Source organism: Salmo salar, chromosome 06, assembly GCF_965601325.2.
Source record: "Salmo salar chromosome 06, fSalSal1, whole genome shotgun sequence".
Classification (NCBI taxonomy): Eukaryota; Metazoa; Chordata; class Actinopteri; order Salmoniformes; family Salmonidae; genus Salmo; species Salmo salar.
In genome coordinates this window covers 55,824,696-55,968,874 of record NC_138296.1, presented here as the reverse complement: position 1 = coordinate 55,968,874, position 144,179 = coordinate 55,824,696, and the positions used below count along the sequence as shown (strand labels likewise).

Sequence of the window (144,179 nt, the reverse complement as noted above, 5' to 3'; positions counted from 1 at the left end):
TTGTAACTTGTGCCTATTAATAGGTCCCGGCACTTAATACCTTGTATTAGAATCAATACTGTCTGCAAATGTATTACTGGAGAATACGGATGACCCAATGTCTCATTCCAGTGTTGCGCCTCAAATATCACTGCTGTTGATAATACACATTACCAAAATGAAAATAATCAGTCATGGTTCCCCCTCCCCAGAGATCATAAACCAACCTTTCTCTTCTTGCTACCGTTACTACAGACATATCTTGTTCAAACTTTCATACACACCCACACACACACACACAACCTGCGGCCTCATGGCCACTGCAACTGGGCTACTACCCTCCTTACGTGTCTGGCCAATACATTACTACAGTATTGTTTTACCCTCCACAGGACCATCCTGTTTTGACTTCCCCTCTCTCTATGAGATTTACCCTCTACAGGAACAGTCCTGCTCGGGACTTTATCTATGAGTCTTACCCTCTACAGGAACTATCCTGCTTGGGACTTACTCTATACTTTATGGTACTAGCTGGAACCAACCTACTCGGGATTAACCCCCTAGGACTTACCCTCTACAGGTACCAACCTGTTTGGGTTTACCTTCCGGGACTTACCATATACCACAAAGCTATGACCGGTCATTACTTATTGTTCCTACTGAATAAACTCAGGCTTTCTTGGTCCGTATCCTATGATTGTTCAGCCTACGATTCTCATCTCCCCAAGATGTCAAAATGAGTGGAAACAGGTGTAGGAACTATGCCTACCTTGTTTGTTGTGCCGGCTCCTGTTCCACTGATCTGGACTCTCTGGTTTGACTGCAAATCGCGGTGAACCCTGCTCGCAGCGCCGATTGTTAGAGTAAAAACTCAACGGACAATATGAAAGCTCAAACCAAGTTTATTCTTCCCAGAGGATCAATACAGCTGCATTAGACAAAGACATATTCACACAAGCACTGATATTTAACCCTTTCTCCTATGCTGAGTCTCCTCCTACACATCTGAACAAACATTGTATCTTTATTGCTAGGCAGGAAACTAAGTGAAACAGACCATAAACTTTTCTTTCTGCCTTAACGTGACCTGACCTCAACCCCATGGCTCTCTCCCCTTATCAATGCCTGCCACATGTGACCGCTTTCTCTACACTCAGTACATTCCAAGCTTAACCATTAACTTCTGGTGTAGCACCTCAGCTATGGCACCCCTCAGGTCTCTATTACAACTAATGATTAATAACATTTTAAAGTTCAGAAATCCAAACTAGAAGTCGACCGATTATGATTTTTCAACACTGATACCGATTATTGGAGGACCAAAAAAAGCCGATGCCGATTAATCTGCAGATTTTGTTTATATATATATATATATATATATATATATATATATATATATTTGTAGTAATGACAATTACAACAATACTGAATGAACAATGAACACTTTTATTTTATCTTAATATAATGCATCGGCCATGCCGATTAATCCATTGACCTCTAATCCAAACTGAGCAATGAATCACAGAGGCAGTGAAGAGATGTCCTTTCAGCCTGGCTACCGATGGCAATACCGACATGGAGGATGTCAAAATGTATCCAATTGTAGTACGGCTCTTCGATGCAAGTATTGGCAAGATAGTAGTGTTATTGCTTAAGCTATGTGAATCGAGAGAGTCTACAGGAAGAGCTATATTTGACATAATTTGACACTGAAATTAAGAAGAGGAGCATTCCGTGGTTCAATTGTGCGAGCTTTGCAGTGGATAATGTCATGCAAGGTCTGGGAAAAGGAGTGGCAGCATTTCTAAAGACAAGAAATGGAAATGTGTACTTGGTTGGTTGTGCCTGCCATTTGATACACATAGCTGCAGAGAGGGCGTCGAGGCAGCTCAGTGTTAATACTGAAGACTCTCTTGTAAACCATCTTTTACTATCTTGACAAGAGTAGCAAGAGGAAGGCTTCTCTGCGTGACCTACTGATGTCGGGAAGATTTTGAAGCTGGTATCTACAAGATGGTTGTCCCTTGTCCAGTGTATCAACCGCCTTCTGCAGCAATGGGATCCTCTCACTGTTCTTTGCCGATGAGGTATCGGGAAAGAAGACCACTGTGCCCCCAAGCTCCACCACAACAGCCACATCCTCCTCCTTGTCCTCACTTGAGCCCTCTGCTAGGCAGCCCAAGAGTTTTTCCTCCTCCTCCTCCACCACCACATTGCCAATACCACCTGGCTCCTCCAAGCCCCCACCTGGCTCCTCCGAGCCCCCACCTGGCTCCTCCGAGCCCCCACCTGGCTCCCCCGAGCCCCCACCTGGCTCCTCCGAGCCCCCACCTGGCTCCCCCGAGCCCTCACCTGGATCCTCCGAGCCCTCACCTGATACCTCCAAGCCTCCAAGGGCTCCTCCGAGCCCTCACCTGGATCCTCCAAGCCCTCACCTGGCTCCTCTGGAAGCAAAGTCAACTTTAGAGATGCAACTGCAGAAACTAATGTTGTCCTTCTGCAAGCCAGACACTGTCACTACCATGATGGCAGAGTAGTGGTGTCAAGCCTACACTCTAACTGGAGAGACAAAACCAGCTTCCTGACAAGGAGCTGTCCATTGGCCAGGACACCCGCACCTACATAGGAAGCAAAGGCAAGCTGGATCTGCAGACCTTCTATGCAGATGTCAAACTTATTTTCTCCTGCAGTAGACTACATGTTGCTGAAATTTCCATTTGGAGATGTGCTCCTCCAGCATGCAGTGGTCGCTGACATTGCCAACAGGCAGACTGCTAAGTTCTCATCCCTCAACTTGTTCATGGCACGCTTTCCCTGCATTATTCCTGAGGGAACCTCTGTTGATCTGGTGGAAGATGAGTTTAGACTCTATCAGGCAACAACCTTTGACCAGAGTCTGGTCAACATGTGCACGGATCAGGCCTGCAGAGAAATTGGCACAATGATAAGGGGGGGCAGCCTGGTCTACTTCCACCTTCTGGCTGTGATTCTGGGGATATTGGTCATATTCCACTGCAATGCAGACTGCCAACGAATATTCAGTCTCGTTTCCAAGAAGGTTTCAATGATTGCCAGAGGAACTTTGCCACAGAGAAGTCTACCCTGATGCCCTGCTGCGTAAGGCTCAATCTGCTAACTACCAGGCAAATCTGTCTAGGAAATGATTTCCTGAACATTTGAAGGGGTCCAGAAGATCACTTCTCACCCACTGTTTCCTGTCATAGCTTTTTGGTTTTTATTATGGAGAACGTGTTTATTTGATACTGATGCTCTGCTTCAAACATTTGTTCTTATCATATCAGAGATTTAAAAAAGTTATCGTGGATAAGACGTTTGTACATTTTGTGCCTAAACAAATAACTTGTTTGTTTAATTGTCACGTCCTGACCAGTAGAGGGTGTAGTTGGGTCAGGACGTGGCAGAAGGGAGTGAGTGTTTTATTGTTTCATTTAATTTGGCCGTGTGACTTCCAATCAAGCACAGCTGTAGAGGGTTGTGGTTGATTGGGAGTCACACATAAGTTGCCTACGTTTCCGTTGTGTGGTGTGGGTAATTGTTCTTGTCACTGTTGTTGCACCTGACAGGACTGTGTTGGCTGTCAGTTTTGTTGTTTTGTGAATTGTATGGTGTTCGTAACATTAAAAATGACGAACCCTAACTCCGCCGCATTTTGGTCCACTTCTTCCGTAGACAGCCGTTACAGAATTACCCACCAAACCAGGACCAAGCGGCGGAAGAGGAAGGAGCAGCAGGACTACTGCGTTATGGACAAATGGACGTGGGAACAGATCCTGGACGGAGAGGGACCATGGACTCAGGCTGGGGATTATCGCCTCCCGCAGTGGGAGATTGAAGCGGCGAGAGCGGAGAGGCGATACTACGAGGAGAGAGAGCGCAACGAGCGCGAGAGGCAGCCCCAATAATTTTTTGGGGGGGGGCACACGGGACAGTCGGTGGAGCTGAGGTCGGAACCAGAGCCAGTCGGGATGACATTGGAGGTGAGCGAGGGTTATGAGACAGAGACTGTGACGGGGTTAATGGGAAAATTAGGAGAGAGAGAGATGAGAGAGCTGCTAGTGTGGCGCATAAAGTACGGCATTCGCCCTAATGAGCGTGTCGTGGGTATGATGTCACCTGAGGCAGCTCTCCATACTCGTCCTGAGGTGCGTGCTGGTTGTCTGGTAAAGACTGTGCCTGCGCCCAGAAACAGGCCTCCTGCATGTCTTCCCAGCCCTGCACATCCTGTACCTACGCCCAGAACCAAGCCTCCTGCATGTCTTCCTATCCTGGTCAAGCCCGTGCCTCCTCCACGGACCAGTCCTCTAGTGGGTCTCCCTATCCTGGTCAAGCCCGTGTCTCCTCCATGGACCAGTCCTCCAGTGGATCTCCCTATCCTGGTCAAGCCCGTGTCTCCTCCACGGACCGGTCCTCCAGTGGGTCTCTCCACCCTGGTCTCTCCTGTGCCGCCACCTCAAACCAGGCCTCCAGCGGGCCTTCCCAGACTGGTGAGTCCAGGGCCTGCGCCCAGAGCCAGGCCTCCGTTATGTCTCCCCAGCCTGGTGAATCCTGAGTCGGACCTGCCCGCCAGTCAACAGTGGCCGGACTGCCCTGAACTGCCAGAGGGGCCGGACTGCCCTGAACTGCCAGAGTGGCCGGACTGCCCTGAACTGCCAGAGTGGCCGGACTGCCCTGTTCTGCCAGAGTGGCCGGACTGCCCTGCTCTGCCAGAGTGGCCGGACTGCCCTGTTCTGCCAGAGTGGCCGGACTGCCCTGTTCTGCCAGAGTGGCCGGACTGCCCTGTTCTGCCAGAGTGGCCGGACTGCCCTGTTCTGCCAGAGTGGCCGGACTGCCCTGTTCTGCCAGGGTGGCCGGACTGCCCTGTTCTGCCAGGGTGGCCGGACTGCCCTGTTCTGCCAGGGTGGCCGGACTGCCCTGTTCTGCCAGGGTGGCCGGACTGCCCTGTTCTGCCAGGGTGGCCGGACTGCCCTGTTCTGCCAGGGTGGCCGGACTGCCCTGTTCTGCCAGGGTGGCCGGACTGCCCTGTTCTGCCAGGGTGGCCGGACTGCCCTGTTCTGCCAGGGTGGCCGGACTGCCCTGTTCTGCCAGGGTGGCCGGACTGCCCTGTTCTGCCAGGGTGGCCGGACTGCCCTGTTCTGCCAGGGTGGCCGGACTGCCCTGTTCTGCCAGGGTGGCCGGACTGCCCTGTTCTGCCAGGGTGGCCGGACTGCCCTGTTCTGCCAGGGTGGCCGGACTGCCCTGTTCTGCCAGGGTGGCCGGACTGCCCTGTTCTGCCAGGGTGGCCGGACTGCCCTGTTCTGCCAGGGTGGCCGGCCTGTCAGGATCAGCCCGAGTGGCCCGCATGCCTTCCGGCCCAGCCCGAGTGGCCCGCATGCCTTCCGGCCCAGCCCGAGTGGCCCGCATGCCTTCCGGCCCAGCCCGAGTGGCCCGCATGCCTTCCGGCCCAGCCCGAGTGGCCCGCATGCCTTCCGGCCCAGCCCGAGTGGTCCGTCTGCCAGGGTCAGCCCGAGTGGCCCGTCTGCCCGGCGCAGCGATCGGCGCCAACAGAGTGGGCGACACGCGAAGGTGGAGCGAGGTCCACGTCCTGCACCTGAGCCACCTCCAGGATAGGTGGGTTGGGGAGGGAGGGTGTAGCACAGTGCCGTCGGTGACGGCAGCCACCCTCCCTTCCCTCCCTTATTGTTTAGGTGTTCCTTTTTGTTGGGGATTTTTTTTGTGTTTTCCTTTTTTTAGGTGCATCCCGGGGTCTGCACCTTGAGGGGGGGGTACTGTCACGTTCTGACCAGTAGAGGGTGTAGTTGGGTCAGGACGTGGCAGAAGGGAGTGAGTGTTTTATTGTTTCATTTAATTTGGCCGTGTGACTTCCAATCAAGCACAGCTGTAGAGGGTTGTGGTTGATTGGGAGTCACACATAAGTTGCCTACGTTTCCGTTGTGTGGTGTGGGTAATTGTTCTTGTCACTGTTGTTGCACCTGACAGGACTCTGTTGGCTGTCAGTTTTGTTGTTTTGTGAATTGTATGGTGTTCGTAACATTAAAAATGACGAACCCTAACTCCGCCGCATTTTGGTCCACTTCTTCCGTAGACAGCCGTTACATTAATAAAATAAAAAAACTCCAAGAATAAAGGCCCTTTGTGTGTTCTTTCTAATTACATCTTGTCAGTGACTTTTACCATATGTGTAAATGGAATGCTGTCAAGAAAGAAAGTATTCCAACCTTTTATAGATTTGATTTAGTACAATTCTATAATTGCGATCAGACTCACAAACAGCGCTGCACAAGTGTGCGGGGGGGAAGAAAACCCAAATTCACCGTGTGCTAAATCTCTAATTTGCCATGCGCGTCTGAAACTCTAAAAAGTTGGACAGGGTTGGCAGGTCTGAAATTCTGATTCCTGAACTTTACACGTTCTGTCTCTGTGTGTGTGTTTCTTCAGCGGGCATGCTGGCCAACAAGCAGAACTGCTTCACAGACTTCCAGTGTGCAGCAGAGTACCTCATCAAGGAGGGCTACTCATCCCCCTCCAAACTCACCATCAACGGAGGGTCCAACGGGGGCCTGCTCGTAGGTAGGGCCCGCAATGATGTCATCACTATTGTTTGTTGTTGATGCTTTTAGACAGTGAACTCATGCCCAGTCTGAAGACTAACCCTGGCACTGCCCTAACCTGTTGAGATCCTCCTCGTCTGTCTGTCTGTCTGTCTGTCTGTCTGTCTGTCTGTCTGTCTGTCTGTCGCTCGCTGCCTGCTAACCTTTTTGGTGCGTGTCAAACTTCTCACCTGTGTGTGTGTGTATGTCTGTCAATCCCTTTCTGTCCCCCAGCGGCGTGTGTGAACCAGAGGCCGGAGCTGTTTGGCTGTGCCGTGGCCCAGGTGGGCGTCATGGACATGCTCAAGTTCCACAAGTTCACTATTGGTCACGCCTGGACCACCGACTTCGGCTGCTGCGATGTCAAGGAACAGTTTGACTGGCTCATCAAGTGAGTGCTCCTCCTTGTTCAAAACCATTCATCTTGGGGCGACAGGGAAAGCAGGTTTGCAAAATGCTATCATATCATGCAATTATACCATTCAGAAATTGGTCAGATATACACTGAGTGTACCAAACATTAGGAACACCTTTGTAATATTGAGCTGCACCTCCCCTCCCCCTCAGAACAGCCTCAGTTTGTCTAGGCATGGACTCTACAAGCTGTCAAAATTGTTCCACAGGGATGCGGTCCCATGTTGACTCCAATGATTCCCACAGTTGTGTCAAGTTGGCTGGATGTCCTTTGGGTGGTGGACCGTTCTTGATACAAACGGGAAACTGTTGAGCGTGAAAAACCTGGCAGTGTTGCAGTTATTGACACAAACCGGCTGACATACCCCGTTCCAAGGCACTTAAATATTTTGTCTTGCCCATTCACCCTCTGAATGGCACACACACAATCCATGTCTCAATTGTCTAACGGCTTAAAAATCCTTCTTTAACCTGTCTCCTCCCCTTCATCTAAACTGATTGAAGTGGATTTAACAAGTTTTAATAGCTTTAAACTGGTTTGACCTGTTTTCACCAGTCTGTCAGGGAAAGAGCAGGTGTTCTTAATGTTTTGTATACTCAGTGTATAGTCTCACAATAGGGGTTGTCCTTTGTTAGTGTGAAAAAGTTTGTGCAGTCTCAGTTATTTTGTGTTCGATGTTAAAGTTTATCTGGGTGTATTTTAGCTAAAAAATTGAATCAAGCACACTATTTTTAATGGGTATGATTTTTCCTCATTAATCTGGAACCCCTCCTTTTCTGACATAACCTTCTAATCATACATGATACATCATTGAAATGTACCTTTAGCCAAACCAATCTTATTTTTGTTCAGATTTGTTGTTCTGTTCACATCCCTATTTTTTGCCTGTTAATGATGGTGACTCACCCACATGTAGATGTGCATTGACTTTGACCAATGCCGCAATCCTTTTTTCTGTCTCCTAATATGCCCCTCCTCTCTCCACTCCCGCCAGATACTCACCGCTGCACAACATCCACGTTCCCGAGGGCGAGGGTGTCCAGTACCCCTCAGTCCTCCTCCTCACAGGTGACCATGATGACCGCGTTGTCCCCCTGCACTCACTCAAGTATATCGCCACACTGCAGCACGTGGTGGGTCGCTGGGTGGGCCAGAGTAACCCGCTGTTCATCCACGTGGACACCAAGTCTGGCCACGGTGCCGGCAAGCCCACCAGCAAGGTCATCCAGGAGGTGGCCGACACATATGCATTCATCGCCCGCTGCCTCAACATCTCCTGGGTCAAATGAGGTGGTGGAAGACCTCCGACACATACGCCTTCATCGCCCACTGCCTCAACATCTCCAGGGTCAAATGAGGTGGTGAAAGACCTAAGTCCATGGAGTGCTGTGGTTCTAGTTCCCCCTTCTCTCTTTCTTTGTGGAACTCTTTCTGAAAGTATCTTTCTTATTTCACTGGTTGTCTTCACAAAGTTTTTATTCAGATGTCCCCTCTTTCACTCCTCTCATCCTCTTTCTTTGTATATCTCTGACTTGAGCAGTAATCAATGTCAACACACTTTAACCTGTGTTTCTGGTCTGTTTCTCTCCTGCTCTCTGTTTCCCAAATATGTATTAACCACCCCTCATTTCATACATGCTCATTTTCTATGTCCTCTTTCTCTGGTCTCTCCCCTCCCTTTCCCCCTCTCCCCGCGTGTGCTTGTTTTGGGCATGCCCACCAGGACAGCAGAAGTATAGTTACCACCCTGTCTCCATCCTCATCCTTCTGTCCCCAGTACCCTACCCCGCAGTCTCCAGCCCCGGCACATAACCCCCTCATAGCTCTTCCTCTTATTTGTCATCCTCCTCTGTATTATACTCCATGTGTATTTTGGTTCTGATCGGATAACCCTTGTTTGTTCAATGCCGAGAGATAGGTGATACAGGGTAGGACTTAAAACACTTAGTTATCAGCCTAAAGGTCAAAGGTTAAGGCTGCAAATGTCATCAGTAGGGGGTCATAAAATGAAACAGCCCCCAATTGGTGCAACCCCCTATACACAATTGTATGTATTTATCATTTGGAGTGCATTTGGAAGGCTGTTGCTCAGTAAAATCACTAGGTAAATTATTTTAGCATTTAGGATTTTAACTCTCCACAGTGTTGGCGTGAATGGGTTTAGATTTAGGTTATTTTGTTGTTCTGTGGCCAGGAGGAGGGTAATGCAGAAAGAAAGTGTATGTCCGTGTGTGTCCACATATCCTCTCAGACTGATGTTAATTTCTACCTCTTGACATGTGCTGATTGTTTATCAATTAAAGGGATATAAACAACTAACTAAAATGCCACAACTTCAATAAAAAAAAAACATTTTGAACAGTGCTTTTTTGTCCATTGTGCAACTCTCGTTACCTAATACATAGCCGATAAACTCTTAAGGTGCAGTGCAGGTAAAAACCCATTCGTCATGTTTTTTTAAATATTTCCACACTGAGGTAGAAATAATCAGAAATTGTGAAAATTATGATAATGCCCTTTTTGTGTAAGAGCTGTTTTTTTTTAAATCACTGGGAATTTCAGCCTTTTCTGGTGGGATGTAATTTTGTCCCACCGCATAACGTTCCCCTGCGATCTGATTATAATAGACCAATTAATGTTTGTTTATTTGAATATTCCCTCCTAGTTTTGGTGCTGGAGAGACTGTGCAGTATGGCTACCTTTGCAGTGTTTTCCGAACAATCACTTTGTCTGATTTGGCTGCAATTTTTTTTTTTTATATCATAATCAACTGTCAGAGAAGTCCAGTCGAACCTCATGTACAGCACACTTTGCAAATCAGGCTAGGTACACAGGGATTTCCCAGCAGCTAAATCAGGCATCGCATGGATTGTGAAATCGGCAGCAGCAGCAGCAACCATTCATGAAGTGTTAATGTTGCGTGGTTCGTTCTGCGTTGTGTGATTTAATTAGGACACTGCTACAACTGGAGGTCTGCTTATTGGATTTTTATTTGCCCTGCACACGAAGAGACAACACACAATATGTTAGCCCTTGGCGCTGTCACAGCTCTCAGGCAGCTCGCTAGCTGAAGGTTAGGCAAAAGAGTGAACCAAAAAGAAATAACAGGTGCTGCGTGCACACATTCAGTGCACAACAGCACACAATACAAGTAAAATGATATATGTCGTGGAAAATCGTCTTAAGAACATAATACTCTTACAAGAATTGTGAATTCAATATAGACTTTAATACAGAGTAGCAAAGCCGAGCCCTTCCATGGAAGGACCCTACCACACACGCAACAGAGCCGAGCCCCTCCATGAAAGACTAAATTCTCATATTACAGAGTCCTTTTTTTATATGATTCTGTCTTTGCATAACGTATAGAGTCCCCTCCCTCTATATGAAAATAGCTTCCCTTGACCGTTCTTTACCATTATCTCTCCATATCAGTTGTTGCTTGTTAACGCCCACATCTGACAGCTGTATAGATTATAATGCTAGCAGGGCCTCCTCATGTGGTACAAAAATAATGCATGCAGTGTATGCTCATCCTTTCCTCTGTACTTCTTTGTCTGGCTATCTTGAGTATTTGGGGCCCTTTCTGCATAACTCAAGTCTGGTTGTCAGGTCGCTATGCCTCCCACCGTGGCCTGTTGCTCTATCAGAACCAGTTGTCTTCTTCTCCTCCTATAGCCAAAATATTTATGTTCTTTCCCCTTCAGCACAACTGCTTATCTCCCACATATACAACATAATTCGGACATACCTGCACACGAAGAGACAACACACAATATTTTAGCCCTTGGCGCAGTCACAGCTTTCAGGCACCTGCGCGAGCTCATGGAAACTCACTCAAACACTGTCCCAAGTGCCCACAAGTTACAATAGGTACCCTAGTTAGCGAGCTCGGTGAAACTTGTTAACAGAAATCTTTATATTGTCCACATTGTAACAAAACTCATGGTTGCATAACAGCACATTGTGTAACATTACCACGGTTTTATATAGAAAAATTGCAGAGCCGACAACATACAAGACCATGGTGCTTGCCTACGGAGCTGTGAAAGGAACGGCACCTCCGTACCTTCAGGCTCTGATCAGGCCCTACACCCAAACAAGGGCACTGCGTTCATCCACCTCTGGCCTGCTGGCCCCCTACCTCTGCGGAAGCACAGTTCCCGTTCAGCCCAGTCAAAACTGTTCGCTGCTCTGGCACCCCAATGGTGGAACAAGCTCCCTCACGACGCCAGGACAGCGGAGTCAATCACCACCTTCCGTAGACACCTGAAACTCCACCTCTTTAAGGAATACCTGGGATAGGATATAGTAATCCTTCTAACCCCCCCCCCCCAAAAAAGATATAGATGTACTATTGTAAAGTGGTTGTTCCACTGGATATCATAAGGTGAATGCACCAATTTGTAAGTCGCTCTGCATAAGAGCGTCTGCTAAATGACGTAAATGTAATACCTCGCCAGCTGAAGGTCAGGCAAAAGAGAACAATAAGGGGGCATAGAAATACAGATAACCCGCGATGGACCAAACCAAAATATACAAAACTTTTACAATCAAGTGTATTTACAATATAGATATGAAAAAGTGTTTGTACACCAACAAAAATAACATTAGCTATGCAGCTGTAATTACATTTTTAAAAACACTGAATTATTATTATCAAATTATTAACATCCCCTGTTTACCTGGCCTATTTGAACTGGTCCTTGGTGCATAATCGAGGGGAACAACGTCACACTGCTACATTAATACAGTCATTTTTCTATTATAAGTAAAGGACATGCTATGGGTTGCATGCTTTGTCACAATATTGTTTTGAATGTTCTCTTGAGGACTGATGCCGAATGAACGTTCTACTAGTTACTTAATGGCATTCTCTGAGCTGCCATGTGCTGATGATGCAAATCATTAGTAGGACAACCTTTTGCCATCACTGTGATGTCGCAAGATTGACTTTAGATGAAATATAACTTTAGCTAGCTAGTTAAGATTGAGGGACAGGACCGGATTTTAGCTAGCTAACGTTAGCATTGCTAGCTAGCAATATTTGACAAACTTTTCTAGCTATGGCAATTGCCATTTCTCTCAAGTAAATTTGACAATATTATAAATAATGGCAAAGTTGTTTTCTACTAATTACTTGCCTGCTTCAGCAATGTCATCGTATTTCCAGTCCACTATAGTGTCTCCTCAGATAATGTTAACTAGATTGCTAGCTACCAGTCTGTGAGCTAATTAATGGTCGCTAGCCTGTTGACTGTTGTTCAAGCTGCAGTCATTCACCCAAAACGGACCAAGGTAGCCTACTTAGGGTCCCCCCCACACCTGCTACTTGATTTATCTTGTCGTCTTTTTTATGTTTGTGTTTTCTTTGATGACTGTACAAAATCAATTGCTCAAATTTACAATTTGAAGTGTATTTGTCATTAGGTATTAGTGCTGAAATAAACTGGCTTGTGATTGGATTTGTAGCTACTAGCCTACCAGCCAGAAGAGAGAGGGTAGCTATTATGATTTTTCGCTACCTAGCTAGCCAGATATCTCATTAGTTGTATGTTTATCTGTGTAATGACTCCTAATAAATAGTAAGCCTTCTGCCCGAGAACGCAATAATTCATGTATAACCCTTATCTATGAGATATGAAATGATGTTTCTCAAATGTCAGAGTGAAAACTTTAGAATTATAAAATGTAACTTTGTCACCTTGCCCACAGGTTGACAACTTGTAGCTAGCTACACAGTCCTTCCATTCATGATCCCATTATGTGCTAAAGGATGAGGAGGACCATGAGGTCATGGACTTCTTGGAGGAAGATGCTTTTGATGAGGAGATACTTGGTGAAGAGTATGAGACACACAGACAGATGAACTGGTTTTCCCCCTAAACCTCCTAGGTTGATGTTGGTGGTGGCTGCTTTACATACCGAGCTGGTGGTGCAGGTCGTAGAAATTCTATAGCCTGGTCCTAGATCTGTTTACATGGTCTTGCTAACTCCTAATGTATGATAGTTGTCATGCCATGTTACCATAGTAGCAGTTGGCTTGGCTATACATAGGACTTGGCTGTATACAGTGGTGTAAAGTACTTAAATAAAAATACTTTGAAGTACTACTTAAGTAGTTTTTGGGGGTATCTGTACTTTACTATTTATATTTTTGACAACTTTTACTTCACTACATTCCTAAAGAAAATATTGTACTTTTTACTCCATAAATTTTCCCTGACAACCAAAAGTACTAATTTCATTTTGAATGCTTAGCAGGACAGAAAAATTGTCAAATTCCCGCACTTATCAAGAGAACATGTGGTCATCCCTATTGCCTCTGGGCTGGCGGACTCACTAAACACAAATTAATCTTTTGTAAATAATGTGTGTTGGAGTATGCCCCTGGCTATCCGTACATTTTAAAAACAAGAAAATGGTGCTATCTGCTTTGCTTAATATAAGGATTTTTTTTATGAATAATACTTTTACTTTTCATACATAAGTATATTTTAGCAATTACATTTACTTTTGATACTTAAGTATTTTTAAAACCAAATACTTTAAAACTTTTACTCAAGTAGTATTTTACTGGCTGACTTTCACTATTACATGAGTAACTTTCTATTAAGGTATATACTTTTACTCAAGTATGCAAATTGGGTACTTTGTATAGCACAAACGGATCAAAGACCAAGATAAGATTTGGCTGATTGTCAGAACAGAATGAGTGAAGCCTCAATGTACTTGAGAACTACTGTAGAAATTCTTGGCTTTGTTACAGGAAATATAGAAAAGAGAATATGATGTGGTTTGCTTGTTTGGCACCCAAATGCAAGGGCAACAGGTTGTGTATAATGTTGTGGTTATGACAGTGATGTAACTTGCACTTTGTTTTCAGTTTCAATGAGACAATGTATTCCCCTAACCTTAATCTTTCAATAAAAGTATTGTTTTAATAATGTTATATTAGTTGTGTATGTCTTTCCTTATCATATGTAAGACTCAATGCTTTCTGTAATTTGTTTTGGTGCCTACAGAAAGTATTCACACCCCTTGACATTTTCCAGATTTTGTTGTGTTACAGCTTGAATTTTAAATGGATTAAATAGAGATTTTGTGTCACTGACCTAAACACAATACCCCATAATGTCAAATCAAATTTTATTGGTCACATACATATGGTTAGCAGATGTTATTGCGAGTGTAGCGAAATGCTTGTGCTTCTAGTTCTAACAGTGCAGCAATATCTAACATGTAATCTAACAATTCCACAACAACTACCTAATACACACAAATCTAAATAAAGGAATGGAATAAGAATATATACAGTTGAAGTCGGAAGTTTACATGCACATAGGTTGGAGTCATTAAAACTCGTTTTTCAACCACTCCACACATTTCTTGTATAACAAACTATAGTGTTGGCAAGTCGGTTAGGACATCTACTTTGTGCATGACATGTAATTTTTCCAACAATTGTTTACAGACAGATTATTTCACTTATAATTCACTGTATCACAATTCCAGTGGGTCAGAAGTTTACATACACAAGTTGACTGTGCCATTAAGCAGCTTGGAAAATTCCAGAAATTATGTCATGGCTTTAGAAGCTTCTGATAGGCTAATTGACATCATTTGAGTCAATTTGAGGTGTACCTGTGGATGTATTTCAAGGCCTAGCTTCAAACTCAGTGCCTCTTTGCTTGACATCATGGGAAAATCAAAAGAAATAAGCAAAGACCTCAGAAAAAAAATTGTAGACCTCCACAAGTCTGGTTCATCCTTGGGAGCAATTTCCAAACACCTGAAGGTACCACGTTCATCTGTACAAACAATAGTACGAAGTATAAACACCATGGGACCATGCAGCCGTCGTACCGCTCAGGAAGGAGACGCGTTCTGTCTCCTAGAGATGAACGTACTTTGGTGTGAAATGTGAGAATGAATCCCAGAACAAAAGCAAAGGACCTTGTGAAGATGCTGGAGGAAACAGGTACAAAAGTATCTATAGCCACAGTAAAACGAGTCCTATATCGACATAACCTGAAAGGCCGCTCAGCAAGGAAGAAGCCACTGCTCCAAAACCGCCATAAAAAAACAGACTATGGTTTGCAACTGCACATGGGGACAAAGATTGTACTTTTTGGAAAAATGTCCTCTGGTCTGATGAAACAAAAATAGATCTGTTTGGTCATAATGACCGTCGTTATGTTTGGAGGAAAAAGGGGGGAGGTTTGCAAGCCAAAGAACACCATCCCAACCGTGAAGCACGGGGCTGGCAGCATGATGTTGTGGGGTGCTTTGCTGCAGGAGGGACTGGTGCACTTCACAAAATAGATGGCATCATGAGGCAGGAAAATTATGTGGATATATTGAAGCAACATCTCAAGACATCAGTCAGGAAGTTAAAGCTTGGTCGCAAATGGGTCTTCCAAATGGACAATGACCCCAAGCATACTTCCAAAGTTGTGGCAAAATGGCTAATGGACAACAAAGCCAAGGTATTGGAGTGGCCATCACAAAGCCCTGACCTCAATCCCATAGAAAATTTGTGGTGGCAGAACTGAAAATGTCTTGGCGAGCAAGGAGGCCTACAAACCTGACTCAGTTACACCAGCTCTGTCAGGAGGAATTGGCCATAATTCATTTGACATTTTAGTCATTTAGCAGACGCTCTTATCCAGAGCAACTATACAGTAGTTTTTATTTCATGAATATTTTTTTTTGTACTGGCCCCTCATGGGAATCGAACCCACAACCCTGGCGTTGCACACACCATGCTGGCATTGCAAACACCATGCTCTACCAACTGAGCCACAGGGAAGGCTATCACCCAACTTTCTGTGGGAAGCTTGTGGAAGGCTACCCGAAACATTTGACCCAAGTTAAACAATTTAAAGGCAATGCTACCAAATACTAATTGAGTGTATGTAAACTTCTGACCCACTGGGAATGTGATGAAAGAAATAAAAGCTGAAATAAATCATTCTCTCTACTATAATTCTGACATTTCACATTCTTAAAATAAAGTGGTGATCCTAACTGACCTAAAACAGGGAATTTCTAGTAGGATTAAATGTCAGGATTGTGAAAACTGAGTTTAAATGTATTTGGCTAAGGTGTATGTAAACTTCCGACTTCAACTGTACATATAAATATATGGATGAGCAGAGCGGCATAGGCAAGATGCAATAGATGTTATAAAATACAGTATATACATATGAGATAAGTGATGCAAGATATGTGAACATTAAAGTGGCATTATTAAAGTGACTAGTGATCCATTTATTAATGTGGCCAATGATTTCAAGTCTGTATGTAGGCAGCAGCCTTTCTGTGTTAGTGATGGCTGTTTAACAGTCTGATGGCCTTGAGATAGAAGCTGTTTTCCAGTCTCTCGGTCCTAGCTTTGATGCACCTGTCCAGACCTCGCCTTCTGGATGGTAGTGAGGTGGACAGGCAGTGGCTCGGGTGGTTGATGTCCTTGATGATCTTTTTGGTCTTCCTATGGCATCGGGTGCTGTAAGGTGTCCAGGAGGGTGGGAAGTTTGCCCCCGGTAATGCGTTGGGCAGACCGCACAACCCACTGGAGAGCTTTGCGGTTGTGGGCGGTGCAGTTGCCGTACCAGGCGGTGATACAGCCCGACAGGATGCTCTCAATTGTGCATCTGTAAAAGTTTGTGAGGGTTTTAGGTGTTAAGCCAAATTTCTTTAGCCTCCTGAGGTTGAAGAGGCACTGTTGCGCCTTCTTCACCACACTGTCTGTGTGGGTGGACCATTTCAGTTTGTCAAAGTGGAATCATGTTTTTAGACATTTTTACAAATTAATCCAAAATGAAACGCTGAAATATCTTGAGTCAATAAGTATTCAATCCCTTTTGTTATGGGAAGCCTAAAGTTCAGGTGTAAAAATGTGCTTAACAAGTCACTTAAGTAACATGGACTCACTCTGTGTGCAATAATAGTTAACGTGATTTCTAAATGACTACCTCATCTCTGTACCCCCAACAAATAAAATTATCTGTAAGGTCCCTCAGTCGAGCAGTGAATTTCAAACACAGATTCAACCATAAAGACTAGCAAGGCTTTCCAATGTCTTGCAAAGAAGGGCACCTATTGTTAGATGGGGATTTCTTTTTAAAAAGCAGGTATTAAATGTGCCTTTGAGAATGGTGAAGTTATTAATTACACTTTAAATGATATATCAATACACCCAGTCACTACAAAGATACGTGTCCTTCATAACTCAGTTGCCAGAGAGGAAGGAAACTGGTCAGGGATTTCTCCATGAGGTCAATGGTGACTTTAAAACAGTTACAACATTGTAGTTACTCCTTCATATTTTCAAGCATAGTGGCGGCTACATCATGTTATGGGTATGCTTGTCATCGGCAAGGACTACAGTTTTTTTATAATAAAAATAAACAGAATAGAGCTAAACACAGGCAAAAACAAAAACCTTGTTCAGTCTGCTTCCAACAGACACTGGGAGTCAAATTCACCTTTCAGCAGGACAATAATCGAAAACACAAGGCCTAATATACACTGGAGTTGTTTTCCAAGACAACATTGATTGTTCCTGAGTGGCCTAGTTACAGTTTTGGCTTAAAAATCTATGGCAAGACTTGAAAATGGGTGTCTAGCAACGATCAACAACCAACTTCACAAAGCTTGAAGAATTATTTAAAGAATAATGTGCAAATATTGTACAATCCAGGTGTGCAAAGCTTTTAGAGACTTACGCAGAAAGACTGAAAGCTGTAATCACTGCCAAAGTTGATTCTTCGCTGCCAAAGGTGATTCTAACATGTATTGACTCAGGGTTGTGAATACTTAAGTAAATTAGATATTTCTGTATTTCACTTTCAAAACTGTCTAAAAACATGTTTTCACTTTGTCGTTATGGGGTATTGTGTGTAAAATTAGATGTTGTCGTCCTTATAATAACCGCATGTGGTTTTACCGCAACAGAGTAGCGCAACACCCTTCAATTGAAGCGGCGTGTTCACGTCTCTCGCAAAAACTGATCAAAAGGATAATATTAAGGGAGCAGGAGAACTTGTAAATTGGCTACAATAATTACAAGGCCTTTTCAAACACCAAATCGAGGAAAGGCCTGTTTCCAGTACTTCAAGCCCCTTGTAAACAAAATGTATTTGTCATGTTATTTTTCATAAAATGGCGCCGGAGAAGAAGGCAAACGCTTTACGTGTCCCTAACGCACCATTGAGAGTATCCTGACTGGTTGCATCACTGCCTGCTATGGAAACTGCTCGGCCTCCGACCGCAAGGCAATACAGAGGGTAGTGTGAGCGGCCCAGTACATCACTGGGGCCAAGCTTCATGCCATCCAGGACCTCTATACCAGGCGGTGTCAGAGGAAGGTCCCAAAAATTGTCAAATACTCTAGCCACCCTAGTCATGGACTGTTCTCTCTGCTACCGCACGGCAAGCGGTACCGGAGCGCCAAGTCTAGATCCAAGAGGCTTCTAAACAGCTTCTAACCCCAAGGCATAAAACTCCTGAACACCTAATCAAATGGCTACCCTGACTATTTGCATTGTTCCTCGCGTAACGAGGAACAAAACATATGAAAGCATGAACTCAATACCTTGATTCTTTCCCAGTAAATCTAACGATACCCTGCTGTAAATCAAGCAGACAACAACAGATAATCAACAGACTCAACTGTCTTCACCGTAACGAATGAGACACCAAAATATTCTGGATATTCCTCACAAACACCTTTTCTCCAGCACTTGGGCTGTTGTTGCATTGAATGTGCTATCACAACAGCTGTTCTTCAATTGATTGTGATTCAGAAAATTCCTTCCTAGATCAGATGATGATATAGGCTCGGACCCAAGATGTGGCTTAAGAGGGCAAAATGATGAAATAGAATTTGTGGTGATACTGATGATTTATCCATGGGCCATTGTGTCTCAGATGCCTAACACAGCAAGTAATACTAAGTATACTTAGTATTGCATACTGTGTTTGGCCTCAGATGCAGAGGTCTATAGTCTTCCCTGTAGATAATAGACCATTATAATGGAACGCACACATGCATTCTAAATAATTGCGGGAACCCTGACTATTTCCCCCGAAAACGTGTTGTTGTTATACTAGCTTGCTACACTTCCCAAGCAAGTAAAATGAACAGTCCTGTTTAGTTTAAAATGCCACCAGGGCTTTCTGCCAGCCATGGATCCCCAGTGCACAACACTAGCATTTTGCTTTCAATGGCATGTCCCCTCACCTGTTGCATGTGCTGAAGAGCAAGTGGCTCATTTTCTCTCCCATGCTTTGTTGCAGTGTTCCCTTGGGACTTGGGATAGATGAGTTCAGCCCGAAACTTAGAGGGATCTGCGCCAGGATAAAGTGACTAAGGAGGAAGTTGAAATCGGCAAGGGGGCTACACCTTTTAGTGTTCTTGCATTGGAATTATATTGAATTCTGCTTATATAATCACACTACACCACAATAAACATAAAGTTCAAATGCTGAGACTGCTTTTGAAATCTGTAGCCTATCTGCTGCGCTGTATCAGCACAATGGATCCTACAGCTAGGCCATTTCTGTAATGAATATAGGCTACAAGATAGATAGGGCAATTCACCTATTACAAGCAGCCTATGTGAATGCAGCGATGAACACAGCTGTCTTACCAAAATAATGCACACTAAATACTGAAAGTAGTAGCCTAGTTATTCATGCATGCAAACAAAAATACTGAATAGCAGTTTGGCTTATAATAACGAAGCAACTGTGAATGCGAACTAATGCGAACAGCACAATGCAGTGGTACAAACCATGTGTTTGATTTATTTGATACCATTCCACTTACTCCGCTCCAGCCATTACCACGAGTACGTCCTCCCCATTTAAGGTGCCACCAATCTCCTGTGGCCTAAACAGGCCCGCTACAAACATGGAAAATAATGCTGCTCGCTCGTGAGTTAAGCAAAATGTTGTGATATGGCACAATACAATTCTGTGAATCAAATTCGACCCACGTAATTAATTAAGCAATGCCAGCCTACCATAAACACGTTTCCAAAATGTACTGTTCCATTTACAGCAACGAAAACCACTAGGCTACTAAGAAAACCATACTAGAATGGATCTATCTCTATGATGAAAAAAACTGATATGTAGCTATAACCAGGGGCGTCATTTGGGTTCTTGCATTGGATTTATATTGAATTCTGCTTATATCATAATATACCACAATAAACATAAAAGTAAAACAAATGCTTTTGACCAAGAACTGACAGACGCAATGGCAGGAAATCTTGCTGTGCTCTATCAGCACCGTGGACAGCGCCCTACACACTAAAGCAAGATTCTGATCAAAACCAACAAGCCAGATTGTTTCAATCTTACCTTTTCAAAAGAGTTGCAGCTTCCTTGATGCTTTGTGGAACTTCCTGGGTAATCGATCATTCCATTCTCCACGAAATCTTCTTGCAAGATCTTCTCCTGTGCTGACTGAACACGTTTGTCAAAGTGGAAAATGAGTTCTCGCATGTAGCTGTGGACGCACCAAAAGTCAGTCCATGTTACAGTGCAGTAAGCATGGTCGGCAAAGCTGAGACAGGCCCAGAGAATCAGTGCAGGATTTCAAGTGGGGTCCATTTGTCCTCATTTGAGCCAGAACGGGTGATTTCAGTCTGCAAAAACTGTCGAGCAACACTAAGTGAAGCTGGTGGTTGAAACAATGAACAAATCATTTGGTGCTATCAATAGCATTTTTCCAGTTAGAATACCCAGCTTGGGGGAAGGCCTTGTCTGCGTTAGCATTGAACCCAACACAGAACTGTCATGTCCTGACCAGTAAAGGGGTTATTTGTTATTATAGTTTGGTCAGGACGTGGCAGGGGGTGTTTGTTTTATGTGGTTCGGGGTTTGTTGGTTTATGTGTTTTGTAGAGGGGTGTTTGTTTAGATTAGTCCGGGGGTTTTGGTTAGGTTCTATGTTGTGTATTTCTATGTCTGATCTAGGGTGTTTAGTTCTATGTTTAGTTAATTGGGATTGGGCCTTTAATTGGAGACAGCTGTTTCTCGTTGCCTCTGATTGAAGGTCCTATATATAGGGGTGTGTTTGTTATGGTTATTGTGGGAGGTTGATTTTGCATTGCTGTTTGTCAGCCTGCATTACTGTTTGTCGTCCGGTCGGTTTCTTGTTTTTGTTTAAGTGTTCAATAAATTTTTAAAATGAACACTCAACCCGCTGCGCCTTGGTCCACTTCCTACGACGGCCGTTACAAGAACTTTCGACATGGGAAACTAAATGTAGAATCTGCAGTAAACGTGTATTCCAGCCACTCTCTTCCTATGAACCAGTTGCTATCAAATTCACATTTTTGGACAGAAAACTTGCGGCTAGGGTAGGATTCTAGGCTAGTCTGGGCTGGCTCCTCTGTTCCAAGATCATCAGGAACAGTCGTAGGTGGAAGCGGCTGTTGAGTCATTATCCTGGCGGCATTTTGGAAGGGTGGGTGGGCTCTGTACACGGAGCTAGCTGGAGCTAGGCAGCATCGTCACTGCTGGGCTTGGCGGCGGCCTCTGTGGTTTGATGCAGCTGCTTCTCATCGCCCTCCTTCTCCTTTGTTTGGGTACTTTGGCAAAGCAAATATCTGATATCCATTGTGGCAGATTATCTGGTTTGAGCTAGCTAAATAGGCTAAGGCTAATAACATTATCACTTTTAACAGCTAGCTAGCTAAGAGTGAAGCAGCTTCAACGGTAAACTTGACCCCTCCCTTATAAATCAGAATCAAATATTACAGGCGGAGGCATATTATGTTATTACTTAGCCTACCACAGAGATGAGCGATGAGAAGCGTTTTATCCCGCTTTTTATGGAAACCCAAATGAGTCATACCTAACCTCACACACGGTGGCACACTCTGTCCATTGTGCTGACAGAGCAGCGGAGATAGATTTTTTTGCTCCAACTTGTGACTCAATCATTTTAACGGTTTAGTTATTTTTATATAGGGACATAAAACTAAAACTGAGGAGGCTAAAGTTTGAACTGAGGGGGGCTACGCCCACTTTAGCCCCCTCGTGGAGCCGGGTCCATGCGGTGCACTGTTTTGCTGTGCTTGTAGTAGTGCGGAGCTTACAAGCATTATGCAAAGCTTATTTTGGGCTCTGCATTTTTGTTTCCATTTCCAGGTGCTTGAGGAAGGGACAATGCAATGAACTCATATAAATGCCTTAGAGGAGAGTAGGGTAAGTTGACCCATTTTGTACATTCAGCATTACTCTGTCAAGGGAAATATAGTATTATTTTAAGATATCTACACTACCGGTCAAATGTTTTAGAACATACTCATTCAAGGTTTTTTCTTTATTTTGACTATTTTCTACATTGTAGAATAATAGTGAAGACATCAAAACTTTGAAATAACACATATGGAATCATGTAGTAACCAAAAAAGTGTTATACAAATCAAAATATCATGAGGTAGTCACCTGGAATGCATTTCAATTAACAGGTGTGCCTTGTTAAAAGTTAATTTGTGGAATTTCTTTCCTTCTTAATGCATTTGAGCCAATCAGTTGTGTTGTGACAAGGTAGGGGGGGGGGTATACAGAAGCTAGCCCTATTTGGTAAAAGACCAATTCCATATTATGGAAATAACAGCTCAAATAAGCAAGAGAAAGTTACTTTAAGACATGAGTCAGTCAATACGGAACATTTCAATAACTTTGAAAGTGCAATCGCAAAAACCATCAAACGCTATGATGAAGCTGGCTCTCATGAGCACCACCACAGGAATGGAACACCCAGAGTTACCTCTGCTGCAGAGGGTAAGTTCATTAGAGTTACCAGCCTCAGATATTGTAGCCCAAATAAATGCTTCACAGAGTTCAAGTAACAGACACATCTCAACATAAACTGTTCAGAGGAGACAGTGTGAATCAGGCCTTCATGGTCGAATTGCTGCAAAGAAACCACTACTAAAGGATAACACGAGCAATGGACATTAGACAGGAAGCACGAGCAATGGACATTAAAAAGGTGGAAATGTGTTCTTTGGTCTGGAGTCCAAATTTGAGATTTTTGGTTCCAACTGCTGTGTCTTTGTGAGACGCGTTGTAGGTGAACAGATGATCTCCGCATGTGTATTTCCCACTGTAAAGCATGGAGGAGGAGGTGTTATGAATATGGGGGTGCTTCACTGTTGACACTATCTGTGATTTATTTAGAATTCAAGGCACACTTAACCAGCATGGCTACCACAGCATTCTGCAGCGATATGCCATCCCATCTGGTTTGGGCTTAGTGGGACTATCATTTGTTTTTCAACAGGTCAATGACCCAACACACCTCCAGGCTGTGTAAGGGATATTTTACAAAGAAGGAGAGTGATGGAGTGCTGCATCAGATGACCTGGCCTCCACAATCCCCCGACCTCAACCAAATTGAGATGGTTTGGGATGAGTCAGACCATAGAGTGAAGGAAAAGCAGCCAACAAGTGCTCAGCATATGTGGGAACTCCTTCAAGACTGTTAGAAAAGCATTCCAGGTGAAGCTGGTTGAGAGAATGCCAAGAGTGTGCTATTGGAGGAAGCTGGCCTTGAAGGAAGCTGGCCTTGAAGTCCTGGGCATCTTGTTATGACATGCATTATCTGAATTAGGCCCATGGAGGATCGGCTTCTAATGTCTTTGAACTTCCAAGTTGGTTTAATGTTGAACCAGAGCAAATTAGCTAGCTAACAAGCTTGTGTGTGCAGAGCAGCACTAGAGAATTAACAGTACATTGTAACTTTACCATTATTTGACTAGGCAAGTCAGTTAAGAACAAATTCTTATTTTCAAAGACAGCCTAGGAACCATTAACTGCCTTGTTCAGGGGCAGAACAACAGATTTTTACCTTCTCGGGGATTTGATCTTGCAACCTTTTGGTTATTAGTCCAATGCTTTAACCACTAGGCTACCTGTAGATAGTCCAAGGCAACACTGACATTTTTTGTTGTTGCCGCATTAGAGGGCTATATTAGTCCGTTAGTAAAGGCCCAGTGCACTACTTTTGTGAAAAAATCCCCCCCCAAGCACCCTTACTTCCCGCGGCTATGTAGGAATTTAGCTCTGTCCTTAATTTCCCTAAATCTCAGAAAGCGTTTGACCTTTCTCTTTTTTCAATGTCTGCAGAAAAATCCAACGCTGAACTCACTCGTCACCAAATTAGACCAAAGTTTTCATGCCTAGCAGAGGTGGAGAGCACACCTCCCTGTACTAATTGCTGATTGCCTTGGAGAGGTAAAACAACTCCCCTCCAATACAGCCACTGATTACCAAAACAAGTCACAAATTCCCCTGCCCCTTGATCCTGGTTGATGTGTCAACAACTATCTGCAAATTGTGACCAGTCAGCAGTTTGCAGGCCAAAGGGAAAACAGGCAGCACTTAAAGTTGATGGCCCTCGCTACTGTAGCAAAAATACAGTACTAGACAACAATAAAGTCCCCAAAAATTATACTTATCATTCCTGGAGATATCATAAGTCCTCTAGCTTTAGAATGAAGCCTACATAAAGGCCTGGATTTATTATACATTTGACATAACAATGGCCTTAAATAACTTCTAGGATCCTCTGACTTCTCCCAAACGCCCAATGTTTCCAATCAAATGTATTAAGGAAGTTTTAATGTTTTCCTATTAATTTCCCTAGCCATTGTGATTAATGATATGATAATATTTATGATATTTAGCTTTTTATAAATAAACAAACTTCAGTAAAAATGCTTTTGGTTCAGGCCTAACGACATGCCACTGGCTTTGAGTAGAGCCTGTGTGTCTATGTATGCGGATGACTCAACACTATACACGTCAGCTACTACAGTGACTGAAATGACTGCAACACTTAACAAAGAGCTGCAGTTAGCTTCAGAATGGGTGGCAAGGAATAGGTTAGTCCTAAATATTTCAAAAACTAAAAGCATTGGATTTGGGACAAAGCATTCACTAAACCCTAAACCTCATCTAAATTGTGTAATCAATAATGCGGAAATTGAGAAAGTTGTGGTGACTAAACTGCTTGGAGTAAAACATATTGATACAACAGTAGCTAAGATAGGGAGAAGTCTGTCCATAATAAAGCGCTGCTCTGCCTTCTTAACAACACTGTCAACAAGGCAGGTCCTACAGGCCCTGGTTTGGTCGCACCTAGACTACTGTTCAGTCACGTGGTCATGTGTGGTCAAATTACTAGCTCAGACACCCATGTATACCCCACAAGATGCCACCAGAGGTCTCTTCACAATCCCCAAGTCCAGAACAGACTATGGGAGGTGCACTGTACTATATAGAGCCATGACTATATGGAACTCTATTCCACATCAGGTAACTGATGTAAGCAGTAGAATCAGATTTAAAAAACAGATAAAAATACACCTTATGGAACAGTGGGGACTATGAAGAGAGACACACAAAAGGTACAGACACACGCATACACACACAAGCGCTACACACACATACATTGTAATATTGTTGTATGGTGGTATTATACATTTTCTATTGTAGATAGGTAGTGGTGTAATAATGTTAAATGATGTAGTGTTTTATCTTCGTTGTATATGTAATGTAAGTGCGTTAATGTGTTTGGACCCCATGAAGACCTTGATAGCAGCTAATGGGGATCCCTAATAAATACAAATACAAATGATCTCACGGGAAATATGGGAGTTTGTTAAATGCTCCGGAGGTGAAAATATTAGCGGCATATCCAGAGATCGAAAAACTGAACAGATAAATATGTGTCATTCCACAAATAGAGTGCCTTTTGGCTAGTTTAATTGTAACATTTTGTTATAAGGAGCACACATTCAACTTCATAACAAACATGTTTTCCTATCTCAAGAGGTTAAATTAAGAAAAATGACTATAAAGTGACAATTAAAGTGATAGTATGGACGATTTAATCTTAAAATCAGCCATAACTCCCCTTGTGTGTGCAGTAGTGCTCCCAAGTGGCGCAGCAGTCTAAGGCACTGCATCTCAGTGCCAGAGGTGTCACTATAGTACCTGGTTTGAATCCAGGCTGTATCAGATCTGGCCGTGATTGGGAGTCCCATAGGGTGGTGCACAATTGGCCCAGATCTGGCCGGAGTAGGCCGTCATTGTAAATAAACATTTGACTTAAATCAAAAATAAAAGGGAGGGGCAAGCTTAACAAAAAGCATTTTACATGTCAGACCTGGGTTCAAAATACTATTTCAAATATCAATTACTTTCACAAACATTTGAAGTAAGTATTCATATATATTTGTATTTGAAAAGACATGAGTAGTTGAAAATGTTAATGTATTTGGAAATACACTTGGAATTAAAATACACTGACTCAAAATGATACACTCCCATGCGTTTACCCAGGTATTTCAATATAGTATTCAGGGTTCAAATCAAATCAAATCCAATTTTATTGGTCACAAACACTAGATTAGCAGATGTTATTGCGGGTGTAGCGAAATGCTTGTGCTTCTAGCTCCGACAGTACAGTAATATCTAACAAGTTATATCTAACAAATTACACAACATATACCCAATACACACAAATCTAAGTAGGAATGAATTAAGACTATATACATACGGACTAGCGATGTCAGAGCGGAACAGACTGTAGGTGTAGAATATTATAGAATACAGTATATACATATGAGATGAGTAATGCAAGATATGTAAACATTATTAAGTGACCAAGATAGCGTAGAATAGTATAGAATACAGAATATACATATGAGATGAGTAATGCAAGATATGTAAACATTATTAAGTGACTAAGATACCGTAGAATAGTATTGAATACAGTATATACTGTACATATGAAATGAGTAAAGCCAGATATGTAATCATTATTAAAGTGAATAGTGTTCCATTCCTTAAAGGGGCCAGTGATTTCTAGTCTATGCCTATAGGCAGCAGCCTCTAATGTGCTGGTGATGGCTGTTTGACAGTCTGATGGCCTTGAGATAGAAGCTGTTTTTCAGTCTCTCGGTCCCAGCTTTGATGCATCTGTACTGACCTCGCCTTCTAGATGATAGCGGGGTGAACAGGCAGTGGCTCGGGTGGTTGATGTCCTTGATGATCTTTTTGGCCTTCCTGTGACATCGGTGCTGTAGGTGTCCTGGAGGGCGGATAGTTTGCCCCCGGTAATGCGTTGGGCAGACCGCACCACCCTCTGGAGAGCCTTGCAGTTGTGGGCGGTGCAGTTGCCGTACCAGGTGGTGCTACAGCCCGACAGGATGCTTTCAATTGTGCGTATGTACAAGTGAGTGAGGGTTTTAGATGACAAGCCAAATTTCTCCTGAGGTTGAAGAGATTAGATGACAAGCCAAGTCTCCTGAGGTTGAAGAGACTCTGTTGCGCCTTCTGTGTGGGTGGTCCATTTCAGTTTGTCACTGATGTGTACGCCAAGGAACTTGAAGCTTTCCACCTTCTCCACTGCGGTCCCATCAATGTAGATAGGGGGGTGCACCCTCTGCTGTTTCCTGAAGTCCACGATCATCTCCTTTGTTTTGTTAACGTTGAGTAAGAGGTTGTTTTCCTGGCACCACACTCCCAGAGCCCTCTTCTCCTCCCTGTAGGCTGTCTCGTCATCGTTGGAAATCAAGCCTACTACTGTTGGTTCATCTGAAACTTGATGATTGAGTTGGAGGCATGCTTGGCCACGCAATCAGGGGTGAACAGAGAGTACAGGAAGGGGCTGAGCACGCACCCTTGTGGGGCCCCAATGTTGAGGATCAGCGGATTGGAAGTGATGTTTCCTACCTTCACCACCAGGGGGCGGCCCGTCAGGAAGTCCAGGACTCAGATGCACAGGGCGGGGTTCAGACCCAGGGCCTCAAGCTTAATGATGAGCTTGGAGGGTACTATGGTGTTGAATGCTAAGCTATAGTCAATAAACAGCATTCTTGCATAGGTATTCCTCTTGTCCAGATGGGATAGGGCAATGTGCAGAGTGATGTGGAACAATTGGGGTGGTAAGGAAATTGAAGTGGGTCTAGGGTGGCAGTTAAGGTAGAGGTGATATAATCCTTGACCAGCACTTCATGATGACAGAGGTGAGTGCTACAAGGCGATAGTCATTAATTTCAGTTACCTTAACCTTCTTGGGTACAAGAACAATGGTGGCCATCTTTAAACCTGTGGGGACAGCAGACTGTGATAGGGAGAGATTTAATATGCCTGTAATCACATGCGCATGCTCTGAGGACGCGGCTAGGGATGCCGTCTGGGCCGGCAGCCTTGTGAGGGTTAACACGTTTAAATGTTTTACTCACGTCGGCCACGTGGGGCGAAGGAGAGCCCACAGTCCTTGGTAGCGGGCTGCGTTGGTGGCACTGTGTTATCCTCAAAGCGTGAGAAGAATGTGTTTAGCCTGTCCGGAAGCAAGATATTGGTTTCAGCGACGTGGCTTGTTTTCCTTTTGTAGTCCGTGATTGTCTGTAATCCCTGCCACATTTGTCTTGTGTCTGATCCGTTGAATTGCAACTCCAATTTATCTCTATACTGACGTTTAGCTTGTTTAAATGCCTTGATGAGTGAATAACTACATTGTTTATATTCTGCCATATTACCAGTCGCCTTTCCCTGGTTAAATGCGGTGGTTCGCACTTTCAGTTTTGCGCGAATGCTACCAGCTATCCACAGTTTCTGGTTAGGGTAGGTTTTAGTAGTCACAGTGGGTACTACATCTCCTATACACTTACTTATGAACTCAGTCACCGTATCCGTGAATGTGTCTAGAAAATTTCCGCAAGCTACCCGGAACATATCCCAGTTCACGTGATCAAAACAATCCTGAAGCGTGGATTGCGATTGGTCATACCAGCGTTGAAAAGTACAAAGCACGTGCACATCCTGTTTGAGTTTCTGCCTATAGGACGGGAGAAGCAAGATGGAGTCGTGGTCAGATTTGCCAAAATGGCCTGGCCCACCACAGGAGTCACTAGAGCACAATGACATCCCTGCCAGCCAAACCCTCCACTAACCTGGACCAATTGTGCACCACCCCATATGTCTTCCAGTCGCAACAGAAACTGGACTCGAACCAGGATCTCTAGTGGCACAGCTAGCATTGCAAGGCAGTGCCTTAGACCACTGCGCCACTCGGGAGGCAGACAAACCATTTCTGTATGGACCTCACTTTGTGCACGAGGGCATTGTCATGCTGAAACAGGAAAGGGCCTTCCCCAAACTGTTGCCACAAAGTTGGAAGCGCGGTATCGTCTGGAATATCATTGTATGCAGTAGCGTTAATATTTCCCTTCACTGAAACTAAGGGTCCTAGCCCGAAACATGAAAATCAGCCCCAAACATTATTCCTCCTCCACCAAACGTACAGTTGGCACTATGCATTTGGGCAGGTAGCGTTCCCCTGGCATCCGTCAAACCCAGATTTGTCCATCGGACTATGTGAAGTGTGATTCTAGAAACCCATTTCTTGAAGCTCCCGACAAACAGTTCTTGTGCTGACGTTGCTTCCGAGGACAGACAATTTTTACGCGCTACACGCTTCAGCACTCAGCGGTCTCTTTCTGTGAGTTTATGTGGACTACCATTTCGCGGCTGAGCCATTGTTTCTCCTAGATGATTCCACTTCACAATAACAGCACTTACAGTTGACTGGGGAAGTTCTAGCAGGGCAGAAATTTGACGAACTGACTTGTTGGAAAGGTGGCATCCTATGACGGTGCCACGTTGATAGTCACTGAGCTCTTCACTAAGGCCATTCTACTGCCAATGTTTGTCTATGGAGATTGAATGTCTATGTGCTCGATTTCATACACCTGTCAACAACAGCTGTGGCTGAAATTGCCGAATCCACTAATTTGAAGCTGTGTCCACATACTTTTGTATATATAGTGTATACACTACCGGTCAAAAGTATTCTAACACCTACTCATTCAATGGTTTTCTACATTGTAGAATAGTAGTGAAGACATAAAAACTATGAAATAACACACATGGAATCATGTAGTAATCAAAAATCTGTTGAACAAATAAAAATATTTTTTGTATTTGAGATTCTTCAAAGTAACCTTGGCATTGTCTCAACCAGCTTCACCTGGAATGCTTTTACAACAGCCTTGAAGGAGTTCCCACATATGCTGTGCACTTTTTGGCTGCTTTTCCTTCACTCTGCGGTCCAACTAATCCCAAACCATCTCAATTGGGTTGAGGTCGAGGGATTGTGGAGGCCAGGTCATCTGATGCAGCGCTCCATCACTCTCCTTGGTCAAATAGCCCTTACACAGCCTGGAGGTGTGTATTGGGTCATTGTCATGTTAAAAAACAATTGATATTCCCACTAAGTGTGAACCAGATGGGATGGCTTATCACTTTTTTGGTTACTACATGATTCCAAATGTGTTATTTCACAGACTCAACGTCAACAATGAAGAGGCGACTCCGGGATGCTGGCCTTGTTGTAAAAAAAGTCATATCTCAGGCTGGCCAATAAAAATAAAAGATTAAGATGGGCAAAAGAACACAGACGTTGGACAGAGGAATTCTGTTTAGAAGGCCAGCATCCCGGAGTCGCCTCTTCACTGTTGACGTTGAGACTGGTGTTTTGCCGGTACTATTTAATGAAGCTGCCAGTTGAGGACTTCTGAGGCGTCTGTTTGTCCTCTTGTTCAGTTGTGTACTGGGGCCTCCCACTCCTCTTTCTATTCTGGTTAGAGCCAGTTTGTGAACTGGCTCTGTTCTGTGAAGGGAGTAGTACACAGCGTTGTACGAAATCTTCAGTTTCTTGGCAATTTCTCGCATGGAATAGCCTTAATTTCTCCGAACAAGAATAGACTGATGAGTTTCAGAAGAAAGTGCTTTGTTTCTGGCCATTTTGAGCCTGTAATCGAACCCACAAATGCTGATGCTCCAGATACTCAACTAGTCTAAAGAAGGCCAGTTTTATTTCTTCTTTAAACAGGACAACAGTTTTCAGCTGTGCTAACATAATTGCCTAAGGGTTTTCTAATGATCAATTAGCCTTTTAAATAATAAACTTGGATTAGCTAACACAACGTGCCATTGGAACACAGGAGTGATGGTTGCTGATAATGGGCCTCTGTACGCCTATGTAGATATTCCATTAAAAATCAGCTGTTTCCAGCTACAATAATCATTTACAACTTTAGCAATGCCTACACTGTATTTCCGATCAATTTGATGTTATTTCAATGGACACAAAAAATTGCTATTTTTTTTTTAAACAAGGACATTTGTAAGTGAACCCAAACTTTTGAATGTTAGTGTATATATATATATATATATATATATATATATATATATATATATATATATATATATATATATATATTTATATATATATATATATAAATACAATTATTTGATGAAACATTTGCCTGCTATTAGCCTATAGAAGTGCATTGAATAACATATTCATACATGGAAAAGCAAGGAAGTAGTTTTGAAGTGTGCCCTTTATCTGAGAGGTATTATCAAAGACTCTAGTCACCCAAGTCATAGACTGTTCTTTCTGCTATTGCACGGCAAGCGGTACCGGAGTGCCAAGTCTAGGTCCAAAAGGCTCCTTAACAGCTTCTATCCCCCCAAGCCATAAGACTGCTGAACAATTAATCAAATGGCCAGCCAGACTATTTACATTGACCCCCCCCCCCCCCCCGATTTGATTTGATAGGAAAGCTACATTTTGTATAACATTTTTTATCATGAAATGACCCGTATACTGTACCTTTGACGTGGAAATGCCCTATTCACGTCCATAGCTTTTTTGGCCAGGTACCGGGTAACCGTGACAGTTGGGTTGTAGAGCAAAACGGAGAACATCATAGCATTTGTGAGTCTCTCATCTTTCCATTAGTGTGTACCGAAACCGTTCGGGCTCTTACAGACATTTTCGTGAGAAGACCGATTTGAGAAGACCGAAATAATACCTATGATTAGATGTATGCAGATCACAATTGAGAAGGGTTTAGCTATAAAGTTGCTCATCTGTGGGAAAAACTGGAAAGAAGAAAATCAGGTGTAGTTAGGGACGTAGCTTATACCATCAACTTGTTGTGTTATTCTAGTAGAATCTTAAAGTAGATGGAAGGGAATCTGAACATGAATAATTTATAACTTAATGCTTTTCTTGAGTTAGCTTATGAGGAAGTAGGTTACTGATGTCATAGCTTCTTTCAGTGTTTTTCTCTTCGATTGTGGCATCTGCTGTGGGTTACTGGCATGGACTATATGAGAATCAGGGCCTTGTCACACTGACTTCAAGTTTACTCCAGAGGGCAGTAGACACACACTGATCACAGGGACATAGCAGATAAGCTGGAAAATACAAAATAGTACGCTGCATGGTTTTTACCATTTATGAGACATGTCTTACTGACTGTTATCATGTGGCACTTTCTACTTGTTACTTTGCTCAAATACTTCAACACTTTTGTCAACTTGCTAATGCATAATGGTATTCTACGTGTTATGGTACGTGCTTTGGGCAAAAGTAGTGCACTATAGTGTAGGGTGGAGGGTATCAAGAGAGATATGTCCTGAACCTCGTGGTCTGCTCTGAGTCTGACAGAGATTGAGTAGGTATTTGTGAGAATAAGGGCGAGCAAACAATATCATAGATTCTTTCAAGTGTTACTCCACTTCTGTTTGCTGTAGGTCTTGATCTGATCTCCCCCCCTCTCTTATTTTTCCTCTACTTTCCTCTTTTTCCTCTCCTTTCCCCTTTTTCCCCCCCTGTTCCTCTTTCTCCTCTCTTGTCACTCCAGCAGGTCTGCATGGAGAGCAGAGGTTGATCCATGTGCATGTATCCAACCTGAGGTCCTCTCCTGCACTGCTGCCTTACTCGGATTCTGGACCACTTCAACCATCTCTCCCGTCACAGGTTTCTCCAGGTGTGCAGTCTTGCCGCAGCCACGCCATCCCACCACTATTCCATCCCAGCGGCTCACGTGGAGAACATCTCGCCACCTGCTAATAGGGCTCCAGCCCCGGTGAGGCCCTCGACTCCTCCACCCTCAACAGCAATGGCTCTGGTTGCAGCTGAGACACAGGGTGAGTCCTTGTCCCCTCCTAATTAATTTAATTGTAATTATTTAGCCAGGATAGTCCACTGAGGAAAAGACTTGCCACTGTTTACCAGGGAGTCCTCCTCACTCTCCTCTGGTAACTCCAGACCACTATGAAAGGATCAAGCTGGCATAGCTCAGGAACCGGGAGCAACTCAGTACTGCACGCTCTTACCAAGATGCCTCTTGAGGATAGAAGTTGAGGACTTTTAGTACGCTACATAATATTGATAAATATAAAATATAAAGAAGATGATAAGATAGATGATATCATTTTAATAAAAAGTAATTCATTTGCAACTACTGGTTATTCATTACAGTATGAACTGTAAAATGATTGGGACAAACACAACACAGCTCACCTAATGGTAGTTTTTACAAACAGTACAGCACCAGCCTCACCCAAGAGGTCTACAACCTTATCATATTATCAATAATATTGGAATATTTACTAATCATTGTAGAACAATGTGGATTTGTTATTTGGGGAATACCAAAATAACTGGGGAATACCAAAATAAACCGAAGGCAGACCCAGGTAAAACCAGGGTCATATTCATTAGGGTCGACCATAGACAAATATTTTGCTAAGGAAAACAAGAGTTTGTTATTGGAGAAGTTCACATTCCCTCCCTGTTTCAGTATGTTTTCTTATGTTTGGTGCATAATGAACACTACCCAGGGTTATTAGTCTGGGCCAGATGTATCAAGGGTCCTAGAGCAGCACTCCTACTCTGAGACCCTTGATACATACAGCCTCTGGTGTATTTGGAGTTAAAAATGTCACTGTTCCTGATCATTCACAAGGGGGCAGCCTCCACTACGAATAGAAAGTGACTGTCTGTATGTGAGATATGGGCTGCATTGCCATAGTCTAAAGTGCCTTCATCTGTTAATCTCATGTACACTGAATCTGATGTGAAAAAACTGGACAAGTGGAAGCAAATGCCTAGTAGAACTCTACTGTAATGATTTTACCTAGTCTGTTTTCACATCAGGGCAGATGGAGGAGATGAGGAACGAGGAAGGGAGCCATTTTGGAAAATGGCCGATAGGGAGCAATCTATTATGACTTCTGTCTGACAAAGATTAGTTCTCGTATATTTGGCTTCAAAACTTTCCAAGTTTCAATTAGTTTATGGTCTTCCAGTATTATCTGTACATGTACATTTTTTACATTTTGTGTTTGAAAATTAAGAAATTCCAATCAATATTTTGGTCAATAGACCCTTCATTCATTTAAAGCCTGAAGAAGATCTGCGGTGTGTTCATTACGCCGATTCAGTTGCAAAATGTTTCTTAAATGGAAGCAAACAGAACAAAACGGGGAGGGACCTACCTGAATTTGTCCTATAGAAACTTTCGTTTTCATTGCAAACGCAACTTTTTGGACTAATGATTACACCCCTGTTGACTGAAATGTTGCTTGGCGTTTACTTCTTTTCAAATGTAAAATGTGCAAAACATTATGTAAATGATGAAAAAGCCGCAATGATTATAACTGTAAACTTTTGAGAGCAAATACATCAGAACTACCCTTTTGTGTTCTTCTGAGATTACTTGAGCTTTTTTGACGACTATGCCAGATTACAAGTGTGCTTGAGTTTCTTTCTTTTCAAACAGATGTTTTTCTTCATTCACCTGGAAATGCACTAGCAGTGCACACTACAGTTTTTTAAAGTACATTTTCTATTAGTCATGGATGATGGTCACTGCATCTATATCAACAACGTCTTAGTCAAAACACCATCAACGTCACAACCCTGGATGGTCATGAAATTGTGGACTGACCAAAGAGATGGGATATAATGTTTCACTCACCGTTCTATATTTTACAGCCATATATTTTCTCTGTCATGAATATTTTACTCCAATTACAGAATAGTGAGAAAATAATAGAATGGATTGTTGTGGGAGATGCATGCCAGATCAGAAGATCTAAATGAGAAATAGCCCAAAATGTATTAGGAAATACCAAGAATTTTGCATTTGAACCTATCTATTTCCAATGTACAGTACCAGTCAAAAGTTTGGACACACCACATGCAAGGGTTTTTCTTTATTTTTTACTATGTTCTACATTGTAGGATAATAGTGAAGAATGAAAAACACATATGGAATTTTGCAGTAACAAAAAAAGTGTTAAACAAATACAAATATATTGTATATTTGAGATTCTTCAAAGTAGCCACCCTTTGCCTTAAAGACAGCTTTGCAATCTCTTGGCATTCTCTCAACAAGCTTCATGAGGTAGTCACCTGGAATGCATTTCAATTAAAGGGTGTGCCTTGTTAAAAGTTAATTTGGGGAATTTATTTTCTTCGTAATGCGTTTGAGCCAATCAGTTGTGTTGTGAGCCAATCAGTTGTGCTGTAACATACAGAAGATAGCCCTATTTGGCAAAAGACCAATTCCATATTATGGCAAGAACAGCTCAAATAAGCAAAGAGAAATGACAGTCCATTATTACTTTAAGACATGAAGGTCAGTCACTGCAGAAAATTTCAATAACTTTGCAGTCGCAAAAACGATCAAGTGCTATGATGAAACTGGCTCTCATGAGGACCGCCACAGGAAAGGAAGACCCAGAGTTACGTCTGCTGCAGAGGATAAGTTCATTAGAGTTAACTACACCTCAAACTGCAGCCCAAATAAAGGCTTCACAGAGTTCAAGTAACAGACACATCTCAGCATCAACTGTTCAGAGGAGACTGCGTGAATCAGGCCTTCATGGTCGAATTGCTGCAAAGAAACCACTACTAAAGGACACCAATAATAAGAAAAGACTTGATTCGGCCAAGAAACACGAGCAATGATCATTAGACCAGTGGAAATCTGTCCTTTGGTCTGATGAGTCCAAATTTGAGATTTTTGTTTCCAACCGACGTGTCTTTGTGAGACGCAGAGTAGGTGAATGGACGATCTCAGCATGTGAGGTTCCGACCGTGAAGCATGGAGGTGGAGGTGTGATGATGTGGGGTGCTTTGCAGGTGACACTGTCTGTTATTTATTTAGAATTCAAGGCACACTTAACCTGTCTGGGCTAGGGGGCAGTATTTTCACGGCCAGATGAAAAACGTACCCAATTTAAACAGGTTACTACTCTGGCCCAGAAACGAGAATATGCATATTATTAGTAGATTTGGATAGAAAACACTCTGAAGTGTCTAAAACTGTTTGAATGGTGTCTGTGAGTATAACAGAACTCATATGGCAGGCAAATACCTGAGAAAAAGTCAACCAGGAAGTGGAGGATCTGAGAATTGTAGTTCTTCTTTCTAGTCCCTTTCAAAACTACAGTATCTGTGGGGTTACGTTGCACTTCTTAACCTGTTAGGGCTAGGGGGCAGTATTGACACGGCCGGATAAAAAACGTACCCGATTTAATCTGGTTACTACTCCTGCCCAGTAACTAGAATATGCATATAATTATTGGCTATGGATAGAAAACACCCTAAAGTTTCTAAAACTGTTTGAATGGTGTCTGTGAGTATAACAGAACTCAAATGGCAGGCCAAAATCTGAGAAGATTCCATGCAGGAAGTGGCCTGTCTGACAAGTTGTGTTTCATCTTGGCTCTTTTTATTGAAGACTGAGGATCTTTGCTCTAACGTGACACTTCCTACGGCTCCCATAGGCTCTCAGAGCCCGGGAAAAAGCTGAACGATATCGAGGCAGCCTCTGGCTGAAACACATTATCGCTTTTGGCAAGTGGCCGATCAGATTACTATGGGCTTAGGCGCGTGCACGAGTCGACCCCGTGCTTTATTTTCTTTCGTCTGTTTACCTAAACGCAGATTCCCGGTCGGAATATTATCGCTTTTTTATGAGAAAAATGGCATAAAAATTGATTTTAAACAGCGGTTGACATGCTTCGAAGTACGGTAATGGAATATTTATAATTTTTTTGTCACGAATTGCGCCATGCTCGTCACCCTTATTTACCCTTTCGGATAGTGTCTTGAACGCACGAACAAAACGCCGCTGTTTGGATATAACTATGGATTATTTTGAACCAAACCAACATTTGTTATTGAAGTAGAAGTCCTGGGAGTGCATTCTGACGAAGACAGCAAAGGTAATAACATTTTTCTTATAGTAAATCTGACTTTGGTGAGTGCTAAACTTGCTGGGTGTCTAAATAGCTAGCCCTGTGATGCCGGGCTATCTACTGAGAATATTGCAAAATGTGCTTTCACCGAAAAGCTATTTTAAAATCGGACATGTCGAGTGCATAGAGGAGTTCTGTATCTATAATTCTTAAAATAATTGTTTTGCTTTTTGTGAACGTTTATCGTGAGTAATTTAGTAAATTCACCGGCAGTGTTCGGTGGGAATGCTAGTCACATGCTAGTCACATGCTAATGTAAAAAGCTGGTTTTTGATATAAATATGAACTTGATTGAACAAAACATGCATGTATTGTATAACATAATGTCCTAGGGTTGTCATCTGATGAAGATCATCAAAGGTTAGTGCTGCATTTAGCTGTGGTTTGGGTTTATGTGACATTATATGCTAGCTTGAAAAATGGGTGTCTGATTATTTCTGGCTGGGTACTCTGCTGACATAATCTAATGATTTGCTTTCGTTGTAAAGCCTTTTTGAAATCGGACAGTGTGGTTAGATTAACGAGAGTCTTGTCTTTAAAATGGTGTAAAATAGTCATATGTTTGAAAAATTGAAGTTTTTGCATTTTTGAGGTTTTTGAATAACGCGCCACGGGATTACACTGGCTGTTACGTAGGTGGGACGATTTCGTCCCACATACCCTAGAGAGGCTAAGGCTTCCATTGGCTGTCAAAAGCCTTCAGAACGTGGTTTGTGCATTCTCCTGTTACTGGGCAGATAATAGGAGCTCAGTTATTGACTGGTAATAAATTTATGAACTTCTTTGAGCAAAAGATCATGATCATTAGAAAGCAAATTACGGACTCCTCTTTAAATCTGGGTATTCCTCCAAAGCTCCATTGTCCTGAGTCTACACAATTCTGCCAGGACCTAGGATCAAGGGAGATACTAAAGTGTTTTAGTACTATATCTCTTGACACAATGATGAAAATAATCATGGCCTCCAAACCCTCAAGCTGCATACTGGACCCTATTCCAACTAAACTACTGAAAGAGCTGCTTCCTGTGCTTGGCCCTCCTATGTTGAACATAATAAACGGCTCCCTATCCACCGGATGTGTACCAAGCTCACTAAAAGTGGCAGTAATAAAGCCTCTCTTGAAAAAGCCGAATCTTGACCCAGAAATTTAAAAAAAACTATCGGCCTATATCGAATCTTCCATTCCTCTCAAAAAAAATTGAAAAAGCTGTTGCACAGCAACTCACTGCCTTCCTGAAGACAAACAATGTATACGAAACACTTCAGTCTGGTTTTAGACCCCATCATAGCACTGAGACAGCACTTGTGAAGGTGGTAAATGACCTTTTAATTACGTCAGACCGAGGCTCTGCATCTGTCCTCGTGCTCCTAGATCTTAGTGCCGCTTTTGATACCATCGATCACCACATTCTTTTGGAGAGATTGGAAACCCAAATTGGTCTACATGGACAAGTTCTGGCCTGGTTTAAATCTTATCTGTCGGAAAGATATCAGTTTGTCTCTGTGAATGGTTTGTCCTCTGACAAATCAATTGTAAATTTCGGTGTTCCTCAAGGTTCCGTTTTAGGACCACTATTGTTTTCACTATATATTTTACCTCTTGGGGATGTCATTCGAAAACATAATGTTAAATTTCACTGCTATGCGGACGACACACAGCTGTACATTTCAATGAAACATGGTGAAGCCCCAAAATTGCCCTCGCTAGAAGCCTGTGTTTCAGACATAAAGAAGTGGATGGCTGCAAACGTTCTACTTTTAAACTCGGACAAAACAGAGATGCTTGTTCTAGGTCCCAAGAAACAAAGAGATCTTCTGTTGAATCTGACAATTAATCTGGATGGTTGTACAGTCGTCTCAAATAAAACTGTGAAGGACCTCGGCGTTACTCTGGACCCTGATCTCTCTTTTGAAGAACATATCAAGACTGTTTCAAGGACAGCTTTTTTCCATCTACGTAACATTGCAAAAATCAGAACCTTTCTGTCCAAAAATGACGCAGAAAAATTAATCCATGCTTTTGTTACTTCTAGGCTGGACTACTGCAATGCTCTACTTTCCGGCTACCCGGATAAAGCACTAAACAAACTTCAGTTAGTGCTAAATACGGCTGCTAGAATCCTGACTAGAACCCAAAAATTTGATCATATTACTCCAGTGCTAGCCTCCCTACACTGGCTTCCTATTAAGGCAAGGGCTGATTTCAAGGTTTTACTGCTAACCTACAAAGCATTACATGGGCTTGCTCCTACCTATCCTTCCGATTTGGTCCTGCCGTACATACCTACACGTACGCTACGGTCACAAGACGCAGGCCTCCTAATTGTCCCTAGAATTTCTAAGCAAACGGCTGGAGGTAGGGCTTTCTCCTATAGAGCTCCATTTTTATGGAATGGTCTGCCTACCAATGTGAGAGACGCAGACTCAGTCTCAACCTTTAAGTCTTTACTGAAGACTTATCTCTTCAGTAGGTCCTATGATTAAGTATAGTCTGGCCCAGGAGTGTGAAGGTGAACGGAAAGGCTGGAGCAACGAACCACCCTTGCTGTCTCTGCCTTGCCGGTTCCCCTCTTTCCACTGGGATTCTCTGCCTCTAACCCTTTTACAGGGGCTGAGTCACTGGCTTACTGGTGTTCTTCCATGCCGTCCATGGGAGGGGTGCGTCACTTGAGTGGGTTGAGTCACTGACGTGGTCTTCCTGTCTGGGTTGGCGCCCCCCCTTGGGTTGTGCCATGGCGGAGATCGTTGTGGGCTATACTCGGCCTTGTCTTAGGACGGTAAGTTGGTGGTTGGAGACATCCCTCTAGTGGTGTAGGGGCTGTGCTTTGGCAAAGTGGGTGGGGTTATATCCTGCCTGTTTGGCCCTGTCCGGGGGTATCATCGGATGGGGCCACAGTGTCTTCTGATCCCTACTGTCTCAGCCTCCAGTATTTATGCTGCAGTAGTTTATGTGTCGGGGGGCTAGGGTCAGTCTGTTACATCTGGAGTATTTCTCTTGTCTTATCCGGTGTCCTGTATGAATTTAAATATGCTCTCTCTAATTCTCTCTTTCTCTCTTTCTGTCTTTCTCTCGGAGGACCTGAGCCCTAGGACCATGCCTCAGGACTACTTGGTATGATGACTCCTTGCTGTCCCCAGTCCACCTGGCCGTGCTGCTGCTCCAGTTTCAACTGTTCTGCCTGCGGCTATGGAACCCTGACCTGTTCACCGGACGTGCTTGTTGCACCCTCGACAACTACTATGATTATTATTATTTGACCATGCTGGTCATTTATGAACATTTTAACATCTTGACCATGTTCTGTTATAATATCCACCCTGCACAGCCAGAAGAGGACTGGCCACCCCTCATAGCCTGGTTCCTCTCTAGGTTTCTTCCTATGTTTTTGGCCTTTCTAGGGAGTTTTTCCTAGGGAGTTTTTCCTAGCCACCGTGCTTCTTTCACATGCATTGCTTGCTGTTTGGGGTTTTAGGCTGGGTTTCTGTACAGCACTTTGAGATATCAGCTGATGTACGAAGGGCTATATAAATACATTTGATTTGATTTTATTTGATTTGGTCTGCCTGGCAACAAAGGGATTGGATATGCGCAGTCGTTCCTTCTTTTTCTTCTTGAATGAATATGCTATTGTCCGGTTGGAATATTAGCGCAATTTTACGTTAAAAATACCATAAAGATTGATTTTAAACAGCGTTTGATATGCCTCTAAGTATGGTAATGGAACATTTTGACTTTTCGTCTCTGGTTCCGCGCTATGCCTTTGGATAAGTGATCTGTACGCACGAACAAAACGGAGGTATTTGGACATAAATATGGATTATTTAGAACAAAAACAACATTTCTTGTGGAAGTAGCAGTCCTGGGAGTGCATTCTGACGAAGATCAGCAAAGGTAATAGAATATTTCTAATACTAATTCTGAGTTTAGGTTGCCCCGAACTTGGCGGGTGTCTGTATAGCTCTCTGTGATGGCTGAGCTAGGTACTCAGAATATTGAAAAATGTGCTTTCTCCGTAAAGCTATTTTAAAATCTGACAAAGCGGTTGCATCCAGGAGTAGTCTATCTATAATTCTTTAAACAATTGTTATATATTTTATCAACGTTTATGATGAGTATTTTTGTAAATTGATGTGCACATTCACTGGAAGTTTTGGTGGGAATACATTTTCTGAACATCACGCGCCAATGTAAAATGCTGTTTTTGGATATAAATATGAACTTTATCGAACAAAACATACATGTATTGTGTAACATAATGTCCTAGGAGTGTCTTCTGATGAAGATCGTCAAAGGTTAGTGCTTCATTTAGCTGTGTTTTGGGTTTTATTGACACATGTCCTTGCTTGGAAAATGGCTGTGTGATTATTTTTATCTATGTACACTCCTAACATAATCTAATGTTTTGCTTTCGCTGTAAAGCCTTTTTGAAATCGGACAATGTGGTTACATCAAGGCGAAGTGTATGTTTGAGAAAGTTGAATTATGACATTTTGTTGTTTTTGAATTTGCTGCCCTGATATTTCACTGGCTGTGTCCTGCAGGTCCCACGTAGCCCATAGAAGTTAACCGGCATGGCTACCTTAGCATTCTACAGCGATATGCCATCCCATCTGGTTTGCGCTTAGTGGGACTATCATTTGTTTTTCAACAGGACAATGACCCAAAACACACCTCCAGGCTGTGAAAGGGCATTGAATTGTTAGTTATTACTACACTATTGGAGCTAGAAACACAATCATTTCACTACACCCACAATAACATCTGCTAAACATGTGTATGTGACAAATACAATTTGATTTGATTTGGCTATTTGACCAAGGAGAGTGATGGAGTGCTGCATCAGATGACCTGGCCTCCACAATCCCCCGACCTCAATCAAATTGAGATGGTTTGGGATGAGTTGGACCACAGAGTGAAGGAAAAGAAGCCAACAAGTGCTCAGCATATGTGAAAACTCCTTCAAGACTGTTGGAAAAGCATTCCAGGTGAAGCTGTTTGAGAGAATGCCAAGAGTGTGCAAAGCTGTCATCAAGGCAAAGGGTGTCCACTTTAAAGAATCTAAAATATAAAACTTCTTGATATAAAAATTGGTAACAAAAACAATTGTGTGTATGTTATCATGTGTTTGCATGAATGTGTCTGTGCCTGTGTTTGTATTACTTCACAGTCCCCGCTGTTCCATAAGGTGTATTTTTACCTGCTTTTTAAATCTGATTCTACTGCTTCCATTAGTTACCATTCTCTGTTTCACAGAAACATGGCTCACTCGGGATACGTTATCAGAGTCGGTACAGCCACCCGGTTTCTTCACACATCGCGCCGACAGAAACAAACATCTCTCTGGTAGGAAGAAGGGTGGGGGTGTATGCCTTATGATTAACGAATCGTGGTGTGATCATAACAACATACAGAAACTCAAGTCCTTTTGTTCACCTGACCTAGAATTCCTTACAATCAAATGCCGACCGCATTATCTACCAAGAGAATTCTCTTCGATTATAATCACAGCCGTGTATACCCCCCCCCCCCCCCCGCCCCACACGCAGACACCCTGAAAGAACTTCATTGGATTCTATGTAAACTGGAAAACACATATCCTGAGGCTGCATTTATTGTAGCTGGGGATTTTAACAAGGCTAATCTGAAAACAAGGCTCCCTAAATTTTATCAGCATATCGAATGCGCGACCCAAATTTCTGGACCATTACTACTCTAACTTCCGTGACGCATACAAAGCCCTCCCTCGCCCTCCTTTCGGGAAATCTGACCACGACTCCATTTTGTTGCTCCCAGCCTATAGACAGCTAAAACAGGAAACACCCGTGCTCAGGTCTGTTCAACGCTGGTCCGACCAATTTGATTCCACGCTTCAAGATTGCTTCGATCACGTGGACTGGGATATGTTCTGGATAGCCTCAGACAACTACATTGATGTATACGCTGATTCGGTGAGCGAGTTTATTAGCAAGTGCATCGGTGATGTTGTACCCACAGTGCCTATTAAAACCTTCCACAACCAGAAACTTTGGATTGATGACAGCATTCGCGCAAAACTGAAAGCGCGAACCACTGCTTTTAATCATGGCAAGGTGACCGGAAACATGACCGAATACAAACAGTGTAGCTATTCCCTCCACAAGGCAATCAAACAAGCTAAGCGTCAGTATAGAGACAAAGTAGAGTCGCAATTCAATGACTCAGACACAAGACGTATGTGGCAGGGTCTACAGTCAATCACGGACTACAAAAAGAAAACCAGCCCCGTCGCAGACACCAATGTCTTGCTCCCAGACAAACTAAACAACTTCTTTACTCGCTTTGAGGACAATACAGTGCCACTGACACTGCCCGCTACCAAAACCTGCGAGCTCTCCTTCACCGCAGCCAACATGAGTAAAACTTTTAAACGTGTTAACCCTCGCAAGGCTGCCGGACCAGACGGCATCCCTAACCGCGTCCTCAGAGCATGCGCAGACCAGCTGGGTGGTGTGTTTACAGTCATGTTCAATCAATCCCTATCCCAGTCTGCTGTTCCCACATGCTTCAAGAGGGCCAGCATTGTTCCTGTTCCCAAGAAAGCCAAGGTAACTGAGCTAAACGTCTATCGCCCCGTAGCACTCACTTCCGTTATCATGAAGTGCTTTGAGAGACTAGTCAAGGATCATATCACCTCCACCCTACCTGACACCCTAGACCCACTCCAATTTGCTTACCGCCCCAAGAGGTCCATAGACGACGCAATCGCAATAACACCACACATTGCCCTAACCCATCTGGACAAGAGGAATACCTATGTAAGAATGCTAGTCATCGATTACAGCTCAGCATTTAACACCATAGTACCCTCCAAAATTGTCATTAAACTCGAGACCCTGGGTCTCGACCCCACCCTGTGCAACTGGGTTCTGGACTTTCTGACGGGCCGCCCCCAGGTGGTGAGGGTAGGAAACAACATCTCCACTCCGCTAATCCTCAACACTGGGGCCACACAAGGGTGCGTTCTCAGCCCTCTCCTGTACTCCCTGTTCACCCACGACTGCATGGCCATGCATGCCTCCAACTCAATCATCAAGTTTGCAGACAACACTACAGTGGTAGGCTTGATTACCAACAACGACGAGATGGCCTACAGGGAGGAGGTGAGGGCTCTCGGAGTATGGTGTCAGAAACATAACCTCACACACAACATCAAGAAAACAAAGGAGATGATCGTGGACTTCAGGAAACAGCAGAGGGAGCACCCCACTATCCACATCGACGGGACAGTAGTGGAGAAGGTAGAAAGTTTTAAGTTCCTCGGCATACACATCACGGACAAACTGAAACGGTCCACCCACACAGGCAGCGTGGTGAAGAAGGCGCAACAGCACCTCCTCAACTTCAGGACGCTGAAGAAATGTGGCTTGTCACCAAAAACACTCACAAACTTTTACAGATGCACAATCGAGTGCATCCTGTCGGGCTGTATCACCGCCTGGTACGGCAACTGCTCCGCCCACAACCGCAAGGCTCTCCAGAGGGTAGTGAGGTCTGCACAACGCATCACCGGGGGCAAACTACCTGCCCTCCAGGACACCTACACCACCCAATGTCACAGGAAGGCCAAAAAGATCATCAAGGACAACAACCACCCGAGCCACTGCCTGTTCCCCACGCTAACATCCAGAAGGCGAGGTCAGTACAGGTGCATCAAAGCTGGGACCGAGAGACTGATAATCAGCTTCCATCTCAAGACCATCAGACTGTTAAACAGTCATCACTAACACTAATTGAGTTTCTGATGGCAACATACTGACTCAAATCTCTAGCCATTTTAATAATTAAAAATTGGATGTAATAAATGTATCACTAGTCACTTTAAACAATGACACTTTATATAATGTTTACATACCCTACATTAATCATCTCATATGTATATACTGTACTCTATACCATTTACTGCAGCTTGCCTATGCCGCACGGCCATCGCTCATCCATATATTTATATGTACATATTCTTATTCATTCCTTTACACTTGTGTGTATAAGGTAGTTGTTGTGAAATTGTTAGATTACTTGTTAGATATTACTGCACGGTCGGACTAGAAACACAAGCATTTCGCTACACTCGCATTAGCATCTGCTAACCAACTGTATGTGACCAATAAAATTTGATTTGATGTGGAATAGAGTTCCATGTAGTCATGGCTCTATGTAGTACTGTGTGCCTCCCATAGTCTGTTCTGGACTTGAGGACTGTGAAGAGACCTCTGGTGGCATGTCTTGTGGGATATGCATGGGTGTTCGAGCTGTGTGCTAGTATTTTAAACAGACAGCTCGGTACCTGCAGCTTGTCAACACCTCTTACAAAAACAAGTAATGAGGAAGTCAATCTCTCTTCCACTTTGAGCCATGAGAGAATCATATGCATGTCATTAATGTTAGCTCTCCGTGTACTTTTAAGGGCCAGCAGTGCTGCCCTGTTCTGAGCCAACTGCAATTGTCCCAAGTCTGTCTTCGTGGCACCTGACCACACAACTGAACAGTAGTTCAGGTGTGACAAAACCAGGGCCTGTAGGACCTGCCTTGTTGATAGTGTTGTTAAGAAGGCAGATCAGCGCTTTATTATGGATAGACTTCTCCCCATATTACTACCACTGTATCATCAAAGATATTATTTAAATGAGTTTCAGAGATAGCCAGAATATGAATGTTTCTCAGGCTGCATATGTTAATATGGGCTATTTTTAGCACTTTTCTGGGTTGCTTGATTGTTTTTAATGCTTTACTGGGAAGCTTATCAGAAGTAGACTTGATAGTTCAGGGTGACCTGCACAAAGTGGTCTTCCTACTAGGACACACCACCTCAGTGCTAACAGTGTGACTCTGATTCATAGGATCATGATTACTGCATCCAATAACTGTAGGATTAACAAAGGTATTCAGGGCAGTTAGAGGGACATAAATTAAGTTACTTACATTGTGTCTGCCAACTCCCCTAGGATAATGTACATTAGCTGCATCATTATGATGACACATTGTCACAATGGTAGGGATTAGCTGAGGCAGTCTTGGAGCCAAGAGTATCTCCTGTTTCCAGTAGGTGTCAAAGTTATCTATAAAAGTGACTCCAGCAGAGATACAATAATATTTTAGCCAGATGTGTACAGATGTGCCAGATGTGTACCAACGATGGTATGATGGTAATACAAAAATCAGTTCTTTAAAATCAATTTTCAGATGTTACGAGCTAGCCCTCCTGATGTCGTTTGACCCCAAATGGACTACGACAGTGCCAACTCACGGCATCTGTTGTAGAAAAGTCGGAAGCTGCTTTGTGATGTCTTGTACTCGTGCTCCTGGGTAGCACAGGGTTTTTGCCTCGGGAACTGAGATGTTTCTCACCATAGAGCTGCCTATGATGACAGCTGGTGATGTTAAATGGGCCGGTCTCTCAGGCAGCCTCATGGTCTGATGAGGGTGGGAGCTCCGAGGATCTGAACCTGAGGTAGAAGCCACCAGAGAGGGAGACAGAACAGAGGACAAAGACGCAGGTACCTCCGGATCCGATCTTGAATGGGAAGCCCGCAAGGAAGGCAGCGCTGGAACCTCTGAATCCAGGGTGGCAAAGCTGTTTCTGGTCTCTGTCAGGTCCGGGCTCAACATCTCCAAGGAGACTCCCGTTGTCAGAGGACGCTGTCTTCGACTTCCACAGCGAGTGACGTATCTCCATGGCTGGTTGGTTGGGTTGAGAACAGCTCCGTTCTCCAGGGTAGGGGGAGACCCCTTCAGGGATGGAACCCTGCTGAGCACCTGCCAGTCGGCTGTGGAGAGCCGACACAGCGGCGACACTTCCACCAAACCAGAGCAGCATCCGGCTACTGGGGTGGAAGAAAAATAAAAAGTAGGCGGCGTGGATTCCCCAGTAGCTTGTGAAGGTTTGCTACGTGCTTGCTAAGAGTAGCCACTTCGCCCCTGTAGTCCTCCGCAAGCAAGCAGTTGCTACATTGAAAGACAAGCACGGTCCACATTGTCCCAGAACAAAGCAAAATTAAACACAGCTCCTGCAGGGCTGGAAACATTCAATAGTGTCCTCCATTTGAGACCGCCGAGCCAGCTAGGCTAGCTGGGCTTCGGTGTCTCTCTGCGGAATCTGGAGGGATCCTGGGACAGACAGCAATGCTCAACGCAACTAAGCCCAACAGAGACACAGAATCCAAAATAAAATAAAAGTATATAGAAACAATGTTAGCTTTACAAAAACAATAAACCGAGGTCTCTCGTTCAGCTTTCGGTGTTCAACAGCGTTCAACCTGTGTGGAGAGAGGTGGTGATGGTAAAGCATAGTGCAATTTGAGACGAGTGAGAGGTTCGTATGAAGCAATTTAAAAATAAAATATTAAATTCACCCGGTCCTTTGTTGTATCTAAAACAAAGGAGGGTTCTGATATCAAGACATGTTCAAGAAATGGAACAATGTATCAATCAATCGAGTACAAAAGGTAAGACAAGGCACACCACCCAAGAACCTATGACAAACATGTAAACAATGCATTGTGTTTGTCACCGACAAGTGAACATTGAACTTGTCAGTTATAGGAGAGGCTGCAATTTTTCGAGACTTAATTGAACAGGGGAAATAATCTTAAAAACAAACTTAGAAAAGCATGTCACCATATGGACTAGATGGAAAACTGTCTATATAGGACTAAAAACAGCTTGCAAAGAAATTACTCTAGGCCTTCCTTATGAAAAAATATTGCAGTCAGAGTGCAGTATAACTGCAGTACACTGTAGTATAACTATAGTTAGAATGCAGTATAACTACAGTATTCTGCAAATACTGCGTCCAAAATAACACTTTTTTAAATTCAATAATTTTACAGTGTAACTCCAACTTGGGCGGCAGGCAGCCTAGTGGTTAGAGTGTTGGGCCCATAACCGAAAGGTTGCTAGATCGAATGCCCAAACTGATAAAATAAATATCTGTCATTCTGCTCCTGAACAAGGCAGTTAACCCACTGTTCCTAGGCCATCATTGTAAATAAGAATTTGTTCTTAACTGACTTTCCTAGTTAAATAAAACAATTCTGCAATCGCTGCTGTTTCAAAACTGTTATCTTTTTTGTAAGTGATTTACAATACAGCCTATGCTACACCACAACTTTCTTAGCTTCTGTAGCAGTGCGTGGGTAAAATCACTGGATAAGCCAAGAAAATGTATTGTGATAATTGCATTGTTTTCTCTATAACCTGTTAGTTCACATGCCCTCCGACAAACCATCAAACAGGCAAAGCGTTAATACAGGACTAAGATTGAATCGTACTACACCGGCTCTGAAGTTTGTCGGATGTGGCAGGGCTTGCGAACCATTACAGACTGCAAAGGGAAGCACAGCCGAGAGATGCTCAGTGACACGAGCCTACCAGACGAGCCAAACTACTTCTATACTCGCTTTAAGGCAAATAACACTGAAACATGCATGAGAGCACCACGGGGGGCCAGCACAGAAAAAAAAAATATGAAATTAAATGTATGAAATGTATGCATTCACTACTGTAAGTCGCTCTGGATAAGAGCGTCTGCTAAATGACTAAAATGTAAATGTAAGCACCAGCTGTTCATTCACAAGGCCGCAGGGCCAGACAGATTACAAGGACGTGTACTGCGAGCATGCACTAACCAATTGGCAAGTGTCTTCACTGACATTTTCAACCTCTCTGTAATACCAACATGTTTTAAACAGACCACCATAGTTCCTGTGCCCAAGAACACTAAGGTAACCTACCTAAATGACTACCGACCCGTTGCACTCACGTCTGTAGCCATGAAGTGCTTTGAAAGGCTGGTCATGGCTCACATCAACACCATTATCCCAGAAACCCTAGACCCACACCAATTTGCATACCGCCCCAACAGATCCACAGATGATGCAATCTCTATTGCACTCCACACTGCCCTTTCCCACCTGGACAAAAGGAATACCTACATGAGAATGCTATTCATTGACTACAGCTCAGCGTTCAACACCATAGTGCCCTCAAAGCTCATCACTAAGCTAAGGACCCTGGGACTAAACACCTCCCTCTGCAACTGGATCCTGGACTTCCTGACGGGCCGTACCCAGGTGGTAAGGGTAGGTAACAACACGTCTGCCACGCTGATCCTCAACACGGGGGCCCCTCAGGGGTGTGTGCTCAGTCCCCTCCTGTACTCCGCTACTGCACAGCCAGGCATGACTCCAACACCATCATTAAGTTTGCCGATGATGGTGATAGGCCTGATTACCGACAACGACAAGACAGTCTATGGGGAGGAGATCAGAGACCTGGCCGTGTGGTGCCAGGAAAACAACCTATCCTTCAATGTCAGCAAAACAAAGGAGACGATAGTGGACTACAGGAAAAAGAGGACCGAGCACGCCCCATTCTCATCGACGGGGCTGTAGTGGAGCAGGTTGAAAGCTTCAAGTTCCTTGGTGTCCACATCACCAACAAACTACAATGGTCCAAACACACCATGACAGTCGTGAACAGGGCACAACAAAGCCTATTCCCCCTCAGGAGACTGAAAAGATTTGGCATGGGTCCTCAGATCCTCAAAAGGTTCCTCAGCTGCAACATCGAGAGCATCCTGACTGGTTGCATCACTGCCTGGTATGGCAACTGCTCGGCCTCCGACCGCAAGGCACTACAGAGGGTAATGCGTACGGCCCAGTACATCACTGGGGCCAAGCTTCCTGCCATCCAGGTCCTCTATAGCAGGCGGTGTCAGAGGAAGGCCCTAAAATGGTCAAAGACTCCAGCCACCCTAGTTATAGACTGTTCTCTCTGCTACCGCACGGCAAGCGGTACCGGAGTGCCAAGTCTAGGTCCAAAAGGCTCCTTAACAGCTTCTAACCCTAAGCCATAAGACTCCCGAACAGTTAATGAAATGGTCCCGGCCCCACCCCCTCTTTTATACACTGCTGCTACTCTCTGTTTATTATCTATGCATAGTCACTTTAACTCTACCTACATGTACGTATTACCTCAATTACCTCGACTAACCTGTGCCCCCGCATATTGACTCTGTACCGGTAACCCCTGTATATAGCCTCGCTACTGTTATTTTACTGCTGCACTTTAATACTTTTTTATTTTTATCTTATTTTACACTTATTTTACTAAAAATGCATTGTTGGTTAAGGGCTTGTAAGTAAGCATTTCACTGTAAGTTCTACTACACCTGTTGTATTCGGCGCATGTGACAAATAAAATTATATTTGATTAAATCACCTATGCTTAGTCTAATACAGTAACAACTCAAATTTGCCAAAAACAATTTAGTCGAATCAACTTAAGCTAAATATGTGGATTTATTCTAATTTCTGTGTGTGCGTGTGTGCAAGTAGAAAAACATGTTGACTCACAAAACGCCAATGCCATCCTTCTCTCTTTCATGTTGACCATCCAGTTTATGACTCTGTCATGCTTGTATTTCTTTTTGACCTAGGCTACCTGGCTAAAACGCTTGCTCGCTAGCCTAACTTCCTTTTATGGGCAACAATTCACCAGGCCAGCCAGTTAACGTTAGCCTACTACATCTACGTATTGAACTTACATCCTCTCAGGCCAGGGGCTAGTATGGAAAATAAAAAATTAAAACCACAAGTCCAAATCACTTTCTCCATCCATGGAAAAGGCCAATTTTAGCTAGCTAGCCATCGGAGGACAACAACACAACAAGATGCAACAATTCAAGTTATTTTTTGTCAATGACGTTTTGGATCTCGACGTGACGTAATTATTTTTTTTGGGTGCACCAGGACCATTCACAGTTTAGCTCACTCAGTTTAGCTCAACTCGTATTGGCTATTATTGTACACTTTTTTTATCAAGGGAGGCCAAATTCTCGCTGGCTTCCCTTGCACCCTTGCACCCTTTCTCGTTCGGATGCTTTCTCTGGTGAGATACATTCAGCCTCTTGCGAATTGAAGGAAAATTATGAAACACAGAGAGATGAAAGATAAATAACAGTATATTTCTTTCTTAGTCAATTTTTGGGGGAAGCCTGGCTTCCCTTGGCATCCAAAAATACACACCACTGCTTAGCTTGACATTGGTTATTGAAGAAAGCCTGGGGTAGAGTATTGAGCCCATAAACTGTGTGATAATCACTTGAATTTACAGTAAATGGATGGAAAAATATACATTTACATCATGGCGCTGTGAATGCCAATAAGGAGGCTCTGTTCTCTCCAATAGGGACTAATGCTAAGGGCCTCCAGAGGAGCAAGTGCTGGCCCAATGTGGAATGGGATTGGGACAACATGGGGAATGTAAACTCAGCAAAAAAGAAATGTCCTCTCACTGTCAACTGCGTTTATTTTCAGCAACCTTAACATGTGTAAACATTTCTATGAACATAACAAGATTCAACAACTGAGACATAAACTGAACAAGTTCCACATACATGTGAATAACAGTAATTGAATAATCCCTGAACAAGGGGGGGGTCAAAAGTAACAGTCACTATCTGGTGTGGCCACCAGCTGCATTAAGTACTGCAGTGCATCTCCTCCTCATGGACTGCACCAGATTTGCCAGTTCTTGCTGTGAGATGTTACCCCACTCTTCCACCAAGGCACCTGCAAGTTCCCCGACATTTCTGTGGGGAATGGCCCTAGCCACCCTTCGATCCAACAGGTCCCAAACGTGCTCAATGGGATTGAGATCCGAGCTCTTCGCTGGCCATGGCAGAACACTGACATTCCTGTCTTGCAGGAAATCACGCACAGAACGAGCAGTATGGTTGGTGGCATTGTCATGCTGGAGGGTCATGTCAGAATGAGCCTGCAGGAAGGGTACCACATGATGGAGGAGGATGTCTTCCCTGTAACGCACAGCATTGAGATTGCCTGCAATGACAACAAGCTCAGTCTGATGATGCTGTGACACCCCACCCCAGACCATGACAGACCCTCTACCTCCAAATCTATCCCGCTCCAGGGTACAGGCCTCGGTGTAATGCTCATTCTTTCAACGATAAACGCAAATCCGACCATCACCCCTGGTGTGACAAAACCGCAACTCGTCAGTGAAGAGCACTGCCAGTCCTGTCTGGTCCAATGACGGTGGGTTTGTGCCCACCATTGTTGCCGGTGATGTCTGGTGAGAACCTGCATTACAACAGGCCTACAAGCCCTTAGTCCAGCCTTTCTCAGGCTATTGCGGACAGTCTGAGCACTGATGGAGGGATTGTGCGTTCCTGGTGTAACTCGGGCAAGTTGTTGTTGCCATCCTGTACCTGTCCCGCAAGTGTGATGTTCAGATGTACCGATCCTGTGCAGGTGTTGTTACACGGGGTCTGCCACGGCGAGGACAATCAGCTGTTCATCCTGTCTCCCTGTAGCACTGTCTTAGGCGTCTCACTGTACGGAAATTGCAATATATTGCCCTGGCCACATCTGCAGTCCTCATGCCTCCTTGCAGCATGCCTAAGGCACGTTCACGCAGATGAGCAGGGACCCTGGGCATCTTTCTTTTGGTGTTTTTCAGAGTCAGTAGAAAGGCCTCTTTAGTGTCCTAAGTATTCATAACTGTGACCTCAATTGGCTACCATCTGTACGCTGTTAGTGTCTTAACAACCGTTGCACAGGTGCATGTTCATTAATTGTTTATGGTTCATTGAACAAGCATGGGAAACAGTGTTTAAACCCTTTACAATAAAGTTCTGTGAAGTTATTTGGATTTTTACGAATTATCTTTGAAAGACAGGGTCCTGAAAAGGGACTTTTCTTTTTTTGCTGAGTATATTTGCTGATCAAATTCCTAGCTGTGTTAATTGATTATTCTTAAACCTCTTGAGGATACCCTAGGATAGGGGGCGCCACAGCGCATTTTGAAAAGAATTCGTTCCCATTTTCAACGGCCTACTAATCAAACTCAGAAGCTAGGACATGCATATACTTATTATATATGGATAGAAAACACCCTAAAGTTTCTAAAACTGTTTGAATGGTGTCTGTGAGTATAACAGAACTCCTATGGCAGTCAAAACCCCGAGACCGATTGAAACAGGAAGTGGAATTCAGAATTGTGGACTCGAATTCTCATCTTTCCCTATTAATCACACCGTTAACAATGGTTCAGTGAGCACTTCCTATTGCTTCCACTAGATGTCGCCAGTCTTTTCACAGTGGTTTGAGCCTTATACAGTCGAAACTCAGTGAATGAGACGCGTTGGAAATTGGTCACAGGGGATGGGCCATCACCATTATGACGCCGGCGGCCATGTCTACCCCCACCTTTGTAAACGGTTTGAAACACAATGAAATCATCCCCCTCGAATCTTATTGGCTCTCTTGGTGTTACAGGCCCTGAAGATTAATGTTTTACAACGTTTGACATGTTTGAACGAACCTAAATGGGAAAAAAACGTTTCATTTCGAAACGGCTGTGCCGCGCCCGGCAGAGTATTTGGATACAGCATTCAGACGCGCTAACAACAGAAAGCTAATGGAACATAAATGATGGACTTTTTCGACCGAAAATACATCTGTTGTGGACCTGGGATTCCTGGAAGTGCTTTCTGATGAAGACAACTAAAGGTAGGCGATTATTGACAATATTATACAAGATGAGATGTGACATGCGATTGTTCCAAGATGGCAAAGTGTGATTACCCAGTAAAGTTAATTTAAAATCTGGTATGACAGGTGTTCTCAAGAGATATTCATCTATAAATGTTAGATTGACAATATAAATTTAAAAATCGTTTTCGAATAGTAATAAATGGAATTATGCGCTGTTTCCCGGGACGCATTTGAGGGGAAAATAGTCAGTCAACGTTACGCGCCGATGTAAAATGCTGTTTTTATATATAAATATGACCTTTATTGAACAAAAGAATGCATGCATTGTATAACATGATGTCCTAGGTGTGTCATCTGATGATGTTTGTAAAAGGTTAGTGCTGCATTTAGCTGTTTTTGGTTATTTGTGATGCAAGTGGTTGGTCGGAAAAAGGCTATGTTGCTGCTTTTTACGATGGACTCATCTAACATAATCTAATGATTTGCTTTTCCTGTAAAACCTTTTTGAAATCGGACGACGTGGGTCGATTCAGGAGAGGTGTATCTATAAAAAAAATATATATATATATTATTATTTTTGTTTTTTAATTATGATTTTTTTAATGCTAATTGGCTATATGATTTTTCGCTGAAGAGGTTTTAAGGTATATTTACATTTTTAGAGGGTCCACTCAAAAACATTTTTTTTATGCTATTTTATTTATTTACACAAAACATTTGTTTTTGCTCTTGTTGCCTCTGAAGAAAATAGCAAAAAATAACTTTGAAAATGTATTTGTGTGGACCCTGTTTTTATTTTGGTCAATGCATCAGTTCTCAGTGCACCAGTTCAGATTTATTTTGAAATGCAGGTGCTCCATATACTGGGGATGGAAAGTAGAGGTGTAGGTATCATTCTAAGAGAGTGGAGAGAGAGAGAGCTGGAAAGAGATGTGGTTCTTGGGGGGGGGGGGATTATGATTAAATCACATACATTTACAATGTTTATCAAATCAAATTCAATCAAATCAAATGTATTTATATAGCCCTTCTTACATCAGCTGATATCTCATCGTGCTGTACAGAAACCCAGCCTAAAACCCCAAACAACAGCAAGCAATGTAGAAGCACGGTGGCTAGGAAAAACTCCCTAGAAAGGCCAAAACCTAGGAAGAAACCTAGAGAGGAACCAGGCTATGAGGGGTGGCCAGTCCTCTTCTGGCTGTGCCGGGTGGAGATTATAACAGCACATGGCCTAGATGTTCAAATGTTCATAAATTACCAGCATTGTCAAATAATAATAATCATAGTAGTTGTCGAGGGTGCAACAAGTCAGTAACACAAGAGTAAGTGTCAGTTGGCTTTTTCATAGCCGATCTTTGAGAGTATCTCTACCGCTCCTGCTGTCTCTAGAGAGTTGAAAACAGCAGGTCTGGGACAGGTAGCACGTCCGGTGAATAGGTCAGGATTCCAGCAGGTCTGGGACAACAGGTCTGGGACAGGTAGCACGTCTGGTGAACAGGTCAGGGTTCCATTGCTGCAGGCAGAACAGTTGGAACTGGAGCAGCAGCACGGCCAGGTGAACTGGGGACAGCAAGGAGTCATCAAGCCAGGTAGTCCTGAGGCATGGTCCTAGGGCTCAGGTCCTCCGAGAGAGAGAAAGAAAGAAAGAGAAAGAGAGAAGTAGAGAGAGCATATTTAAATTCACACAGGACACCGGAAAAGACAAGAGAAATACTCCAGATGTGACAGACTGACCCTAGCCCCCCGACACATAAACTACTGCAGCATAAATACTGGAGGCTGAGACAGGAGGGGTCAGGAGACACTGTGGCCCCATCCGATGAAACCCCCGGACAGGGCCAAACAGGTAGGATATAACCCCACCCACTTTGCCAAAGCACAGCCTCCACACCACTGGAGGGATATCTCCAACCACCAACATACCATCCCGGGACAAGGCCGAGTATAGCCCACAAAGATCTACGCCACGGCACAGCCCAAGGGGGGGCACCAACCCAGACAGGAAGACCACGTCAGTGACTCAACCCACTCAAGTGACGCACCCCTCCCAGGGACGGCATGGAAGAACACCAGTAAGCCAGTGACTCAGCCCCCGTAATAGGGGTAGAGGCAGAGAATCCCAGTGGAAAGAGGGGAAACCGGCCAGGAAGAGACAGCAAGGGTGGTTCGTTGCTCCAGCCTTTCCGTTCACCTTCACACCCCTGGGCCAGACTACACTTAATCATAGGACCTACTGAAGAGATGTGTCTTCAGTAAAGACTTAAAGGTTGAGACTGAGTCTGCGTCTCTCACATGGGTAGGCAGACTATTCCATAAAAATTGAGCTCTATAGGAGAAAGCCCTGCCTCCAGCTGTTTGCTTAGAAATTCTAGGAACAATTAGGAGGCCCGCGTCTTGTAACCGTAGCGTACGTGTAGGTATGTACGGCAGGACCAAATCGGGAAGAGCAAGCCCATGTAATGCTTTGTAGGTTAGCAGTAAAACCTTGAAATCAGCCCTTGCCTTAACAGGAAGCCAGTGTAGGGAGGCTAGCACTGGAGTAATATGATACAATTTTGGGGTTCTAGTCAGGATTCTAGCAGCCGTATTTAGCACTAACTGAAGTTTATTTAGTGCTTTATCCGGGTAGCCGGAAAGTAGAGCATTGCAGTAGGCCAACCTAGAAGTAACAAAGGCATGGATACATTTTTCTGCCTCATTTTTGGACAGAAAGGTTCTGATTTTTGCAATGTTACGTAGATGGAAAAAAGCTGTCCTTGAAACAGTCTTGATATGTTCTTCAAAAGAGAGATCAGGGTCCAGAGTAACGCCGAGGTCCTTCACAGTTTCATTTGAGACGACTGTACAACCATCCAGATTAATTGTCAGATTCAACAGAAGATCTCTTTGTTTCTTGGGACCTAGAACAAGCATCTCTGTTTTGTCTGAGTTTAAAAGTAGAAAGTTTGTGCTTAGAGTGAACCCCAATTGATAGTTTGCGCCAAAACGAATCAGTTGGGCATTTGGTTTTCATTGGTGGGCCCCTTTTTTCACTGGGCCTCCTATGTGCGCATGCTCTTGCGCAGATTTTAAATGGTTGTAATAATAAAGACCATAGGCAGTTCATGAGTTTCAAGTCTGGAGAAGCTTACAATTCATCCTACCATTTCTACTGTCATGACGTTGGCCTCTTTGAGTACAGGGAGGACAGTTGACCCCCTCCCCCCTTGCACCATCCCCCAACCTATCTTCCCCCACCCAGTCCCTGTGTGAAGGAGTGGTAAAATTCCAGGAGAATCTCTTGCCACATGGCCCATAGAGAGACACAGGAAATTCTTCCAACTCACAGAATTGGGGAGCCAAGCGACATTTGTGTTCTGGAGAAGGTATGAAAGATTGGTGAAGAATCCAGCTATGAACTGGTACAATTTTGTGATACTCAGAAGAGACAATATAGCCATATTACCATAAAACGGTTTATATAATAGCCTCAGCCTTGAGACTTGCATCGACATGGTTGTATAGAATGTATTAATAAGGATAAAGCTTTTGTAATACATTGAGATGCTATGTACTGATGTTAATGTGATAGAATTGTATTTCTGTACCAAGCTTAACCTGTTAGGGCTAGGGGGCAGTATTGACACGGCTGGATAAAAAACGTACCCGATTTAATCTGGTTACTACTCCTGCCCAGTAACTAGAATATGCATATAATTATTGGCTTTGGATAGAAAACACTCCAAAGTTTCTAAAACTGTTTGAATGGTGTCTGTGAGTATAACATAACTCAAATGGCAGGTCAAAACCTGAGAAGATTCTGTACAGGAAGTATCCTGTCTAACCATTTCTTGGCCTTCTTTGCCATCTCTATCCATTACAAAGGATCTCTGCTGTTACGTGACACTTCCTACGGCTCCAATGGGCTCTCAGAAGGCGGCAAAAAGCTGAATTGTGACTTTGCAGGCTCTGGCTGAAAAAAAGTAGCGCGTTTGGGTAGTGGCTGGTTACAGTACTGTGAGACTCAGGCTGGTGCCCGCGTCGACCGAATGCTTTGTTTTCTTTCCTCTGTTTACCTAAATGGAGATTCCCGGTCGGAATATTATCGCTTTTTTACGAGAAAAATTGCATAAAAATGGATTTTAAACAGTGGTTGACATGCTTTGAAGTACGGTAATGGAATATTTAGAGTTTTTTTGTCACGAATTGCGCCATGCTCGTAACCCTGATTTACCATTTCGGATAGTGTCTGGAACGCACGAACAAAACGCCGCTATTTGGATATAACGATGGATTTTTTTGGACCAAACCAACATTTGTTATTGAAGTAGCAGTCCTGGGAGTGCATTCTGACGAAGACAACAAAGGTAATCAAACTTTTGTAATAGTAAATCGGTGTTTGGTCAGGGCTAAACATGGTGGGTGTCTAAATGGCTAGCCGTGATGGCTGGGCTATCTACTGAGAATATTGCAAAATGTGCTTTCACCGAAAAGCTATTTTAAAATCGGACACCTCGATTGCACAAAGGAGTTCTGTATCTATAATTCTTAACCTCTATGGGCTAGGCGGGACCTAACCTTTGATGATCTTCATCAGATGACAACCCTAGGACATTATGTTATACAATACATGCATGTTTTGTTCAATCAAGTTCATATTTATATCAAAAAACAGCTTTTTACATTAGCATGTGACGTTCAGAGCTAGCATACCCCCCGCAAACTTCCGGGGAATTTACTAACAATTTACTAAATTACTCACGATAAACGTTCACAAAAAGCGTAACAATTATTTTAAGAATTATAGATACAGAACTCCTCTATGCACTCGATATGTCCGATTTTAAAATAGCTTTTCGGTGAAAGCACATTTTGCAATATTCTCAGTAGATAGCCCGGCATCACAGGGCTAGCTATTTAGACACCCAGCAAGTTTAGCACTCATCAAAGTCAGATTTACTACAAGAAAAATGTTATTACCTTTGCTGTCTTCGTCAGAATGCACTCCCAGGACTTCTACTTCAATAACAAATGTTGGTTTGGTCCAAAATAATCCATCGTTATATCCAAACAGCGGCGTTTTGTTCGTGCGTTCAAGACACTATCCGAAAGGGTAAATATGGGTTACGAGCATGGCGCAATTCGTGACAAAAGATTTCTAAATATTCCATTACCGTACTTCGAAGCATGTCAACCGCTGTTTAAAATCCATTTTTATGCCATTTTTCTCATAAAAAATCGATAATATTCCGACCGGGAATCTGCGTTTAGGTAAACAGACAAAAGAAAAGAAAGCATTCGGTCGACTCGGGCACGCGCCTAAGCCCATAGTACTCTGAGCGGCCACTTGCCAAAAGCGATAAAGTGTTTCAGCCAGAGCCTGCCTCGATATCCTTCAGCTTTTTCCCGGGCTCTGAGAGCCTATGGGAGCCGTAGGAAGTGTCACGTTATTGCAAAGATCCTCAGTCTTCAATAAAAAGAGCCAAGATAAAACACACCTTGTCAGACAGGCCACTTCCTGCATGGAATCTTCTCAGGTTTTGGCCTGCCATTTGAGTTCTGTTATACTCACAGACACCATTCAAACAGTTTTAGAAACTTTAGGGTGTTTTCTATCCAAAGCCAATAATTATATGCATATTCTAGTTACTGGGCAGGAGTAGTAACCAGATTAAATCGGGTACGTTTTTTATCCGGCTGTGTCAATACTGCCCCCTAGCCCTAACAGGTTAAATTATACTCAAGACACATTTTCTTCACAGTTATTTTAGACGCTTTTCACTGACAGCCATAACTCAATCTGCTAGAGCTATTACCACGCGTAGTACCCAAATTGCGGGCTTCCCAAACACACTTACTGTTTGAAACAATCCACAACTATTGCGTGTTAAAGAAGGTAATGATCCTGTGTGGCTAAGTCATGCTCCCTGGTGTCACGTCCTGACCATAGATACTCCCATGTCCTGACCATAGGCAGGAAGGGGAGTATCGCCGTCCGAAGGAGGAGATTTAGGCAGCGAGAGCAGAACGGCGACGATACGAGAAACTATACCAACAACGGACGCCCAAGAAGCACACGGGGAGTTTGGTGGAGTCAGGTTTGGGACCTGAGCCAACTCCTCGTGCTTACCGTGGAGAGCCGAGGGGTGAACCAGAACCAGTCAGGGAGACGAGTGAGGAACTCGACGCAAGATTCCGGAGAGAGGTGTTGACATTGAGAGCGCTGCAGAGCAGGCGTGCTGAGGAGCGTGACACCAGTCCGGTGTCATATGCACCAGTTTCACGCATCTGGCCTTCAGTGCGCCTCCACAGTCTGCTTTAACCTGTCTGGGAATGTGGTCCCACCCTAGTCAACAGCCAGTGGAATCGCGTCGCGCGAAATACAATACCTCTATATGCTATAACTTCAATTTCTCAAACATATGACTATTTTACACCATTTTATAGATACACCTCTCCTGAATCGAACCACGTTGTCCAATTTCAAAAAGGCTTTACAGCAAAAGCAAAACATTAGATTATATTAGGAGAGTACCCTGCCAAAAAAAAATCACACTGCCATTTTCAAAGCAACTAGCATGCATCACAAATACCCAAAACACAGATGACACTCCTAGGACATCATGTTACACAATACATGCATTTTTTGTTCGATAAACTCGTGACGTTCAGAAAATATTTTCCCTCAAATGCTTCCGGTGAATCAGCGCTACAATTTATAAAATTACTATTCGAAAAAACATTGTTAAAATTGAATATTGTCATTCAAAGAATTATAGATTAACATCTCGTGAATGCAACCGCATTGCCAGATTTAAAAATAACTTTACGGTGAAATCACACTTTGCAATAAACGACGTGGTATGCTCAGAAAAATAGGCTAGGCGATATATGTTAGCGCCATCTTGGAACCATCTAAAATCAAATATACTATTGTAAATTTTCCCTAACCTTTGATTATCTTCATCAGAAGGCACTTCCAGAATCCCAGGTCCACAACAAATGTAGTTTTGTTCGAAAAAGTTAATAATTTATGTCCCAATAGTTCCTTCTTGTTAGCGCGTTCCGAAGGCTACTCATAATGTACTGAAGCGCGCGGGACTTGTCGTCACAAATGTGCAAAAAATATATATTTACGTTCGTTCAAACATGTCAAACGTTGTATAACATAAATCTTTAGGGCCTTTTTCAACCAGAGCTTCAATAATATTCAAGGCGGACGATTGCATTGTCTTACTAAACGTTTCGGAACAAAAGGGTTCCCATGGGCGCCCGCGTCATAGTAGTAATGGCCCTCCCCCTGTGACCAACTTCCCAAGCCTCTCTTTGGGTCAGTTTCTACCATAGAAGACTCAAACCACTTTGTAAAGACTGTTGACATCTAGTGGAAGCCGTAGGAAGTGCTAAATGATTAATAAGTCCCTGTGTGTTTCAATGGCAAAGGCTTGAAAGTGATTCCACACATCAGATTTCCACTTCCTGTTAGGATTTGTCTCAGGGTTTTGACTGCCATATGAGTTCTGTTATACTCACAGACACCATTCAAACAGTTTTAGAAACTTTAGAGTGTTTTCTATCCAAATCTACTAATTATATGCATATTCTAGTTACTGGGCAGGAGTAGTAACCAGATTAGATCGGGTAGGTTTTTTATCTGGCCGTGCAAATACTGCCCCCTATCGCCAACAAGTTATTAAGGAGCGCGTGACCAGACAGGCACCGTGTTATGCAGTGAAGCGCACCATATCTCCAGTGCGTCTCCACAGCCCAGTGCGTCCTGTGCCAGCGCCCCTTACTTGCCAGGCTAAAGTGAGCATTCAGCCAGGACGGGTTGTGCCAGCTCTATGCTCCAGATCTCCAGTGCGCCTCCATGGTCCAGTATATCCTGTGCCTCCTCCTCGCACTCGCCCTGAAGTGCGTGTCACCAGTCTGGGGCCACCTGTCCCGGCTCCACGCACTAGGCCTCCAGTGAGTCTCTCCAGTCCGGTGTGTCCTGTTCCTGCTCCCCGCACTCGCCCTGAGGTGTGTGTTACCAGTCTGGCACCACCTGTGCCAGCCCCACGCATTAGGCCTGCAGTGCACCTTCCCAGTCCGGTGTGTCCTGTTCCTGCTCTCCGCACTCGCCCTGAGGTGCGTGTTACCAGTCTGGTGCCACCTGTGCCAGCCCCACGCATCAGGCCTCCAGTGCGCATTCCCAGTCCAGAGCTTCCGGCGACGGTTCCCAGTCCAGAGCTTCTGGCGACGTTTTACAGCCCGGAACCTCCTGAAACGGCCCACAGCCCGGAACCTCCTGAGACGGCCCACAGCCCGGAACCTCCTGAGACGGCCCACGGCCCGGAACCTCCTGAGACGGCCCACGGCCCGGAACCTCCTGAGACGGCCCACGGCCCGGAACCTCCTGAGACGGCCTACGGCCCAGAACCTCCTGAGACGGCCCATGGCCCGGAACCTCCTGAGACGGCCCATGGCCCGGAACCTCCTGGAGTCTCCTGTGACTGCCCCCAGTCCGGAGTCTCCGGCCACGGCCCCCAGTCCGGAGTCTCCGGCGACATCCCCTAATCCGGAGTCTCCGGCAATGATCCGCAGTCCGGAGTCTCCAGCGGCGGTCTGTAGTCCAAAGCCTCCGGCAATGATCCACGGTCCGGTGACACAAAAGCGGAGGGATCAGCTGGCGGAGCGGGGGCTACGCCCCGAACCAGAGCCGCCTCCTATGCTGGCGGATAAGCAGGATGAGAGGGTTCTTCGTCCCGCACCAGAACCACCTCCGATGCTGGAGGATCCGCGGGATGAGAAGGTTCTTCGTCCTGCACCAGAGCCACCATCGACATTAGACACCCACCCTAACCCTCCCTGTTTTTTTTTTTGTTTTAGTTTTTGCGTTCGGAGTCCGCACCTTTGGGGGGGGGGGGCGGGGTACTGTCACGTCCTGACCATAGAAAGCTTTTATTTTCTATGGTAGAGTAGGTCAGGGGGTGACAGGGGATTTTGTCTTGTTTAAAATATCTATGTTGTGTGGTTCTAGTTTCTGTATTTCTATGTTGTTTTTTTTGGAATGAACTCCAATTAGAGGCAGCTGGCCATCATTGCCTCTAATTGGGGATCATATTTAAGTTGTTGTTTTTCCCACTAGGTTTTGTGGGAGATTATTTTTAGTTTGTGTATGTTGCACCTCTTCGTCACGGTTTGCTGTTTTTGTTTATTAGTTTATTGTATGTCTTGCATAGTTTCACAGTTAAATAAAGATGTGGAACAATACACACGCTGCGCTTTGGTCCACTCCTTTATACGACATTCGTGACACCTGGTGAAGTATTTTGAAGTATTTTATTTAGACAGGAGTAATTATATAATTTTCGAGAAACATTAATTTACTGCTATTTAAATTTCACTGCTATGCGGATGACACACAGCTGTACATTTCAATGAAACATGGTGAAGCCCCAAAATTGTCCTCGCTAGAAGCCTGTGTCTCAGACATAAGGAAGTGGATGGCTGCAAACTTTCCACTCTTAAACTCGGACAAAACAGAGATGCTTGTTCTAGGTCCCAAGAAACAAAGAGATCTTCTGTTGAATCTGACAATTAATCTGGATGGTTGTACAGTCGTCTCAAATAAAACTGTGAAGGACCTCGGCATTACTCTGGACCCTGATCTCTCTTTTGAAGAACATATCAAGACTGTTTCAAGGACAGCTTTTTTCCATCTACGTAACATTGCAAAAATCAGAAACTTTCTGTCCAAAAATGAGGCAGAAAAATTAATCCATGCCTTTGTTACTTCTAGGTTGGACTACTGCAATGCTCTACTTTCCGGCTACCCGGATAAAGCACTAAATAAACTTCAGTTAGTGCTAAATACGTCTGCTAGAATCCTGACTATAACCCCAAAATATGATCATATTACTCCAGTGCTAGCCTCCCTACACTGGCTTCCTGTTAAGGCAAGGGCTGATTTCAAGGTTTTACTGCTAACCTACAAAGCATTACATGGGCTTGCTCCTACCTATCTTTCCGATTTGGTCCTGCCGTACATACCTACACGTACGCTACGGTCACAAGACGCGGGCCTCCTAATTGTTCCTAGAATTTCTAAGCAAACAGCTGAAGGCAGGGCTTTCTCCTATAGAGCTCCATTTTTATGGAATAGTCTGCCTACCCATGTGAGAGACGCAGACACAGTCTCAACCTTTAAGTCTTTACTGAAGACACATCTCTTCAGTAGGTCCTATGATTACGGGGGCTGAGTCACTTCCTTACTGGTTTTCTTCCATGCCGTCCCTGGGAGGGGTGCGTCACTTGAGTGGGTTGAGTCACTGACGTGGTCTTCCTGTCTGGGTTGGTGCCCCCCCTTGGGCTGTGCCGTGGCGTAGATCTTTGTGGGCTATACTCGGCCTTGTCCCGGGATGGTATGTTGGTGGTTGGAGATATCCCTCCAGTGGTGTGGAGGCTGTGCTTTGGCAAAGTGGGTGGGGTTATATCCTACCTGTTTGGCCCTGTCCGGGGGTTTCATCGGATTGGGCCACAGTGTCTCCTGACCCCTCCTGTCTCAGCCTCCAGTATTTATGTTGCAGTAGTTTATGTGTCGGGGGGCTAGGGTCAGTCTGTCACATCTGGAATATTTCTCTTGTCTTTTCCGGTGTCCTGTGTGAATTTAAATATGCTCTCTCTAATTCTATCTTTCTCTTTCTTTCTTTCTCTCTCTCGGAGGACCTGAGCCCTAGGACCATGCCTCAGGACTACCTGGCTTGATGACTCCTTGCTGTCCCCAGTTCACCTGGCCGTGCTGCTGCTCCAGTTCCAACTGTTCTGCCTGCAGCTATGGAACCCTGACCTGTTCACCGGACGTGCTACCTGTCCCAGACCTGTTGTCCCAGACCTGCTGGAACCCTGACCTATTCACCGGACGTGCTACCTGTCCCAGACCTGCTGTTTTCAACTCTCTAGAGACAGCAGGAGCGGTAGAGATTCTCTCAAAGATCGGCTATGAAAAAGCCAACTGACACTTACTCTTGTGTTACTGACTTGTTGCACCCTCGACAACTACTATGATTATTATTATTTGAAAATGCTGGTAATTTATGAACATTTGAACATCTAGGCCATGTGCTGTTATAATCTCCACCCGGCACAGCCAGAAGAGGACTGGCCACCCCTCATAGCCTGGTTCCTCTCTAGGTTTCTTCCTAGGTTTTGGCCTTTCTAGGGAGTTTTTCCTAGCCACCGTGCTTCTACACCTGCATTGCTTGCTGTTTGGGGTTTTAGGCTGGGTTTCTATACAGCACGATGAGATATCAGCTGATGTAAGAAGGGCTATATAAATAAATTTGATTTGATTTGATTTAGAGCAATCCAGCATCCTAGCAATGTACTGTGCACCCGCCAACTTTCCTTTCCAATTTGCAAGAGGCTGAAACCAGAGATCTGTATATAATGACGAGATGCTCATGTCTACGCCCTAACAATGGGAGTCATTGTCCCAAAGGCTTCAAGGCAGGCAACAGCTTAGGTCTGCATATCATTCCCATAGAAACGCATAGGGCTCATACTAGACAGATTATGGCCAGAGTGAGCACTCTTGCTTCGCCTAGTCCTCTCTGCTGAAACTAAAGTATTTCACCGGAGAAAGCATCTGAGCGAGCAAAACAGCATCCTCTATATGTAGCCCATGTATCTGATGCTGTCTGGCCAAAAATAGTACGAAATGCCCTACTCTTCTGGTCCAGACAGCATCAGATACCTGGTCTCCACATACTTCGCTCCCTCGGATGCTTTCTCCGGTGATATACTTTAGTTTCAGCAGAGAGGAAGAGGCAAAGCAAGAGGGCTCACTCTCACCAAAAGTCCTCAACTGGTAGCTTCATTAAATAATACCCGCAAAACACCCGTCTCAACGTCAACAGTGAAGAAGCGACTCCGGGATGCTGGCTTTCTATGCAGAGTTGCAAAGAAAAAGCCATATCTCAGACTGGCCAATAAAAAGATAAGATTAAGATGGGCAAAAGAACACAGACACTGGACAGAGGAACTCTACCTAGCATCCTGGAGTCTCCTCTTCACTGTTGACGTTGAGACTGGTGTTTTGCAGGTACTATTGAATGAAGCTGCCATTAGATTACTTGTGAGGCGTCTGTTTCTCAAACTAGACACTCTAATGTACTTGTCCTCTTGCGCTCAGTTGTGCACCGGGGCCTCCCACTCCTCTTTCTATTCTGGTTAGAGCCAGTTTGCGCTGTTCTATGAAGGGAGTGGTACACAGCGTTGTACGAGATGTTCAGTTTCTTGGCTATTTCTTGCATGTAATAGCCTTAATTTCTCCGAACATGAATAGATTGACGAGTTTCAGAAGAAAGTGCTTTGTTTCTGGCCATTTTGAGCCTGTAATCGAACCCACAAATGCTGATGCTCCAGATACTCAACTAGTCTATAGAAGGCCAGTTATATTGCTTCTTTATTAATCAGAAAAACAGTTTTCAGCTGTGCTAACATAATTGCCTAAGGGTTTTCTAATGATCAACTAGCCTTTTAAATTATAAACTTGGATTAGCTAACACAACATGCCATTGGAACACAGGAGTGATGGTTGCTGATAATGGGCCTCTGAACGCCTATGTAGATTTCCATTTTAAAAAATGTCGTTTCCAGCTACAATAGTCATTTACAACATTAACAATGTCTACACTGTATTTCTGATCAATTTGATGTTATTTTAATGGACAAAAAATGTGCTTTTCTTTCAAAAACAAGGGCATTCCTAAGTGACCCCAAACATTTGAACGGTAGTGTACTGTAAGGTTAACTGGGATTAAACCGTCTTTCAGTCTCGATCAAATAAATTATCAATATTTCAATATTTTATTTGGACGGGCAAGGAGGTACAGTAGGGTGGGCCACGGGCCTCCCATAACGCCAGCCCTGGTTTATGTACGTATGTAATGCAAAAACACAATATGCTACTGAAAAAACTGTTGGTCACTAAAAAAAGGGCCTAGTCCTACCTGGCAGGACAGGCAGGTAAGAGAGGCATAGCAGTGAAGGAACCAGACCAGGTGGGGTCCAGTCCTACTGTGAATCTGGCCGAACTAGAGGGGCAGCTGATTACTAAGGTCTCTTTAGAGGACCATGGGGGTCAGGAGGATGCCGGCTCAAGGGCATGCAATGGGCTTAGGGGCCGCCCCACCAGGGCGGTGCACAGGGAAAACAAAAGCAGTCCTTGGCCGCCCCATGGAATGCCACAGGATGGAGGAGGATCCTCTAACTCAACTGGTACAGGGCCGCTGAAGGCTGGCCACAGATGGAGGTGCCTTGCCTACTGCGGCATTGAAATGCGGCAGGCCAGCCACAACTGTTGTTGGCAGCTCACTGGCTGCTGTTGGGGTTGGTGACTCTCTCACCACTGCTGAAGGCGATGGTTCCCATGGTGGACAGGTTGGGACTGCTGTACGAGGCTCATCAGGGATCTGAAAGCTGACTGCTTACCAACTGAGGCTGTGGGCTGCTGACCAACTGAGGGCTGAGCCTGCAGATCTAGTAATTTTCGTAAGATGGGATATGCATCTTTAAAATGATTTGCCATGGATATTTGCCAAATGAAGGACTGCAACAGGTGCGTCTTTCTCATCAATATCACTGTTCACCGTTTACTTCTGTTTCAACAGGGTGTTATTCCCTTTATAATGGGAGTTGAGACGTACAGTTAACAGCATTAGAAATTCACACTATAGCAGTAAGCAACAAAAGAAAATACTAAATAGACGAGACGCATCTGTTACTCCAAAACTGTAGTTCGTGATTGGAGCACATTTCCCTACTTTAATCAACCAGCCCATTTTGAATTTGTGATAAAGCTGTTGTGATTTGGCAAGGAATTTAGCTTGTCTAAGTTTTGTTTGTGTGCCCCATCAGTTAGATACGTTTCTATAGGTAGTCATTTCTGTAGGCCTAATGGGAGCTTGGGTGCGCAGCACGCATGTGTGTATAGGGAGCGGTTTGAATGAAATTCAATGAGAGAGGGAGAAGAACTGTGTTCATTTGGCTAGGTTACTTTTTGTTGTAATACGCTAATGCATATAACAAGTGGAAGGAACACTAGAGTCAATGTGAATTAACTGTTGTCTTTGGGACAAAATTTCACCTGCCTGTTTGGGCAGATTCCAGATTCCTAAGCTTACTGTATGAATGTGGTAGAACTTCATTACCCCCTAGTGGTCAAAGCACGCAATATGATTTCACATGGAATTTTATGAAATTCTCAAATAATTTTAATGGAAAACCGATAAAAATAGGGCAGTTTAAACATGAAAGAAAATGTTCATTTGTCACATCCCTACAGGACAGTCATTTTGCTCAGCTATTGTGTTCTAGCATTGCATGCTTATATGGACTATAAATTAGCCTGAACCCAACCTAGACCTCAAAAGAGTCGTAAGTGAAAAAAATCTGTAAGGAAACCTCAAGAATGTGTCTTTCAATGACTGTGTTTTTATATGTTGATTGTTTTTAGTCTGCATTCTGCACTAAAGGTCTATTTATATTGGAGCATGCAGGATGAAGTACCCTCGCTTACATGTTAATTAGACTTTGGAGCAGTGACTTTGAGTTGGAAGCCTCTTTAAACAATTACCCCAGTGAATCTTGAATCCTTATCGCCGACCTGCTAGCACACTAAGATTTTGTGTGACACGGGGGTCATTTATTGTATGGGTATCAATTGCTTGTTGGCCTGTATGGTGACAATTCTGAGGTGTCAGGAGCTGGGACTTCAGTTCTGACAAGGATTTGTTTAAATTTTGCTTGAGAATTCCCTATAGAGATACCGCACCGCAGATTTTGACGCAGGACTTTCCTCTCACACAGTCACCCAGAGTATCTGCGCATGTGCAAGGGTGCGCATCACGCTGCTACAATGTGGTAGCTACGGGACCAAAACAGCACAGAAGTTTAGTCTCATGCTTCAACGCTTTTACATTCTGAACACATGGCTCGTGTTATGTGTGCGAGCGTTTCAAATTAAATGTACACAAACATGTTATTCAATCATTGCATCCAAACTGCTTGCGCGCGTCAACGAGCGTCTGCATAGCCAGGCGCTAAAGTAGAACTTAGTTCTATTTGTGACGCATGACACTCTGCAGGTCCTGCCTCTCCTATCTCCTCATTGGTTTTTAGGAGCATATACCCATGTGGGTGATTGAAAGGTCCACACTCCAGTCCAGTTGGTGATGGTAATGCACCTTAAAGTTGGTTGCCAACCGCCATATAAAGTCCAAAGAAGAAGAAGACTGAAGGAGGAGAGATTAGTAGAAACAAACTCGGTTTACCCTTTTATCTGTAGATTAATTGTCGGAATAGAGGACGTTGTGCATTTCAGGTAAAATAACAACCCAATGTTTATATCCCAGGACAAATTAGCTAGCAACAGAAAGCTAGCTAGCTAAATTGCCATGAATGTTTGTGTCTGGTGTGGATGGACAAAATCAACATGTGCATGAAGGTGCAAGCAGACTCACTAGCCAGCATGTAAATTGTTGTGGAAATTGACTGTTTACTTTGTGCATGCAACGTCTACCTTTAAACAAAAAACATATTTAATGACTAGACCCCTCATAAAGCCTCCATAAGTACTACATCGATGTTTCTTACATCTTTCAAGCAAATTCATACATGAAAGGTGATATAAAGGTCCTCACATCTAGTGCTTTTGCTAGACCACCATTTTTACTAGTCCGGGTGCAAAACCTGTGCCATTCCATATTTGAAAAGGCATCGTTTCTCTAGCAGGCGGCTAGTTGGGCATTTTTCCCAACCTGGTCTGAGAGCATTTCGTATTATCCTGTGAGTAAATCCAAGACACTCCATTTAGTATGATATGTTACATTTCGTATGGTTACACAAGACAGATAGTTACTTAAAGCAAAAACGAAAGGAGGGTGGTTGGTCGGGGTGGGTGGATGGGTGGGTGGGTGGGCGTAACCCTCAAGTCTCCTAGGTAGGGTTGTTGAGTGAGTGTTTTCTAAGTTAGGGCCATATCATAATTGAGCAATATAGGCTATAGCCTAATTATTATTACTGGTTATAACAAACAATAAGGAAAATGTCAATTAATTAAATGAAATGGGTATCAATTTGCGTAAACCGTTCTGCATGTCCCTCCATTCCAAGCTCGACATTACCCTCTCTTTTTTCGTAACAAAACAGTAAAGTCTATTTGTTGTGTTAAACCAACCACAGCATATTGCATATGTTTTGAGAAATCAAAATGAATTAGGCTACTGTTTTTCTTTCGTCCTCATAAATATGAGGTAGTGTAAAATAATAGAAAACATAATGCTAATTTATTTATTAGGCCCACTACAAAATATTTGTAAGACTATAGATCACTCTTACACTGTCTGTCAGCAATCCGTTTTCCTTGGTGACAAATCAGGACAAACCTATGGCTTGTCCCGCACACAGGTCCGCTTATGTGTGTAACATTATAAAATATTCAGCCGTGGAAAATCTGCGTATATCCGCGCGGTGAATAATCTACCACCAACTGGCGGATAAACATAATGACTTTGTAAATATGCCGGTAATGGTAGTCGACTTGCATGCTTGAACTTTTCGGCTGTATCCAGTGCGCGTGTGACTTTGACAGTTTCATTAGTTCACACTACAATAAAATCAAGTGGACATAACATTCGACCAGAACGACGGGTTCATTTGTTGGTTATCTCCACCCACAGCAGCAGGTCTGAGAACAGAGAAGGACGAGGATGACAATGGCTCTACCGTCGCTCACAGGTTAGTGAAGGATCTTTCAGACTATACATTTGTAGAACAATGCTTGGCTAGATGTCTCCGCAGCATAAGGAAGGATTGCATGGTGACAACAACACCTGTTCATCACAGCAACAGTTGGGTGTAGTCTATTAGACTCAATGCTGTCGATATTGCCACCATTCGGAAATTGCATTCCATTACATTGTCCTCTTTTACAATAAGTTCGCCTATAGGCTACTTCACATTGTATTTATTGTTTAAGTGAACTAGAAAACAAGATACATTATTGGGTAGGCCTATATCAGATAGTTTATGTATTAGGTCTATATTTTCAAATCAAACTATGTTCCGGGACAACCCAGTTTAAAAACCAATATATATATATATATATATATTCATTCATTCGGCTTATTTGTTAGATTCCTGAGTGAATTAACAAATATTAAGATTAAACAAGAAAACATAATTTAGCCTATTTCTAAACAAACGCGACCATAGAAAAAACATCTTAATAAATTAGATTTTCCCACTAAAATGACGAGAATTCGTGAAGAAACAAGGCGCTATTCTTAGATGTCCTATGCTGGTTGTTGGTGTATTGTTTGGCTTTGTGAGCAACTTGCGTGTTTATTGCCGGGGCAGAGAGAAGCGCATCTCACGCATACTACCCTCTGACGTCACTGATGTGTCATTCGATATTTATAGGCTTTGTGTTCGCATTTTGTGTTCAAATGTTTCTATTTTTAAAACCAAAAAGCAGCATATGTCGTTGAATAAAAAACGTTAAATCAACAAATCAGATAAACGGAAAATGTATTGTTTTAGTTCATACCACTTTCTAGAATGGATTTGTCAATGGGGGTTTTCAGATATCTCTTGAAAACATTTTGGGCGTTAGCCATATTTATCTGTTAAATCCTTTGAATAAGTATCCCTATTTGTTTATTATGTAGGCCTACGTTGATTTGAATTGTTGATGCCTACAATTTAATAATTTATTCAAAGATAATTTGTTTAAATTATAGTCTTAAACCCCATTACAGGAAATAGTTAGGCTACATTTGATTGCATTTCAAATAAATGACTCTTATTAGAACGAAAAGTGCATTTAAAACCATTTTATTTAGTCTAAATAGCCAGGGTTGCCTTGTTGGTATGCTCAAACAAAGACACCCACATGTCCAACTATGGGCATTATACAATCCTTATACTTAAAATGTTCGTTTATTATAAATGTCTCTTAATAACGAAGTAAATAATAAAGTAACTTTCTTTCACGAAATCAAGAAAAAATGTACATACAATTGATGAACGTTTCCCTAGTAGACACAAGTAAAGTACACTGTGATTGAAATAAACTCCTGATTAGCTGGTTTGTTCTAAACACGTTAAATGAATAAATAAACCAAAAACATGTACCTGTTTGCTTGTAAAATGCTGTTAGACTCCCCAACACACATTTCCTTTCCAACAGCATGGCCTGGCCTGACCCATGGCTATGTCAACAATGTTTCGTTTTTCCTAGCAGTGGATATAAAAAAGTGAGGGATTGCTGGCTGGAATGCATGAGTTAAAACGTCGAAATAAACCCCCCACACTAAAAGAAAGGAAAAAAATGAGAGACGAACTGAATTAGCCCTTTGAACTCTATTGACAGAAATGCAGGGTAGAGAGGAGGCAACCTTCCTTTCGGGAGCTTGGTTGGTGAGGTGTGGGGGTTGGGTGGGGTTGGCTAGGGTGAAGGAGCACAAATCTGTGCTTGTGATGTTGCTATTGAAAAAGCTCTGGAATCTCGATTTGGAATTGTTTACGTCTGTGAAAGTGGCATTAAGCTGCATTTTGAGGATCTGATCATGTTTGATCAGTTGGTTTGGTTTTAGGCTAATCAATAATTGAAATGACATTCTTATTTTCCAATTAACTTAATTAGTTTAGTCTCTTATTAATCACTGCATGTGTTTATGTTCATAAGCCTTTATTATGAGGTTGGAATCAGAATCAACTTTATTCGCCAATAACATTTACATGTAGCCTACTAGGAATTTCACCTGGCGAAATTGTGCTGACAACAATAAGAATATACAGACAGAATATAGACAAAACCTAAAGAATCTACAGATTACGTTTCAACTTTTTTATACAGCATCAACGCTTTAATAAATTTGGCCTTGGCAGGGAATGTGAACCATACAGAATCAGAATGTTATTATTTTAGCCTTCAACGGATAGCCTAAAATACATTGCCAGTAGTCCTAATAGCCTACGCTTGTGGATGATTACTGATGTATTTCCAAAAGGCTCAGACTTTCTGTTTCCATCTACATGGGCCGGCACCCGTGGCTCAGCGTGTCATGGCTCTGGGTACTTTTCAGCTTCATTCACATAACAATGGCCAACTGTGAACTTTAACACCTCACAAATCAACAGTCTTGAATGATGCAGGGGTGTTGATTCTGATCGCCACATGTCTTTAGTGTCACACTCCTGATGGAAACATGATTACACTATAGCTTACGTTAATATAAAACACTAGCGCACCAAACATAGCTCTGTTCGGTAAGAAAAAGCCCTTCCCAGGATATGAGTGAGTCGATAACATCTGACACCGTTGACCGGCCCTGTGACCCACACCATCATTTTTGTGGCCACTGTGGAGCCCTCCTCACCGCATCTTCAAACAGAGAATTTGCGCGGGGGTTGGGCAGGGCCGCCCTTTGTTGGAGGTATGAGGTAAACTCATGAATTCCGGAGGGTGGGCTCTTTGGGGTTGCTTTGCTGCTGGGTGGGTGGGAATGGGTTGTTGTTGATTAATTCCTTCCCAACGTGTTTTTCCCCTTTGACCGTTTTGCGACTGGATATTGACAAAGAGCTGATAAATTGATAGTGCGCGTGCGAAACATCAGACTCATGTTTCCAGCCATACTCTCGTAGACATAACCTACTGCGAATAGCCGCGGGAACTGGTTTGGGGGTAGGGGTGCTGCGATTTTCTTTTGTGCCCTTGCTGAAGAGGTCTATAATGGTCAGCTAATACAGGACTAGTAAAGGCCCAGCGCACCCACCCCCCCAGTACCCCTCTTTTTTAAACTAAATGTATTTGAGTGTTTACCAGTATTTGTAACTTGAGTCTGATAATTATCTGTACAAAACAGTTATTCTGATAATACTTGTGGAATATAAAAATAGTTGCTTGATATATGTTTTCTAGTTTCTTGAAATACTTTACAAATGCAACTTATTTCTATGTGAAAACTGAAATGGTCTATTCATTCCTTTCCATTTTAGTTGACATTCTTATCCAGAGCAATTTACAGTAATGAATACATGCATTTTCATACTTTTTCATACTGGTCCCAGTGGGAATTGAACCCACATGGGAATCATCACATCACATCACATCATCACAAACCACTTGTTGTCTCAATGTACTAAATTACTGTATTGTGCATCGTTTTTTATCAGGGTGATAGAAAGTCTACAGGTACAAACCTAGATGAGCCTACAATACAGTAATGTACATTTACATGTAAGGATGGTAAATTAATACTGCACAAAAAGTGGTTATTTTCCATGTAATTTGATAAAGAAAAATATTTATTTTGATGTGGATGTTTTGTCTTTGTCCATAACTTCCACTGTTCCCGGTAGGCCATCATTGTAAAAAGGAATTTGTTGTTAACTGACTTGCCTAGTTAAATAAAGGTTAAATTAGAATGACAATCAAAGAGAAAGGGCCAGGGCAACTATTGATGTACAGAAGTCTACATCGTTCACTAATACTAGTAAAGGCCCAGTGCACTACTTTTGTGATAATTTTTTTTCTTAAATTATAAATATTTTTTTCCGATTTTTCAGGGGGTGCAGCACCCTCAACACCCCTAGTTCCTGCAGCTATGTCTGTGCGGATGTTGTCCATTGTTTGATTTGTCCTGAATTTTAAGTTCTGAAGGATCACACATGCTACCCACCCCTCAATTTTATCAATGGAAATCTTGGCAGTGTATCAGGCCTTTATAACCATACGTATACCACTTAAAGTTAACCAAATAAATCATAGGCTATAGCCTATACTATATTTGTAATTGAAGTCATAGCCTAAACCTAATAGTTTGTGCAAGAGAAGGAGGAATATGGGGCTGGTCATGTGAACATGAGCTCAATGTAGGCGTAAATACGTTTTCTAAAATGCATATGGAAAATTCTATTTATTCAAAGGTTAATGAATACAATCTTTAGGTTATTATTTGGCGATATGTTTAACGAATTAATTTACCATTTTAGTAAATGCAACAATTATGTTCAACAAACAATTGTAATCTATCAATTAAAATAAACCCCTCAATTCCCAATCTCATAATGATTAGGGCTATTTTACCACATATAGCCCGCTGAATCGAGCTCAGAAACGTAGGAAAAATAAAATAATATAGTCCTATAAAATAAGCAGAATAACAGATTCAATATTTACTGCACCAGATGTTTGTTTGCGTAAATCTTTTTTTTCTTCAGTGTTTATATTTCCAATGTAGTGCATTTAGCTGCTGTTAATCAAATATGACATTTTAGAAATGGTTGATTTGGCTATTAAAATTTGCATTGCGGAGTTGAAAACAAGGCTGACCAATGCAAAGTGGACTACCTACTGCCATTCACACGACTCTCAACCGAAGTTGTAAAATGTTTTTGCAAGATAATGGGTATGTGACCAAGTCCATCCTTTTATAAAAGTATGTTATTGTGAGGACACAACTGACCACTGGGACCTTATAATCGGTTCCGAGTCCGTTTCCCTCGCTGCACTCTCCTCCCCTCCCTGCACTCCCTTCCCTGGATCCGTACTGAAATTAGCAGCAAGAAAGCATGTCATTGACAAAGTCACGTGTCTAGAGGCACAGCCAGCAAGCGAGCGGATGAGAAAAGGAACGAGCGAGTGCAAGCGCTCGAAGTGGATTGAGTGTGGAAGGGATTGAATGAGAGACATGACAAAATATCAAGAGGGAAAGCACGCACTACCATGCGAGCTAAATTTGTGACCGCTGGAATAGAGGATGTCGGATTAATGGTGACTATTATAACCCGTTTTCGCAGAGGAAGCTTTTCGATTGGGACTTTGGAAGAGGGTCCGCGGGGAAACATGGCCGAAGGTTATTCTGCAATTATTTTCTATTTTTTGCGCTTACTTTTTCTTCTGATGGTATTGAGGGGATCTGCGAAGGACTATTGTTATAGAACCTATATGTTATGTACCGCCCACGATTATTTCCATATTGAAAATATGCCTTGGGATCTTGTTGGAGCAGTTTGTCAACGGTAAAGAGCGTATTCTGCCCAACTGGGGCTTGCATGGGGAACCATGTGTGTAGCCTACACCTGCCCTTTGAGTTTCATATAATGCTGGTTAAGCGTGGTAGATGCACGCAAATATGCTCCAGAAAAAAAAACAAAAAACGGTGAGCATGCATTTGCAAAAGCAAAGCGATCAATTGCAAATCGCTGACCGTTGTGTAGTTAGAAACCCCACAAGTAGCCTATTTTACACCGCTTTGCGTTTATGTTCGAAACATTCTACCAGGCGCCAGTTCACGCTTAGGTGATCTCGAAAATCGTTTTGCAGGGAGAATTCGAGCAAAGACGAACCTCACACATCATCCAGTGATGGGGATTTTCAACAACCGGGCTCCATAAAAGTTGTTTATAGGCTACTACTAGGCCCACTATACGCGCGCACGACTATAGGAAAAATAGGCTACTTAGGCACCTTCTATACCTGTATATCAATACATACTGTATTTAGCTAACTACTTTCATTTGACTTTTAGGAGGGGCGGTTAAAGGTGGCGCAGAATACACCGCAAAATCGGCGGAGCAGGAAGAGCGGATTCTGCCCCAGCCTCTGTCGGGAGCAGGCCACTGCAAGTGGTTCAATGTTCGAATGGGGTTCGGATTTATATCAATGACCAGCAGCGAGGGGAGCCCCCTAGACCTCCCTTTGGACGTATTTGTCCACCAAGTAAGTTCCCCCGAACGAGAAAAATCTTCCACGTTGATGTTGTGCTGCTATGAGCTGTGGGCATTTGGCATCTCCCTCTTTGGCGCAATCTTCCATCCCATAGACTACGTTATAGCCTACTCCACCTTGTTAATGATAAGTAATGTTTCAATAGGCTAGGTCAAGCAGCACAGGCCTATCCTTTCTAAAAGGGTAATTACTGGATTTTAATTCTACAAAATCGTTTTATGAACCTGTATCCATGCGTGGCAATAACATCACGTGTTAATGCGAAATAGAGACACATTCTTAGGCCACTGTTGGTTGCAACATTTGTTTGTAACAGTTCAAGTGTATTACTTTGTATCATCATGACGTTTCCCTAGCATGTACATGGCACACAAAACATGCTGTGGGTTTCCTTAAAGTGACACGTTCCCTCGTTCACTTCCCCTTGAATTTAGTGGAGGGAGAACACCACTAGTATGACCGTTTGTAGTTTTTCTATTGCCTCATGGACAGGGAGATTATGGTTGATGGCCCACCATATCGGAAAACGTGCTAAAATACTTTGAGTAAGTAGCCTACAAGAAAATATAAATAAATAGAATGGAACAGAAAGAAACATCACACTCAGTCCAGAAACAATGTGCTTGTTTTTGTTGACAGTAAGTGCAAAACGCTGTCATTTGAGTACTCGTACAATTGCTTCGTCGAAAGTTATAACATGGATAGTTTGGGTGTGTAGATTTTCATCCGATATTCTAATAACCTATCCATATTTTCTGCTGATTCTGTTGCCGTTAAATAGCTTTTTTTTTACGGTCCAATAAAGTCACTTTTAAAGACTCAAGAGCAGAAACGAGAAGGGAGTAGTCATTTTCACCATCTTATTTTCCCACACGGTTTGGCGGTGGAGGTGCTTTTATTGTGGTCTCACGGGAAGTTATTTTATTGAACTGGGAGAGAACATTCTGGTTCAAAGATGTAAGCGCCTAGCACGGCCCCAACCGAAGTCTTGAAAACATCTGTCAAACACGAGTGAGTAACAAGAGAGTTTACGGTGATGAATTGCGCTGCTTTAAAGCTGCTATGCTGCAGCTGTAGCTGAGGTCTCGTGGTGAATTTGGGTGAACATGTTTCCTTGTTGTTGTTGTGTTGGCTACTCCCATCATCACTAACTTTTTCATGTGGCAGCAATATATCCTATGAAAAAGGAACTCCCAAGTCTTAAAGATGTATTTCAGTATTTGCATACTGGTTAAGTTCTTGGTTCAATGATCAATTATTTATATTGTCTCCCTAATAATATTCAAATGATTAGAGCGCCATGCTGGCATATAGTATTTTCTTTTCATGCACTGTGTGTTCGTGTGTCCTGTTGATATTTCAGCAGAAAACATTTATGTTAAGAAACAACCGAAAGACCTAACTTGCAGCACAGTAGAAGACAATACACCCTGTTGTTCATGCAGTGTACTATATTTTCCTTTGCAGAGGAAATCCAAATGAGCAGAATAGGTAGAGAATTCGAATCAATCATAGTCATTAGTGGATATGTCAGATATACCTACTTTAGCCTTGCAAGCTTCCTCCCTGCCAAAGATGTGTGCTTAGAGAGAGAGAGAGAGAGAGAGAGCCCTGCTGAAGTCAAATAAACATTGTCTGGCGTGCAGTTTCTTAGCCTGGGCCTGAGCACAGAAGTAAATAGAACACCATTGGGCTATTAATAGGCCTATGCATTATAGGCTCTTGTATCTCTATTGTACAGATTCATATGTAGACATTTCTTAAAAATGTTCATGATCTAAATGTAGAGGAATACACACATTCATAAGATAATAATAATGATTGTTATAATGTTGATAAACCTCTACAGAATTCTATTGAGCCATTTCTTATAAACTTTCATGATTTTAGAAGATTAGGCTACTTATATTCATAAGATAGCAATACCAATCGTTATGTTTATAAGGATGTTACATCCTGCAGAATTCTACTGTCTTTTGTTAGAAATGTGCATGATCTCAAAGTAATAGCAATCATTATAATGCTGATAATGAGAAAAATAATGCATACTTTTCTTATAAATGTGTATGATTTCAATTTAGAGGAATACACACATTCATAAGATATAATTCTATGGAGTCTTATAAACGTTCATGATCCAATTTTAGAGGAATACACATGTGCTCATTCATAATGTAGGAATAACTACTGTAATAATGTTGGTAATGATGACAGTGTAGTCTTTCAAATGTAAATCATCAACTACCAATGAAATAGCCAATTCAGTAGGGATGTGCATCTTCCCTTTCAAGATGATTCATCACAAATCTAGATACATGGGCTCTGATACTATACACAGGAGCGATCCGTTTCAGTTTGAAATGATTCAGTTCGATGCGATACTATTCGATGCTCTAACATTTGTTGCATAAACACATACATTTTCCATTCAAAATTCATATCTGCTGATGATGGAGCTCATGAGCTGGGCATCTCTGAGCTGGATCGGTCTGAGCTGACTTCTGTCTGTGTCTGTGTGTGTGTGTGTGTGTGTGTGTGTGTGTGTGTGTGTGTGTGTGTGTGTGTGTGTGTGTGTGTGTGTGTGTGTGTGTGTGTGTGGTGTGTGTGTGTGTGTGTGTGTGTGTGTGTGTTTGTAAAATATGTGTATGTACAATGTAGGCACCTGAGCTGAGCCATAAGAGAGACTAGGCATCTCCCCCTATCAGATTAGGGGGTGCAATGTAGCCAGTTTTTTGTCTCCCCACTTTGGTTCTGAAATAACCATCACCCACAAAGGAACTTGTCATTTTTGCAGATTAAGTGTTTGACTAGTCAATATATCAATATTTATATTTTACAAATGTAGCTATGACATAGCCAATGAGTATATAGCACAACTTTGGATTTCACCCATCTCAAAATCAAATGGTTTCGACCATTTGGACATTTTTACGAAGAGCTCTTCTTTTCTCCTCTTGCTTCGGCCACGCAGTGCGCCTCACAAAAGGGATTGCTCATTATGAAATGATCAACTTTACCCTGTATATCTAAAAAATGACCATATACACGGATTTGTTTAAAGCAAAACTACCAAAACTGTTGCTGATGGTGAACCTGAACAATCAAAGTCAAATATAGTATAAGCCCTGTTTAGCAGGTATAGTCAGATGAGTTGGGTCTCTGGTAGCTTACTTTTATTCCAGTAAAACACAATGTACAACATAGGTTATCACTCAACGAATAAAGCACAATTTCATGCAAGCCATTCATGTAAGCTGAAGGTGCCTCGCAGATGTGCAAGATCCAGAACAGGCCCCCTACCTCACTGTGGTCAGTGCACAAAACAACTATATTACTGAAAAGTTTATTGATGGGACAATTTTTCATTTGAAATGCATAAAAACCTATCTAGAGTTTAGAATGTAACCTTGTGGTAGGGTTGATTGGGGGGCCACGTATGCTTGTTTTTCAGTTGCAGACATGCCTGATCAGATATATGACGTAGCCTCAAAGGTTGGAGAGCACACACACACACACACACACACACACACACACACACACACACACACACACACACACACACTTACTTACTTACTTACTTACTTACTTACTTACTTACTTACTTACTTACTTACTTACTTACTTACTTACTTACTTACTTTCTTTCTTTCCTGTTATGGGGGAATTCTGTTGCTTGCTGCTTGGGAAGATTGTACCATTTGTAAATATTTTCTCCAAAGATAAAGACACATTTTGTCCCATGGAAAAATTAGCATTTGAGTGCAAGATTCAGATTGGGCTCCAGTTTGTGACAATGTGTGATAATTTTCTATGCATGCAGGAATTCTTGAGATAATGAGAGTGGGAGGGGGAGGGGAGGAGAAAGTGAGAGAAAATAAATGAGAGGTAGAGACTAAAGAGGGAGGTTAGGAAAGAAGAGAGAGAACAGGGAAAGAGAGAATGGTGGAAGAGAGGCGATTGGGAGGACGGGAGTAAGAAAGGTAGTGAGAGAGGAGAGGTTATGCAGAAGGGGGAAAGAGGAGGGGTTGGAGAAGCAAATGAGGGAGGGGGCGAGGGAAGGAAGAGTGGGGAGCGGGACGGAGGGGTGGGGAAAAAGAAAACAGGAGAGTGGTAGGAAATACATTTGTGATGGGGAAGTAGATTAGAAGAGGGAGGTAGGGAGGAAGAGGGGGAGAGATAGAGAAGGAGCGAGAGAGTAGTAGAGAGGAGGTAGAGAGTGAGAGGTGGAGAATAAGAAAGAGGCAAAGAGAGCGGGGGAGAGAGAGAATATAGAGGAGAGCGAGAAAGAGGAAGAGAAAAGGATATATAAGAGGTAGAAAAGGATGGAAAGCGAGAGGAGGTGGAGAAGAAAGATAGGTACAGAAGGGAAAAGAGAGAAAGGAACAAAAGAGAGTAGGTAGAAAAGAATGAGAGATAAAGAGCTTGAGATAAGGAAAGATATAAAAAGGGAGAGGTATAGAGAAAGAGCGAGAGGGAGGTAGAGAAGAAAAAAGAGAGGGAGAGGTATAATGAAGGAGACTGAGGATGTAGAGGGTCAGAGAAAAAACGAGAGGGAGAAAGAAAGAAATAATGAGCTGGTCTTATCTTGACCCCAGAGAAATCTTCCAGAGGGGGCCAGACATCAGGGGGGTTCCCGTCCGATCACTTCCAGTGTGTGTGTGTGCGAGCTTCTCTATATGACCACTACTAACTACTACCTTGTGCCAGCGTCGCACCCGCACTATGACACATTTTTATTCAGTTTGTTTGTTTATTTCACCAGTGATGATTTATGATGAATTACATTAATGCATTTCCTCTTTTGGAGATTAAATGTAGGACTATTCTGTGTGTGTGTGTTGTTTGAGCACCTCACATTTTCACGCTTGGATGTTTAGCTGGCACATCAATCAACCTTTGCTATTTACCCACAAGTCTCTTGTGTGTGTGTGTGTGTGTGTGTGTGTGTGTGTGTGTGTGTGTGTGTGTGTGTGTGTTGTGTGTGTGTGTGTGTGTGTGTGTGTGTGTGTGTGTGTGTGTGTGTGTGTGTGTGTGTGCGTTTCACGTGGGGGTGGATGTGGGGGTTTCCCCATCCTCAGGCATTGTTTTGTTTGTTGGAAGAATGTCTTTAAAGATGAAATAGGGAAGGGGCTGGATTTGCTGTTCTCCCTCTGCTTGTGGTCTGAAAACATTAAACATTGTGTACTGCTGCACTGGCCCTATCCCTCCATCAGAAACCTCAAAGTGTGTGTGTGTGTGTTTGCACGAGTGCATGTATTTTCAGATGCTTTTTTTCTGTTCTTGCCAGCAGGTCCACTCTGTAATAATATCTGAGCACTTGGAGATTTTTGTTTTTGTGTGTATGCATGCATGTGTGAGATTTTTTTTTAAATGTATTTTTATTTAACCTTTATTTAACTAGGCAAGTCAGTTAAGAACAAAGTCTTATTTACAATGATGTCCTACTTTAAAGACCCCCTAGCCAAACCCTCCCCTAACCCGGATGATCCTGGGCCAATTGTGCGCCGCCCTATGGGACTCCCGATCGAGGCCGGTTGTGATACAGCCCGGGTATGAACCCAGGTCTGTAGTGATGCCTCACAGGCCAGAGGTTGATCTCAATGGCCTCCCGAGTGGCGCAGCGGTCTAAGGCACTGCATCGCAGTGATGCAGTGCCTTAGATCACGATGCAGTGCCTTAGACCGCGATGCAGTGCCTTAGACCGCGATGCAGTGCCTTAGACCGCGATGCAGTGCCTTTGACCGCTGCGCCACTTGGGAGGCCATTGAGATTAACCTCTGGCCTGTGTCTTCATTTGGCATGCAAGCCCTGCCCCTCCCCAGTCCCTGCCACAGACCCACCTCCCCCTCTTTACTTCAATGCTTAAAAACCGCAGAAGAAGAAAGTGGAGCGGTCATGTGACTTTCCGTCCATATATGGGGAATGTGATTGGTCATTTGAAAGGTAGATTGTGTGAATTAAAGTAGAAGTGGTGCTAGAAATGTTTCTTTCTATTGACATGACAAACAGACATGTCGTAGAGTAGACCGAATCCACTTTTGGTGGGTGATCTGTTTTCTTGATATTGTCTAGGACAACAAATGGTTTGGTTTTGGCATTGCTTCTGAAGAAGCTTGGTGGATTTGAATGCATTTTTTATGTAACTGTTTTGTGTGTTTCTGTGAAATTGTATGAAGTTAAGTGTTTTATTTCAGGGAAAACATTTTTGTTTTACTTGTTCAGTTTGTTTGCGTCTAGATAAGGTCAGTTTTATTTCAGCCTTTATTTTGACAGTATGAAATACCCTTTGTTCTAATGACCTAAGACCCTGGATCAAAAACTCTTGGTTGATTTGTCATTGTCAAGTTGCATTTCCCTCAATGTTTAAATTATTCAAGTTTTTTTTACTGTTGGTTGTTTTTGTTGATAGATTTTTTTTAATGGAAGGAAAGTGGTACAACATATTGTTAGTTACCTTAGTTAGCAAATAGCAACATAGTAGCCTGTGGATCTTGTTTGCAACATTTTTCCATGTTTTTAATGCCTGTCGTTTGTTTACAGGATAACATTATGATATAAGTTATTGGTAGCATGTATTTCGAATGAGTTTTGATCCTATATTTACTTGTTGTTGAACCTAAGTACGAAATGCTGTTTTAATGCACCCAAATTAGCATTTAGCTAACATTTCACTAGCATTCACCTAGCATTTAGCTAGTATTTACCTAGCATTTAGCTAGTATTTACCTAGTATTTACCTAGCATTTAGCTAGTATTAAATAAGGCAGACTTGTTTCTTTTTGTAGAAACAGGAAAAATATGGAAATAAATCATGTACCCAAAGTGCTGTAGATAATTAATGGTTAATATAAAACATAAACCACAACTTTTATAATTGTGTGTTGAAAGATCAAACCAGTAAATGTTCAATAGTTGGTCTGAAACTTAATTTGATAATAGGCAACTTGTTTCTAAAACCTAATTTTGATGGTAAGGAAATAGTAAACAATTTCAGTGTGGCCCTCCGGACCTCGTTGAAGAACGAATGCGACCCCCCTGGCAAAATTAGTTTGACACTCCTGGTCTAAAGTCTGTTTTATGAATCCAGCAGTAGGTTTAATTCTGATTACTTCCAAGTTTAATTGTGAACATTGATCCATCTTAGTTTATATACCGATGGTATTGAGCTTTGTTTTACGAAGACAAAGGGTAGTCAATGAAACAAAATATTGTCTTAATTTAAAGGAGAGCTACAGGTACCATGTTAGCAATATTTTTTTTTTTGAAGAAGAATGCGGTTTAGAAATATCTGAACTGCAGTTTCTATATGTACACAAGGTAGCCAGGATGGCGAATCGTTATGGAAGAGCAACCTTTTAGCGGCAAACAATGTATAAAACCACATTTAATTTGTGTAATTTTATTCCTTTACTATTCCAGATATATCTTTAGCTTGACATTTAGCATGATTCTGAATTGAAACGCCACTTGTATTAAATTTGATTTGTAGACACGTTTAGATCAGGGTCATGTTCATTAGGCACCACATCGAAGAAAACTGACGGAAACATGGAACGACTACCTGGACTTGTTCAATAAGAAACAGTAATTTTAATTTCCTATTGCGAAATGTTTTCTGTTGCGTGCTATAATACACACAACCTAGCAGTAGGCTTTATCACGCTCCTGTTTGCTTTTGTTAGAAGTGAGGAACAAAAGAAACCATGTTTTTTTTCTCTGTGGTGTTAGGGCTTCTATTTCTCCAGCTCCATCCTTTAGCTTTACATTTTTTGAACAGTGGGCGATTAAATGACAATTGAGAAGCCAAAACAAATGCAACTCTATTTTCAATGTTGACCTATGCTTTTTGCCGTTATTTTATATTAGTCTCCCATTTTCAATGAAGTGAATTCAGATTGTCACCCCACTACTACTACTATTGTGTTCTTTCTCCCCAGCCACCTAACCTAGGTTAATTTCCTTCCTTTCTGATAAACCCTTAGCAGAATGATCTAGTGCCCACCATCCCCCTCTGATTAAACATTTGTCCGGTCCATAATCAGGGCTGTTGTTAGTTTGGGCAGAGGGGAAACGGGAACACTCTTTATTGTTTGATGGGGGGGTTGGGTAGAGGTCAGGGGTTAGGGGCAGTAATGAAAACGTGCGGAGGAGGGCGAGGGGTGTCAGTGCAGTGAGCTTTTGGCATTGTTGGTGGTTCGCTCTGGTGTCCCCCCCCCCCCCCCCCCCCCCCCCTCTTCTTCTTTGGTTTATATGCATCCTGTTGGGTCATATCCATCTGTGACGATCGGGGCCAGCTTTGTCCACTTAGCATTTCCTGTGTGTAAAAAGCTACTTAATGTCGTCACCCATCCCCTTCTGCTCCTAGCCCTCCTCCACCACCCCTACACACACACACACACACACATACACATACACACGTGTGCATGCACGTACACACACACACACACACACACACACACACACACACACACACACACACACACACACACACACACACACACACACACACACACACACACACACACACACACACACACACACACAGCATAATAAGCACAAACACCTACAAATAATCAAGATTTGGTCTGAGTGTGTTTATCAGTGTGTGTATTACATTTAACATTACATTTAAGTCATTTAGCAGACGCTCTTATCCAGAGCGACTTACAAATTGGTGCATTCACCTTATGATATCCAGTGGAACAACCACTTTACAATAGTGCATCTAAATCTTTTAAGGGGAGGGGGGGGGGGGTTAGAAGGATTACTTTATCCTATCCCAGGTATTCCTTAAAGAGGTGGGGTTTCAGGTGTCTCCGGAAGGTGGTGATTGACTCCGCTGTCCTGGCGTCGTGAGGGAGCTTGTTCCACCATTGGGGTGCCAGAGCAGCGAACAGTTTGGACTGGGCTGAGCGGGAACCGTGCTTCCTCAGAGGTAGGGGGGCCATAAGGCCAGAGGTGGATGAACGCAGTGCCCTTGTTTGGGTGTAGGGCCTGATCAGAGCCTGAAGGTATGGAGGTGCCGTTCCCTTCACAGCTCCGTAGGCAAGCACCATGGTCTTGTAGCGGATGCGAGCTTCAACTGGAAGCCAGTGGAGAGAGCGGAGGAGCGGGGTGACGTGAGAGAACTTGGGAAGGTTGAACACCAGACGGGCTGCGGCATTCTGGATGAGTTGTAGGGGTTTAACGGCACAGGCAGGGAGCCCAGCCAACAGCGAGTTGCAGTAATCCAGACGGGAGATGACAAGTGCCTGGATTAGGACCTGCGCCGCTTCCTGTGTGAGGCAGGGTCGTACTCTGCGAATGTTGTAGAGCATGAACCTACAGAATCGGGTCACCGCCTTGATGTTAGTGGAGAACGACAGGGTGTTGTCCAGGATCACGCCAAGGTTCTTAGCACTCTGGGAGGAGGACACAAGGGAGTTGTCAACCGTGATGGCGAGATCATGGAACGGGCAGTCCTTCCCCGGGAGGAAGAGCAGCTCCGTCTTGCCGAGGTTCAGCTTGAGGTGGTGATCCGTCATCCACACTGATATGTCTGCCAGACATGCAGAGATGCGATTCGCCGCCTGGTTATCAGAAGGGGGAAAGGAGAAGATTAATTGTGTGTCGTCTGCATAGCAATGATAGGAGAGACCATGTGAGGATATGACAGAGCCAAGGGACTTGGTGTATAGCGAGAATAGGAGAGGGCCTAGAACAGAGCCCTGGGGGACACCAGTGGTGAGAGCGTGTGGTGCGGAGACAGATTCTTGCCACGCCACCTGGTAGGAGCGACCTGTCAGGTAGGACGCAATCCAAGCGTGGGCCGCGCCGGAGATGCCCAACTCGGAGAGGGTGGAGAGGAGGATCTGATGGTTCACAGTATCAAAGGCAGCAGATAGGTCTAGAAGGATGAGAGCAGAGGAGAGAGAGTTAGCTTTAGCAGTGCGGAGAGCCTCCGTGACACAGAGAAGAGCAGTCTCAGTTGAATGCCCAGTCTTGAAACCTGACTGATTAGGATCAAGAAGGTCATTCTGAGAGAGATAGCAGGAGAGCTGGCCAAGGACGGCACGTTCAAGAGTTTTGGAGAGAAAAGAAAGAAGGGATACTGGTCTGTAGTTGTTGACATCGGAGGGATCGAGTGTAGGTTTTTTCAGAAGGGGTGCAACTCTCGCTCTCTTGAAGACGGAAGGGACGTAGCCAGCGGTCAAGGATGAGTTGATGAGCGAGGTGAGGTAGGGGAGAAGGTCTCCGGAAATGGTCTGGAGAAGAGAGGAGGGGATAGGGTCAAGTGGGCAGGTTGTTGGGCGGCCGGCCGTCACAAGACGCGAGATTTCATCTGGAGAGAGAGGGGAGAAAGAGGTCAAAGCACAGGGTAGGGCAGTGTGAGCAGGACCAGCGGTGTCGTTTGACTTAGCAAACGAGGATCGGATATCGTCAACCTTCTTTTCAAAATGGTTGACGAAGTCATCCGCAGAAAGGGGGGGGGGGGGGAGGAGGATTCAGGAGGGAGGAGAAGGTAGCAAAGAGCTTCCTAGGGTTAGAGGCAGATGCTTGGAATTTAGAGTGGTAGAAAGTGGCTTTAGCAGCAGAGACAGAAGAGGAGAATGTAGAGAGGAGGGAGTGAAAGGATACCAGGTCCGCAGGGAGGCGACTTTTTCTCCATTTCCGCTCGGCTGCCCGGAGCCCTGTTCTGTGAGCTCGCAGTGAGTCGTCGAGCCACGGAGCAGGAGGGGAGGACCGAGCCGGCCTGGAGGATAGGTGACAGAGAAAATCAAAGGATGCAGAAAGGGAGTAGAGGAGGGTTGAGGAGGCAGAATCAGGAGATAGGTTGGAGAAGGTTTGAGCAGAGGGAAGAGATGATAGGATGGAAGAGGAGAGAGTAGCGGGAGAGAGAGAGCGAAGGTTGGGACGGCGCAATACCATCCGAGTAGGGGCAGAGTGAGAAGTGTTGGATGAGAGCGAGAGGGAAAAGGATACAAGGTAGTGGTCGGAGATTTGGAGGGGAGTTGCAATGAGATTAGTGGAAGAACAGCATCTAGTAAAGATGAGGTCAAGCGTATTGCCTGCCTTGTGAGTAGGGGGGGAAGGTGAGAGGGTGAGGTCAAAAGAGGAGAGGAGTGGAAAGAAGGAGGCAGAGAGGAATGAGTCAAAGGTAGACGTGGGGAGGTTAAAGTCACCCAGAACTGTGAGAGGTGAGCCATCCTCAGGAAAGGAGCTTATCAAGGCGTCAAGCTCATTGATGAACTCTCCAAGGGAACCTGGAGGGCGATAAATGATAAGGATGTTAAGCTTGAAAGGGCTGGTAACTGTGACAGCATGGAATTCAAATGAGGAGATAGACAGATGGGTCAGGGGAGAAAGAGAGAATGTCCACTTGGGAGAGATGAGGATTCCAGTGCCACCACCCCACTGGCTCGATGCTCTAGGGGTATGCGAGAACACGTGGGCAGACGAGGAGAGAGCAGTAGGAGTAGCAGTGTTATCTGTGGTAATCCATGTTTCCGTCAGCGCCAGGAAGTCTATGGACTGGAGGGTAGCATAGGCTGAGATGAACTCAGCCTTGTTGGCCGCAGACCGGCAGTTCCAGAGGCTGCCGGAGACCTGGAACTCCACGTGGGTCGTGCGCGCTGGGACCACCAGGTTAGAGTGGCAGCGGCCACGCGGTGTGAAGCGTTTGTATGGCCTGTGCAGAGGGGAGAGAACAGGGATAGACAGACACATAGTTGACAAGCTACAGAAGTGTTGTTTCTTGTATTATTATCTCTTGTGTCTTTAGAGAACTGTTTCACTTTGATATCCTTTTTCTTCTGTCCTGATTTTCTCTTTCTTTTCTTCTGTTAACTGTGTATGATCTGTTGCTGGCTGAGTGATGTTTTCGTTGATCTATTTTTTCATCATTCTTTTACCAGGTATGTTGGCAGAGAACACAATCTCTTTTACAGCAACTTGGGGAGAAAGTTAGTGGAGGGAAGAAGAGGACGATTTCATTTGAATGTGGAGCTGGATATATTACATGGGTTGTTCTCAGGACAGACAGGCAATTGGGAGGAGTGTGGGGGATTGGTTGGCTGGTGTGCTCTCTGCCTCCCTCCCTGTCAGTGGGTCCTCTCTCTGTGGGGGGAGGGGGTTTCTGCCCCTGACCCTGGGATTTCTGGAGCTGACCTGCGGGGCTCCTAATCAAATGGGGTTTTTGTTCCAGGTCGCTCCTCGTCCCTCCTGGGCCTGGCCTGATCAGGAGTTGCTCCTCCATTGGAGCTGAATAGAATGCGCTGGCGGCATTTCCATGGGCTCACACCCTCCCTGTCCCCCCCCATCCCCCATCTCTCTCTTTTTCTCCTCCCCTTCTCCCTCTCGTGCACACCCCCACCCTGTTCCAGGCAACTCCTCCATTTTGTTCTCTCTTTCTCTTTCTCTCTCGCTCAACTATTACCGCCCCAACAGATCCACAGATGATGCAATCTCAATTGCATTCCACACTGCCCTCACCCACCTAAATGAGAGGTATACCGATGTGAGAATGCTGTTCATTGATTATAGCTCAGCATTCAACACCATAGTCCCCTCCAAGTTCTTCACCAAGCTTGAGACCCTGGGACTAAACACCTCCCTCTGCAGCTGGATCCTGGACTTCCTGATGGGCCGACCCCAGGTCTTGAGGGTTGGCAATGTAACTTCCGCCATGCAGACCTTTAACAAGGGGTCCCCTCAGGGATGTGTGCTTAGTCCCCTCCTGTACTCCTTGATCACCAGCGACAATGAGACAGCCTATAGGGTGGAGGCCAGTGACCTGGCAGTGTGGTGCCAGGACAACAACCTCTCCCTCAATGTCAATAAGACTAAGGAGCTGATCGTGGACTATAGGAAATGGAAGAGGTGAGCACGCCCCCATCCACATCAACAGGGCTGTAGTAGAGCGGGTCAACAGCTTCAACTTCCTCGATGTCCAAATCACTAAGGACTTAAAATGGTCTACCCACAACGCACATAGTTGTGAAGAAGGTGTGACAGCACCTCTTCCCCCTAAGAAGGTTGAAAAGATTTGTCATGGGCCCTCAAATCCTCAAAAAGTTCTACAGCTGCATCATTGAGAGCATCTTGAGTAGCTGCATCACTGCTTGGTATGGCAACTGCACCGCCCTCACTCACCCGGGCCGAGCTCCCTGCCATCCAGGACCTCTATATCAGGCGGTGTGAATTGAAGGCCCGGAAAATTGTTAAAGACTCCAACCACCCAAGCCATAGACTGTTCTTTCTGCTTCCGTACAGCAAGCGGTACCAGAGCAACAAGTCTGACACCAACTGAACAGCTTCTATCCTCAAGCCATAAGACTGAAAAATAGCTAACAAAATGTCTACACGGACTATCATTGACCTTTTTGTTGAATTTTTTTATTTTTGCACTGACTCTATGCACACTCACAGGACTCTACACACTCACGCACAGAAGCTCACACTACAACAGCACACACACACTCACATATAATCATCATATAAGCTGCTGCTACTCTGTTTATCATATATCTAGTATGCCTAGTCCTATACACACAGTATCTACCCCTACCACTCCAGTATCCCTGCACTGCTACTCTGTTTATCATATATCTTGATGCCTAGTCCTATACACAGTATTTACTCCTACCACTCCAGTATCCCAGCACTGCTACTCTGTTTATCATATTACTTGATGCCTAGTCCTATACACTCAGTATATACCCCTACCACTCCAGTATCCCTGCACTGCTACTCTGTTGATCATATCTCTTGATGCCTAGTCCTATACACTCAGTATCTACCCCTACCACTCCAGTATGCCTGCACTGCTACTCTGTTTATCATATATCTTGATGCCTAGTCCTATATACACAGTATCTACAGTTGAAGTCGGAAATTTACATACACTTAGGTTGGAGTCATTAAAACTCATTTTTCAAACACTTCACAAATTTCTTGTTAACAAACTATAGTTTTGGCAAGTTGATTAGGACATCTACTTTTACAGACAGGTTATTTCACTTATAATTCACTGTATCACAATTCCAGTGGGTCAGAAGTTTACATACACTAAATTGACTGTGCCTTTAAACAGCTTTAAACAGAAAATGATGTAATGGCTTTACAAGCTTCTGATAGGCTAATTGACATAATTTGAGTCAATTGGAGGTGTACCTGTGGATGTATTTGAAGGCCTACCTTCCAACTCACTGCCTCTTTGCTTGACACCATGGGAAAATCAAAAGAAATCAACCAAGACCTCTGAAAATAAATTGTAGACCTCCACAAGTCTGGTTCATCTTTAAGAGCAATTACCAAACGCCTGAAGGTACCACGTTCATCTGTACAAACAATAGTACGCAAGTATAACCTCCATGGGACCACACAGCCGTCATACCGCTCAGGAAGGAGACGCGTTCTGTCTCCTAGAGATGAATGTACTTTGGTGCAAAAAGTGCAAATCAATCCCAGAACAACAGCAAAGGACCTTGTGAAGATGCTGGAGGAAACGGGTACAAAAGTATCAATATCCACAGTAAAACGAGTCCTATATCAACATAACCTGAAAGGCCGCTCAGCAAGGAAAAAGCCACTGTTCCAAATCCGCCATAAAAAAACAGACTACGGTTTGCAACTGCAGATGGGGACAAAGATCGTACTTTTTGGAGAAATGTCCTCTGGTCTGATGAAACAAAATAGAACTGTTTGGCTAAACAGTTCTATTTTGTTGACCATCGTTATGTTTGGAGGAAAAAGGGGGAGGCTTGCAAGCCAAAGAACAACATCCCAACCGTGAAGCACGGGAGTGGCAGCATTATGTTGTGCTTTGCTGCAGGAGGGACTGGTGCACTTCACAAAATAAATGACATCACGAGGAAGGAAAATGATGTGGATATATTGAAGCAATATCTCAAGATATCAGTCAGGAAGTTAAAGCTTGGTTGCAAATGGGTCTTCCAAATGGACAATGACCCCAAGCAAACTTACAAAGTTGTGGCAAAATGGCTTAAGAACAACAAAGTCAAGGTAATGGAGTGGCCATCACAAAGCCCTGACCTCAATCCTATAGAACATTTGTGGGCAGAACTGAAAAAGCGTGTGCGAGCAAGGAGGCCTACAAACCTGACTCACTTCCCCCTGCTGTAAGGAGAAATGGGCCAAAATTCATCTTATTGGGTGAAGCTTGTGGAAGGCTACCCAAAACGTTTGACTCAAGTTAAACAATTTAAAGACAATGCTACCAAATACTAATTGAGTGTATGTGAACTTCTGATCCACTGGGAATGTGATGAAAGAAATAAAAGCTGAAATCAATCATTCGCTCTACTATTATTCAGACATTTCACATTCTTAAAATAAAGTGGTGATCCTAACTGACCTAAGACAGGGAATTTTTACTAGGATTAAATATCAGGAATTGTGGAAAACGGAGTTTAAATGTATTTGGCTAATGTGTATGTAAACTTCCGACTTCAACTGTAGCTTGTTGTGATGTGTGTTTTGTCCTATATTTAAATTTTTTATCCCAGCCCCTTTCCCCGCAGGAGGCCTTTTGCCATTTGGTAGGCCGTCATTGTAAATAATAATTTGTACTTAACTGACTTGCCTAGTTAAATAAAATACATTTTTGGGAAAGAGCTTTCAAGAAAGGCATTTATTTCCCTGTACTTGACAATAAAATTTTAAACTCTCTGTTCTGTCCTCTCTCTCTCTCTCTCTGTCTCTTTCTCTCTCTCACCGACAGACAGACTGTCTGTCTCTGTTCACTCCCCCTCTCTCTTGCTCTCTCTCTGTACACTCCTCTTGCTTCCTCTCTCTCTCTCTTCACTACTCTCTCGCTCTCTCTCATTCAATTCAAAGGGCTTTATTGGCATGGGAAAGCCCTTTTGAATTGAATTTACAAAGCTGTTTGTGCTTCACTGGTTGCTCTTTTCTTGTGGCAACTGGTCACAAATCTTGCTGCTGTGATGGCACACTGGTGTTTCACCTAATAGATACGGGAGTGATGAAGATGGCCGAGTACATCACTGGGACCGTGCTCCCACCCATTCAGGACATCTACTCAAAACGATGCCTGAGGAAGGCCACAGCATCATCAAGGACCCCACACACCCCAGCTACAAGCAGTTCTCTCCCTTACCATTGGGTAGAGAGTATCGGAGCATGAGATCTTTTTTTTCATGTATATATATATTTAACTAGGTAGTTCAGTTAACCTCTTGGGGCTAGGTGGGACGCTAGCGTGCCACCCGTGGTGCACTCCATCAACAGCAGGTGCATTTCAAGAGCGGCAAATTTGAATCCAAATAAATGTCAAAATTCAAATTTTTCAAAAATACAACTATGTTACACCATTTGAAAGATAAACATCTCCTTAATCTAACCACGTTTTACGATTTCAAAAAGGTTTTACGGCGAAAGCATAAATTTAGAGTATGTTAGGACAGTACATTTACAAGAGTTGTGTGTAATGTTTTGTCAAGTCAAAGACAGGGTCACCAAAACCATAAAACCAGCTAAAATGATACACTAACCTTTTACAATCTCCATCAGATGACACTCCTAGGACATTATGTTAGACAATGCATGCATTTTTAGTTCTATCAAGTTGATATTTATATCCAAAAACAGCGTTTTACTATGGCATTGATGTTGAGGAAATCGTTTCCCTCCAATAACCGGCAGTCAAGTCAGCGTCACAAATTAAATAATTAAAATTAGAAAACATTGGTAAAATATTATATTGTCATTTAAAGAATTATAGATTTACATCTTTTGAACGCAATCAACTTGCCAGATTTAAAAATAACCTTACTGGGAAATCACACTTTGCAATAATCTGAGCACTGTGCCCAGAAAAATACGCGTTGCGATACAGACTAGACGTCATGTTGGGGAGATCTAAAATCGAAAATACTATGTAAATAATCCATTACCTTTGATTCTCTTCATCAGATGTCACTTCCAGGTATCACAGGTCCATAACGAATGTAGTTTTGTTCAAAAAAGCTCATCATTTATGTCCAAAAATCTCCGTCTCGTTAGCACATGATGTAAGCCAGCCGGACTTCTCGTCATGAACGAGGGGAAAAAATATATTTCCGTTCGTTCAAACATGTCAAACGTTGTATAGCATAAATCATTAGGGCCTTTTTTAACCAGAACATGAATAATATTCAAGGTGGACGAATGCATAGTCTTTTATAACGTATTGGAACGAGGGTACCCAACATGAAGTAGCGCGCCAGGTGTCTAATGGGACATCACCGTTCCATGGCTCTTGTTCGGTCAGATCTCCCTCCAGAAGACTCAAAACACTTTGTAAAGGCTGGTGACATCTAGTGGAAGCAATAGGAAGTGCCAAAATATTCCTAAACCCCTGTGTTTTTCAATGGGATAGGTTTAAAGTCAATACAACACATCAGGTATCCACTTCCTGTCAGAAAATGTCTCAGGGTTTTGCCTGCCAAATGAGTTCTGTTATACTCACAGACACCATTCAAACAGTTTTGGAAACTTTAGAGTGTTTTCTATCCATATATAATAAGTATATGCATATTCTAGTTACTGGGTAGGATTAGTAACCAGATTAAATCGGGTACATTTTTTTTATCCAGACGTGCAAATGCTGCCCCCTAGACCCAACAGGTTAAGAACAAATTCTTATTTACAATGACGGCCTACACCGGCCAAACCGGGACGACGCTGGGCCAATTGTGCGCCGCCCTATGGGACTCCCAATCACGGCCGGTTGTGATACAGCCTGGATTCGAACCAGGGTGTCTGTAGTGACCCCTCTAGCACTGAGATGCAGTGCCTTAGACCACTGCGCTTGAACTGGACTGACCACCTGCTCTGATTCTCCGCACCTTAGCACACATGCACTCAATCATGCACACACACACACACACACACACACACACACACACACACACACACACACACACACACACACACACACACACACACACACACACACACACACACACACACACCCACACACACACACATTCTCTGGTCTGATGAAACCAAGATTGAACTCTTTGGCCTGAATGCCAAGCGTCACATCTGGAGGAAACCTGGCACCATCCCTACGGTGAAGCATGGTGGTGGCAGCATCATGCTGTGGGGATGTTTTTCAGAGGCGGTGACTGGGAGACTAGTCAGGATCGAGGGAAAGATGAACAGAGCAAAGTACAGAAAGATCCTTGATGAAAACCTGCTCCAGAGCCCTCAGGACCTCTGACTGGGACAAAGTTTTACCATCTCTAGAGAGACCTGAAAATAGCTGTGCAGCGATGCTCCCCATCCAACCTGACATAGCTTGAGAGGATCTGCAGAGAAGAATGGGAGAAACTCCCCAAATACAGGTGTGCTTATAGCATCATAACCAAGAACACTCGATGCTGTAATCGCTGCCAAAGGTGCTTCAACACAGTACTGAGTAAAGGGTCTGAATACTTATGTCAATGTGATTTCATTTTTTATTTATTTATACATTTGCAAAAAAAAGTAAGTATTTTTTTTCTTTGTCATTATGGGGTATTGTGTGTAGATGGATGAGGGAAAAAAATATTGAATCCATTTTAGAATAAGGCTGTAACATAACAAAATGTGGAAGAAGTCAAGGGGTCTGAATACTTTTCCGAATGAACTGCTTCACACTTCACAACTGCTGCTACCAGACTCTTATTATAATGCTCAATTTATAAACTTGCGGTGGCCTCTCTCAATAGCAAGGCTATAGTCACTGAGTCTGTACATAGTCAAACCTTTCCTTAATCTTGGGTCAGTCACAGTGGTCAGGTACTCTCTGTTTAGGGCCAAATAACTTTCCAGTTTGTTAAGTTTTTTGGGTTAATTCTTTCCAATGTGTCAAGTAATTATCTTTTGGTTTTCTCATGATTTGGTTGGGTCTAATTGTGTTCCTGTCCTGGGCCTCTGTTCAAAAAACAGAAAAAGACCCCACAGAGCCCCAGAACAGGAACACAATTAGACCCAACCAAATCACGAGAAAACCAAAAGATAAGTACCAGCTTTCTTAGGGGACTCTTCTCCAGGTTCATCTCTCTGTAGGTGATGGCTTTGTTATGGAAGGGTTGGGAATTGCTTCATTTTAGGCGGTTGTAGAATTGAACGGTTATTTTCTGGATTTTGATAATTAGCAGGTATCGTCCTAATTCTGCACTGCATGCATTATTTGGTGTTTTACGTTTTCTCCCTCCCTCTCATGCTTTCTCATTCTCTTTCTGACCATGCCCTCCTGACCTCTGTGTGTAAACTGAAACCAGGCAAGACACCCGCCAGGACACTTGAGAGGAGGGTATTTTACACACACACTCACATGCTGACCACACAGCTCGCGTCGGGCACACCTGTTATAAGGCACACCTGTTAATTGAAATGCATTCCAGGTGACTACCTCATGAAGCTGGTTGAGAGAATGCCAAGTGTGCAAAGCTGTCATCAAGGCAAAGGGTGGCTACTTTGAAGAATCACAAATATAAAATATACACTACCGGTCAAAAGTTTTAGAACACCTACTCATTCAAGGGGTTTTCTTTATTTTTGGTACTATTTTCTACATTGTAGAGTATGCCAAGAGTGTGCAAAGCTGTCATCAAGGCAAAGGGTGGCTATTTGAAGAATAAACACTTTTTTGGTTACTACATGATTCCGTACGTGTTATTTCATAGTTGTGAAGTCTTCACTAATATTGTACAATGTAGAAAATATAAAAAAAGAAAGAAAAACTATGGAATGAGTAGATCGTAAAAAATAAAAGCTACTGATTTTCCGATTGAATAACATTTTTCGTAAGACATTTAACGGACCTTGACTATGACAGGAATGAAATACTCAATTGACATTCTAAAGGTTTGCTCTGAATAAGGCATATCTTTATGCCAGTCCAAAAATCCTTCATTGTAACAGTGCAGCATTTTTTTAAAGGGGTTGTCTGGTTATAATTGTAATTACATGGTTATAGTTCAGTATCTTTTAAAAGGCGATTTTCTGTAATTCAAATTCTATGGTTAAAGGGCAGAATTTTTAAAGGCGTGGTCTATTTATTTTTTACTCCACAGAGTAAGCTGGTGATGGATGGCTTCCGCAGCCTGAAGGAGGGCGAGCAGGTGGAGTTCACCTTTAAGAAGTCCTCCAAGGGCCTGGAGTGCCTGCGGGTGACGGGGCCAGGCGGGGGACCGTGCACGGGCAGCGAGAGGAGACCCAAAGGGAAGGCCACGCCCCAGAAGAACCGCAAACAAAAGGGTGACCGGTGAGTACAAGAGCAAAGCATGCTGGGAAGGCTCTGATTAACAGGAAGTCAAATGTGGATGGAGCTTTGCTGTAGTAGGCACAGGTGTTTAAAATGACATGGATGAAATGGTTGTTACTGGAAACTAAAGTTAAAGTAACGTTGGATAAAATAAATAATTAAAAAGGCTAAGATGATTCTAAATATGCTTTAAAAATATATATGATCAATTTTACACTTAAATTTTACTAACGACAACACAACCCAAATTAATGTGAGTGTTTAGTGTCTTTTCAAAACCATCTTTACAAAACCTACAAAACCAAACCTTTTCTAGTCGTATTCATATGGTGGTGATTTTTGTATTAGCCTTACAAATCTACAGTGCCTTCAGAAAGTTTTCACACTCCTTGACTTTTTCCACATTTTGTTGTGTTACAGCCTGAATTTAATATTGATTACATTTATATATTTTTGGTCACTGGCCTACGCACAGTACCCCATAATGTCAAAGTGGAATTATGTTTTTAAAAATGTTTACAAATGATTTAAAAATGAAAAGCAGAAATGTCTTGAGTCAATAAGTATTCAACCCCTTGGTTATGGCAAGCCTAAATCAGTTCAGGAGTAAAAATGTGCTTAACCTCTTACATCTAGACGTTCCGCTAGCGGAACACCTGCTCTAATATCCAATGATATGCGTGGCGCGAATTACAAATTCCTCAAAAATACAAAAACTTCAATTTTTCAAACATATGACTATTTCACAGCATTTTAAAGACAAGACTCTCCTTTATCTAACCACACTGTCCGATTTCAAAAAGGCTTTACAGCGAAAGCAAAACATTAGATTATGTCAGCAGAGTACCAAGCCAGAAATAATCAGACACCCATTTTTCAAGCTAGCATATAATGTCACAAAAACCCAGAAGACAGCTAAATGCAGCACTAACCTTTGATGATCTTCATCAGATGACACACCTAGGACATTATGTTATACAATACATGCATGTTTTGTTCAATCAAGTTCATATTTATATCAAAAAACAGCTTTTTACATTAGCATGTGACGTTCAGAACTAGCATACCCCCCGCAAACTTCCGGGGAATTTGCTAACAATTTACTAAATTACTCACGATAAACGTTCACAAAAAGCATAACAATTATTTTAAGAATTATAGATACAGAACTCCTCTATGCACTCGATATGTCCGATTTTAAAATAGCTTTTTGGTGAAAGCACATTTTGCAATATTCTAAGTACATAGCCCAGCCATCACGGGCTAGCTATTTAGACACCCGGCAAGTTTAGCCTTCACCAAAATCAGATTTACTATTATAAAAGTTTGATTACCTTTTGTTGTCTTCGTCAGAATGCACTCCCAGGACTGCTACTTCAATAACAAATGTTGGTTTGGTCCAAAATAATCCATCGTTATATCCGAATAGCGGCGTTTTGTTCGTGCGTCCCAGACACTATCCGAAATGGTAAATCAGGGTCGCGCGCATGGCGCAATTCGTGACAAAAAAATTCTAAATATTCCATTACCGTACTTCGATGCATGTCAACCGCTGTTTAAAATCAATTTTTATGCAATTTATCTCGTAAAAAAGCAATAATATTCCGACCGGGAATCTCCTTTTCGGCAAACAGAGGAAAAATCACAAAGACGGGGGCGGCCAGGGCACGCGCCTAAGCCCACAGTCCCTTGATCGGCCACTTGACAAAGGCGATAATGTGTTTCAGCCTGGGGCTGGGATGACGACATTCTGTTTTTTCCCGGGCTCTGAGCGCCCATGGAAGACGTAGGAAGTGTCACGTTAGAGCAGAGATCCTTTGTAAAAGATAGAGATGGCAAAGAAGTTCAAGAAATGGTCAGACAGGCCACTTCCTGTAAAGGAATCTCTCAGGTTTTGACCTGCCATTTGAGTTCTGTTATACTCACAGACACCATTCAAACAGTTTTAGAAACTTTGGAGTGTTTTCTATCCAAAGCCAATAATTATATGCATATTCTAGTTACTGGGCAGGAGTAGTAACCAGATTAAATCGGGTACGTTTTTTATCCAGCCGTGAAAATACTGCCCCCTAGCCATAACAGGTTAACAAGTCACATAATAAGTTGCATGGACTCACTCTGTGTGCAATAATAGTGTTTAACCCCCTAAAGTCGACTGATGCAATTTAAGCTAGAGATACTGTTTCAGTTTTTTGCATTGTATGCGTCTCAATCCACTGCATCCAACGATGTCGCACTTCTGCATCTGCGGTGAAACGTGGCAGAGCTAAAGCGGTGTTTGGTCCTCTCACGAAAACGTCTGTAACGTCAAAACTCTTTGGAAAGATGAGACTCTCACAAACACGATGGTGGTCTCCTCTATGACCCCCACGAGTGTCAGGATACTCGTCTGAAGTTTGTACCATTGATGTGTCAACTTCTGTTTGTAGCGTCCAAACTGTTTAGGCTACAAACTAATGTGACCCCACTGTAGAAAGGGGAGATTCTCACGAACATGAAGGTGTTCTTCGTTTCTCTCTACAACCCCCATAAATGTCACAGGAATCGTCTAAGGGTAATGGAAGTAGGAATGTAGTTTTGTGCTAAATATATATACAACTAGGGAAAAAAGTATTTGATCCCCTGCTGATTTTGTATGTTTGCCCACTGACAAAGAAATGATCAGTCTATAATTTTAATGGTAGGATTATTTGAACAGAGAGACAGAATAACAACAAAAAAATCTAGAAAAACGCATGTCAAAAATGTTATAAATTGATTTGCATTTTAATGAGGGAAATAAGTATTTCACCCCTCTCAATCAGAAAGATTTCTGGCTCCCAGGTGTGTTTTATATAGGTAACGAGCTGAGATTAGGAGCACACTCTTAAAGGGAGTGCTCCTTAATCTCAGTTTGTTACCTGTATAAAAGACACCTGTCCACAGAAGCAATCAATCAATCAGATTCCAAACTCTCCACCATGGCCAAGACCAAAGAGCTCTCCAAGGATGTCAGGGACAAGATTGTAGACCGACACAAGGCTGGAATGGGCTACAAGACCATCGCCAAGCAGCTTGGTGAGAAGGTGACAACAGTTGGTGCGATTATTCACAAATGGAAGAAACACAAAAGAACTGTCAATCTCCCTCGGCCTGGGGCTCCATGCAAGATCTCACGTCGTGGAGTTGCAATGATCATGAGAACGGTGAGGAATCAGCCCCGAACTACACGGGAGGATCTTGTCAATGATCTCAAGGCAGCTGGGACCATAGTCACCAAGAAAATAATTGGTAACACACTACGCCTTGAAGGACTGAAATCCTGCAGCGCCTGCAAGGTCCCCTGCTCAAGAAAGCACATATACATACCCGTCTGAAGTTTGCCAATGAACATCTGAATGATTCAGAGGACAACTGGGTGAAAGTGTTGTGGTCAGATGAGACCGAAATGGAGGTCTTTGGCATCAACTCAACTTGCCGTGTTGGGAGGAGGAGGAATGCTGCCTATGACCCCAAGAACACCATCCCCACCGTCAAACATGGAGGTGGAAACATTATGTTTTGGGGGTGTTTTTCTGCTAAGGGGACAGGACAACTTCACCGCATCAAAGGGACGATGGACGGGGCCATGTACCGTCAAATCTTGGGTGAGAACCTCCTTCCCTCAGCCAGGGCATTGAAAATGGGTCGTGGATGGATATTCCAGCATGACAATGACCCAAAACACACGGCCAAGGCAACAAAGGAGTGGCTCAAGAAGAAGCACATTAAGGTCCTGGAGTGGCCTAGCCAGTCTCCAGACCTTAATCCCATAGAAAATCTGTGGAGGGAGCTGAAGGTTCGAGTTGCCAAACGTCAGCCTCGAAACCTTAATGACTTGGAGAAGATCTGCCAAGAGGAGTGGGACAAAATCCCTCCTGAGATGTGTGCAAACCTGGTGGCCAGCTACAAGAAACGTCCGACCTCTGTGATTGCCAACAAGGGTTTTGCCACCAAGTACTAAGTCATGTTTTGCAGAGGGGTCAAATACTTATTTCCCTCATTAAAATGCAAATCAATTTATAACATTTTTGACATGCGTTTTTCTGGATGTTTTTGTTGTTATTCTGTCTCTCACTGTTCAAATAATCCTACCATTAAAATTATAGACTGATCATTTCTTTGTCAGTGGGCAAATTTACAAAATCAGCAGGGGATCAAATACTTTTTTCCCTCACTGTATATCTCCTAGTTATAGTTCAACACCTTGTTTCTTATGCTTTATTTTTTTACTGTCCTTTTTGCCATTTATGAATGTGTTATTCAATGTCTTTCTATTGGCTATAGTAATAAAGGTTCAAATCAATATTTAATCAAATAAGTGTTTAGAATTGTAGAATATATATATATATATATATATATATATATATATATATATATATATATATATATATATTATATATATATTATACCTAAAGGGGTTCTACAATTCTAAATCAAATAGCTAAATGGTCCATAGTATGACCATCTCAAAACAATTCCATGGGTCAGCTTAGAACCCCCCACAGTTGCCGGTGAGGAAGGAAACCACTCAGGGATTTCACTGAGGCCAATGGTGACTTTAAAACAGTTACAGATTTTAATGGCTGTGATAGGAGAAATTTGAGGATGGATCAACAACATTGTAGTTACTCCACAGTTCTAACCTAATTGATGAAGTGAAAAGAAGGAAGCCTGTACAGAAAAAAAATATTCCAAAACATGCATCCTGTTAGCAACAAGGCACTAAAGTAAAACTTCCAAAAAATTGGCAAAGAAATTAACTTTATGCCGTGAGTACAAAGTGTTATGTTTGTGGCAAATCCAACACATCACTGAGTACCACTCTTCACATTTTCAAGCATGGTCGTGGCTGTTATGGGCATTCTTGCCATCGGCAAGGACTAGGGAGTTTTTTATAATAAAAAGAAACGGAATGGAGCTAAGCACAGGCAAAATCCTAGAGGAGAACCTGGTTCAGTCTGCTTTTTACCAGACACTGGGAGACAAATTCACCTTTCAGCAGGACAATAACCTAAAACACAAGGCCAAATGTGTACAAAACATTAAGAACCCCTTCCTAATATTGAGTATCATAGCTTTCACCTGGTCAGTCTATGTCTTGGAAAGAGCAGGTGTTCTTAATGTTTGTGCACTGTGTACACTGGAGTTGCTTACCAAGATGACATTGAATGTTCCCGAGTGGCCTGTTTAGAGTTTTTACTTAAATCGGCTTGAAAATGGCTAGCTAGCAATGATCAACTATAAATTTATCAGAGCTTGATCAATTTTTTAAAGAATAATATGCAAATATTGTACAATCCATGTGTGCAAAACACTTAAAGACTTACCCAGAAAGACTCACTGCTGTAGTCGCTGCCAAAGGTGATTCTAAGATGTATTGACTCAGGGGAGTGAATACTTATTTAAATTAGATATTTTTGTATTTCATTTTCAATCAATTAACAAACATTTCAAAAACATGTTTTCACTTTGTCATTGTGGGTTCTTGTGTGTAGATGGGTGAGATTTGTATAAATTGAATCCATTTTGAATTCAGGCTGTAACACAACATGTGGAATAAGTCTTGGGGTATGACTACTTTCTGAAGGCACTGTATATGTTTCTGTCTTCATCATCAGTTAAATATTTCTCAGGGGGCCTATATTGTGGATTCAAACCTAGATCTAAGTACAGGATGGTTGCTATGGTTATTCTGCTCAATGATCATGCATTGAATAGGGCACTTTGCCCGCTATTTCACAGCTATTTAAAGTCAAATTGTCAGCTTCCACATTGTAGACCATCTTAAATGTGTGCCTGGGTAAGTTTGTGTGAATCTCAATGCATTTTACTACAGCCATTTTGATAGGGGGTGTTTTGTCAGAGGAAGGCTCATAAAATTGTCAAAGACTCCAGCCACCCAATCCATACACTGTTCTCTCTGCTACCGCATGGCAAGCGGTACCAGTGCACCAAGTCTGGGACCAACAGGATCCTGAACAGCTTCTACCCCCAAGCCATAAGACTGATAAATAAGACTGATAAATAGCTAATCAAATGGCTAGCTGGACCACCTGCAATGACCCTTTTGTCTTGAACCTAACTGTCTTGCACTGACTATGCACACACACTGGACTTTACCCACACACTCACACATACTTACACACACACACATACACGCCCACACACACATAACGTGCACACACGCATACTGACACCACACACACACACACACACACACACACACACACACACACACACACACACACACACACACACACACACACACACACACACACACACACACACACACACACACACACACACACACACACACACACCACACACACACTTTCATACTCACCACATACGCTGCTGCTACTGTCTTATCTATCCTGTTGCCATGTCACTTTACCCCTACCTGTATGTACATAGCTACCTGAATTACTTGGTACCTCTGCATATCGACTCAGTACTGGTACTCCCTCTATCAGTGGTGTAGTGGAGTTCTCCAAGCAAAGGCCCCTCCCAAACCCCAATTTTTGGGGGGGGCATTGGGGCAGAGAGAATGTGCAGTTTTATAGCTAATGCCATGCTATTTTGCACATTTTTCCATGAGGCTTACAGAACATGTTGCTGTTTTAGTGCTCAGGGATTCTTGAAAGACAGGACAATCAACTTTTTCCCCACAAATATTTGTCTTAATATTAACATTTTAAATATATATTTTGACAGACCAATCAGCTATCACACCATGTAAAAGAACAACCTCCTATTTGTATATATTTGTCACAAAATGCAACAAACTGCATTTTTTTCAACTCCTCCAGGCATTTCATTTTTTACAATTATTGTCCAAAAACTGTTTAAAGGCCTTGATTGTTTAATACTAACATTAGATTATTCAAATCTCCACTGTTCTTTTTGTTTTGTTTATTAGCACTATTAAAAGCTCCAGGGATAATGTCTTCAGCATTTTGGCATGTTTGTCTAGACTTAGAACATAAAACAACATTTATGAAGTAAATCTTTTCCCTTCGGTCTAGCACAGCAAGTACTTCAATTGTTTAAACATCTGTTGCAGAACACTGATTAAGGGGTTAACCATCAGTGGCTTGTCAACTCCGTCACTGATGGCTAACCCACTTAATCACTGTTCTGCAACATATGCTTAAACAATTGAAGTACTTGCTGTTGACAACAGATATTCAAAACTAACATATTTTTGTCTTAAAAAATAAGTTCATTTGTAAAATATGGAAAATGATTCATTTGAAAATCTCCAAATAAAACAGAACCAGTCTATCAAATCTTTCAGCACTCTGGCAGAGTTAACTTTAGACAAAAATGGTAAACACAGTATCAATTTAGTTTTTCCTGACTCTAAAACCTGATTAAATGTAACATTTTTTAACCAAAATTCATATTCTATTCTAATCTGGCAGGCAGATGGAGTTGACAGTTTATGGTTGTGAACATGGTGATTGCAATATTGTTTGTTTAAATCTATCAAAAGTAGAGAACTTTACACATCATGACATGTATAAGGTCCTTATGGTATGGCTGACCCTGCTCATTCCTGATTCATTTAGGATTTTACCAAATCTCCAGACACATCTTTTAGGAATCAAAGTTTTGAGATAAATATTATTTAAAGCCATGGAGGGCTATTGCAAGAAACTACATACGATACACTTTTTAGTTAATATCCATTATTCCAGGCATAGAGCCGACATGGAAATAACATTTAGAAAATTCCCCTAAATGTAACTTTTAAGCTCAAATAATGCAACAATAAGTTTCCCTGCCTGACAAGGATTGTCACGACTTTCAAGAATCCCTGAGCTAATTTCCTGCTATTCTACACATTTTGTCATGAGGCTGGGAGAAAATTGTGCAGTTAAAGCTCATTTCCTGAGTTTTTTCATGGCTTATGACATCTTCATATGCTATCTGGAGGGCCTGACTTCGTGTCACTATTTCTAGTATTATTTAAATGTTTTATCTTTAACTCTGCATTGTTGGAAAAGGACCCATAAGTAAGCATTTTCACTGTTTCACTGTTGTTTACAAAGCATGTGACAAATAAAATTGGATTTGATGTCTGAAGACTGAATACAGTGTGTGGTGTTGTTTTGCCCTATTACGAGCGCAAGACTTAAGATTTTCAATAGTAGTGATCGTTAAATGTGAGCTCTTTCCCGACATTAGCATTTTTTTTATGTCTTGTATAGTCCCCAAGGCTTATATGGAACGCCCTGAAATAGCTTGATGATTGCTGTATCTGTGCCCTCCCTCCCTCCCACCTTCCCTGCCGTCTCCTCTTCTACTGAGAGAACATGCAGTTCCTACTCTCCATGTGTCTGTGCACCTGGTGCTGCAGTGAACACAGAGAGCCAGTTAATATAGCCAGATAGAGCTATATCTGGCTCCTTCGTAGGAGGCTACTTCACATAGCTACACTGTACAGTGTACATTAAAGCCACAATCTGGAGTTTGTGTATTCAGCCCCAACGGCAGCCCCTCCGCCACTTGCAGTGCTGGAGAAATGGAACTACTCTCAAATTCATACACACAGCTCGTAAGGCATTTCTAAGTTATTCTTCAACAACCAATGGGTATAGGGCAGGCTAACCCTTGAACAGCAGCAAATCTCCCTGATTATGCCTTTAAAAAAATGCTTATTCCATCTTATAACCAATAGTAGAACAACTAAAATAACAAATAGAACATCTTCTATTCTAGATTAAATTTCTCTCAAAAATAAAACACCATATTAAATAACAGAAGACTATCTAAAATGTTCCTTATGCAAAACCATACCTGAGACTCAGAGCATACAAAATCATTTTACAATTACAGCTGAACTGTTTTTTAAATTGTAATTCGATACATATCGGGCTTAATTTGCTCATCTATGGCCATAATATTGGGCCAAATGACATTTATTAAACCTAGGATTCATTATTCGTTACAGCTACATCATTTAATGTATTAAATTCATAGTTTAGTTCCAAAAATACATAAAAAACACTTTAAAGCTAATTTCTGAAGCTTCTATATTCCATTATAAACTGGGTGGTTTGGGCCCTGATTGCTGATTGGCTGACAGCTGTGGTATTTCAGACTGTATATCACGAGTATGACAAAACATTTATTTTTACTGCTCTAATTAGGTTGGTGACCAGTTTATAATAGCAATAAGGCACCTCTGGGGTTTGTGGTATATGGCCAATATACCACGGCTAAGGGCTGTATCCAGGCACTCTGCGCTGCGTTGTGACTAAGAACAGCCCTTAGCCGTGGTAAATTGACCTTATACCACAACCCCCTCGTGCCTTATTGCTTAAATATAAAAACACTTTCCTAATATTGAGTTGCCCCTCCGTTTTGCCCTCAGAACAGCCTCAATTCGTAGGGGCACACAAGGTGTCGAAAGCGTTCCACAGGGATGCTGGCCAATGTTGACTGCAATGCTTCCCACAGTTGTGTCAAGTTGGCTGGATGTCCTTTGGGAGGTGGACCATTCTTGATACACACAGGAAACGGTTGAGTGTGAAAAACCCAGCAGCATTGCAGTTTTTGACACAAACTGGTGCGCCTGGCACCTACTACCATACCCCGTTTAAAGGTACAGATATCTTTTGTTTTGCCTATTCAACCTCTGAATGGCACACATACACATTCCATGACTCAACTGTCTCATGGCTTAAAAATCCTTCTTTAACCTGTCTCCTCCCGTTCATCTACACTGATTTGAAGTGGATTTAACAAATTACATTGATAAGGGATCATAGCTTTCACCATATCAGTCTATGTCATGGAAAGAGCAGGTGTTCCTAATGTTTTGTACTCTCAGTGTAGTCTACACACCATAGAAATACAATGGATTTTACCTAGCATACTACGACTCCCAGGGTGCAATGCTTCACCCAGGGCTGCTGGCTGGCTACTTATCATATTATAATGCTGAAAAGAATATATGTAATTGTCACTCAAAAAAAATATAAATTTAGTTGCTGGTAGAATAATGTTACAAAGCAAATGTAATGTGTAAAATAGGTTTTAATGCATTTTTGGAAGTTAACCTCCCTTGCACTGCACTGCTTTGTAACACCTTTTGCATCGTTTTTTTTTTGGTAGGCTGGTCTTCATATGCTCTGTAAGCAAAGTATTCCCATATTTCACTTCTGGAGCCAGTTTTGTAAACAACCTGCTGGAGTGGAGGTATGATGTTTTCGTTAGAAGAAGCCATGTTGACGGCATTTTCTCTCTCTTGCGTCTCAAAAGTGTCTCGCACTGTGTCAGCAGCATGCGCAAGCGCAAGAAGCCTGGCTAGCTTACTACTGCCACCTTGAGAAGATTCAGACAAATTACTAGACAGACTCACTCATCTCAGGCCGTATATGACGCGAGACACATTTGACAGAAGTACCGAAAGTAACATTTTCTAGTACCAAACCGTTTTTGGTATACCATGCAACACTACAGTAGATGTGAGAGCAATATCTGCATAGACCAAATCACTGTGTCATTACTATACTATTCTGACTATCCAATCCCACTCTTACTCCCCCTTATCTGCCAAAAGGGTTCCCTGGTTATTTCAGTGTAGTTGGGATAATTGGACTACTTTGTGGTTTGTTATCTCTATGGTGTTCTGATTGTGCTTCGGATAGGAAGCTGTGTTGGTAGGTTGGTGGCAGGTACTTGAGCCTGATTAAACCTCTTGGTTCTGTGTTCCCGTTCCATATAAGGGGCCACAGTGCTGCGCTACTGAAGCCGTTAAGACGTCAACATACATATGTTGGGTTTGCTCCTAGCAGAACCCGGCTAGGCGAAGCAAACATCTGTGCTTGCATACTCCCGAAAGCAGGGGTTATCAAAGTGGGTTCTACTTTGGTAGAGGTACTGCAGGGGTCCGCAGCCAGATAAAAAAATACAAAATCAAATAATCTGTCCAAGGGATCTGTGAAATAAGTTTAGACGGTGTAATACAAAACAAAACAATGTAATATTGTATTTGTGGTCAAAGCATGACCTTTTGAAAAATGCTTGCTATTTCCTTATTGGCCGATCAGCGGTCAACTTGCATTAATAATTTTAATGACCGGTATTTGCCCACATCATTCTGTTGTTGTGGTATGCCCACACCATTCCAACACAGAAAAGCTGGTTTGTAACATGCTTAATATAAATCAAATCAAATTTGTATTTGTCACATGCGCCGAATACAACAGTGAAATGGTTACTTATCAATTAAGTGTTAAGTAAAGATAGATAAGTAAAAATAACAAATAATTAAAGAGCAGCAGTAAAATAACAGTAGCAAGGCTATGTACACGGGGTATCGGTACAGAGTCAATGTGCGGGGGTACAGGTTAGTCGAGGTAATTGAGGTAATATGTACATGTAGGAAGAGTTAAAGTGACTATGCATAGATAATAAACAGAGAGTAGCTCCAGTACCGCTTGCCGTGCAGAGAGAACAGTCTATGACTAGGGTGGCTGGAGTCTTTGACAATTTTTAGGGCCTTCCTCTGACTCTGCCTGGTATATTGTTCTACTGTATTATTGACTATGTTTGTTTTACTCCATGTGTAACTCTGTGTTGTTGTATGTGTCGAACTGCTTTGCTTTATCTTGGCCAGGTCGCAGTTGTAAATGGGAACTTGTTCTCAACTTGCCTACCTGGTTAAATAAAGGTGAAAAGAAAAATACAAAAAAATAGAGGTCCTGGATGGCAGGAAGCTTGACCCCAGTGATGTACTTGGCCGTACGCATTAACCTCTGTAGTGCCTTGTGGTTGGAGGCCGAGCAGTTGCCATACCAGGCAGTGACACAACCAGTCAAGATGCTCTTGATGGTGCAGCTGTATAACTTTTTGAGGATCTGAGGACCCATGCCAAATCTTTTCAGTATCCTCTTCACGACTGTCTTGGTGTGTTTGGACCATAATAGTTTGTTGGTGATGTGGACACCAAGGAACTTGAAGCTCTCAACCTGCTCCACTACAGCCTCGTTGATGAGAATGGGGGCGTGCACAGTCCTCCTTTTCCTGTAGTCCACAATCATATCCATTGTCTTGATCACATTGAGGGAGAGGTTGTTATCCTGGCATCACACGGCCAGGTCTCTGACCTCCTCCCTACAGTGAGGGGAAAAAGTATTTGATCCCCTGCTGATTTTGTACGTTTGCCCACTGACAAAGAAATGATCAGTCTGTAATTTTAATGGTAGGTTTATTTGAACAGTGAGAGACAGAATAACAACAAAAAAATCCAGAAAAACGCATGTCAAAAATGTTATAAATTGATTTGCAATTTAATGAGGGAAATAAGTATTTGACCCCCTCTCAATGTAACAACTGTCTTCAGAAATGGACCAAGGCGCAGCGGGAATGTGGATACTCATAGTTTTTTAATAAACACAAGTAAAGCATCCACAGGGGAAAACAATAAACTCTACTCACGATGACAGGAACAGTTTTGTAGGCACACAACACGCAGTGCAAAAACAACTACCCACAACCCCAAAGAAAAACACACACTACTATATAGGACTCCCAATCAAAGGCAACTCAACACACCTGCCTTCAATTGGGAGTCCTAATCACCAACACAACACTTAACACACAGAAATCTGCCACGTCCTGACCAAAACTAATACAATTGCTCCCTCTGCTGGTCAGGACGTGACACTCAATCAGAAAGATTTCTGGCTCCCAGGTGTCTTTTATACAGGTAACGAGCTGAGATTAGGAGCACACTCTTAAAGGGAGTGCTACTAATCTCAGTTTGTTACCTGTATAAAAGACACCTGTCCACAGAAGCAATCAATCAATCAGATTCCAAACTCTCCACCATGGCCAAGACCAAAGAGCTCTCCAAGGATGTCTGGGACAAGATTGTAGACCTACACAAGGCTGGAATGGGCTACAAGACCATCACCAAGCAGCTTGGTGAGAAGCTGACAACAGTTGGTGCGATTTATTCGCAAATGCAAGAAACACAAAAGAACTGTCAATCTCCCTCGGCCTGGGCCTCCATGCAAGATCTCACGTCGTGGAGTTGCAATGACGTTGAGAACGGTGAGGAATCAGCCCAGAACTACATGGGAGGATCTTGTCAATGATCTCAAGGCAGCTGGGACCATAGTCACTAAGAAAACAATTGGTAACACACTACGCCGTGAAGGACTGAAATCCTGCAGCGCCCGCAAGGTCCCCCTGCTCAAGAAAGCACATATACATGCCCGTCTGAAGTTTGCCAATGAACATCTGAATGATTCAGAGGACAACTGGGTGAAAGTGGTGTGGTCAGATGAGACCGAAATGGAGCTCTTTGGCATCAACTCAACTCGCCGTGTTTGGAGGAGGAGGAATGCTGCCTATGACCCCAAGAACACCATCTCCACTGTCAAACATGGCGGTGGAAACATTATGCTTTGGGGGTGTTTTTTCTGCTAAGGGGACAGGACAACTTCATCGCATCAAAGGGATGATGGACGGGGCCATGTACCGTCAAATCTTGGGTGAGAACCTCCTTCCCTCAGCCAGGGCTTTGAAAATGGGTTGTGGAAGGGTATTCCAGCATGACAATGACCCAAAACACACGGCCAAGGCAACAAAGGAGTGGCTCAAGAAGAAGCACATTAAGGTCCTGCAGTGGCCTAGCCAGTCTCCAGACCTTAATCCCATAGGAAATCTGCGGAGGGAGCTGAAGGTTCGAGTTGCCAAACGTCAGCCTCAAAACCTTAATGACTTGGAGAAGATCTGCAAAGAGGAGTGGGACAAAATCCCTCCTGAGATGTGTGCAAACCTGGTGGCCAACTACAAGAAACATCTGACCTCTGTGATTGCCAACAAGGGTTTTGCCACCAAGTACTAAGTCATGTTTTGCAGAGGGGGTCAAATACTTATTTCCCTCATTAAAATGCAAATCAATTTATAACATTTTTGACATGTCTTTTTCTGGATTTTTTTTTGTTATTCTGTCTCTCACTGTTCAAATAAACCTACCATTACAATTATAGACTGATCATTTCTTTGTCAGTGGGCAAACGTACAAAATCATCAGGGGATCAAATACTTTTTTCCCTCACTGTTTAGGCTGTCTCATCATTGTCAGTGATCAGGCCTACCACTGTTGTGTCATCGGCAAACTTAATGATGGTGTTGGTGTCGTGCTATGGACGGAAGGAAAACTTTTGAACTAATTTTGTAATTAATTATTGGTCATATTTCTTAGAAATCTGGAAACACTGGACAGCTACTTTAAGCTTTAAAACTGCAAGGTTTTCTCTGCCTCATGGCAATATGTGTAGAATTGCAGGAAATTAGCTTGAAAACTGCAAAATTCTATCCAATGTCAAGACGCGGTCCTTTAAATTGTTCCTTCCCAATACCCGAGACTTGGTTCGGCCATGCACTGCCGAAGTAATGGTAAAACTCCTTGAATGCTATTATTTTTTTTTATCTCACTCGAGTTGTGTTGTGATTATGAGGGGGTCCCTGATAAATTTGCTGTCACAAAAGGGGTCCCCAGCCCCAAAACTTTGAGACCCCCAGCCCCAAAGACCTAGCTTGAAAAACAAGTAAAGCGGCAATAATACGGTTGTTTGTCCTTCTTGAGCCACCGTAGCAACAACATAGCCAGAAACACTTCCTCAAAATAGTCCAAGATAAGATAAATTAAGAAATCTGTATTAAATGTTTACGTTTTTGCTTTAGAGGTCTTAGTCGTGCAATTTTACAACTAACTAAGATGTTTGGTGCAGTATTTCGCAAGTGAAATAAAGTGCATGAAAATTAGTCGTCTGCCATTGAATGACAACGAACACTTCATTGAAGAATGCCGTCCATAGTTCCCACTTCCACTAGGAGTAGTACTGTTGACCAATCACCGACGAAGGGGCGGAGACTTCAGCTACCGAACTTCGACTTGCCTCTATATTTTTTTGTGTGTACACGAACAGCCGAAAAAAAACCTGGAAAACACCAAAACAAACAAAAACGTCACGAAATGTCGTCATAATATGTGCACAAAGTGTTTCGACTGTGAAGCATGCGACAGGCTTTACGCTTTTCTTCTCCCTGCTGTCGAGAGCTATAACTACAAATATACTTGAACACAGTGTAGAAATACTGCATTCCAATATTCTATATATTATATACACTACATGACCAAAAGTATGTGGACACCTGTTCATCGAACATCTCATTCCAAAATCATGGGCATTATAATGGAGTTGTAATGCAGCCTCCACTCTTCTGGGAAGGCTTTCCACTAGATGTTAGAACATTGCTGCGGGACTTGCTTCCATTTAGCCACAAGAGCATTAGTGATGTCAGGCACAGATGTTGAGCGATTCGTCATGGCGTTCCAATTCATCCCAAAGGTGTTCGATGGGGTTGAGGTCAGGGCTCTGTGCAGACCAGTCAAGTTCTTCCAAACCGATCTCGACAAACCATTTCTGTATGGACCTCGCTTTGTGCACGGGGGCAGTGTCATGCTGAAACAGGAAAGGGCCTTCCCCAAACTGTTGCCACAAAGTTGGAAGCACAGAATTGGCTAGAATGTCATTGTATTCTGTAGATTTCCCTTTACTGGAACTAAGGGGCCTAGCCCAAACCATGAAAAACAGCCCCAGAACATTTTTCCTCCTCCACCACTATGCATTGGTGCAGGTAGCGTTCTACTGGCATCTGCCAAACCCAGATTTGTTCGTTGGACTGCCATATGGTGAAGCGTGATTCATCACTCCAGATAACGTGTTTCCACTGCTCCATAGTCCAATGGTGGCAAGCTTTACACCACCACGCTTGGGATTGCAGATCTTTGGCTTGTGTGCATGCGGCTGCTTGTAACGTTCGTCGCCTGGTGACGAGGAAGCGGACCAAAACGCAGCTGGGAGCGAACACATGTTTATTCAACACACTGGAATTAAACATGTACACAAAAATCAAGAAAAATGCAGATACGTTACGTGCTCAAACAAAGAGACAACACCCCACACAAACAGCGTGGGGAAAACAGCAACTTAAATGTGATCCCAATCAGAGACAATTAGCGACAGCTGTCTCTGATTGGGAATCGACAGAACCCAACATAGAAATAACCCACCTAGAGCCTACACAAGGCTAAAACGTAAACCAAACACAAACCAATGAAAAATACCAAAACATGACACACCCTGACCCAATATACCCGAGTTCACCTGGTCAGGGCGTGACAGAACCCCCCCCCCCCCCCCAACGGTGCGTACTCCCGGCGCACCAAACTTAAGTCTATTAGGGGGGGGGACCCGGGTGGGCGCCTCACCCTCGGTGGAGGCTCTGGCCCCGGGCGTGTTCTCTCCCCCGCCTTCACCTTAATCCTACCCCTCTGGCCCGGACTGGACCACTGTGGAGCGGCATGCTCAGGCTCCGGAGCGGAGCCGTCGACCGGAACAGGATTGGGGACACGCACCACTAACCTGGTGCGGGGAGCAGGGACGGGCCGGACAGGACTGGGGACACGCACCACTGACTTGGTGCGGGGAGCAGGGACGGGCCGGACAGGACTGGGGACATGCACCACTGACTTGGTGCGGGGAGCAGGAACGGGCCGGGCCGGACTGGGGACACGCACCACCAACCTGGTGCGGGGAACAGGGACGGGCCGGACAGGACTGGGGACACGCACCACTAACCTGGTGCGGGGAGCAGGGACGGGCCGGACAGGACTGGGGACACGCACCACTGACTTGGTGCGGGGAGCAGGAACGGGCCGGGCCGGACTGGGGACACGCACCACCAACCTGGTGCGGGGAACAGGGACGGGCCGGACAGGACTGGGGACACGCACCACTAACCTGGTGCGGGGAGCAGGGACGGGCCGGACAGGACTGGGGACACGCACCACTAACCTGGTGCGGGGAGCAGGAACGGGCCGGACAGGACTGGGGACACGCACCACTAACCTGGTGCGGGGAGCAGGGACGGGCCAGACAGGACTGTGAACACGTACTGGTGACCTGAAGCGTGGAGCCGGTTTAGCCACTCGTCCTGGCTGGATGCCCATCCTAGCACGGCATGTGCTGGGCATGTCCACCGGACGCACCGGGCTGTGCGGGCGCACTGGCGACACAGCGTGCAACTCCGCATACCATGGCTTGGTGCGGGGAGCAGGGACGGCCGGGCAGGACTGTGGACACGCACCACTAGCCTGGTGCGGGGAGCAGGGACGGGCCAGACAGGACTGTGAACACGTACTGGTGACCTGAAGCGTGGAGCCGGTTTAGCCACTCGTCCTGGCTGGATGCCCATCCTAGCACGGCATGTGCTGGGCATGTCCACCGGACGCACCGGGCTGTGCGGGCGCACTGGCGACACAGCGCGCAACTCCGCTTACCATGGTTCCTCCTCCAGATCTTCCCTCTGCAGGTCCTCAATCAACTGCCTCATCATCTTCGTCTCTTCCTCCGCCGTCATCCCCCACGAGAGCAGTGGTCTGGGCTCTTCCTCTGCCCTTCCGGACCACCCCATTAGCACCCCCCCAAAATTTTCTTGGGGGTGTTTTCCGGGCCTCCTCGACCGCCGCCTGCGACTCCGTCTACCGGCTGGCTTTACCTCCTCGACCTGGGAATCCTTCCGCCAGGGTCCTTTCCCCGACATTATCTCCTCCCAGGTCCAGAACTCCTTCCCCTCGCGAGCCCATCTCTCGCGCTCCTTTTCCTCCTGCTGCTTGGTCCTGGTTCGGTGGGGTGTTCTGTAACGTTCGTCGCCTGGTGACGAGGAAGCGGACCAAAACGCAGCTGGGAGCGAACACATGTTTATTCAACACACTGGAATTAAACATGTACACAAAAATCAAGAAAAATGCAGATACGTTACGTGCTCAAACAAAGAGACAACACCCCACAAACAGCGTGGGGAAAACAGCAACTTAAATGTGATCCCAATCAGAGACAATTAGCGACAGCTGTCTCTGATTGGGAATCGACAGAACCCAACATAGAAATAACCCACCTAGAGCATACACAAGGCTAAAACGTAAACCAAACACAAACCAATGAAAAATACCTAACATGACACACCCTGACCCAATATACCCGAGTTCACCTGGTCAGGGCGTGACACTGCTAGGCAATGGAAACCCATTTTATGAAGCTCCCGACGAACAGTTATTGTGCTGACGTTCCTTACAAAGGCAGTTTGGACCTCGGTAGTGAGTGTTGCAACAGAGGATAGACCATTTTTTACATACTACACGCTTCAGCACTCGGTGGTCCCGTTCTGTGGGCTTGGATGGTCCACCACTTCGCTGCTGAGCTGTTGTTGCTCCTAGATGTTTCCATTTCACAATAACAGCACTTACGGTTTATGCCCTAGCAGGGCATAAATTTGACAAACTGACTTGTTGGAAAGGTGGCATCCTATGATGGTGCCACGTTGAAAGTCACTGAGCTCTTCAGTAAGGCCATTGTACTGCCAATGTTTGTCTATTGAGATTGCATGGCTGTGTGCTCGATTTTATACACCTGTCAGCAACGGGTGTGGCTGAAATAGCCACATTCACTCATTTGAAGGGGTGTCCACATACTTTTCTATATATTGTGTACATTTTGAGGCAAGAGACCTAAAAAAGTATAATATTAGGGGTTTGGGAAATGCTGAGAAGTACTTTTGTTGTTTTTCCTTAACTGAATGTTCACTCAAACTAAGGAATATTTTACCACTCAATCCATCTTAATCAAGACCGTAAACCAGAGTTAAGAATAGGTCTAAATGACCTCTTAGCAATAGAGTTAGTCACATTGGATTTAATGGTCCTGATGTAATGGTCCTTGAAACACTGAATTTAAATACTGTAGGAATCCATTCATTTCTATGGAGGGCTGCTCTTTCTAGATTGTTGATGCTATTGTCACGAACCGGCTCAAAGTCCATAACAAAAAGGGAGACAACGTGGAGATTAGGAATAACAAAAATATATTTATTAACTGAAGTAACATAAATACAATTAACAATTGTGTGTGTAGTCAGTAGTGTAAGTGAGTGGTTGCGTGTATAAATGTGATAATGAGGGGTGTTGAAAGGTGCCAAAGAAAACAGCCACAAAAATGCCACAACCAAAATCTAACATGAAGAGAGTCTCAATGAATGGGGAAGAGGTGTATTTATCCCGGACACACCCGGGTTCAGGTGTGTCCCATGTCGCTGACGACCCTCCCAGCTCCGCCCACCGACATCCCATTAAGGAAAACAAGAGCAAACTATGTATTAGTTGAGAGGCTAAGTCACCGCAGAAAGAGCAGCCCTCCATAGAAATGAATGGATTCCTACAGTATTTAAATTCAGTGTTTCAAGGACCAAATTTCATGTAATTAATGACCAAATTTTTTTTGTAGTGGGGACAGCAAAAAAAATATACTGTTTTTCTATATTGTTTTATTACTGTCCACCCCAGGACCATGGTGAAACCAAAACAATAACTACGGTGCTGGGGTGGTCAGTAATACTAATGACCGAGCATATACACAAGCAGTGGGGCGGCAGGGGGTAGCAGATTCCTGCTTTAAGGTGACTGTAATAGAAGAAATTTGGCAAACAATTATGGGGCCATTAATAAATGCATTTCTATAGCTTCTAAAATCTTTTAATGATTCATTGTAAAATAATAATTTTACCAGTACCATTTTTCCTTGTAAATTTCAAGAAAATGTCAAATGGACTATGACATAAAGCATATCAGTGAGTTGATTCACGAGTCCCTTGTTAGTGCTAAAACCTGCCATCCAACAATTTTTTAAATCTAAATTCTGTTATTCTGTTGCACATTGTAAGGATAACTAGATAATACAGCTCTCTAACATTTGCTGTTGTACATAGTATGTTAAATTATGCAACAAAGAGAGATTTTTGGACAATAAAGTCACTACCGGTTGAGTCCAAGTCCGCACTGGTTGAGGTTGATTCCAAGTTAAGTCAAGTCTCAGTCCTGGACTCTAGTACTACAACACTGAAGCATATTCATTGAAATATAAACCAAGACTATTCTCAACACTTATATGTGTCCATTTAAAGTATTAATCAGTGTTAACTTTCAGAGTTATATTAAACATTTGCTGTGTAACCAGGAATTTGTAACAGAATAAAAAGAGAATACGCCATATGACACCCAACAAATGCTTTATTGTAGCAGCAATCCCTGGGAGGAATATTAAAATATTGCGGATGATGTGTCTACGCTATTCTGAGGAGGCAAGGACAAATGAGGCAGTCTAGGCTATGTTGGGAGCATCCCAAATGGTATCCTATTCCCTAGTGCACTACTTTTGACCAGATACCTATGGGCTCTGGTCAAAAGTAGTGCACTTAATAGGGAATAGGGAGCCATTTGGTGGAATGCAGTCATGATGCTACCAGCATTCGACAACCAGCCTCCAAGTATTACCATGGTAACCACCACAAGCTCCTTAGTAACCCACAAGGTCCCAGTGAAGTGTGTTTGCACCATTTCTTAGCTCGGTAAGAGCACATGAAGTTCATCGAAATATCGAGGGTACGAAATCTTCTGAACTCCTGTTCAAGTCTGTTTGGTAATTGAATTGGATGTTCCGTTTGAGATATGTAGCAGGTAGCCTAGTGGTTAGAGTGTTGGGCCAGTAACTGAAAGGTTGCTGGATTGAATCCCTGAGCTAACAAGGTAAAAATCTGTTGTTCTGCCACTGAACAAGGCAGTTAACTCCCTGTTCCCCGGTAGGCAGTCATTGTAAATAAGAATTTGTTCTTAACTGACTTGCCTAGTTAAATAAAGGTACAATTTAAAAAATATATGCAATGGTGTTTTCAGTTATAGCATTGCCTTTTTCAATTCAGTTTTTCTCTGGCAGTTCAATTGAAATTGAAATGTACTTCACCCTTGCTCGGCCCAATGTTTTTATTGTGATTGCGTGTCAAGGAGTGTGTGTGTGTGTGTGTGTGTGTGTGTGTGTGTGTGTGTGTGTGTGTGTGTGTGTGTGGTGTGTGTGTGTGTGTGAGTGATTTTGAGAGAGAGAGATGGAGTGAGTGTGTGTGTGTGTGTGTGTGTGTGTGTGTGTGTGTGTGTGTGTGTGTGTGTGTGTGTGTGTGTGTGTGTGTGAGTAGGAGAGAGAGAGAGAAGGAATGTGTTTTCATCGAGGATGAACAGTTCATCTCAACATCCTCATTAAGTGCAGCTTTCTTCTACATCTGCTCCTTGATTTGTTATTGAGCGGTGTGTTTGTCTTATAACAGCGGTCTTAGAGATGCACCAAGAGAAATGCAACATGCCTGTCTTATAGTGCTCACCGTCCATTGTGTCTGTCTGAGAATCAATGCTATAGAATGCCAGCCATTGTTTTTTCAAGCCATCCAAGCCATTACATCTTTCAATTTAATGCACTGTGTTCCATGCAAAATTGAGAAAGCTCCCTATTTGAGGAATGTATTGAGGGTGGTGTGTTTTGCTTGGATTAAATTATGTACCACTTCATTTATAAGTGATTGTAAAGCATCTATGTTGTGCTTATGAAGACTTAATAAAACCTATATTTGTTTGTTGCCAGGAGAACGCTAAAGTGGGACCCCCCCCAGATTGATTTCACCAGTGATTTGTGTGAATACTGTATAGATGAAACTCTACTGGGTAGTGATGGAATCGTTTCTCACATTTCAAAAGGTCTTATGGCCTTTGTTATACTCCCATCTAGTGGAGGAAGGGGCATAGCACTTGGTTGATATCAGTAAATGTATTTTATACTTTTGAGTAACAGTTTACATAAAACTGACTGGTATAATGCATTAGTAAATGTTATAAGCTTGTATAAGCCTTTATAATGTCTAATTAGGCCTTATATGTAACAGTTTACATAAAACCGATTGGTATAATGCATTAGTAAATGTTATAAGCTTGTATGAGCCTTTAATTAGGCCTTATATGTAACAGTTTACATAAAACTGACTGGTATAATGCATTAGTAAATGTTATAAGCTTGTATAAGCCTTTAAAATGTCTAATTAGGCCTTATATGTAACAGTTTACATCAAACTGACTGGTATAATGCATTAGTAAATGTTATAAGCTTGTATGAGCCTTTATAATGTCTAATTAGGCCTTATATGTAACAGTTTATATAAAACCGACTGGTATAATGCATTAATAAATGTTATAAGCTTGTATGAGCCTTTATAATGTCTAATTAGGCCTTATATGTAACAGTTTATATAAAACCGACTGGTATAATGCATTAGTAAATGTTATAAGCTTGTATGAGCCTTTATAATGTCTAATTAGGCCTTATATGTCATCTTTCTATGATACATTTTCAACTGACTCAAAATGGATGATGTTTGGTCGAGATTTCTATGTTAATGGGGTGTAGATGCTTATGACAATAATTGCGATGCATTATAACGCCATTGTAATGCTTTATACCTGTTTACTTTATTAAAGCATTATCTAATTGTTGATTCATCCTTATTTGAGTTATTGAATATTGCTTCAATATAAGTAGCAAATTGGTGCCGTTTTCTGTCCTTTACCTGTTCCTTCTTCTCTCCCTCCTCTTCTTTCTCTCCATTCCACTCCTACTGTCCTCTCTCCAGCTGTTATAACTGTGGAGGTCTGGACCACCATGCCAAGGAGTGTGGCCTGCCCCCCCAGCCAAAGAAATGCCACTACTGCCAGAGCATCATGCACATGGTGGCCCAGTGTCCCCAAAAGGCGCTGGCGCCCCCCACTGGTTCTCAGGACCCCCTGCACTCTTCTACCCTGGCCGACCTGTACCCCCCCGACGAGGAGGAGCGCTCGGGCTCATACCCCCTCGATGGCCCCTCAACCTCCCCGGAAGAGCCACCCCAGTCGCACTGTGGTGGCCCCCAGAGGTGGAGGAAATAGGCGGGGAGATGGGGAGAGGTGTACCCTGACTCCCCTAACCTAAGGAACCCCCAAAATCCACCCCTAATCTACCTCACACTCGTGAAAAAAATGGGAGGTATATTTTTTTGGGGACCAGCGAAGCTATGGCAATGATCACCGGAGTACGGATCTGTGTGAATATGTGTGACTGACTGACTGGCTGTCATCTGGTGGCAGCTATGGCAACCATCGCTGGGGATACGGACTCATGTGAATGACTGTGTGTGACTTCTCAATCAGTGCAGCTCAAGAGACAAAATGGTCTAAAAGAGAAACAAGGGTCAGGGTTAGGGGTTAGGGTTTAGGTTTGGGTTTAGGGTTCGGGGTTAGGGTGATTGTGAACCTGAGTTAGATGACTGGTGTCATCCGTAACACTTTGTGTGGTAGTTTATGAATATAACTCGGTTTCCTTTTAGATTTTGGTTCACGTGTTTCATATTATATTATTATTCTAAACATCATGATGCCTCTTTTTTGGCATTAAGACTTTTAAAAAAGGCCTTGATGTAGCCCAGTGTTTCCTAATCGCGCATATTTTAGTTTTTGCCCTAGCAGTAACACACTTGATTTAACTTATCGCCAAGCCTTTGATTATTTACAATCAGGTGTGTTAGTGATACATCAAAAACTAAAATGTGTACCCCTTTGGCTCCCCGGGACCAGGATTGCAAAACACTGATAGGCCCTCTATAAAAACAATAGAAGCGCAAAAAATCTGAATCCAAATGATGCTTTAGTGTGACCTATTGATCAGTGTTGGCGAGAACACCATGGATACCAGGGTGAAAGGTTGGGAAGAGGATGGGGGCGTAGGACACTGATTCAATAACGCTTGTGGTCATGTGCAACGCTCTGCTTACAGAAACAGAACTGGACCAACTGCCCAGGGTGGGGGGCAGCAATGGCTTCATAAGAACCAGGAACTGGTTGTTATATGGTTGTTATTATATGGTTGTAATGACGTCATTTCAACCAGCTTGCCCACTGGTTGATTGTTGTTAAACCTAGTTTGAAGTGTGTGTGTGTGTGTGTGTGTGTGTGTGTGTGTGTGTGTGTGTGTGTGTGTGTGTGTGTGTGTGTGTGTGTGTGTGTGTGTGTGTGTGTGTGTGTGTGTGTGTGTGGTGTGTGTGTGTGTGTGTGGGGCATAGCCTGGTGCAGTGAAGTCACCTTCGCTGTGTACTTCCCCAGCGGGGAGATTTTGGCACAAGACATCATTGCAACCAGTTTTCTGCTGCGAAAAGAAGCCTAACTGTCACTCCTGAACCACAGAAGATGAGCTTTTCTAGTTCAGTGGTACTAACAATTGACTGCAGAGTGCTAGTGGGGGAATAGTATTGAATCCAGGCACGTGTGCTCACTTGCTTGTGTGTGAGTGGGGCTGTTAGGAACGTGTTCGAGACGTTGTTCCTTTCCTAAAACATAACAGTGACGGACGAGAAGTTTGATCCAGGCTTTGAGATTGGGGCCAACCTCTAGTCGACTTTATATTAACAATTCTGTTTCATGTAATCCTAGAAAAACATGCCTTAGAAAAAGTGTTTTATCACTCGAGACCTTGCCTGGCTACCCAGACTCCTTGCTCTGGCCAAACGCTAAGCCACGCTCACAGACGTTAGTTTCTTCTCCGCAGTGAGTCTGGATATGAGTACCTCCCAGACCCTTCACCGAATGCCAACACATTCAAGGCCATCTGATTGGTCCAGGAACCGATGGGTTGGGCCAGAGCTAGAACAAACATGGGTAAAGCGGCGGTTTGAAAATGTGTCATTGGCTTTTATACTCCGATTGGTTAGAGACGATCCAATCGATGTTGACTTTGTTTTGTACAAAGCCCCTCGTGTCCCTCGTCACCACAAAATACTTAAATGATGGCAGACTAAAGTATGTAGCGAATGAGAGAGCAGAAGAATAATTTAGTGTGAGTTGTTAGGCTACTCGAGTCCGGTCTCCAGACCACATATTGAGTGTCTCGGGTTTGTCTCGGATACATTTTTACTCTGTCTTGACTGTCAGCCCCCGTTCAGTCAATGCTTCACCATGCCAAATATCCACACTCCTTTTATAACACTTACTCATAACATACTTACTCATAACAATGCTGTCCTTTACTACAATGCATTTGGAAAGTATTCAAACCCCTTGAATTGTTCCACATTTTGTTACGTTACAGCCTTATTCTAAAATGGATTAAATAAATGTTTTTCCTCATCAATCTACATACAATACCCCTTAATTACAAAGCGAAAAGTTTTTTTTTTTTTAAACGTTTGCTAATGTATTACAATTACAGAAATACTGTACATTTTTAGCTCTTTTATGGCGGCGAACTGACACAATTTCAATCATGGTCTTGAATTGGACTCGCATTGTTCTGGTCTCGGTCTTGACTCGGACTCGCCCCCCTCCCAGTCTCGGTCTTGACTCAGTCTCACAACACTTCTTAGATAAAAAACCATTTTATTCACCTCTTGGTTTAAATTCCAAAACATTGAAAAAATACCATTATTTAATTGGACTTCTACTATCTACATTTGGGTTGTTGACTAATTAGTTGAAGATAGTGTCGCAGTTTATGAAGTCACAATATAAGTCATTAATATATGTATGAAAGAATAGCATATTCTAAAATAATTATTACATTTAAGTATAGAATAAATTATTTCTGGCATAGTTTAATAAAGCCCTGTATTGTGTGTAGGATTCTTTATTGTCAAGCACCATCACACCTGTCTCCCTTTGACCTGTGTGATATCACTCATTTTACCCTTTCAATCAATGCCCTCCCCGTTTATAATATGAAGTAATATTCTATATTTATGTCTCTCTTTATTTCTATCAGTCCATCTCACTTTTATCCTCCCTCCGCATTATCAAAATATCTGATCACTCTCGCATCACTATACCTCTCTCTATCGTTCTATCTGTCCCCTCTCCTCCTTTCCGATTAAATGCCTTACCTAAATAGGAAAAACTCGGACCCCTAGTCATAGGCCTAGTATTAGTCAAATCAAACACGCTACTACATCTGTCTGATGTCATACCTTTCTAACCCTATATACACACACCTGTCCCTCTCCCATCTATGCCTGTGGTACCACCTGTTTCCAACTCAAAACGGGATCCCAAAACACTGCTGCTCGTTTTTCAAATAGTCCAGAGATTTATTAAGAGCGGGGAAAAAAAGGTAGGGAGAAAAAAGTGCTGCTTTTCGTATGACTTGAATCCTCTGCAAGTTTCTAGTAGCGCTTATACTAATGAAACATGACAACTCTTCTCTGACCATATTGAATGTGAAAAGAACTCTGAAGTGGCTCTCCTCACAAAAGTTAATGTGGGTCACTTTGGAATCGTATCTTCTTAATGTTCTGACAAATCAAATTCTTTGTATGATATCAAACTAGCTTGTGTTTTCTAAAGCTCTAAAACAAATTACGTAGACAACCAACAGTTTTTGGTACACATTTCTATAAAAGAGTTTGGCTTCATTTGAAGGCATTTTAAAAGTAGGACTTGTTGCTTTGTTGTTCCTGCTCCTTTGGAATTTCAAGCGATTATTGCTGAAAGTTCTACACTGTGGTTGTTTATCTATAGCTTTTTGAATGTGTGATGTGCATCGAATTGAATCCAATAAGCGGACAACAACAGAGAGAGAAAAAAAGAGAATGACCAAACCACACAACGAGCACAGCCCATTTTTGTACTATGTATATATTTTTTTATTCACAATTCCTCTCAGGATGATAAACATTTCTCAGGGAATTAACCAAAAAATGTATATTTTATTATTTTGGGAATCATTCACTGACTGCTCGTTGAACTCTGAACAGTAATGTTTAAAGGTTCTGTACATCTTCATGTACTGATATTAGTAACTAACTACCTCTCGAGTTATACATAGTTGTGCATTTTCTTCTTCTTATGTTTAATTTTGATTGATCTTGTATGATTAACTGTAGGACTTTTTTTTTTTTACAGCAAAAGCCTACCTCATTTCCTCTGTTTTTTCCCGCCCCCAGCCCCGGCCCCCCCACCACCTCTGCACAGTTGTTTGTTACAAGCGTCCGGTGTTGGCACAGTAGTCGCAATGCAGTTTCAATCAATCACATCGCTGAAATGGCAGATCAGTTGTGACTCCAACTCCTCTTTTCCAATCAAAGCCTGTTTTTTTGTTGTTTTACTTCGGTTTTGAAATGGGAGTGTTAATCTCCACATCTAGAGTGAACTCTGTCTGCCAGCTAAGTGTGTGTGTGTGTGTGTGTGTGTGTGTGTGTGTGTGTGTGTGTGTGTGTGTGTGTGTGTGTGTGTGTGTGTGTGTGTGTGTGTGTGTGTGTGTGTGTGTGTGTGTGTGTGTGTGTGTGTGCTTTTCCAGCATATGTAGGCCTACACACTTAGCTGCAGACAACAACCAGTGAGTTTACCTCATTTTTGGGCTAGCTACAGTATATAGGCAGGTCGTTGGTCATGTGTTTGTACATATTTTTTCTCCTAACCTCATTTCTCATTGTAACCACTTGACAGGCATGAGGTGGACACACATTGGATTATACTGTAAATGCACAAGAAGATAGTGCCTATCTATGTTTTGTCTGTGTATTCCCATCGTATTACCAAATAACATTTTTTCTCTCTTTGGTCTACTCAGTAAGTGACCTAAATATCAGCCATTTTGACAACCTTCGAAAATGACAAGTTGTGTTGTCTCGAGACAATTTGTTCTTGTTTTTGTGAACTACACTAAGTAGTTATGAGTGGCATTAATAATTCTTAAGAAATTAGTAGATTTAAGTACTAATAGTGACCTTGCATATGTTGAGATCCTTAAAAAAAAAATTTGACTGAAAAACTCTTGAGATTAAAAACATTACATTTGGGGGGGGGGACTGCAGTATTCCAGTACAAGCTCACCTCATAGTCTTCTTTGCAGTTTTCAGTACATTAGCGACTAGTTTACACCGGCATAAACAAAAAGTACCACCATTACGGATAAAATTATTATTATTAATTATTAGCTTTACAGTTGAAGTCGGAAGTTTACATACACCTTAGCCAAATACATTTAAACTCAGTTTTTCACAATTCTTGACATTTAAACCTAGTAAGAATTCCCTGTCTTAGGTCAGTTAGGATCACCACTTTATTTTAAGAATGTGAAATGTCAGAATAATAGTAGAGAGAATGATTGATTTATTTTATCTTTTATTTCTTTCATCACATTCCCAGTGGGTCAGAAGTTTACATACACTCAATTAGTATTTGGTAGCATTGCCTTTAAATGGTTTAACTTCGGTCAAACGTTTCGGGTAGCCTTCCACAAGCTTCCCACAATAATTTGGGTGAATTTTGGCCCATTTCTCCTGACAGAACTGGTGTACCTGAGTCAGGTTTGTAGGCCTCCTTGCTCGCACACACTTTTTCAGTTCTGCCCACAAATTGTCTATAGGATTGAGATCAGAGCTTTGGTGATGGCCACTCCATTGTTGTCGTTAAGCCATTTTGCCACAACTTTGTAAGTATGCTTGGGGTCATTGTCCATTTGGAAGACCCATTTGCAACCAAGCTTTAACTTCCTGACTGATGTCTTGAGATGTTGCTTCAATATATCCACATAATTTTCCTGCCTCATGATGCCATCTATTTTGTGAAGTGCACCAGTCCCTCCTGCAGCAAAGCACCCCCACAACATGATGCTGCCACCCCTGTGTTTCACAGTTGGGATGGTGTTCTTTGGCTTGCAAGCCTCCCCCTTTTTCCTCCAAACATAGCGATGGTCATTATGGCCAAACAGTTCTATTTTTGTTTCATCAGACCAGAGGACATTTCTCAAAAAAGTACGATCTTTGTCCCCATGTGCAGTTGCAAACCGTAGTCTGTTTTTTTTATGGCGGTTTTGGAGCAGGGGCTCCTTCCTTGCTGAGTGGCCTTTGAGGTTATGTCGATATAGGACTTGTTTTACTGTGGATATAGATACTTTTGTACCTGTTTCCTCCAGCATCTTCACAAGGTGCTGTTGTTCTGGGAATGATTTGCACTTTTCGCACCAAAGTACGTTCATCTCTAGGAGACAGAACGCGTCTCCTTCCTGAGCGTTATGATGGCTGCGTGGTCCCATGGAGTTTATACTTGCGTACTATTGTTTGTACAGACGAACGTGGTACCTTCAGGCATTTGGAAAATAGTCCCAAGGATGAACCAAACTTGTGGAGGTCTACAATTTTTTTTCCTGAGGTCTTGGCTGATTTCTTTTGATTTTCCCATGATGTCAAGCAAAGAGGCATAGAGTTTGAAGGTAGGCCTTGAAATTCATCCACAGGTACACCTCCAATTGACTCAAATGATGTCAATTAGCCTATCAGAAGCTTCTAAAGCCATGACATCATTTTCTGGAATTTTCCAAGCTGCTTAATGGCACAGTCAACTTGTGTATGTAAACTTCTGACCCACTGGAATTGTGATACAGTGAATTATAAGTGAAATAATCTGTCTGTAAACAATTGTTGGGAAAATGCCTTGTGTCATGCACAAAGTAGATGTCCTAACCGACTTGCTAAAACTATAGTTTGTTAACAAGAAATTTGTGGAGTGGTTGAAAAACGAGTTTTAATGACTCCAACCTAAGTGTATGTAAACTTCCGACTTCAGCTGTATATGTTCTTCGAATCATTGTAAGTACTTATTGCTTATTGTCTACTCTTTCTATCCTGGTCAGTATTTAACTGTCAGGTAGGGAATTTTTTGAAGACTCTACTGAGAACACCTCTCATTGGCTCTGTTCCAATACACATACTAACTTACTACTTTAAATATTTGCTGAATACGCATACAAAGTGGATTCGCATGGATGCGCGTCACAATAGTCAAATGTAAACACAAATGGAGACACTGTCATTTTTGGAGGGATATTTGTGACACAAAAGCATTACGTTAGCTAGTAAAAGAGTATAGGAGCGGTTGCTAACAAACTGTAATTAGCTTTAGCTAGCTTGCCAACTTGGCTAACTGTAGGGCGAAACAATTCATTTATTTTCAGTTTGTTAGCTTCTACACTGCTTTTTGTGAGCAAATGTAATGCTGCCTCCAAAACTGATGAGGTGTCACCGCTAATGTTTTCATTTTGATGTTTATGACGTCTCCACTTCTCAAACGCATACATTCCAATAAATTGCTTCAAACTAAGTGGTATGCTGGTTTTGACATTTGAACAGAACCTGTCTCAGTGAATGTAAAAGAATACGGTCTCTCTAAAGTGGCTGTGTTTAGATGAAGTTTCTGTTGGGGGCTGAGACACCATCTCATTATTTACTTGTTTAATAGGCTGCATTGAAAATGTGAGAATGTTTCACACTCTCTCATGTGTGGTAGAGTTGACTCCCAACATCTCTGGCAGCTGCCAAACCAGACACTTGACTGACACGCACTAGAGCAGGGGTAGAAAACTCGATTCAACCGCTGGAAGATTTTTGTTGGAGTGGATGGTCTTGGGGCCGGAACATAATTATAATAATTTATACACAGCAAATTTACCACAACAAAGCCCAAAAAGTGATTGTATTTTAAAATAACAGCCTTATATGAACCAAAACCACTGCTTTAAGATCTGAGTTTCAGGCCGCAGTCGCTCAAGGTGTTTATCTCAAATAATTATTTTACTGGTGATGACCCACATTTCCTTTTTGATTCCTTCAAAGGTTTAAGACTTTTACTTTTACCCTCTGAGGGGTTGGGTTAAATGCGGAAGACACATTCTGGTTGAATGCATTCAGGGGTGCAACTGACTAGGTATCCATCCCCTTTCCCCTAATAGCCTAGGAGAGGAAGATTAATTTCAAATCTACACCTCGCCCCTAATCCTTAGCCACTTCTAGGATAATTTTATAGATGGATATTTGGCAACATTTCCACTCAGCTAATCTGAAGCTAAAATAAAAAGTTTACAATAGTGCTTCCGCCTATCCAATTCTCTTAAATCTACAGGAGTATCTAGGGTGTATTGGCTAGGGGCGATTTGTAATTTAGCATTAGACTGGTTGACGTCCAGTATTGGGAGTCAGTTCTAGAGATCTCTAAAGCCTTCAAGAACAAGACTGATCCCTAAAGTGACGCTAAAAAAGAGGTTGGAACTAAAGTTAGGCATACAATGCCCTCCAGTGAGTGAATTAGGAAATTACAGAATATGATTGACGTTCACATACCTCAAATGCCACGGTGCTCTGTTCTTCTGTTCTTTGCCTTTTATCCACCCTTAGTGGCTAAAGGGGTGTGTATTCTCACCCCTGTCCCCTCACATGTGTAAATTGAGTATCCAAGCAATGATTGCTTTTATCATTACAGAAACATTACTTTGTGTACATATCACTCATTATTATAGCCCCAATTTAAGCATACTGCCTTAAAAAATTCTGTGAATCTTGAGTTTTTTTTTTATGTCTTAAATTGTTTTACTTGACTGGAAATAAACATATTATATTGGCATTAAACTCAGTTGTGGGTCTGTTTTGACAATGAAACACAGGCATGTTACAGGTCTAGGTAAAGACACTTAGCCTGATGAAACACATCCTGTTTGTTAAAATTTTGTCAGGTGAACGTTGAATCCCAAACTGACCTATAAGGACTACCTATACTATCAAGGCTAAGGCTAAGAACCAGATGCAGACACAGGAGGTGGATAGTACGAGTCTCAGTGTTTATTATAGTACAAGGGGCAGGCAAAAGGTAAGTCAAGGCAGGCAAAGAGTCATAATCCAGTCAGAGTCAGGCAGGTACAGGACGGCAGGATCAGGGTCAGGGCAGGCAGAAAGGTCAGAACTGGGAAAACTAAGAAAAACATAAACTAGAGCACAGGAAACACAGGAAAACGCTGGTAGGACTTGACGGGATAAGACAAATTGGCAACAGACAAACAGAAAATGCAGGTATAAGTCACATTGCACATTGGTGGCAAGATAACATGTAGAAAGAACTAAAGAAAATGCTAGCTTCAATTAACATTTTGGTGCTAGCTGGAAGAAAACTCCTGCTGGCAGTTCTGCCAGGTGGAAAACATTTAAAGTTAATAGTATTAAAATCTAATCAAATAAAATGTCCTTGTACATGTGAACGCTTCATTGATGGTGAGACTCCTTCTCCTTTCTCTCTTGCAAATTTACATTTTAAAGATCTGCTGTGGGTCAGCCAATTGGAGGCGTGGCTTAAGGGAACATTTATAATTGTGATTGGCAGCTTAGTGTGCACCTAATTTTTTTGTTCAGTTGGTTTGATCAGCTTGCCATGTTTTGTCTTTCAGGGCCAGCACAAGTATGAATATGTTAAAACCTCTTTTAAAGGGTTTTACGCTTGTCTCTTTTCACATCAGGGCGACAGCGTAGCCTAGTGGTTAGAGTGTTGGACTAGTTATCAAAAGGCTGCAAGTTCTAATCCCCAAGCTGATAATGTACAAATCTGTCCTTCTGCCCCTGAACAAGGCAGTTAACCCGCTGTTCCTAGGCCGTCATTGAAAATAAGATTTTTTTTCTTAACTGACTTGCCTAGTTAAAAAAAGGTAAAATAAATATCAAATGGCAGGTGAAGATATAAAAATCTATCTATGCATAATGAAGTAAAAGCACAAAAAACTACCACATAACTTTGCAATAACAATTTTCCTCTGTCATTTTTTGCTTTTTCAGGTTATAAATATATTTATTTCAGGTTTTTAAATAAAATGCAAATATGTTTTATTTTCAATATACAGTACCGGTCAAAGGTTTAGACACCTACTCAATCAAGGGGTTTTCTTAATTTTTACTATTTTCTATATTGTAGAATAATAGTGAAGACATCAAAACTGTGGTAACCAAAAAAGTGTTAAACAAATCTAAATATATTTTATATTTGAGATTTTATATATATTTGAGATATATTTGAGAATCTTCAAAGTAGCCACCCCTTGCCTTGATGACAGCTTTGCACATTCTTGGCATTCTCTCAACCAGCTTCATGAGGTACCCACCTGGAATGCATTTCAATTAACAGGTTTGCCTTGTTACAAGTTCATTTGTGGAATTTCTTTCCGTCTTAATGTGTTTGAGCCAATCAGTTGTGTTGTGACAAGATAGGGTTGGTATACAGAAGCTAGCCCTATTTGGTAAAAGACCAAGTCCATATTATGGCAAGAACAGCTCAAATAAGCAAAGAGAAACGACATTCCATAATTACTTTAAGACATGAAGGTCAGACAATATTTAACATTTCAAGAACTTTCAAAGTTTCTTCAAGTGCAGTCGCAAAAACCATCAAGCGCTATGATGAAACTGGCTCTCATGAGGACAGCCACAGGAAAGGAAGACCCAAAGTTACCTCTGCTGCAAAGGATAAGTTTATTAGATGTACCAGCCTCAGAAATTGCAGCCCAAATAAATGCTTCACAGAGTTCAAGTAAACAGACACATTTCAACATCAACTGTTCAGATGAGACGGTGTGAATTAGGCCTTCATGGTCAAATTACTGCAAAGAAACCACTACTAAAGGACACTAATAAGAAGAAACTTGCTTGGGGCAAGAAACACGAGCACTGGACATTAGACCGGTGGAAATCTGTCCTTTGGTCTGCTGAGTCCAAATTTGAGATTTTTGGTGTCTTTGTGATACTCACAGTAGGTGAACTGATGATCTCTGCATGTGTGGTTCCCACCGTGAAGCATGGAGGTGTGATGCTGTGGGGGTGCTTTGCTGGTGAGTCTGTGATTTATTTAGAATTCAAGGCACACTTAACCAGCATGGCTAATTTTCTTTTCAACAGGACAATGACTCAAAACACACCTCCAGTCAGTGTAAAGGCTATTTGACCAAGAAGGAGAGTGATGGTGCTGCATCAGATGACCTGGCCTCCACAATCACCTGACCTGAAACCCAATTGAGAAGGTCTGGGATGAGTTGGATCGCAGAATGAAAGAAAATCAGCCAACAAGTGCTCAGCATATGTGGGAACTCCTTCAAGACTGTTGGGAAAGCATTCCAGGCGAAGCTGGTTGAGAGAATCTCAAGAACAGCAAAGCTGTCATCAAGGCAAAGGGTGGGTACTTTGAAGAATTTAAAACATATTTGATTTGTTTAACACTTTTTTGTTTACAACATGATTCCATATGTGTTATTTAATAGTTTTGATGTCTTCACTATTATTCTACAATGTAGAAAATAGTAAAAATAAATAAAAACCCTTGAATGAGTAGGTGTCCAAACTTTTGACTGGTACTGTATACACGACCGTTCAAACGTTTGGGTTCACTTAGAAATGTCCTTATTTTTGAAAGAAAAGCAATTTTTTTGCCCATTAAAATAACATGAAATTGATCAGAAATACAGTGGAGACATTGTTGATGTTGTAAATGACTATTGTAGCTGGAAACGGCAGATTTTTAATGGAATATCTACATTGGCATACAGAGGCCCATTATCAGCAACCATCACTCCTGTGTTCCAATGGCACGTTGTGTTAGCTAATCCAAGTTGATAATTTTAAAAGGCTAATTGATCATTAGAAAACCCTTTTGCAATTACGTTAGCACAGCTAAAAACTGTTGTCCTGATTAAAGAAGCAATAAAACTGTCCTTCTTTAGACTAGCTGAGTAACTAAGCAAGAGGACAAGTACATTAGAGTGTCTAGTTTGAGAAACAAATGCCCCACAAGTCCTCAACTGGCAGCTTCATTAAATAGTACCCGCAAAACACCCGTCTCAACGTCAACATTGAAGTGGCGACTCCGGGATGCTGTCCTTCTAGGCAGAGCTGCAAAGAAAAAGCCATATCTCAGACTGGCCAATGAAAATAAAAGATTAAGATGGGCAAAAGAACACAGACACTGGACAGAGGAACTCTGCTTAAAAGGCCAGCATCCCGGAGTCACCTCTTCACTGTTGACGTTAAGACTGGTGTTTTGCCGGGACTATTTAATGAAGCTGCCAGTTGAGGACTTGTGAGGTGTCTGTTTCTCAAACTAGACACTCTAATGTACTTGTCCTCTTGCTCAGTTGTGCACCGTGGCCTCCCACTCCTCTTTCTATTCTGGTTAGAGCCAGTTTGCGCTGTTCTGTGAAGGGAGTAGTACACAGCGTTGTACGAGATCTTCAGTTTCTTGGCAATTTCGCATGGAATAGCCTTAATTTCTCCGAACAAGAATAGACTGACGAGTTTCAGAAGGAAGTTCTTTGTTTCTGGCCATTTTGAGCCTCTAATTGAACCCACAAATGCTGATGCTCCAGATACTCAACTAGTCTAAAGAAGGCCAGTTTTATTGTTTCTTTAATCAGGACAACAGTTTTCAGCTGTGCTAATATAATTGCAAAAGGGTTTTCTAATGATCAGTTAGCCTTTTAAAATTATAAACTTGGATTAGCTAACACAACGTGCCATTGGAACACAGGAGTGATGGTTGCTGATAATGGGCCTCTGTACGCCTATGTAGATATTCCATTAAAAAAATCTGCCGTTTCCAGCTACAATAGTCATTTACAACATTAACAATGTCTACACTGTATTTCTGATCAATTTGATGTTATTTTAATGGAGAATTTTTTTTGCTTTTCTTTCAAAAACAATGACATTTCTAAGTGACCCCACACTTGTGAATGATAGTGTATGTCTATACATGATTTGTTCTTATCACACACACAATTCTGTCATTTTGCCGTTCCTGCACTAGAGGGTAAGAGAGTGCCGTTGTGACATTCTATTCCTCACTCTGAAGGACACAGCAGCCAAGGCAAATTTATCACCCAGACACATCTGTGACTCACCATAGACGTCATTGTTTCTTTATAGAGTTGTTTCTATTCCCCAGGCAATGGTCTATGGTCTGCTTTTATTTAATAGGAGATTTGCTTTTTTCTCTTGTCCTTAACTGTGGCCCAAATGGCACCCTATTCCCTATATAGTGCACTACTTTTGACCAGAGCCCTAATTGGGGAATAAGGTGCCATTTGGGATTAAGCATTCTGGTTGCTGTAAGGATAGCCTATATAAAGTAAAGTAGTAATATTTGTTAACTATTTCCTTGCCTATACACATCTAGCCAAGAGATGAGCAGATTACTTAATTCTCTCTCTCTCATAGCGCTATCCCTCATTCCTAAGCAACATGTTGACCTTTGTAATCATGCCTGCAGACTCTATGTTTTAACCTTTGCAGCGAGGTACCTGGAGCCCACACTCAGGGAATAGAAGATAAATCAGAAGCGCTGACTGTTCCAAGACAGGCTAAAATGAGCACGCACACACACACACACACACACACACACACACACACACACACACACACACACACACACACACACACACACACACACACACACACACACACACAAGCGCACACAGCCATGTGTCAGCGACCTCACCTCATACTTGCAGCTATGACAGCATGCTGGGCTCTTGTTTTTACAAGTCCACCTTGAATAATATATTCGTCATTAGTCTCCACTTTGAATAATCATAGTAACCCATGTCCATGTATTCCTTTTTATCTAAACATAAAGGTTATTAAGGAGTCATTGCTGGACAATTTCAATATGAAAACCCAGGCTCAGAAAGGGAAGAAAAACCCATTTGTGTCCAGGTTTTCTCTCCCATTAGAATCCATGTTGAAAGAAGGATCAAAGAGGCAGAGGAAAATAGGAGAAAGAGATGAGAGGATCTACATCTTCTCTCTATTTGGCTCCCTCTGAGTGGGGAGAAATGACTTTAAAGTGGAGGACAGGATGAAAGAGTGGAGCGTCGGCTAGGCCTAATGCATTCCTCTAACACTGGGATAGATGGAATAGTGTGTGAGTGAATAACTAAGGGAGAAGAGGAGAATTACTCTCTTAGAAAACAGGGTTCCAAAAGGGTTCTTCGGCAGTGCCCATAGGATAACTATTTTTGTTTCCAGGTAGAACCCTTTTTGTTTCCAAGTATAACTCTTGGGTTCCATGTAGAACCCTCTGTGGAAAGGATTTTACATGGAACCCAATAAGGTTCTACCTGGAACCAAAAGGGTTCTACCTGGAACTGAAAAGGGGTTTTCAAAGGGTTCTCCTATGGGGACAGCTGAAGTACCCTTTTAGGTTCTAGATAGCACCTTTTTTTCTAAGAGTGTGAAGTTCATGAAGACTCCCCAAAAAGTGGACATAATGCACCCCTTGCATCTTGTATGTGCTTATACTTACAAATAGCAATGTTAGCATGCATGTGAGCAATGTACTGCCTACTGCTTGTATTGCTCAGTTGGTAAGAGCGTTTGGTGCCACTTAACTCACGTAAGGCTGTCAAACATGTCCAATAACCGTCCAGTTGTCCATGTTTCATAAGCCAATCGGGTATAGCTTCTGCTTCTGAAAGGAGGACAGCCAATACCGTCGCACCCTATACATCAGTGGTTGCACCACTCCATCTTTTGAAAGATGGAGGGGTGTGACGCTATTTGTTGAGTCAGCCAACCACCTGGAAAAAAGGGATGTCCAGTCAGTGCACATCAAGACAGAACCTTCTCCAACTTTCTTCTGGACTATCAGCTTTTCATACCACACGGTAAGATTAAAAACATAAATTATACTGCAATGGTGATATTAACAAGAGCCAACTTGTTTTCCAACAGTAGAACTTAAATAGCAACTGCTAACTATCAATAGCAGCTGCTTAATGAACTTAGATGCCTGGCCAGCTAGCTAGCTAGCATGGTAAGGGTAAGTTACAGTAACGTTACACTTGCTATAGCTAGCATTGTTTGATAATGCTTTCATATCCAGGGGACAAACTACAGTTACATATATAAGTAATTTGTTTATGAATTAAAATGAGTCCATGAGATAGCCTGGCTGATATAGCCTAAGAGTTGACTAATTTGCCATGATACCTTATTAGCCTACTTGCTTGAATACTGACACATTTCCCAATAACAAATGTATTGCTAATTGTTCATGTGGTACAGTGATACATTCATCCTGTTGCTTTCAGATGTCTAAAAAGACCAATAAGTCCCAGAAAGGATGTGAGGGGAAAAAGTTGGAAAAATAAGGAAAAGGGAAACATTTAGGGTTCTTCTTCATAATATACTGTAAGTGTTTATTATTCCTTATTTATTATAAGCTGAAAAACAATGAACGTTTTGTTAATTCCCCCCTGTGATTTAGGAAGGCGAAGAGTGGGCCCAAAGGTCCACAGTTCGAAAAAATAACAGAAATAACATTTCTAAACAACCACTGTGGTCTCAGTGTTATTATTTTCACATTGGTGAATTTAAGATCACCTGAGTTAATGGAACAATTATGGTTGTGTTACCGGCCTCAGTCTGTAGCTGAGGTGGCCTGTAATAGTAAAAAGGACGGACACAAGTTTTAAGTCTGCAAAGTTCTGGCGATTTCTTTATTCTGAAGAATGTTTTTTTTCTCTGGTTTACTTGTCTATTTTCTTGTTGTATTTTTAAAACATTTCACATCAAACAAGTGTACACTTTAAATTACACAACATAAATGCACTTTACCTAAATCAGAATAAAACAATGTTCCACAAATAACCCTATCTTCTAGTATGATGTCACACGAAAACCAATATGTATTTAACATTCATACAATAGAAACACTTATATATGAAGACCAAAAAAACTGAATGTTTTTCTACATACCGCAACCAATACAAAAAACTGACTACAATACATTCAGCTTTAAGATAGTAGCACCTCCGTAAAATCGTCTCTCTCTCATGCACCCATACTGTCTGCACTAAAAGTCCACGCTCCAGACTGAGCGTGAGCGGACAGTTTACCAGCTCGTGAGCACAATTTCACACAAAACCAACAACATGTAAAACGAACTCAGAAATCCCTAACAAATGGATTCTTTATAAAATCTCCTAGACAAAATCCAGTACAAGTAAACTACTCAGTAAACATAGTCTCTGTAACTTGTAAATCGTTTTTACCTCAGCTAGTGTCAAGCTACACATACTCTCAGTCATTGTAAATCACGTTCTTCTCTCACTCAGTTTGACACAAAACCAACACAAAACTTTTCCTAACGTGATAATACCTTGACTAAGTTGTTAAATAGCATGTTATTACATATTCTTTCGATATTAGTAAGTTTGGAAGTTCTGTTACTGTAATAGTAAAAAGAATGGACACAAGTTTACGTCTGCAAAGTTCTGGCACTTTCTTTATTCTGAAGAATGGTGCATGCGCATGGCCAGAACTTGCTGTTTCTCCTACCACCACAGTCAACAGAGCCCACTTCTCCTTGGATGATGTGAGTAAAACATTCAAACGTGTTAACCCTCGCAAGGCTTCTGGCCCAGACAGCATCCCTAGCCACATCCTCAAGGCATGCGCAGACCAGCTGGCTGGTGTGTTTACGGACATATTCAATCATATTCAATGGACTACATATTACCTGATTGTAATTATAAATACATCACATGTACAGTATGATAATTTACTCTGAGAGCCACATATTTGAGTTATTGTACAATCAAAAGTAATTCAAAGAATTTGTTGAAATATAGAAAGATGTTTATTAATGACAAACATTAAACATTACACACACACACACTGATAGGATTTAAATTCCGTTTGAACTTCTAAAGTGGAAGGGAGTGGTTTGTTGACACAAACAACCGCGGGTTAACGTTCGATCTGATTTGAATCGAGCCCCTAATTTTAGAAAGAATATAAAAAAGGGCTGGAATACAGTACAGTCTATGTGGAAACTAGTGATGTATTGCCACTTATCAAACAAATACATTTTTTGCATTGGTGGAGTTTGCTGGCAGCAGACTGGGCTGTGGGTGAAGCAGGCCAGGTGCTGGTGTCAGGCAGGTACTGGTGGTAGCAGACTTGTCACTGGAGGAAGCAGGTTGGACTGTAGTGGCGGCAGCCTGGGTGCAGCGGGCAGCAGAGAAGTCAGTGGTGGTGGCGAAGTCATTCAGAAGACTACCATCTATGATGAAAAAGACATCAGAATGCAAAACAAGACATGAATAGATGAATATAATTACTCACAATATCTTCATCATATCAAAAACACTGACACACAGTTTTGTTTCTGACATGTCTTAATGCAGGAGCTCCCAAACTTTTTCACTCAAGCCACGCTTCCACCTCCTGCAGCTGTGCCCTTGATCAAGGCACTTAGCCCCCATATAGAACTACTGTGTTAGTCACATGTTGTCAACATGTGGTCAACCCTCCATCTGGAGCTCTTGGGTGTGCAGGCTTAGCTTTTTCAACATTACAACCAAATACTTTTGTCTTTATAAAATGATTATTCCCTCATTCAATAAATCAGTTATCACATGGATAAGGTAGGATACTTCAAAGCAAGGTATCTAAAAAGACATGTTTTCATATAAGGCTCAATATTCATGTTTCGGGGGAGATCTATGCACAGCAAGTTATTTATCAATTAGGCTATTCTTAAAATATGCAGTTTAGCGAGATAACTAGCGAGATTTTCAATCTGCGCAATCTCGAAGAGCCTGGATGTAATGATATTAGTTAAGAAATGCCAGTGTGTTATGTACTGAGGTTCCTCATATTTACCCAAACAGGCTATCTAGGCACATCATGCAGAAAGGAAATAAAGAAATTAAAGAAACACATGTATATGAATAGTAATACGGACAATTAGGTCATGTGATAAGAGAGAAAAAAAACAATAGACACAATGAGCAAATGAGAAAACCAAGTCACCTGTCAAAAGGACTGTTTGAATCAGTGTTCCGTCATGGCAGCAGAGTTGTCCATGGACCTGCAGTGGACAATTTTTCCTGCCATGATAGAACGCTGATTCAGATAACCAAGTCACCTGTCAAAAGTATTTCTCCTCTGCTTACTGTACCTATTGGTATTTTTCTCTCATCACATGACCATATTGTCGGTATTACTATTCATATTTATTTATTTCCTTTATAATTTCTGCATGATGTGCCTAGGAAGCCTGTTCCGGGAAATATGATATAGCTTAACCTGTCAAGAGCTTGTTTGATTTCATATATTTGTTTTTAATACTGCTTACCCTCAAATAATGTTCATATTAGGTTATATTTACATTTTAGTCCTTTAGCAGACGCTCTTATCCAGAGCGACTTATAATCTTCCACCATTTCCCCTTTCTCCCGGCCCCTCTCCAACCCTGCTATGGGCCTCTGAAAACCACCTGGCCTTTCTCCCAGACCCCCTCTGCTATAGCTTCTGTGAAGACCACCACTGCCTCTGCTGTCTATCAGGGCACTGCCAGCTCTGCTAGAGTCTCTATAAATGCTCTCCTCTGCTAAGAGGAACCTCAGTACATAACACACTGTCATTTTTTAACTAATATAATTTTTTGGTTTTAAGGAACTCAGTCCTGCTTTTAACTTACTAATGAAAGTTGTAATAGTAGATTGCATAAGCTGCAATTTCGTTTTCCTCTGTTACTCACTGCAGATCTTAGAGAGCTTGTGACTTGTGAGAAATGTCCAGATCAACTAGCCCATGCCAGCTAACATTTTTTAGCTAGGTTTTTTAGCCCATTAATTTTGTTGTAATGTTTGAGTCACTCATTAACTCAGGTACAGAAGAGTATTAAGGTCAAGTGAAGAGAAAAAATGAAATAAAAATGGCAATGGGTTGTTGTAATGGGTGTCGTTGGGTAGAGAGGACCAAGGCGCAGTGGGTTGCATGTTCATCATTATATTTTAATAACTAAATGTGAACACAGAAAACAAAGAACGACAGACCGTCAGTTTCACAGGCGAAACAGATACTATCAGAGCGAAATACAGCTACCCACATTTAACAACCCCAAACACATACCTATATATAGGACTCTCAATCAGAGGAAAATAGAAACACCTGCCTCCAATTGAGAGTCCACACCCAAACCTAAACATAGAAAAACTAAACTAGACATAACGTGGAAAATACAACCTAGAACATACCCAACACCCAGAACTAACAAATCACACACCCTAAACACAACCAACCACCCCGAACCAACCAAAACAAATACCCTCTGCCACATCCTGACCAAACTACAATACAAATAATACCTAAACTGGTCAGGATGTGACAGTTGTGGTACTTAGATTTGTGACTTTGTTGCATGGTAGTACTTTCAAAAAGTGGCAATATTTTGAAAATAAAGTGGTATTTTGAGATTAAACTCAATGTAATTTCAAGAATGAAGTCAAAATGTCGAGAATAAAGGAGTAGTTATATTTTGATAAAAGTAGGCGATTTGGTTAACTGTGTGTGTGTGTGACCCCCCCCCTCACACACACACACACACACACACGCACACGCACACACACACACACACACACACACACACACACACACACCATATCCCCAAAGCAACGGCCATGGTGCTCAACCTGGTCTCAGGGCACTTCATATTATTCTGTATGTAAATCTGTGACATTTCCATTTAGTATAATATGTTACGTTTGGTATTGCTACATAAGACAGATGGTTAATTAAGGAAAAACGAAAGTAGGGTGGTTGGTCAGGGTGGATGGGTAGGCATATAACGGGAATGTCTAGCAACTCAAAGGTTGCGAGTTTGAATCTCATCTCGGACAACTTTAGCTTTTGTAGCTAATTAGCAACTTTTCAACTACTTTCTACTTTTTAGTTATTTTGCAACTACTTAGCATGTTAGCTAACCCATCCCCTAACCTTAACCCTTTAACCTAACTCCTAATCCTAAACCCTAGCCTAGCTAACGTTAGCAAGCTAGCTAACTTTTGCAACCTAGCCACCTAGCTAGAATTCGTAACGTAACATATTATACGTTTTGCACTTCGTAACATATACTACGAATTGTAATTCGTAACATGTCATACAAAATGGGTGATTGACATCCACAAATTAATACATACTATACGAAACGTAACTTATCATACTAAATGGATATCCCGGATTTAGTACAGAATAATACAAAATGCTCTTAGACCAGGTTGTTGCGCGTTGTCAGACTGCGAAGAGACATGGAGTTGAGTGCAGACATGGTGCCCTTTGAATTCGCTACAATGTTATTCTCAATCCCCTGCTTATGCCAACACCTTGCATAGTATATTGTAGAGAGTAACAGCTAGGCCAGCAGCCTATATGTCGAAACGAAAGGTTAATTTACAAATGAGTGCTTAATGGCATGGTGTTTTATGTATGTACCTCCAATGAAGTAGCCTCATAGGCCTATGCTTGTTATCTTGTGAATGTAGGTCACGGATTGCGTGGAGAAGGATTCCGCATCCTGTTGGGCTCAAGAGCAGCCCCCAAACCGCTGTCATGGACCTTGCCACGGAGCATTGTGGCAGGGGTTTGGGTAAAGCTTTGTCTGTGACGGTAATTGTACATTCTATTATTGTAACCTAACAGCCAGCAGGTCTAGCCAGTAGCCTCTATAAGGTGAACAAGTGGTAGCATAAATTAGCGTTATAACTGAAAATAAAATTGCCTATAAAGGAGACAATGCCCCTGTTTTGGGAGATAACCGATGCATCCTTCATTCCTCCCACCCTTGAAGACGGACAGATGGATAGTGAAAGGAAATATTACGCTAGGCTACCAACCAAGTCATGTCAGATCAGTGATTATTTCTTTATACCCTATGTAGCCAATCATCATTTATTTAATAGGCCTACATTTAGATCAATGATTATTTCAAGAAACGGAAAATGCATCCAGAATTTATTCAAACAGCGCCTCAGATTAGCTGGTTTGTGCATGAAGGAGTGGTCCTTGAGTTGCCTCTCCTCCCACAGACACTTAGGTAAAACCCCTGCTTCATTGTTCATTCCTCCCGCAGCCGTTGGATAGGCCTATAATTTACTTTCACTTGCACACTGTAATGTACGATTAGCCTACAGGTTAGGGTACTCAATCTAGTGTGCCGCTATAGTTTATAATGGGCTGCAAAATAGCGGTGTTGTAGAGAATTTGGAGAGCAGCTTGACATGGGACATACACACACATAGCCCCAGGTCTCCAGCATGCTAAAATAAATATTTTTATTGGGTGTGCTCACGTAGCCTACTAGCCTATAGTCATTAGAAGGATAGTTGCCATAAGGGGGAATACTACTGTTAGTAAAGCACCATGGTTAGGGTCGTTAATAGTTGCCATTATGCACAGATTTTTTGAATGGTGTTCGCCTAGGCTACGCAGCTGAATGTTGTAGCGAATTCGGAGAGCAGACTGACAGTGACTCAACCCCAATTCTCTTCGCACTCAGTGACAGTGCCAAGAAAGCTTTTTGTTTGTGCTCAAATGCACCATGGCCGTTAGAAGAGTGTATGCCTATAGACTGAAATTACCAGGGGGATACTTGGTCTGTGTGTGAGAGAGTTATTAGATCATTAGATTGATAAGCGTGAGTGCGCAGTGACGCCTGTTTGAACGAGTAGATTAGATCATTAGATTGATGGCCATTTGTTTGTTTTGCCCCTACTTTTACCGCCCACACATACAACCTGCCCATCACTGTTCCTCCTTCTGTAAAGAATCTGTGGCACAACCTTTTCCAGGTCCTAATACTTAGACTAATATGATTATTACGTGCTAAAAGAGCAAGGATTTTCTTTTCACCAGGTCATCAAAGTCAGGTATTTCAATGGTGGCACGCACAGCAATAGGGAGCCAGGGAGACATGCACTTAACCAGATATCCTACATTAATGTTGATATAAAACTGAGACTTTATTCTCAAAATGTTGACTTTATTCTCTAAATATTGCTACTTTTTTGAAGTACTATCATGCAAAAAATTATAATCCAAGTACCACTACCCATCACTGTTTATTCATTTTTCACTTCACTTGGCCCTAATACTCTTCCACACTTCCATAACTCAGGTGATCTTAAATTCAGCAATGTGAAAAATAATAACACTTTAGGAGACCATAGTGGTTGTTTAGAAACGTTACTTCTGGCTAAGGCAGGATTCAGACTGGGGACCTTCGGATCCACTCTTCCCCTACCTCAAACACAGGAAAAAAATCACATTTTTATGGTTTTTCAGCTCATCATGAGAAATTATGAATAATAAACACTTATATTATGAAGAAGAACCCAACATTGTTTCCTTTTACTTTTTTTTCTGTATTTTTTTTCTCCCATGTTTCATGAGCTGAAAAAAATCCCACAAATTTGTTTACATCACTGTTAGTGAGCATTTCTCCATTGCCAAGATAATCCATCCACCTGACAGGTGTGGCATATCTAGAAGCTGATTAAACAGCATGATCATTACACAGGTACACCTTGTGCTGGGGACAATAAAAGGCCACTCTAAAATGTGCAGTTTTGTCACACAACACAATGCCATAGATGTCTCAAGTTTTGAAGGGACGTGCACTTGGCAAGCTGACTGCAGGAATGTCCACCAGAGCTGTTGCCAGAGAATTGGATGTTAATTTCTCTACCATAAACTGTCTTAACATCATTTTTGAGAATTTGGCAGTATGTTCAACCGGCCTCACAACTGCAGACCACGTGTAACCACCTCCACATCCGGCTTCTTCACCTGTTGGATCATCTGAGACCAGCCACCCAGACAGCTGATGAAACTGAGGAGTATTTCTGTCTGTAATAAAGCCCTTTTTTATGGTGAAAAACAAATTCTGATTTGCAGGTCCTGGCTCCCCAGTGGGTGGTCCTGGCGCCCAAGTGGGTGGGCCTATGCCCTCCCAGGCTCAGCCATGGCTGCGCCTCTGCCCAGTCATGTAAAATCCATAGATTAGGGCCTAAATCATTTATTTCAATTGACTGATTTCCTTAAATGAGCTGTAACTCAGTAACATTTTTGAAATTGTTGCATTTATATTTTTGTTCAGTATATTATACCTACTTGAGGCTCAGGCTTTTGTGGTATAGGTATTTAGGCGCTCTCTGCAAGGCAGGGTCCAAATATTTGGTGCTCCCTCATCTGTTATCACTCACTCTACTATTGTTGGGTAGACTGCAATTACACTCAACAACATACTGTATGATGCAAATAGCTATCTGTATCTTATGAAAGAGAGAAAAGACAAATATGTGTTTTTAAGCTGATCTTGTCCTAAAAGACAAGAAGCAATAAACTCAAATTGAACTCTGAGCTGTGGTTAGGCTCCTACCCATATGTTAGTCTGACTGTCTATGGAGTGTCTGTGGACTGTTCATTCACCCTTGCCAGTCACTAGTCATTCAGATGACTCACTCCGTTGGTGTGTTGCCTGTGTTTTTGTATTTGTTTGGCGTGTGAATTCTTTGTTTGTTTTAGCCTAACATACAATTGTTTTATTTATTTGTATTGTTTGGGTTAGCGTTTTTATCCACACCATCTTACAAGCTCACGTCGCGGTTAGCCCTTGTGGCTAGGCCCACTCCAACCTGACCCGAGCTGGGATGCCACTGGCCTACAGGTGTTTTTATATATGGCTGGGCCGACTCCAACCTGACCCGAGATGGGATGCCACTGGCCTCCCGGTGTTTTTATATATGGCTGGGACCACTCCAACCTGACCCGAGCTGGGATGCCACTGGCCTACAGGTGTTTTTATATATGGCTGGGCCGACTCCAACCTGACCCGAGATGGGATGCCACTGGCCTCCCGGTGTTTTTATATATGGCTGGGACCACTCCAACCTGACCCGAGCTGGGATGCCACTGGCCTCTCGGTGTTTCTATATATGGCTGGGCCCACTCCAACCTGACCCGAGATGGGATTCCACTGGCCTACCGGCGTTTTTATATATGGCTGGGCCCAAATGCGATAGGTGCAAGATGATTTCTACGCAGAAGGAGGTAGAAAAGGTGAAACTGATCGATGGACAGGGGTACGCCTGCCCTAAATGCATCACCATCAAACAGCTTTGGGAAGAAATTCTCCAGTTGTTAGCTCAGCTGCAGCAGAAGCAAGACCTGCTATCAAACTTCACCAACCTAGCTGCAGCCCAGGTGAATCACATGATGGTCTTGAGGGACTCCTACGTTGATCTGTCCCCCCTCCCCCCCTCTCTGGTCCCCTCCCATGCTACCGAAGGGGTTCTGAACGTTTCAGCCTTCTTGTTGCCCTCAAGGAAATTTGCAATAACAAGAATATTTCCTTTTGTGACAATTTGTATTGGAGCAACCAGGACTTTTTAAAAGAGATAGAATTCACCCTAACCGCAGGGGTTCCAGGATTATTTCCAGCAAACTCTTTTATAGACTGAAGGACCGGGTCTGTTAGTTCTCCAGTCCTCCCTGTCAAAATGAGCAACAGAGGATATGGAAACCATGTCTATTCAAAGTGCGGCCAACGTAAGTAGCCTAATTTATGTTCCTGTAACTTCCCGGAATACCCGTCAATCCGGCAATACTTCTGTTAACCCGGCAGCTAGTGAATAACTCAACAAGTGCTATAAGTTCTATTGTGAATCCCGAAAATATGGAGACTCCGTTGGTCTAACCCTTGCCTAGAATTTTTTTGGAGTCATTAGTAAACTGTCAGCTTTTATCCTTCCTAGCTGCAAGATGTATTCTAAGTGATCACTAGTCTGGTTTCAGG

General features: G+C 42.7%; 2 protein-coding genes across 2 annotated transcripts in view; both read left to right on the top strand.

The window, feature by feature from the left end:
- Positions 1-9,361, top strand: part of LOC106607556 (prolyl endopeptidase) — a 64,232-nt gene extending 54,871 nt beyond the window's left edge. Inside the window, exons 13-15 of the mRNA XM_014204595.3 lie at positions 6,436-6,567; positions 6,822-6,978; positions 7,997-9,361. Of these exons, the coding sequence (XP_014060070.1) occupies positions 6,436-6,567; positions 6,822-6,978; positions 7,997-8,291 (584 nt within the window). The 3' untranslated portion in view covers positions 8,292-9,361. The remainder of the gene's footprint in view (positions 1-6,435; positions 6,568-6,821; positions 6,979-7,996) is intronic.
- A 65,993-nt stretch (positions 9,362-75,354) lies between these two features.
- Positions 75,355-120,762, top strand: LOC106607557 (protein lin-28 homolog A). Its single transcript, XM_014204597.3, has 4 exons — positions 75,355-75,616; positions 76,292-76,482; positions 96,555-96,745; positions 119,354-120,762. Exons 1-4 carry the CDS (start codon positions 75,487-75,489, stop codon positions 119,643-119,645), a joined length of 804 nt encoding a protein of 267 aa, XP_014060072.1. The 5' UTR covers positions 75,355-75,486; the 3' UTR covers positions 119,646-120,762.
- The last annotated feature ends 23,417 nt before the right edge of the window (positions 120,763-144,179 follow it).

Excerpts from the sequence above, each read along its gene's own strand:
- LOC106607557 (XM_014204597.3), top strand. The coding sequence starts at position 75,487 with ATGCGAGCTAAATTTGTGACCGCTGGAATAGAGGATGTCGGATTAATG. Across the intron at positions 75,617-76,291 it reads GCGGGGAAACATGGCCGAAG|GAGGGGCGGTTAAAGGTGGC; the intron begins GTTATTCTGCAA and ends TTTGACTTTTAG. Across the intron at positions 96,746-119,353 it reads CGCAAACAAAAGGGTGACCG|CTGTTATAACTGTGGAGGTC; the intron begins GTGAGTACAAGA and ends TCCTCTCTCCAG.